The 142,690-nt window shown below is 38.1% G+C and overlaps 11 protein-coding genes across 16 annotated transcripts in view; 6 read left to right on the top strand and 5 right to left on the bottom strand.

Annotated features, from left to right (window-relative positions):
* LOC146313080 (neurocalcin-delta B) overlaps window positions 1-7,402 on the bottom strand; it is a 25,650-nt gene extending 18,248 nt beyond the window's left edge. The window contains exon 1 of one of the 2 annotated variants that reach the window (XM_084738607.1): window positions 7,176-7,402. The gene's annotated coding sequence lies outside the window, so the exon portion shown is untranslated. The remainder of the gene's footprint in view (window positions 1-7,175) is intronic. The other variant, XM_084738605.1, reaches the window with a different exon arrangement.
* Window positions 7,403-18,962: 11,560 nt separating this feature from the next.
* Window positions 18,963-26,879, top strand: LOC146313079 (uncharacterized). 3 transcript variants are annotated; one of them, XM_084739129.1, is made up of 7 exons: window positions 18,963-19,059; window positions 19,358-19,478; window positions 21,488-21,857; window positions 22,684-22,855; window positions 23,677-23,855; window positions 23,960-24,056; window positions 26,255-26,879. In XM_084739129.1, the coding sequence occupies exons 2-7, from the start codon at window positions 19,359-19,361 to the stop codon at window positions 26,409-26,411; spliced, it is 1,095 nt and encodes a 364-aa protein (XP_084595255.1). In that variant the 5' UTR covers window positions 18,963-19,059; window position 19,358; the 3' UTR covers window positions 26,412-26,879. The 3 variants fall into 3 exon arrangements, with proteins under 3 accessions (XP_084595255.1, XP_084595256.1, XP_084595257.1); XM_084739130.1 differs by lacking the exons at window positions 18,963-19,059; window positions 19,358-19,478 and adding an exon at window positions 20,537-20,586; XM_084739131.1 differs by lacking the exons at window positions 18,963-19,059; window positions 19,358-19,478 and adding an exon at window positions 20,546-20,582.
* A 1,599-nt stretch (window positions 26,880-28,478) lies between these two features.
* psmg2 (proteasome (prosome, macropain) assembly chaperone 2) lies at window positions 28,479-35,481 on the top strand. Its single transcript, XM_084739132.1, has 7 exons — window positions 28,479-28,708; window positions 31,405-31,576; window positions 32,586-32,644; window positions 32,986-33,104; window positions 33,196-33,375; window positions 34,013-34,133; window positions 35,305-35,481. Exons 1-7 carry the CDS (start codon window positions 28,652-28,654, stop codon window positions 35,383-35,385), a joined length of 789 nt encoding a protein of 262 aa, XP_084595258.1. The 5' UTR covers window positions 28,479-28,651; the 3' UTR covers window positions 35,386-35,481.
* Window positions 35,482-37,647: 2,166 nt separating this feature from the next.
* Window positions 37,648-57,160, bottom strand: ptpn2b (protein tyrosine phosphatase non-receptor type 2b). Of its 2 annotated transcripts, XR_014772032.1 has the most exons (11): window positions 56,916-57,160; window positions 56,306-56,396; window positions 56,093-56,193; window positions 51,761-51,859; window positions 49,575-49,712; window positions 48,520-48,729; window positions 47,289-47,450; window positions 45,253-45,461; window positions 44,935-45,030; window positions 42,751-42,912; window positions 37,648-38,599 (listed from the first exon to the last, which is right to left on the bottom strand). XR_014772032.1 is itself a non-coding variant. In XM_084738925.1 (10 exons), the coding sequence occupies exons 1-10, from the start codon at window positions 56,970-56,972 to the stop codon at window positions 38,578-38,580; spliced, it is 1,185 nt and encodes a 394-aa protein (XP_084595051.1). In that variant the 5' UTR covers window positions 56,973-57,160; the 3' UTR covers window positions 37,648-38,577. The 2 variants fall into 2 exon arrangements, 1 of the variants encoding a protein (XP_084595051.1); XM_084738925.1 differs by lacking the exon at window positions 42,751-42,912.
* A 2,959-nt stretch (window positions 57,161-60,119) lies between these two features.
* Window positions 60,120-85,711, top strand: LOC146313076 (E3 ubiquitin-protein ligase RNF19A-like). The gene is made up of 10 exons (XM_084738960.1): window positions 60,120-60,270; window positions 72,768-73,626; window positions 78,753-78,961; window positions 79,378-79,522; window positions 80,708-80,870; window positions 81,045-81,159; window positions 81,406-81,564; window positions 82,918-83,137; window positions 83,379-83,522; window positions 84,109-85,711. The coding sequence occupies exons 2-10, from the start codon at window positions 73,019-73,021 to the stop codon at window positions 84,902-84,904; spliced, it is 2,559 nt and encodes an 852-aa protein (XP_084595086.1). The 5' UTR covers window positions 60,120-60,270; window positions 72,768-73,018; the 3' UTR covers window positions 84,905-85,711.
* A 5,034-nt stretch (window positions 85,712-90,745) lies between these two features.
* On the bottom strand, window positions 90,746-104,478 carry spag1a (sperm associated antigen 1a). The gene is made up of 10 exons (XM_084738903.1): window positions 104,430-104,478; window positions 104,123-104,244; window positions 102,631-103,220; window positions 100,230-100,329; window positions 99,572-99,724; window positions 96,814-96,971; window positions 94,593-94,734; window positions 92,344-92,470; window positions 92,121-92,258; window positions 90,746-91,225 (listed from the first exon to the last, which is right to left on the bottom strand). The coding sequence occupies exons 3-10, from the start codon at window positions 102,977-102,979 to the stop codon at window positions 91,220-91,222; spliced, it is 1,173 nt and encodes a 390-aa protein (XP_084595029.1). The 5' UTR covers window positions 102,980-103,220; window positions 104,123-104,244; window positions 104,430-104,478; the 3' UTR covers window positions 90,746-91,219.
* Window positions 104,479-106,043: 1,565 nt separating this feature from the next.
* On the bottom strand, window positions 106,044-108,526 carry polr2k (RNA polymerase II, I and III subunit K). Its single transcript, XM_084738988.1, has 4 exons — window positions 108,412-108,526; window positions 108,127-108,195; window positions 106,529-106,621; window positions 106,044-106,151 (listed from the first exon to the last, which is right to left on the bottom strand). Exons 2-4 carry the CDS (start codon window positions 108,185-108,187, stop codon window positions 106,129-106,131), a joined length of 177 nt encoding a protein of 58 aa, XP_084595114.1. The 5' UTR covers window positions 108,188-108,195; window positions 108,412-108,526; the 3' UTR covers window positions 106,044-106,128.
* Window positions 108,527-108,744: 218 nt separating this feature from the next.
* stk3 (serine/threonine kinase 3 (STE20 homolog, yeast)) lies at window positions 108,745-114,226 on the top strand. Its single transcript, XM_084738842.1, has 11 exons — window positions 108,745-108,918; window positions 110,117-110,197; window positions 110,391-110,519; window positions 110,722-110,836; window positions 111,513-111,677; window positions 111,793-111,960; window positions 112,058-112,195; window positions 112,364-112,489; window positions 112,599-112,803; window positions 113,026-113,219; window positions 113,423-114,226. Exons 1-11 carry the CDS (start codon window positions 108,896-108,898, stop codon window positions 113,579-113,581), a joined length of 1,503 nt encoding a protein of 500 aa, XP_084594968.1. The 5' UTR covers window positions 108,745-108,895; the 3' UTR covers window positions 113,582-114,226.
* A 3,585-nt stretch (window positions 114,227-117,811) lies between these two features.
* rida (reactive intermediate imine deaminase A) lies at window positions 117,812-123,288 on the top strand. 2 transcript variants are annotated; one of them, XM_084739185.1, is made up of 6 exons: window positions 117,812-117,971; window positions 119,366-119,471; window positions 119,816-119,870; window positions 119,987-120,055; window positions 121,757-121,812; window positions 122,846-123,288. In XM_084739185.1, the coding sequence occupies exons 1-6, from the start codon at window positions 117,907-117,909 to the stop codon at window positions 122,900-122,902; spliced, it is 408 nt and encodes a 135-aa protein (XP_084595311.1). In that variant the 5' UTR covers window positions 117,812-117,906; the 3' UTR covers window positions 122,903-123,288. The 2 variants fall into 2 exon arrangements, with proteins under 2 accessions (XP_084595311.1, XP_084595312.1); XM_084739186.1 differs by lacking the exon at window positions 117,812-117,971 and adding an exon at window positions 118,151-118,302.
* A 706-nt stretch (window positions 123,289-123,994) lies between these two features.
* Window positions 123,995-134,466, bottom strand: LOC146313071 (uncharacterized). The gene is made up of 4 exons (XM_084739184.1): window positions 134,319-134,466; window positions 129,431-129,697; window positions 124,140-124,193; window positions 123,995-124,045 (listed from the first exon to the last, which is right to left on the bottom strand). Exons 1-4 carry the CDS (start codon window positions 134,407-134,409, stop codon window positions 124,032-124,034), a joined length of 426 nt encoding a protein of 141 aa, XP_084595310.1. The 5' UTR covers window positions 134,410-134,466; the 3' UTR covers window positions 123,995-124,031.
* A 1,628-nt stretch (window positions 134,467-136,094) lies between these two features.
* rpl30 (ribosomal protein L30) lies at window positions 136,095-139,692 on the top strand. Its single transcript, XM_084739376.1, has 5 exons — window positions 136,095-136,203; window positions 136,318-136,366; window positions 136,867-137,012; window positions 138,208-138,338; window positions 139,592-139,692. The coding sequence occupies exons 2-5, from the start codon at window positions 136,346-136,348 to the stop codon at window positions 139,642-139,644; spliced, it is 351 nt and encodes a 116-aa protein (XP_084595502.1). The 5' UTR covers window positions 136,095-136,203; window positions 136,318-136,345; the 3' UTR covers window positions 139,645-139,692.
* The last annotated feature ends 2,998 nt before the right edge of the window (window positions 139,693-142,690 follow it).

The raw sequence follows: 142,690 nt of genomic DNA, 5'->3' as shown, positions 1-142,690 counted from the left end.
AAAGGGTCAGTGTTACAGATCTTTGCTCTTACTTGTTGCTTAGTGTCTTTGTTGCTGCCATATAGTACGTTTCTTATTACTGTTCTTGTGGTTGTTGCTGTTCTTTTATGTACAGTACATCTCTCACATGTTTTTATGTTGCACCAGATTTGCCGTCCAGGTACAAAAATACTTATTAAACTGCACTGAACTGAGACTTGTGCCTAAATGAAATATATTAGTTCTAAAAGTTTCCCAATAGGTAGAAGGTAGGATCAGTAGGATTCGTCCAAGCTGCTTGTTTGTTGCACAAAAATGTTTTCATTGTTGAGTTTTGACTTGTTGGGCCAGTAAAGCATCCTGAGCGGAGCAAAATAACAACAAAATAAGAAAATACACGCAGAGGGCAGGGTCTCTGCAGATACAGCCACCACCATACACTTTTTTTTTAGGAAAATGCTGCACGTTATGCCTTTACATTGGATGAGTAGGGTGCCATTTACTTTGCACTTTTGAAATAGAGCTGAAACTATAAGTCAGTAAATTAAATATAAATAAATTTAATTATTGCTAAATTATTAATGTCATTTTTTAAAAGCAAAATATACAAAACACTAACTGGTTCCAGCCTGAAAAGCGTTCATATTTTCTTGTTTTCTTACACGTCTATGGCTGTACAATGAACAAAGCTGTTTTTTGTACTGTTGGTCACACAAGACACAAAAATGTCTATTTAGACTCTGGGAAACTGTGATGATATTTTATGGACTGAATGATCAAGAAAATGACCAGCGGTTTGCTTTAATTGTAAGTAAACAAGTCAAAGGATCTGACCGAGAGCGGTTGACTCCACGGTCGTCCATGCTGCATTCATCCTAGAACATCTTGTTGTCCACTTATGTAACAGGCAGAAATCTCCATTTATATCCTGCAGGTAAATCTTAACCCAAGGGTCCCAAAGATTATCCAAGAACAGCGAGAGCAGAGGAGAGGCCTGGGGGAGGGTGGCCAACAGAGAGCCAGAGTGAATGAAAGAGAGCTGGTGATCACAGATACAGAGTTTATGAATGATACATTCATAATGCAACATGATCCATCTGTGACCGGGCTGCAGAGCTGAGGGGGCAGCCATTCGCGGCCTAACAGGCACACGATTATTAGACCTGCAAGATCTGCAAGCTGATACTCACACAAAGGTGAAAATTAAGTAATCACGTTTCATCTCAGCTGTGATAAGATATTAAAAGCGACATCTCAGATCAGACGGTTCAGCCAAGGACAAATCGGAACGACCCAAGAGATTTGATTTAAGGCTCCACCACACAAAGACACATGATTTTTGAGGACTGCAACATCACAACCGCTCTCTTTCTTCTCTTCTGTTTAAGCGAGTAATTTATCACTAATTCTGTTCTGTGTCTGCAGCAGCATGACAAGCAATTTAGGACCAAAACATCTGCTAATATTTGTACTGGTTAAAACTGTGCAAAAGAACAAAATATGAAAAACAGCTTCATGTAAATTCTTCTCCTATCTCAGTTCATCATTAAAGCAGAAAACAGTAAAGTTTTTGTCATTATCTACATGGAGAAGTCCCTCTCAGTCACTCCATGCAATCTGCTTTAAACAGCACTGTAATGATAGATTGTGAATAGTTATATTTTTGGTTGTGTGGAGAGATTTTTCTGCACCACATCTGTCAGTGTCAAAGGGACAGAGCAGCTCATAGTCCAGCAAAAAGAGACGCAAACAAAGAAGCAGGCAGATCTACAATGTTTTGTTTTTTTACATATATATATATATTTTTTGTTTTCTTTTGTTTTATTGCACGCTAATGTTGAATGCAATCCACTGCTGCACATATGAGCCATCTTTTTTTTCCATTTTTCTTTCAATAACATTATAGCAGCATAGAAGAATGTAAAATTATATGTATTTGGCAGATGTTACACATATCAGTGTGGTTGGGGTGGGAGAATATTTTTTGTTTTACAATTCCCGAATTGATTTTTTTTTATTGCTGAATAGATTTCTATAACAACAACAATTTCCATTAGTCCATTAGGTCAATACTAATACATGAATATGATGTAACACCTGTTAAATTAGCCCAGATAAATTAAGAGTAACACATAATTTAAATCCCATGACTTTATTTTATTAGTTCCGATTACTCTTTAAAAAATAATCTGAAATACTTTATGGTAATTTGGTGGTAAGGTAAAGAGTATGATTCAAATTTCTCCCATGGTCTCCCTTTCCACTTGTTTCTAAGCATTTCTTCTTTGCTGGGACAAACTGACCTTTGCTGTTTTGGTTTGACGGTACATTTTCATGCACCAGAGCTCACGTGTAGCCTAACCTTTAACTTTTTATTCAAAAGATCAACATCAGTGTCATTAAAGTTCAGTAAAGTACAGTGCCAGATGACAGCAAATGTTTTACTAACACTAGTGAGATCCTACAGCATATCAAAGACTTTTAACCTCAAATTTAAATCTCATCTACCACCGCATGTGAGCAACTGAGAGCTTCACCTACAGTTTCTTGAAAATCAGCACATCAAAGTGAAGCCAAAACCGTTATTTCTCAAAGCAACTGAAACTAGCCCCTAGCGTTGTAGGCAGCTGAGCACAGGAAGATTGTGCAGTGCAAAACTGCTCTATAAAACTGGCAACAAATGGATAAAATGGAAAGAAAAGGGTCAAATGTGTTAGCTATCACCCTCATATGTCTGGCATGTGTGAACTAAGAACTGACGTGCTTGCTGGTTTCTCAAATTTTATGAGACCTAAAAGTGATGACCTGCAGCTCTCCTCGGCATCTCGACCCACCACATCCATCTATCGCCAATTGCCGTTAAACATCTCCTGACTCCTGCGATCACATGTCTAATCGGCAGCACATTTCAAATAAAACATCATATGCAGTGCTGCAGCACGGCATAGCTGAGGGAGCACCCGTGCTCACGTTACAAGTATCGTGACGAGCTCTGTTCAGTGTAGCGTGCTTTAATGGCTCCTTGAATGTCTGACTGCAACTCTATCTCCTGTGTTATTTAGTGTAAGGTCAGAGCTGGTCCACCGTTGGGCCAGCCTGTGCCTGGGTCTGGGCAAACTGGCATCTTCATTAGAGGGTCTTTTCAGAGCTCCTGGGCCTTCAGTAAGAGAAAATTATAGCAATTTTCAACTGCAATTCAGTTAAAAAGTTTAGTACAAAGGCTTAGAAAGTGAGATAAAGGTAAAAAGAAGATTGTGCAACACCTAAAAGTGAAAGTAATCCTACTAGAATTGCATCTAATTCCAAAAAATAAATGCCAAATTAAAATTCAACAACAATAAGGCAAACTTTATTAAGCACTTGTTCCAATTAGATTAAGAGGGCCCATGTCTTAATTGTCCATCATCATCCAGACCAACAGTCTCACAAAATATCCAGTTTAGAGCTGAAAGCGATTTGAAGACATCACCTTGAAATATGGGATACTGAGGTGACCATTCTCCTGACTTATCAAGACAATAATCAGGAGGCTAACTGATAATGACAATAATCATTAGTTACAACTCTGATGCAGAACTTCCTCCACAAGAGTGCAAACATAAGATAGTCATAGATCAAACTGAACACTCTTAAAATAGAAACTAAAAATAGACATCACTGCCTCTGACACTGCATTTGTGTTTATTGCAATAACACTTTTATCACTACCTCTTTCTGTCATTTCAATGGACATGAGTGGGATCTAAATATTGGTAAATGCTCCAATACATCTGGAACTGTGACTCAGTTACAGAAAAGCAACTGAACTACGAGCTTGAAGCACATTTTTAAAATGAGATTCCTTGATAATCTCTTGTTTACTTCTCTAAACGATGGTCAGAATCCCATCCATCTTGCATTTGAGAAACCTGAGGCAGCAACTTCATCATAATGCAGCACACATGAGCTCCCATTGTCAGCCGGAGAGCTTCGTGCGTCAAGGCGCTGCAGAAAACCACAATCATGACAGAGGAGCCATTATGAGGGAGCGAATGAGAACAAGATAAAAAAGTGTCACTGACAACAACTGCAAGAAGGCAGGCAGTGCTGCAAAACAGACTCAGGATTGGACAAACACACACACCACTCACACACTCGCAGCAAATTGTCACTGATTGCACGAGGAGGGAGGTGTTTACTTTGCACTGAATATCTAAATGTGCCTCACTCTGAAACAGCCTGTTGTAAAGACAAAGGCTGCAGAGATGGAAATGTCAATCTGTCCGATGACTAAACAACTCCCACCCCCCTCTGCCAGTGATATCTGCTGCACAGCATGTGTGAAAATGCAGCTTTCTAGTCTAAATATTATCTGTGTGACAGGCCCAAATCTTCCTTTCTTTATCTCAGCATCTGAAGCTCCCTTTTGCTCCGTCCTCCTCCACTTTAACGTCACTTTCTCCCGATCACTCTCCCCGTCGACTTCCTCTAAAAAGGTCTAATTCAATTCAAAAGAGCACCGACTGCAGCCCAGACGAGCATAACTACAGAGGATGTTGCCAGTGCGGTCACTCAGACCCAAAACAAACCCACAGGACACCCACGCTGACGAAAATAGAACATCTGTTCAAATTTAGCATACGTTTGTAAAAGTTCAGCATCTTGAAATGTTTGCAGGGATGCTTCTGACACCAAGGGGGCTATTATCTCGACTCCACCCTTGTGTCAGCACCTCCACAGGTCTTTAAACTTTGTTGCTATGTTGTGTTGGTTTCTTGAGGTGGGAGGAGAAGCTGGACAGCGGGTTTCACTTCAGTTTTGGTTGAAATTTCCTAAAAACATATCAAACGTTTTGAAGCCACAGAGCTTCAAAGACAGCAGACTAGATGTCATTTTGGAGTCTACATGTTTCAGTTTAAATGTCTGTTTCCTCTCATTTCCTGCATCTAAATCTTTAATTTGATACAATGACCTCTGCATGCATTTTATTCCTTCTGTGTCCACTTGTGTCATTTTAAAACCTCACCCGCAGTTCACAGGCACCAACAGAGGAAATTCAGCCGGGATGGATTCTTGTTTACATCCCACATCAAAACCAAACCAATGATGGCACTCAATCACCACAAGCCACCAGCCAAAGAGTCCTGTGCAAGGCCAGTGAGGACTCTTAATTCTAAAAGCCACTTTGAAATGACAGCAATCCTGTCTTCAGTTCATTTGAAATAAATTTGACCAAATGAAAATAATATGGTCTACTGATAAAGCAATATAATGCAGGGTTATTAATTACTTTGTAATTATTGTTGTTTAATTATTTAGTCTGTAAACTGTGAAACAGAGTGAAACAATACATCTACCCTTTTGAGAAGCAGGAACAAGGGCTGAAACTATTTGTCTGCAAACATAACTGTTGCTGTTGCAATTTCTGTTGATGAGCTGATTGATTGGTTGACCAATTACTTCAGCACTACTTGTCTTATACTGTATTTAAATTAAATGTCTTTGGATTTGGGACTGCAGTCAGCTTAGGGAAATTACAATTAACATTTTATAGATTCAAAACTATATATGTTTTTTGTTTAAAAAAGACATACCTAATAATAAAAAGAATAACAGAAAATATGAACTGAATTTTAGAGCAGCAACACTGTGGATTGTCAACTATTAAATTAATTGCCAACTATCACTTTTTAAAGAAAGAAATGTCTCAATTCTAAGATTTCAGCTGCACAAATGTGAACATTTGCAGATTTCTTTCGTCCTCTATGCTGTAAACTGAGTATATATGGATTGTAAACAAATCAAAACATTTGAGGACAGGCTTTGGGAAACACTGCTAAACATTTTTCACCATTTTCTGACATTTTCTGGACAAAACAACTAATCAAGAAAAAAGATCAAGTGATCAATGGATGAAGTAAATAATTGTTAGTTGCAGGCTTACTCTAGTTAAAGCATGTTTGAAATGTCAAACTTCTCATTTTTTTAGCGTTTTTTTGTGACATTTCTAAGGATGGGTATTGGTATACTGATAGATATTTAGATAGATTTTACTGCTTATCGTTATCGCTACTCTTATTGATACTATACTCACCATAATTTGGTACAACAATAAAGGTATGACATGAAAAGATGTGAAACGACTCAACTGTTATTTTATTCTTATTATTTTGCAGAAGTAACAAGTTAAATTTCTTCCTGCTTAATTGCATTTAGCTACATTTTCATTAAATTTAGTAATAATATTGTATGCTGTTTACATAAAACACATATATCCAAATAACAACATAGTTTGTCCAGGGATTTATTGTTACTTTGGTACTTACCAGTTTAGTATCAGTTCTCAATAGACATTATATTTTAAAAAAAAGGAAATGAAATGAATATAAATGTAAGTTGCAGCCCTAAAAAACAATTAAATCTACAAATCCTCCCATTTAAGAAGCTGGAACCTGCAAATGCTTGACACAGTTGGTTTGATAGATGATCAAAATCACTGACGAGTAATTTTCTGTGAACCATTGGCTACTGGCTTGCTTTCCCTCCAACCCCTTTACTTCTGGATTTTCAGTGCTGAAGTGAAAATAAATCTCACTACTACACTGTTACTCTACACTGACTACATAATGAGAGGTAGTATAATTCACACTCTACCAAAGGCATTCATTCACAGTAAAACAAACATTTCAGCTCACTTGTCAAGGTAAAGCACGAGCAGTCCAATATAATGCTACAGTCTCCTCTCTCCTCCTGCTTTAATCCACTGACTGACTGATGTGTATTTGCTGAAATGAGATACCCTGCAGCCTCTCTCAGCCTTGTTGTGTGGTGGCAAGACTCCTTTTTCACTTCCTCACTCATGCAACAATAAAATATGGAGTGTGTAAAGACAACAAAGGCATCTCCGGCTCATCTAAAGGGTTCACTCGGGACAGAAGAAGAAGACTCATCCGATTAGAAATCTAGGTAAAGCTTTATCCGTTGCTAGCATCTTGTAATGCTGCTGCAGTGCAAAGTTATGGAGGAAAATGTGTTAATACTGTTGTCATACAGACGAATAAGAGTGTTAGAAAGAGCTTCTAGCTGTAAGGTAACTGCTACATCCCGTAAACTCATCTCACCTGAGCTGCAAGCAACGAAAAAAGTACCAACAGGAAGGGGACGAACTGCGAAGGAGGGTCGGACACAACATTAGCTAAAAAAAAAAAAAAACTTACCTCGCTTTTAAGTTGCTGCTTCGGAGGGTGGGCCTGTTAAAAGTCTCTCTAATAGTCCATTACCTCGAGTGAGAGCGGGACAAAGTTTCAGAGACGACAACAGGAGAGCAACAGGTTGCGGGAGCCACACAGGAGCTGGAGTTTCCCGGCTGCTCTCTGTCCAAACTCTGCCAAGCTTTTTCCCGAGCCGCTGCACACAGTCTGCTTAGCCCCACAGCCTCTCATCGTGACGTCAAAACTGCGCGTCACGTGGTGCGGCCGCGGCCAATGGGAAGCGGGGTTGTCCTGGCAACAAGAACCCGGCACCTGGACGGCGATTAGTACAGCATGTAGAAACATACAAAGAAGTTAGAGTTTTTTGAGTAATAAATTCATGAAATATGGCTATCATATGACCATAAGTACTAGTAGTTCTGCGTGGAAGTATCACATTAAAATTTAGTAAAATATTTTATCAGGGAATATGAAGAAATTGTAATATTAAACAATGAAGTCAGTTTATTTTGGCACATAGCCTACTAGCCACATAACTGCACACAAAATACCTTGTCACATAGCTTTCTTTTGCTATTTGTGTTGTATTATGTCTTGTATTTATTTTATATCTCCTCATAACTTCAATTTTATTTGCTATGAACATCTAATTTCTGTATTTCCTTTGTTCAGGTTTTTACCAAGTTTCAGGCCTGTCAGGGCACAATATTTTATGAAATTATAATGAACCAAAAGACTTCTGTTTTCATTCCTTCAAGCATAATTGTAACATAGAATAATAATAATGAGAATAATTGTGTAATACAGTGCACTGTCATATCGTTAAAGCGAGTTATTTCCTGAGACGTTATCATAGTGTGAAAATCACATACTGTTGCAACCCCAATCCACGTGCACCAGCTTTTTCCTGCTTTCTTGCTTGCAGTTAACAGCCTCTACATCTTCCTCAGAAGATGGAGTTTATGTGACTATTAAACAATTTATCGGCTTCAAGATTGTTTGTTTGTTGCTTACTGCAAAAAACAAGGGGGAAAACATTAGCTGTCTGTGCAGCCATGCAGTGCACGTGTCCTTGGCTTACACTAAGTCCACGTATTAAATAATGCAGTTTAATGCAAATACAATTTCATGCAAATGTATTTTCTAAGCATAGTTTTGCATGCATTATGTGTGTCTTATCTGCCTTGCTGTTTTTCCCTAATGTGGGGTATTTGCAACCTAGTCCTTTGCAGGGATTCAAATGATGAAGACAAACTGTTGCAGACTTAATTTTAAGTTCTTTACTGTAGAAAATATCCATTGACCTCCTGTGTGTTACCTTACATTACCTCCAGTTGATGCATAATAAGCTTACTTATTTCTTAGTATTGCATGATGATGATGATGAGACAGATTATGGTGGTGATGATAACCACCATGCACTTGCTATAGCTCAGTACAGGTGTTCCCATGCAGGCACATTGGGAGCCATGCTTTGCCTAAGATGATTAGTGGAAGTCAAAGCCATGGGGCTTATTCAGACAGTGTTCCAGGGAGCATTTTCTTAATGGCCTTATAAAGTACACTGAGTGAGAACTCCTCCCTGCTGTTGAGTCAGCAAAATCCTTAACACGCTGAGTGACCCGCTGCATTCAAAAACGAAACATGAAAGACAAGTTATAAATGTTTAGGAAATATTAATGGCACTTGCATGCAGGCATCATAGCATCACAGGCTTAAATTTCACGTTGCACAGATTAATGGCTACCCATGTTAAAACAGGCATAAAAGATACACAAGAGTCATAGTGGGGAGAGCAGGGATGAAAGTAAAGGGAGAAAGGTTGCAAAACAGAACTTTTGTCTTGTAACAAAGAATTCAGCAACATACTCTCTATGTTCCAATACCTTTACTGCCATACTGATTAGTATGCCAGATAAAGATTTAGTATGTATCAATGCAGAGTATGTCAAATGCAGTTTGACAAAAATACCAGGATGCCCTACTGCTTCTGGTCACATTTTGCAGTATGCAAGCTAGAATGCTGTTCTGGCTATTTTCACCAACAACAACAAGAGGGTCAAAGTTCGGGGCGCACTGTTATGAGGAAGCAGTATGTCCTAACTGTGTATATACTGCATGCAACAGTATGTACATTATAAGGCAGCTGCAGTACAAACTAAAAGTAAAAGGAAAAAGTAAGCAATTTGAAACTTGGTTGCTGTGAAGTCCACACAAAGTTCAGCCCGATCTGACAGAGTTACAGTATAAAATTAGATTTTCACACAGAAAGTAAAAAATACAAAACAAAAGTGTTTATTAACATTTATTTGTAAAATATTGTAAATGTATACCATCTGTTGGACTTATCAGTAGTCTAGTTATCGGTTTTATTATTATTAAAGATACATTTCTTTGCTCATTATATTTGCAGGAAATGCCAAGGGATAGGGTGAGGCAGACCAACAGTGATCTCACCAGTCCAAATGTGTGTGCTAGAGCGTGACAAGCATGAGTCTGACACATTGGACTAATCTGATTCAATTTTCAGGCTTTAGAAAATCTAGCCTGTGACAGGAGACTCTTGCAAATCACAGGTCGATAAGATAGTTGATTGTAGAGTCTCATTCTTAATTACTTGATGACCTGCGAATGAGACTCAACAATCAGCTTTCTTTCTCTAGAATTGATTAAAACATAAATATCAAGTTTTCAAATACAGTGCACAGCAGCCCTTGCAATCAGTGATCATTCTCAGTTTAATACAAACGTCTTGCAAAACCTTCCATTTATACATTTATTAATATAAATTTTGTTTGGCCAGGAGTCTCAAACTGGCGACCTGGGGGCCATTTCTGGCCCACATTCACCCACACTCCGGCCCACAAGATGATGTCAAAATTCTAATATAAGCTGGTGCCCTTTTTTTTTTTTTTTTTAATTACCACTTAAAAATACCATTCAGTTGAATACAAATTAAATAAAAACACAATTCTATTTTTTAAAGTATTATATGTGCATTTCTGAAGGACTGAATGTGGTAATTCACTGATGTCCAGAAAACCATAACTTTATTCAACAATATTTCTCTATCTACAAACACTGGCAGAGCAGATTAGCATATAATTAAGTGACATTTGCTCACAGTTACCTAACAAAGCCATAGTTTTCATGGCATAATATGTGGCGTTTGACAAAAGCACTGAAAAAGCAACAATGCTTAGCTAGCCATTTTCATCAAGGGTATTAATAGTCTCACATAGACAGACTCTCTCAGCAGCACTCAGGGCTGTAGAAAGGTCTATTTGCTCCAACCTTCAAAAAGGTTGGCTCCACACGCCGGCATTTTGCTATAAAGGAAAAACACCTGCCTTGTTTGTATTTCTCGAAACCAATCACTATCATCTTGGGCAGAGCTAAGCCCAGGATGCAGCGACCAGTTTCCCTGCAAAACAGCACCATGGGTAACCATGTTTTGGTGGAACACTAGACATTGCATCGAACATGGGGAGGTGACCCCCGGCATTAAAATGTCTTAATCCCTGCAAAGAAAAGGTAATAGGTTGTTGGTATTTTCCAGAGGCTTTGAAAACATAGGTAATGGATGCTGTGACACCGACTGAAACCAACCAATGTCAGGGTTTTACCAGTAGTGTGCATCCAGTGAGTCAGACTAGTGACAGAAGAGTTACTAAGTTTGTGTCCAATGACAGCTAACTAATGTATATAAAAATGTATAGAAACTGTTTTTAATTGTAATTTTATTTTTTTAATTTTAGTAATGGAAACAACAATGTACATTTTCATAAATATTGTGCTTTTTTGCAGTACTTGACTGGTGAATTGGGTCCCCTATGAGATGAGAACACCATCAGTGGCCCCAAGTCAATTTGGGTTTGCGACATAGGCCTATACCTGCATTCTTTGTGCACTTATTAAAATACAAACACAAATAGAGAACTTGCAGGTTTTAAACAATAATGCAACAATACAAAAAAGAAAAGGAAATGAAGCATCAATAATTCAGTTTTTAACGATCAAACAAAGATCATGAGAGTCTGACGCCTGTGCCAATTCAATTTCAGGGTGAGTGGTGCAGTGGCATTGTCAGGGCAGCATTGTTTGACATTGTAATGCCGTGAGTCACTGTCGTAGGTTTGAGCCAGCAGACAACATTGTTATTCACTCTTAACAGAAGTGAGAGCAGCTCATCAGTGAGTTTGACCCTGAGGGAGAGTCCCTGAGTACTGTGGAGCTAGCACTGCTGCAACCTCTGACTAATAGGTTTGCATAACATTGATCTGACTGGCTGTCCACTGAAGAGCAATCCCCAACTCTGCACTCGCACACACACACACACACACACACACACACACACACACACACACACAAACAGTGAGGCTGGTCTGCCACAGCTCGAACGCCAAGAAGCTTTGAACTGGAGAGCCACCTTCTAAATCAGCCAGCCCCATGGCTCTACACGGGCTCCGTCATTAGGTAACAGCAGCTTTAAAGACGAGGCTAAGTAGCTGGTGCTGGAAGGAGAAGCCACTGAGCTGCACAGTAGAGGACCAACTGACTCTTCTCGCTGATTATCTGTTACCTAACCAGAAGGAGTTAACCTTGTACTGCTATGAGCCCACCGGGGAGTGAAGCCAGAGTTTTGAGGTGATCTAAGCTCCCTGGCAGTCATCCCTGGGCTGAGGATGGTGATCTTATTGAGAAAAAAAGCATCTGAAAGTTTCAAAATGAAAAGTTCTCCACAAATAAATTCACCTATAGTTATTGATCAAAATTAATTACATTTTTTAACTCAATTTGCCATATGTTTCAAATGATAAGTTTTAACAATCAGTTTGCTCCAACCTTAAACAACTGGTTTGCAGTTGCAAATTTTCAAGTTAAACTGAATGGATTCTTTACATTAAGTCGATAAAGACAACTATTTTAAATTTAGGGCAACTTGAAGTAATTGGTTTGCACCAGCCTTCAGAAAATGGTTTTATGGAGATAAAAACAAAAAAATGAATAGACACTTTACATTAAGTTAATAAAGACAAACTTTTTTTTTTTATTTAGGACAACTGGAAATAATTTGTTTGTTCCACCATCAGAAAATAGTCTGCATGGAGTAAATCAATGAGGAAATTTAAATTTAGGACACTTGAAATAATCACTTTGCTCCAACCTCCAGAACATGATTTGTATTAGGTTAAACATTTCAGGCTAAACTGTATAGATTCTTAACATTAAGTCAATAAAGACAACTTTTTTTTTGTTTTTAGTTTAGGACAACTTGAAATAATTGGTTTGCTCCACCTTCAGAAAAGGTTTGCAGGAGTTAAAAAATACAAGTTGAACTGAGCAAATTATTTGCATCAATTCAACATCAAATATTTTGTGTGATCAACTACTTCAATTTTTTTAAGTTGAGCCAACCTTTTTTCAGTGTATACGACTGCATTACAAGGCACTTGTTACTGTTTCTGTTCCTGTTTTTGTTTTGCTCTCTCATAAATTTCAACTGATTCTGTTAAATTACTGAACAATATGTGATATGATCCAGTGTCAGAGTGTCACAGTGTCGGGTGTGTCAGTAGCAGGGGTCAGTGCACATCAGAGAGAAGCAGGTGATCCTCCAGCAGTCAGAGAACAAGACCGGCTCTTCTGAGTCTACCTGTGCGTCATGAGCAGCGGACTAATGCTCATGCTGACTGGATTACCAAGCAGGTGAATTTATTCTCAACCAGGACATGCTGAGAGCTGCGTGTTGAGCTCCTCCAGAGCCATTAAAGAGACACAGGTGTGAAATGTGTTAATCTGCGTGTGTTTGGTCTGTGCGCAGGACAACAGCACCTGCAGGGGAGGTGGGAAAGCCTCTGAACATATCCAGGAACAGCCCAGGAGCAAAAAAAAAAAAAGAAAACCCTCAGGGGAGAAGCCTGAGTCACTGAAGACATGAGCTTGTCCTGCAGATATTCGTTAACAAGTTCAGCTGGCTGAGTCTCTGTGTGGTTCATGATGAAAGAGTTGGACACCAGGTGCCGGCACAAACATGAAGACAGTGGCAAATACACAGTGAAGGAAATGCAGGACAAGGACACACAAAACAACACAATCAGTCACATTGATCCAAACACTTGAACAGAGAGGCTGATGTCTAGAGAGTTAACTGCATGCAGACTTAACTATACACACACGCAATCTTACAAAAAGTTTAAAATGAGAAAATCATGTCTTCTTTGGATTTTCTTTGGAATTATTGTACTGAACATTTTACTCTACTACATTTGTCTGACCACTATAGTCACAGTTATTTTTCAAAATAACACACAAAATGTATGATCACTATATAAAACAGTATGCATTGTTACAGATTAAAGCTTCGCCTGCATTAAAATGTTGCTCAGACATGAATAACAATGAAATATTACAATGAAATATAACCCTCACAGGAGCCATTTTTCTGCATGAGGAATACTTACGCTTATTATTATTTTGAATACTTTAAACTCATTTATCTGATAACATGCCTACATTTGTACTGTTGCTATATTTTAAACTATATATTACACTGGTGCAAGTCTTCTTTCACTTAAACAAAATATCTCCCTACTTCTTCCACTACACCAGTGCTGGGAGAACTGTCAGGTATTGATTACAATTGATTACAGACACAGGGCTGTGCAGGATTGCAGCAAAATGGAGAAATAATCTCACAAAGTAAACCTTGACTGAAGAGAAAAGTGCTAAATACAAGCATCCAAACAAGTAATCAAAAATGGACCATTTTAAATTTCTAATTGTTGGTAAATATGTCATTGACTGTGAGCATTTTCCTTCATCATTTCTGATTCCCTACAGATCATTTTTATTATTTTGTCTCTGGATATGACAACAGAAAATAGTAATACTGTATATAAATAGAATCTAGAATAAATTGAATTTTTCCCTGTTCTTTCTTTCAGTGCAATTTACATCTGCAAAAAATGCTTAATAACTAGATATGAAACCACGGCACCAGCACCATTTATAACGCCTACAGCAAAGTCATCTTTATTTTGGAGTTTTATTTTTATCTGCTCAGTGGAGGCAGAGTGAAAGGCAAACTACACCTTGACTTCAAAGAGCTCTGTGCTCTGCGCTGATAAGCTGAGTCAGGATGAAGCCGCGGACTCACGTCAGCAATCTATTATAGAGAGCCAGAGTTTACTTAAGGACTTTTTCACTTAGTGTCTCCCTCTGTGCTGTACCGTGACAGCTGTGACACTACAGGTCAGGTATACAGTAAGTCCTCACCTGTCTGCTAACATGAGACCATGACATGCAACACCATCAAATCTGCTGTGATGTAAACGGTTTATCACGAGGGGTGATGTTGGAAAATGTGTGATGCTTTTCCCTCAGAATACAAAAAACCCTCACAATTGATTTCCTCATGTGACACGGATTATACTTCCATATAAATTTATTGATCAGAGAAGAGCACCGTCAACCATATCTGAAATGCTGAGATACAATTGCTGTGTCTAGCACATGAGTCAGCACGTTGCTAAAAGGTCTCCTGCTGTCGGATGTGGGGGCAGATGGAGCTGCAGCTGACCTGAGCTAAACGGAAGCCTAAATGTCTCCTGGCCAGTATAGATAGTGGGAGGAAGAAGGATGTAGCTTCAGATATATGGAGGAGAGACAGAGAGGAGGCATCAGAGTGGACAGGAGAAGGTGGATGAGTTAAAGTGTGCGGCTGAAGGTTTGGGGGAGTGCCCAGGTGACAGAGAGGTGAAGAGATAAGCCGTGTCTCCATCACAGGAACTTTCCCAAGGAACCTTTGGAGAAAGTCCAAACTGCGTTTCCCCTGCAAGGACGAGGATCTTAATTAAGTTTGGGGGACAATGTTTAGCCCCCAAAAAGTCCCTCAGGGGACTTTCCAAAAGTACAGTCCCCCAGTTGCATGAAACCACTCAGACTAATGTTTCCCTTAAGGAAAGAATAAGTTGCAGGGAATCACCATAAGGATTTTCATTAGGATGTTGTAATATTTAAGTATTCCTTTATGCTGGTAGTTTATGCTGGTAGTTTAATACTTTTTCTGGCACTTCTGCCGCTTCAGAAGCCGAAAAAAAACGTTCATACCCCACACCCCAACACTTTTTTTAAATCAATCATTAACAATGAGAGGGGAAGCAACTAATCAAAGCTGAATTGTTGTGAAATAAAAGTCAGTATGACAACATCGGCAAAATAAGAATCAGCATAAAGACTGATGGTCTAAACCATTGATATGTAGAGAGATGGACAACATGATAGCTCCTTAAAATTAACCCAAAATATTTCAATCGCCCCCTGTGAGCTGGCTGCAGTATAGGCCATAAATCCTGCTCCTCAGTTTTAATAAATAAGACATGAGTCAAATTAAAACATTAACGTTCATGTCAAATAGATTTTGCAAAAGATGGTTTCACACTGATTTATGTTTAAGTACTCATTCTTCAGATCAGTTTGGTTTCAAGCAGTTATTTGATGCTATAAAAAGCGGGTTTCACGTCATGAACGACAGCTGAGCTTTATTCACCACGATACTGTGGCTCCAATCCTAAACACTACTATGCAGACTCTCTCCAAATGACATCAATAGCACAAGATGACAAGGTCATATCCGGGATATTTTGGTTTCATTTTTGTATAGTGGGAGAAAGAAGAGCTGTGTTGTCCATTTTTATTTACAGTCAATGGTACAAACACTATAAGGCTTTATGCAAGGCTCGTAAGTGAACCCTTCAGCTTAGAGAAATAAGAAGATAAGTTTTGGTGGAGTTTTCACAGCAGTTTTCTTTCAGCCACCATTTTTAAAAATCTGTGACACATCAGCACGAAGAAAGCTACAGCAGATAGACAGATGAAGTTCAGGCCCTTCTCAGCATTTATGCAGAGAATAAAATCCAGTGTGAATTGATACCTGTCTGTCACTTTGCATGGTCTCATTGCTGTTTGTATAGTCATATGCAAAACTGATGTGAAAAAAGCTCCCACTTTTTCAAATGTCAGAGGACTAATTTGACTAATCTTTGCAGGTTTTTAGAAAATGTAGACAACAACTGTCTGAAGGAACATTTAGTATCTTGGGAAGTAGTTCCTGGGACTAAAAGTTACAGTTACTTTAAGTGGAAATGTGAAAATAGAGAGATATGGAGAGAGGTGGCAGGAGGTGAAGAGGAATGACAAACACAAGCGTGGAGGAGGAGAAGGCAGGAGGAGGAGGAGGAGGAGGAGGAGGAGGAGGAGGAGGAGGAGGAAATACTTTAAGTTAAGGTGGTGGTGAGGTTATGCAACAGTGAAAAGCAGGTAAGCTGCTGATCTGCAGCTGCCTCACACACATGGCCTTCCCTGATGCTCAGGCTTGTTGCAGGCACACACACACACATATACACACACACGCACATGTAGACAATCACAGCCAACTCCCTTTTAGCAACTTTCACCAAATCCTGGTGGAAGCTGCATTTTAAAAGTTCAATAGGTGACCTTGTGACTGTGCAGAGTCTCATCTGCTTTCATTTACAGATAATTGAATGAAAACGTCCCTCAGGCTGACAGTGAGTCAGAGCACTGACAAATACAAAAGAAGAAACGTTGTAATGAGAGGTTACAGGTACACAACTCTTTACGTCACTAAAAAAAAAGTTTCAGTAAAAAGGTTTTGGAGAATCAAAGGCTCTAAATTTACATGAACAACTAATTCAGCCCACCTCCAGCCAAACATAAAGAGACAACATTCAAATATATAATTGTCTATAAAAATCTAAAAAAAAATCTAACTGTGTAAATAAATACTGTTTTTCTACAATAACACCCTCAATACAGCATCACTCCACATCTGTCACATCACACTTCATACTGTATTTTGCTGCTGAATGCTTTGGCACCTTTGTTACTGGTATTTAACGTGTATTCATTGTTTCTTGTATTTTGTACCATATATTGCTATTTTGTTTGTACTTTTCTGTTCTTTTAAATTCTATTATCTTATTTGATTCCTATACAGCAAAAGGGCAGGCGGGTTATGTAGCCTGAGCAGTGACATGTTAATGCATTACTGCCACCTAGTGGTTGTCCTTATGTAGTTGGAAATACTCTGGCAACTCAAATAGGTGACGTTTAAGAGTTTTGATCAAATCTCATACAATTTGCATAGCATACGGGAGAAGTTAGCCGCTTCTCTTTCTGATATGTGGTTTACATTGTGAAGAGCCATATTTTAACCTAAACCATGATATTTTCCTAAACCAAGTAGGTGTCGAAACCTAACCAAAACCAAACTGTGACTGAAAACTGAAAATATCAAAAAAGAGAGAGAGAAGAAAATAAAAAGTCAATAAGTCAGTTTGTCACACAAACCCCACTCTCCTAGACGAAAGTATCTGTATCTGACCCATTCATCTACCACAGTCTGCTCCCTACATCATTGATCAATTGATTGACTGATTGCTTTTATTTCCGTGTAATGCAAACAAAATGCACACAAAGACACCAGAGGTTCAGGTGCAGTGTTCAAACATGTCATTGCATTTCCTTTCGGTTACAAAATTACTATTTTACATCTCTTTTCAAAAGAAAATATTCTGTGTCATCAAAGCTTGGCAAATAAACTCTACTATAAAGGTTCCCTAGTCCAACTCTGTTTTTTTTTTTCATCATCATCCAGCCCAAACAACATAAATGGATCATTTATCTTAGTAAAATCCCTTACGTCCTCATAGAAAGGCTTTTTTGCTTCTTACCATACATCACCTAACTTCCCAAAGCCTTTTTGGCAGAAATCTCTGAAGACTGCCTTCTGTCAATATCGTCTGGACACCAGCAGCATGTACTGGATGCTGCCATCATACACCTGCTCAGCAGAGTCTGATCCCACCTGCACAGTTTTGGGAAAGCAGCTCCTGCTCTCAGCCTCTAGAGTGATGAATTCAGAGCCTCATGCAAAGTCTCAAAGAGGCCCAAATGTGCATTTACATATACAGCTGTAAAAAAAATGTTTCTTAATATAATAACTTAATATTTTGCGGTTTCTGCAGAATGCACCCCCCAAATATACCCTCCAAATAAAAAGAGAAGTAGCAGAGGACTTTTATTTTAACAAACCACTTCCCTGAGAGTCTTGCTGCATTATACTCCATTAAAGTTTGAATTGTCACCTGACGCCTGAATTTTTTCATTTGCTCATAAAAACATTTCCACCGTAAACTCATGAAGAAAAGACACAAATTGGTGAATAAAAAGATCACCAGACTGCAGGAAATGACATGATACTCAAAATGTCCCCCTGCTTAATATGTGTCCCCCTCCCTTAATGTTGACACAAAACCTACAGCCTTGGTTGATGCCAGATACCACACTTTTTGCACATGCTTGATCATTTATTTTGCTGCTTAGCTGCCAGTTTGTATGCACTTCCAATTACATGCTCCCCTAATTCCAGTTATTATTTGCTGCTTCAGTAGCTTGCCTTTTCCTTTGAGGATAATTATTTTCCTCAAATCAAACCACTATCTTCCACCGAGCTGATGACACCGGCAAGCGGCAAATATAACAAGAGCAGAAGGGACTGGAAAAAGTAAAGAAACGAAAAATTATCAACTAGCTGCACTATGAACCTGTGTACTGTCCCTTTATGGTCGTGGGGAAGTGTGTGACCACTGGTTGTCATGCTCAGTCAAGCCTCCGCCTCCCTGGTTAATGTGCTTAATGAATTCCTCCACTCTCCTCTTCTCCATGCCACTGTATGGATGACCATCCGTGCAACTTTTCAGCTTTAAATATATATGTATATCGAAGGAGTAGGTAAATTAAAAACTAAAGTAAATAAGTCAGGAAACAGCAGGGTTGAGAAAAACTCCTTACTTTACAATTGAAGGTAAGAAAGAACTCAACTAAAATGAAGTGAAATTAAATGTGGATGCAATCAAGAATATTTCACTACTACATACATGAAATCTCCTGCATGATTTTCTCTTGTTTAATTGACCTACAAGTTTCTTGTTAATCATTTATTCAGACCTGTTTCACCTGTTAACTTTCACTGCATACATGCACATTTTTACTCTGATTACCTCTTGAATAATCTCTCATGCAGATTTATAATATGGGCCCTTATTTTTTGGTGTGACATTATAAAACTCTTGTATTGATTATATCATTAACTTGTCAACCAGAATGCAAAGTCTCTGCCGCTATGTCCAGTGTGTGAGAAGACTGTGGCTTCCGGCACAAGCACACCAGCCTCTTAAAGTGACACACATGCACAGATCTGTACAGCAACTGCAGCACAAAAAGGTACTGTGCAGTTTGGAAATTTACACCCTACAGCAGGGGTTTCAACCCCCCCCCCCCCCCCCCCCCTCCTGCAGATGTAGCCCCCTATGAGATGACAAACGTTTAGGCATTTAGCAGATGATGGCATCAAAGCAGAACTTACAGTGAGGGGATCTGCACTAGTTTTTGGACTTGTAATTGTTACACATTATTCCTTCAAGTAACAGATCTGAACTACTCTTCCACCACTGGGTATAAGGGTACTGTGTCTTTAAGTCACGCTAGTAGTTTGAGTCAAAACTACAATATTGGCCTTACAGTTTTGTAATCATTTAAAGGTTCAGTGTCTAAGATTTACAGGGATTTATTGGCAGAGTATGTCAGAAATGGAATATAACATTCATAAGTTTGTTGTTATTATTGTATAATCACCTGAAAGTCAGAATTGTTGGGTTTGAGTGCAGAATTAGCCATTTATCGCACTGGTCCTTTAAAGAGGCATTGCACTGATCAGGAAAATCAGTTTAGCTGTCACGAGGAGTACTGCTCAGCCTGTGAAATCATGTCCTCTGTGTCTTTGAATGGAGCGGTGAATCTAGCAGTGTCATTTTTCTAAGACTGTTTATTACACAGTGACTAAAATGAGGTCTGGATCAAAGTCCACTGCTCATGGCCCTTTCACTGTTAGTTTAGGCTTACAATAACTGTCTAACTCAGGTTAGACATTAAACAGCATGAACTACCTAACCCACAGGGAAGTGTCAAATATAAACGAAGAACATCACTATTATAACCTAAAAAATAGTAGCATATCAATAACGATAATGATTCTAAGTTCTTTTTATCCACCTTTCAAGAGCAGATGTCACAATATTCTCAAATTGATGATCAAGACAAAAAAGACTGAATACATACTTAATACTATTATTATTATTATTATTATTATTATTATTATTATTATTACTTTATTTTTTTAAGTCAAGTTGTAAGAAGGTGGGATTTAACTGTGGGGATAGGAGCAGTCATGGGGTATGTGTTGTTGAAGAAAAAGGAAGCTCTTATTTTGAAATTCTCCACAGTCCTTGAGTAGTCCTTCCTGGTTCAGGAGCAGAACAAGGAACACTTGTGAGTGAGTGCTGTCCAGTCGTTTTTTAAGTTTCTACTTCATTTCACACACTTTAAATGTTTTACTGGTTATTATTAACAACAGTTTATTCATTTATTCTGTGTAATTAATGGAAAGTAATCTGAGTCACTGACTTACTGCAGGCATCCATCTTGGAAACCAGAATAGTAACAGGTCCTGATTTTTGACACCAGTCACAGTGATCAGTGCTGCAATAATTTAGAGTTGTTTCCTGTGTCACAGCACCCATGCAGTCCCTCACCACTCCCTCCTGACTCACATACTACAGGAACACACACACAGATTTAAATATCAAACAACAGATTATTAATTACAACAGTGTAATAATTTATTCTGTGTAATTATGAGAAGTAATTTAAATAATTTGAGGGAACAATCTTGTCAGTTTGAACATTAAACATCTTGTCTTTTTACTGTATTCAGCTGACGAGAGGTTGAAAGGTTTTTGAAAATCCTTGTATTCTGTTTTTATTGATGTTTTATGCATCATAACTTTTTTGGAATTGGGGTTGTAGTTTTAGTTAACATAGGAGATGACATCAGATACTTTATTTTGCACTGTAGGCTTCCATTAAAATTATGTTTGGTAACTGTCAGAGACCAGCAGCGATAGAAAATGGTACAGTGATACACGTGAGCATAAATTTGATGGATTGTATATTAAAGTTGTATATGTATTGTAATAAATGTAGAGTTTGAATGCATTAACAGCAGTTGGAGGTTGAAGGTGGACGTATGAGAGAGGCCAACCCCCCCCCCCCCCCCCGGATCAATTTTTAACCCAGTTTTTGAGTCTTTGTATGCTCCAAACCCTGCCTTCCTCCAGGACATGAGACAAGTGTCTGTCCTCGTTTGAAATTTTGTGTTTTAACCCCTGCTGCAGATAATGGAGGACAACAAGCCGTGGGCGCTGATCTCTGACCAAGATATCCCTGAAGACTTCACTCACATACTGAAACAACAGTTCCACGTCATCTCCTTGACAGACTTCCTTAAAAACTCCAAGCTACATGCCTCTAAAATCCAGGTCATGTTCGTGTGGAACGCCGCTCCTGCGGCCGAGATGTCACTGCTCACCTCACTGCCCTCGCTGAAGCTGGTCGCCAACGGAGGAGTGGGCATCGACCACCTGGATGTGCCATACATCAACAGCCTCGGGGTGAAGGTGAGCAACACACCCAGGGTAGTGAGTGACGCCACTGCGGATATGGCACTGGGTCTGCTTCTGGCATCTGCACGGAAGATCGTTGAAGGTGAGTCAAGTCAATTTTATTCATCCCCCATTCATAAGAATTAGGACAAATAATGTCTTACCAAAAAAAAATATTACTTCTAACTGGGGCTGCATTATTAATTTCAATATTATTGAAATCCAAAAGTGCAAAATCCAAATAGCAAAACCAGACCCAAATCACAATTTTTTGAAAAGGGACAAATGTGTCAGCAAACAGCACTGTAATGAAGAGTAGTGCCTCAGAGATGTCCAGGCCTAAAACATGTTTGTTTGGTACAGACCCCAACAAACGTCACATTATCACAATTTGATTATTTTTTCCTCTGTACAAATGAAAACTGTAATGCAAAAATGATCATTCCCACTAATAAAGCCTATTGCAATTGCAATTTCAGTCAAATAATTCCAATATGACTTTATTTTTACCATATCATGCAGCCCTACTACTAACAATTCGATCCCTTTTTTGTGAAAGTGTATATGAAATATATGTAATTTAAAAAATATTTTGGTCTGATTTTGCCTCAACTATAACATGTCAACTCCGTAGCTCCTGTGGCTACCCACTACAAATATGCTGTGAAATAAAAAATCTGATATTTTCTTCTTATTCTGTAAGATGCAGTTGGAGGTGATTTAACTCTCAGTTCAGGATAGATACATAAATTTGTAAATGTATCTGTAAAGGTGTTTAGACCTTTAAATTTTACTTTCAGTGAGTTCATTTACTAATGATTCTTCCATTCATCTCAGAAAAAACTTGTTTTTCCCTTATTGGTTTCATGCACTCTTAAATTTAAAGAAGACAAAATAGTATATATGATGACAATGGCGATTTTCCATAGGTCACCGAATAGCTGTGGATCCAAACACCACCGCAATACCACATAGCCTGATGGGAGTTGAAGTCAGCGGGTCGACTATGGGAATTATTGGAATGGGACACATCGGCCAAAAAATTGCTCAAAGAGGAAAAGGATTTGACATGAAGATCCTGTATCACAACAGGAACAGGAGGTAAAAGTCTGATGACAAAACAGTTAATTTGGTTAATTTAGAGTTTTTTACACTGTCCAGCACTTCTAATACTTTACAAACCTTGTTATAAATTGTCATGCATGATTATAAACATGAAGCAGTTTTATAAAGTCTTATAAATGCACTAAAATTTCATGTGACTCTGCTTATAATGCATACACGACCTTCAGAGAAATTGTTTTAGTTGACAAAACAATAAGAGAAAAACTGCAATTAACTGCACAAAAACGATAATTTGTAAAGCCAAAGAACAAAGGTACAAAAAAATGACTGATTATTATCACATCAAAATCCAACAATGGATGAAGCAAGGGTCTTTTCTTTATGCACTTATTCACATATTTAAAGATTAAATTTGATGCAGAATTTAACCAAGTTTTACCTCTTCACAGTTGCTAAAAATGGTCAAAAGTCCCTAAAAATACCACATTAAGACAACAAGACCTTAAAGAACACCATAGAAAAATTCATGCTGTGATGTGGTGTCCAAGATTTTGGACATTTCTGCGAGAATTTAATTTTACAGTGATGGGATGGCGAGTACTTCTCTTCTGGGAAATATAGGAAAGCCATATATGCTCTGAAGGACCCAGGTGTCTAGTTAGCTAGCTAGCATGGCATGGTTCGTATCAACTGATTTTTCTGGTCTTCTAGTTTCATATGATACCAATTTTCCTGGTACTAGCTTTGAAACTGAGCCCACTACAGCCCCTGAAAGAAAGTGATGTGTGCAGAGATGACGCAATGAATCAACAAGTCTTTGTTAATGGTCGTCCTCATATTTCCTCCGTGCTGTTCAGGAGTGTTGAAGATGAGCAGGCGGTTGGGGCGAGATACTGTGCGAATGTGGACGACCTGCTGAAAGAGTCAGACTTTGTGGTGCTGGCAGTTAACCTCACCCCTGAAAGCACACACCTGATCAGCCACAGAGAGTTGTCCCTCATGAAACCAACAGCAACACTTGTCAACATCAGCAGAGGTGAGGAATGGACTGATGTTAGTAAAAAAAAAAAAAACTGCAAAAATTCCTTTCAAGTTATTCTGAAACATTGACTGTTAATTTAATTTGTTTTTGTGTCTCAGGTCTGGTTGTCGACCAGGACGCTTTAGTCAAAGCTCTGCAGTCTGGAACGATTCGTGCGGCAGCATTAGACGTGACTCACCCTGAACCTTTACCAAGGTCTCACCACACTCTTCAAATACACTCAAAAACATTTTTTCATTCATGTGAGACTCAATAAGACCCACATTCTTCTTCTTTTAATTGAACAGTTGTATTCTTGCTCAGGACATTTGCTTCTACTGCTGTACTAGTTTTCATTGATGGCCAGTGCACAGCAAAAGTTACATAAGCTTTTTCCACATATGGACTCCAAGTAATGTCCTGAGAATCATGGCCAGACATTGTCCAAAGATGCCCTTTCATACATGCAACATCCTTAGTAGATTCTCCACTTCAGACGTGTTCATGCGGTAGAAATACTGCATAGTTTAGGTGAGAGTGGTGCATGCTGAGCATGCAGGAGCAAGAAGAGGACTTATCTGAAATGATGACTGGTTTTGCACTGATATAAGATAAGGAAACAAAACTATCAGCAAGCTTGGGGAGTAATAGAGTACATGTAACAGGATTACATAATTAGGATACAAAAAATAAGTACTCAGATCACAGTTACATTTCACAACAATTAGGACTATTAGCCCCATTACAGTTACAAAATACATTTTAAAATCAAGAACGATATACTACCATGTGGAGAGTTCACACATTACAATCCTTCACAAGTCTCTTCATCACTCTGGTCTCAGTGAAACCAGCTAATCTGACAGCTGCCAATTCATAATCTCTTGAAAAAAGGCTTTCACTTGATGGGATTTTCACCATTATCTTGTTTCAACATCTAATTTAAAGAAACATTTACAAATAAAACCAACTGCTAATGTTAGCTACACAGACCAACCATTCACATTAGCTACACAGACCAACTGCTAACATTAGCTACACAGACCAACCGCTAACATTAGTTACACAGAACAACTGCTAACATTAGCTACACAGAACAACAGCTAACATTAGCTACACAGAACAACAGCTAACATTAGCTACACAGAACAACTGCTAACATTAGCTACATAGAACAACAGCTAACATTAGCTACACAGACCAACCATTAACATTAGCTACACAGAACAACTGCTAACATTAGCTACACAGAACAACAGCTAACGTTAGCTACACAGACCAACCACTCACATTAGTTACACAGAACAACTGCTAACATTAGCTACACTGAACAACAGCTAACATTAGCTACACAGAACAACTGCTAACATTAGCTACATTGAACAACAGCTAACATTAGCTACACAGACCAACCATTAACATTAGCTACACAGAACAACTGCTAACATTAGCTACACAGAACAACAGCTAACATTAGCTACACAGAACAACAGCTAACATTAGCTACACAGAACAACCACTCACATTAGCTACACAGACCAACCACTCACATTAGCTACACAGAACAACAGCTAACATTAGCTACACAGACCAACCATTAACATTAGCTACACAGAACAACTGCTAACATTAGCTACACAGAACAACAGCTAACATTAGCTACACAGAACAACAGCTAACATTAGTTACACAGAGCAACAGCTAACATTAGCTACACAGACCAACCACTCACATTAGCTACACAGACCAACCACTCACATTAGCTACACAGACCAACCACTCACATTAGCTACACAGAACAACCACTCACATTAGCTACACAGACCAACCACTCACATTAGCTACACAGACCAACTGCTAATATTAGCTACACTGAACAACTGCTTGAGGTAGCCTAATCCAAAAATAACAGAAAGTAATCAAGTCTACGATACTTTAATTTTGTGATACTTGGATTAGGTTTCTGACTACATTTTTTTTTACAGGTAATTAGTAACTGTAGTTACTCAGTGGCTTCACAGGCGAGCAGCCGGACACCGCATGGCACCATCCACACGACTCAGTCGCAGCTCACATGCAGCTCACCTGGACTTAGTCCTAGGGAGCTGGCAGGGTTAAAATAATTGTAGAGTAGCAGTGCATATGTGAAAAGGGTTATACTTTCACTTTAATTGAACAAACATTAACCTTTTCACATCAATAGATTACAGACCCAGCACATTTTGCACAGGTACACAAGGTATCAGAGGTGTGGACTCAAGTCACATGACTTGGACTTGAGTTACATTTTTTTAACTTGACATAATCAAAAAACTTAATTTGAACTTTCTGATTTTAACATAGGCTTATGAAAAACTGGTGAAAGGAAGATGATTATAGCATTTACCAACACTCTTCTTCTTGTCCATGTGCAGGGCTCATCCTCTCCTTCACCTTCCTAACGTGGTGATCACCCCCCACGTTGGCACCAACACTGCCAGAACAACAGCACTGATGTTCCAGATGATGGTAGACAGTGCTGTGGCTGCCATGAAAGGCCAAGCTGTTCCCAATGAAGTCAAGCCTAAATGATTTCACTGACGGTACCTCATCTGTCTGCAATGAGAGGATAAAGAACTTTTTTCTTTTAGTGAATTAGTTTTGGTTGTATGTTGCTGTATCTCATGCTCTGTTGTTACAACTGTGATTTATACATGTTACACTAAGACAGTAACTGTAGGGACTATGATTTATGTAGGGAAAAATAAACAAATTCTGACCTTTATTTCACTAAAATTCTTCATTTCACTAAACTTGAATTCCCTTTTCTTTTTTGTGCTTCTGAAAGGCATTAAGGTGACTGGTGTATTGATTAACAATGTTTAATATCACTTGTCTGTAAACAAATGTTGGTATGAAATTACATGATGGTTTTTTAAATTTGTTTTGATTGAACGACTGTTACATTCAGATGCAAAGTTTAAGAACATGCTGCACAAGCTAAAGAAGAGATAATTAACATATTTTTAAAATAAACACTATCTCCAGTTTTGCACCTTGCGCACTTGACCTTCTTTCCATGAATGTTTGACTTGACAATGCAAGAGTTCAACCTCGATTCAGAGGAAGCTGGGATGTTGGGTAAAATGTAAAGAAAACCAGAATGCAATGATTTACAAATAATTTTTGACTTGTATTCAGTTGAATACAGTACAAAGACAAGATATTTAATCTTCAATCTGATAACCGTTATTGTTTTTTGTAAATACAAACTCATTCTAAATTTGATGTCTTCAAAGAGATTGAGTGTATACTTATAAAAAACAGTGAAATATATCAGTTGGAACATTAAATATCTTGTGTTTGTCCTGTATTCAATTTAATATAGGTTTTTGCAAATCATTGCATTCTGTTTTTATTAAGGTTCAACCAACTTTTTTGAGATTGAGGTTATACATCAAAATCTCTGATTGGATGTTCTGTCCAACAATGTCACTATCTTGTCCAGTCATCACTATCATTAACATCTGATTTGAGGGAAGTAAGAGTTTAAATTCCTCTTATAAATTATTTAGTCTTTGTGAATAATTCTGTTCAACCTCCAAGTTTACCCAAGAAAGTGACGATGTAACAGATGTCAAAGATCATTAAATAAGTGCAGGATTAAACAAGCCCTCCTCCAGTGAGTCTGACAAAACAGCAGGGCTGAAACTTAATGTCAAATTTAAAAAGGCGTTTTCTTTGTACTTAATGCAAAATGAAAAGAAATGTTGCTGTCATTAAGAGTATTTTAGTGTCACATGCGTTTAAACATTTGAATGCACATCCTTTAACAGAAATATGTTAAAAGTTTAGCCATATTACAATACATATTGACACAAGATTTGCGTATTTCCACTGCACAGTGATTTGTTTAATTTAAATCACACCAAAAGTTGCACCAATGTTGAACATTTGGAAAGACAATGAATGTTGTCTTATTATTATAAATATGTCTTTAGACTTTAATCTAAAACTGTATATGTTACCTATATTTATCTGTATCTGTATCTTATATATATCTTTAAATTTAACAGATATATTGTTTTTTTTTTTTTTCAATTTTTTTAATCTCAGGAATTTCTCTTCCCACAGATTGCTAGAGTATTTGTTACAGTAATATAAGTGTTTAAAATTGCAAAAAGGTAGTTGCAGATGATTTTTCCTCTCCTTTATTGTTTTTTTTTTTTAAATATATCTTCATACATATATCTTCATTTAATATAGATAATATAAAAACATACAACATGCAAATTAAAGCACAAATAAAAAGAAGGAAAAATAATTTGAATAATTATAAGAACACAAAAAATATGCCTGGGGTCAGTATAATGTATAAAAAAGAACTTAAATGAAAAAACTAAATGAAGTTGTGATGACTTGCTTGTTGCAGATCTCTAATAGCCACGAAATCTTTGCGGCGCTACCGTTTGACCGTTAATATGCCTGATTATAAAAGAAACTCTTTAAAAGAAAAGTGCTGGTATAAAGCCCATATGCAGACATATAAATAAACACAGATAATGACGGTCGCTACAACTAAATATTTTTTCCAAAACAGAGCGTCCCTGACAGATTTAATTCAGGCGTTTTCAGTAGCTACTAAAACCGTTCAATCATCAACAGTCGACGCCGACTGAAAGCCCGGAAGGTCCACAACACCAGGCATGAAAATACAAGTGAAAACTTCCTGGGGAATATAGTTTTAGATATAATATCAGTTACATTATTAACATTTGAATTAGTTACACCGTCCCTGTTTAGCTCTGTGCGTTTGTCAGCTCAACAGCATCATGTTTATCTCTTCGCAAAACTCACCGCCCTGCTTCAAAGATTTCACCCTCGTCATGGTGAGTGACACATCTCAGCTTGTGGTTTTACTTCAACTGTCAGAGTTAATGTCATGGCTGTATAATGTGTGTTATCAGCAGTGAATCAGCGCTTCATTTTCATCTCTACGGTACAAATGTCCTGTAAAGTGTTGTACATCTACGTTTGTTGCAGACAGTTTAATAGATAGAGGTGGTGGGACATGTTTTGACATTTGAGTTTAAGATCCCCTCCAGACATGTTGTATGTAAATAGCTCTACTTTTAATAATAATTTGTATCTGTTATGTTTTTAGCAAAAAAAAGTTTCATTCATTAAAGGTACAGTTCACCCCAATATCAAAAGTACATGTTTTTCCTCTTACTTGTTGTCCTACTAGCTGATAGTTTTGTATATAGATAATATATTGGCCATGGAGTCTGTTTTCTCTCAGTTATAATGTGACTGGGACTTTTTTCTGGTTTTAAAGGCTGCATTGAAGTGTGAATAATAACTTGTCAGGCTTCTGTGGTTGTTCTATTATGTGTACTTACCAGCTTAGTCATTCACATTACTGTTTATTATTTAACAAAAAATTTCATGGTATTAATATTTTGTGAAAGCACCAACAGCCTAACCTGGCATGCCAGATGGTTTGTTACACAGAACCATCTGGGAAGCCATCCATAGAAACTGTTTGGAAAACGGCAGGCAAAAAACAAACAAACAAACAAACAAAAAAGGAAAACATTTGGCAGGTCAGCATCTGTCCCGTCTACCATGGGCTGCCATCAGATCAGATCAGATTGTTTCCATGGGCGCTTCTTGCTGTTGGCACATCTAAAACCACGCCTGTGGCTGCCAGTCGTCCCTTTGAGCATGCTGATTGTCTTGCACCATCTCTGGTGCGGACACAGACAGATAGCTGAAAAATAGAAATAGAAAATAGTTCCTACATGAAACCGCTCACAGTAAGGTGTGCGGTTTATTATATGATTTTCGAAAAGAGATATTGCTGTTGAATTTAAAATTTAAAATGAACTTTTTTCGGCACCACAAGCTGTGTTCCATTTGGTTCCGTTATATTGGAGAGAAGGCAGACATCTCTATGTCTGATATCTCCAAAATTCTGCAACTCAAGGTAAGAGGAAAAATATGTAGTTTTGATTGTGGGGTGAACTTCCCTTTAACATACATATAAATTGCTCTTATTAGAATAAAAAATTGTATCTGACATGTTCATTTCACAAAACAGTTAAATTTGTTAAAAAATACAGAATCTATAATATAAGTTGAACTGCTGGGCAGCAGCTGTTTTCAGCTTCATTCTCAGAGTTCAGAGAGTTCAAGTTTCCACATCACACTCTTTCAAGTTGAATACTGGCCTTGAAAATAAGATTTTCAAAGAGCACATAGAAACTTTCCACTTTCAGCAGAAGAATGTGAAAACATTTTTCTAGTGTAAAACTCATCATTCTGTACAGTGAAGATCAAACATTTAACTGTAGGAACAAAATCATATTTTTGAGTCGAGGGGAACTTGAAAGAATGGAAATCCCCACATCATTGTTGTACAGAGTGTACAGTTAATTTAATGGGAACACGGTCATGTCAGTTAACCCACAATCACAGATTTGCAGTGTTGAAGGAAGTACAAAAGTACCAATACCACACTGAATGATTAATAAAAGTGAAAATGAACCAAATGAAAGCAAAAGTACAAGTGTATCAAAAGTAAAAGTACTCAGTGCAGAAAACGGCATCTGTTACAAGAAATAGCCTGACAGACTGTTTTGTAAAGGGTGGATACAGATTATTAGTAATCTGATGAAAATCTTAGTGTGAGAATTTAGAATAAACATTTTCTGCTGCTTTATACTTGCACTCCACTATGTTTTGGAGGCCTACTCCAGTAGGCTACATTTATTTGATAACCTGAGTTAGTTACTGTGCAGATTCAAATCCATCCATCCATCCATTTTCTGTAACCGCTTATTCCCGAAGGGTCGCTGGGGGCTGGAGCCTATCCCAGCTGACACTGGGCGAGAGGCAGGGTTCACCCTGGACAAGTCGCCAATTCATCACAGGGCTGACACATAGAGACAGACAACCACTCACACTCACATTCAAACCTACGGGGAATTTAGAGTCACCAATTAACCTAGCATGCATGTCTTTGGACTGTGGGACGAAGCCGGAGAACCTGGAGAGAACCAATGCAGACACAGGGATAAATATAAATCGACAGTTATAATGTGTTATTATAGATTAAGCTGCCTAGCAGTATACAAAGTATCCTAATTAACAGATATCAGATAGCGCTGCTGATAATTATGAAAATGCTGAATGCTGGAGCTGATAATTGGCCTGGCTGATAATGTTTTATTATTAAATATTCTATCATAAGTTTGTTTTTTTTCAACCATAATATGTAAACAAAACCTTACTGTTAAAGTTGCTGCAGGTGGAGCTAATATTTAACTTGTCAGTATACAGCTCCAAATAATGATTATTTTCATTATAGATTAATCAGGTGATCATTTCTCTGTTTATCAATTAGTTTTTTGGTTCGTGTACCATCATTAAATAGCCACGAAACACATGCCCACCACCCAGAGCCCAGTGTGATGTCTTTAAATTACTGCCAGCTGTCCAACAAATTGTTCAGGCATTAGAATAATTCAGTTTACTGTTTAAAAATAACTTTGTCTTTATTGTTGTATTTTCTGTCCCTCAGCCAGCAGTGGCTGTTGGTAATGTGGGTCAGCTGGCTGTGGACCTCATTGTGTCCACTCTCAACATGAGCAGAGTGGGCTACATACACACAGACTGTCTCATCCCCATGGCTGGAAACAACCCGTACACCTCCAGCAAAGAAGACGCTGAGGAGCTGCACACACCTGCAGAAGGTACCACCTGATCATGATTTGGGTCTGGATTATTTGGCTGCTGTAGAGGAGTAAATGTGTAGATTTCACCTGTGAAGCATGTTTGAGGTACTTTGCATACTGTTACGTTCTAACTGCTAACTTGACAAAGACTAACTCTATTTTTCTGTGAAAAGTGGTTTGCCGACCTGACTGTGAAGTGAAAGACACTGATGTCTATTTTGTACAAAAAGTTATAAGAGTTAGATTTGTCTCCTGTCTTATTGTGTTGTCCATCTGGGCTCTACATTTTCTCCAAGTCATCCATTGTTAAAGACTAAAATGAAGCTAGACTACGGCTGCAACTAATGATTATTTTCATTATCAAATAATCTGTAGATTATTTTCATGATTAATCAATTATCCTTTACCAGTGTTCCCCGACCCTGGTCCTCAAGGCCCACTGCCCTGCATGTTTTAGATGTTTCTCTGCTCCAACGCACCTGATTCAAATGATCAGGTTGTTGTCAGGCTTCTGCAGAGGCTTGATGATGAGCTGATCATTTGAATCAGGTGTGTTGGAGCAGGGAGACATCTAAAACATGCAGGACAGTGGGCCTTGAGGACCAGGGTTGGGGAACACTGCTTTAATCTGTTCAATTCCAAAAAGATGAGTAAATGCTCATAAATATCACCCAAAGCCCAAAGTGATGTCTTCTAGTCGCTTCTTTTGTTCAACCAAAAGTCCCAAACCCAAAAACTCTTCATTTATTGTCATAAATGACAAAGAAAAGCAGCAGATCGTCACATTTAAGAAGCTGGAAGCAGCAAATGTTTGCTTTAAAAATGAGTGAAATGATTAATCAAATATCAGAATAGTTGTTGAATAATATTGTTACAACTGATTAATTTTTGCAGCTCTAATTTGAACCAAAACAGAGTCTCAGTGGGAGTTAAAAGTCTGTGAATAAACTGTGACACAAATGTGTGTCTGTGTAATAAATGAAAAATCTAATCCTCATTCGATCTGTCACCCCTTTCTCATCAACAGTTTACACAGCAGCAGAACTGAAGCTGGCAGTTCTTCAAATCAGGGCACCAATTATTCAGGTAAAACCGCAGTCTGTTGATACCTTTTAGAATTTTTTTGTTTGTTTGTTTTTGTCCAGAGTGTTTTGACATGAAGAATATGGCTTGTTTTAATAATCAAGAACCATCTCTGAGATTTTTTTTTATTACTTTGAAGTCCTCCTTCTTTAATTATGTAATCTAGTTTTTTAGCTGAGGAATGTTTAACACCTAGCTTGGCTCTATCTGCCTGCCTCTGCAGCTCACTAATTAATATCTAACTCATTCGTTAAATCTTTAGAAGAATAAGGAGAAAAAATGACCAGTTTTGTCTGACCTTGAATTAATTATATTTGTAGCTTTAACTTGTGTTTTAATTGCAGAATAAATCCAAAAAGTTCCGTCAGCTGCTCATGTCTTGGATCAAGTCCAACGGCTTCTCCAGGACTGTTGTTCTCTCCAGCAGCCACGCCTACCAGAGGGACGACCAACAGCTGCAAGGGTATGTAACCACGTACCTCGCACCATCGCTGCTTTTCTCCAGCCTTCGCTGTTTAGAATCATCTATACTGACAAACACGTGTCCATGTCAGCACTCCTTTAAGGTACCTGGTCACTCCGTCCCTGCTGAAGACGAGCACGGACGCATTGAAAGAGCTCGGCTGGAGGGAGATGGAGAGAGTCGCGGCCTTCCCGGGACTGACAGACGCCAACGCAGAGCCGCGCCTCTGCATCCCCGGAGGAGGCATCTCCAAAGGACTCTACACAGACAGGTACATAATAAAACATGCCAATTAAGATGATTAATGGTCTGCAGATATCACTAGAATCAAGTTTGTCACTTAAATAATACACATTTTGCATACCTGATATTGGCCTTGAACAGCTATATTGTTCTATGTTGCTATCAAAAATCTGGAATCTTTTTAGTTTTATTATATACATTATTTTATGTATATATTTAATAATTCTTCTTAATTTAAGTTGTTCTATTTGTGCTTTTATTTTTATAGATTCATAGTCATTTAATGATATCAGTGAAAGTTTATAAAAGTTTATATAAACAAATAAATAATATTGGCCAATATATCCATCACAATTTATTTACTCCTGATATTTGTTTTCTTTTACAACCTTATGATTTTTCAACCTTTCTCTTTTATTTTGCTGCCCTTGTGAAAAGAGGAAAAAAAAGAAAAGTGGTCTTTATTATTATTATTATTATTATTATTATTATTATTATTATTATGGCCCTAATACATGTGTATCTGCAGAGGTGTACTAAAAACCTACAGAATTACCTGCTATCTTTAGCATGATAATTAAAAAAAACACTTTTCTTGCTGTGGTTTTTTTCAAGAATAATAAACTAATAATAGGTGTTTTCATGTGTCTGGATGTTGTGTTCAGTTGTGCAGAGGATCTCCCGCTGGCGGTGCTGCTGCTCTTCTGTTCAGAGGGTGACAACATCCCAGACGCCTTCGCGCTTGTGAACCACCTCAACGACTGGCTCCACCTCCTGGACAATCCTGTAAGTGACGAACTTGAGCTGCACTGGGGGGCTTCATTACAGAAGGAAATGAAGCAGCGCTTCATTAACTTAAGTTCCAAAGATAGGAAACGTTCTCTCCTCCTGTCACAGACACGATTCTTAAATTCGTGGCTGTACCCTGTCCTATCTCAGACCTCATATCTGATCTTAAGACACCCTACTAGAACTGTAAACTCTTCTCTTTGACACTTGTCCTGTCATGCCCGAGTCTGTTTACTGTGTACACTTCACTGTCTGTATCCTTGACAACGGCTGTCTCACTTAACTTGTCACTGGCTCGCTAGCTTGCTGAAATGAACAAGGAAAAGCATTGAATTACATCTTAGATTTTAGCTTAACTGTGTCAGTGGACAAGAGGAAACCCCCCCTTTCGATTTTTTTTTTTTTTGTGAAGGAGAGGAAACCCCACCACTTAAATCCATTTGACATGATTGATCAAATTTAAAGTTAAATGTCTTGGCAGTCAGTATATAACTTAGCCATTAATACATGGTCCAGGAAATGTAAAGCATCATTATCATTAACTGCCATACAGACCTAAGATCAGTGGTGCTGTCAGTTATTTTGAATTTAAGACTTTTCAGGTCTATGCTGTTCTGACTAAAATTATGAAATTCTTAAGTTAGGACAGTTCTGTAAGAGCTGAATTTCTATGCTAAGACACAACAGTATTTTTTCCTAAATGCAGTTAGATAACACGCATTTATAATACATAAAATCCTAGTTATCATCCTAAAGACATGACTAAACAGAATGTCAGACAGACTCTTTAATACTTCAGTATGGAAATAAAATTAACTTGCAGAGACTTGAAACTTGATTGAAAAAAAATCTGTAATAATGAACAACATGCTAAGTTTGATTTACTATAAATCTAATTACTGTACACTACAGTACAACGTGTGACTTCAAATTGCACATTTCTTTTTTAAGTAATCTCTTTATTATTTCTTGATGATAAAACGGTAACACAGTGACATTATTCCCCCCAAACAGAGGGCAATACATTCAATCATGTCCCACCTCCCCATCCCACCCTTCCTTGCGTGATAGTACATCATTTCCACAAATGTAAAAACAACAGAAACAGGATATAATTTCCACAAACTGCACATTTCTTAAGCATTGCTTTGTCTGATTCACATTTCAGAGCCAAAAGCCCAACCAGTGGAAGATCCCAACCTCCTGGAGTCTTCTGTTCGGCAGCGGCATCCCTCCAGCACTCTTCTGATTCACTCATATTTAGTTCACTCATGATTAGCTTCTGGGGAACACGGCTACAAAAACCCACAAATGTTTCCTTCATCTCTGTTGTCCAGATGTGACATTTTTAAGACTATATTCTGCTTAAACAAGGTATTATAGTGATTTTACCTGCTCTGGACATAAAACGTGGTTGTAAGCTTCTTGTTTTTGACATTTATCACAGTTTCCTTTATTTTGATAATTATCTTCAGATGTACAAACATTATGCGCAGGAATTGACCCGAACGTGCACTTCTTTTTTTCTAATAAAAGATCGTGATAAGAATCCAGTGTGAATTTATCTAAAGCAATTAAAACTTTTATTGTGTTGCTCTCACTGGATCCTGCCTCTGCCTGTTTGACTGAAAGTAGTTGGCCAGGAGCCACGTTGTCTTCCTGGCAGTCCCGCCTCTCTTGAAATTTGATTCCTCTCTACAACACGTTACAACAACTTACATAGTGGTAACAACAACACAGCACTCTGAGTCATACTTTGACCTTGTGAAGCTGTTTTGCCAAGTTTGTGGTTTCCTTTTCTGTCAGCATGGTTGTTTTGCGTGGTTTCGGTGTAGCCTGGTTGTGGGAGAGGAATGTCCTGAAAGCTTTTTTTTTTTTAAAACAGAAAACTTGAGAGAACCATGAAATCCAAACCTAAACTCCACCATGTGAAATACTTTTATTTCCATTTGTATGATTTATTTATTCAACTGATCTACTATATATAATTTTAATGTTTTTGTGAGTTCCAAAAAAGGAACTACATCTACCTTGTACTGTCTAAAATGAAGGTTTGGTTCTGAAAAAGACAACCATCATTTGAAAAATACTGCCGGCTCTAAAAGTAAATTCAAAATATTACTGTCATAAATTAAGCCATTAACAAAAATTTGCTTAACATAGGTTCTGAGTATATTTTCTATGTGATACAGTTATTAGATTAGAAATAAAAGATGCAGACCATATCCACTGGCCAATAAAGTCTCCTACTGTATGTAGTCACAAATCAGTAGAGGGAAGATTTTTCATTATGAGAATAAAGTTGAAATATGACTTTGACTTTATTCTCATAATGCAAAAATGCAAAATATTTTCCCTCTTTTTTTTGGCCTCAAAGCTCTCATAGTATTAGGGCCTGGCATAAGGTGAGAAAAATGAGATTTTTTTAAAAAATATTTTTCATTTCTAGAATAAAGGTGAAAATGTCAAGAGTCAAACCTTTAGTATTAGTGCAAGACATAAGAAATAAAAAGTCAATGTTACATTTTGAGAATAAAGTCAAAATGTTGAGAATAATGAAATGTGAATAAATTTGAAATACTATTTTCACTTTATTCTTGACATTTTGACTTAATCCTCACAATGCAAAATGAAAAAAAAAACGGTCCTCTTTTTTCAGGCCTAATACTCCGTCATAGTATTAAGGCCAGGCATTTATTTCTAATTGTTGAATTTCAAGAATAAAGTTGACAGTAAATGTCAAGATAAAGTTAGACTAGTGCCAGGCATAAGACACAATAAATACATTTCTTGTTTACTGAAAAAATGTTGAGAATAAAGTTGAAATACCATTTCGACTTCATTCTAGATACGCAAAATATTAATACCAATATCTAATTTTTCCCGTCATGCCTGTTCCCAATACTCTTCCTTACTTTTCTGTGATAAACTATAAACAATAACTGTGTGATGATAATCTGTTGTAATGATAAATATAAAATTAAAGTAAAGCTTTATAGGCCTTAGAATTATGCCGTTTGCGTTGCTAGGCAACATCAAGTCCACTAGCCTAGCTTAGCAAACAGCAAAACTACTCAAGGTCTCCAAGCTAATAAATTAACATATATCTTGTTTGTTAAATCCGTACAAAGAAAAAAGACAAGGTGTAGAAATGATAAGTTTCTTTTTTGTGGATTGTTATGTGCCGGACCATTTATTGCCGAAGAACAGTAATTTACTGTTACTGACACTGGTTGCCTGGCAACTGCTAAGAGTACAGGTTTGTATGGATTAAATAAATGAGATAGAAGGATTTCGTTTAGACAGAGACAGGATAGTTGTTTACAGTCTGTGTGATAAGCTAAACCGACCAGCAGTGGGCTGTAATCTCATATTTAATGGACAGATAAGATCAACTTTCTCAAAATGTCAAACTTTTAAGTTACATCCTTTGTCTGTAATAAAGGTGCAGCTTCTTACAAATCAGCTGGCAGGTTTGTGAAGTAGGCAGAGAAGAGCAAAGACAAACAGGTTGTTATGTAAACTAGATAATACCAGTTTTATTTGTGGATAACACTCTAAGAGAAAGAGAAACTTAAGACAAGTTCATTTCAAAAAGGAGAACAAGTCGTCAAATCAGCTTTTCTACTGTATTCAAATCTGTAACATTGTCGTTTTTTCTTTACAAGCAAAAATATGTCATTTTTACACACATCTTTTTAAAAAGAACACTATGTACATCATCAATGAAACATTACATGCCACTGAATTTCTCATATGGGAGGAGGCAGTGCTTCTCATTAAACCAATCCCCCATCATCGTGAAAAACTTCAAGTAATCTCTTATAAAAAATAGAACATTTTTATTTTCCACTCTGAAAAAATGTTTTCTAAAAATACACATATGAACAGCATTACAAATTGGCAATGCATAGCCTCTATTATCAGTCTTAATTTCATTGATGCAAAGAAGCATAATAGATTGATAAAGCTGCAAAAAAAATATATTATTAAAGCAAAAACGACTGATGCTTTGACTCCAGAAGCAGCACAGGCTGTGGTTGAGGTGTGACCTGGGGACAAAGCGCTGGTGTGTTTCTCTTTTCAAATGTGCTCTCTTCAAAGAATGTCAAAGTGTCTGCTGTAAACAGTTTAGAGAGGATGAGGGGAGACATGGGACAGTTGTGACATAGAGGACTGAGGCGTATGTGGGAGTGACATTTTGCTAACGGGAAGAGGAAGGGGGAGGGGTGCGGTGACTGAATAACGCCACTGAGCTGTGATAAAACCCAAAAAAAAAAAGCAATGAAGAAGAGAGGAGAGCTGGCTTTTGAGGTGGAGGTGAGGAAGAGTGGTTTGGAGTCGAGGAAGAAAGACACGAAGGTTGGGAGAGAGCTGGAGTTCCCTGCAGATGTTGGCGTTGACGCCAGAGCTGTCGGTGTGTGGCCGCAGGCAGAGGTGGTTAGCAGTCACTAGTTTTCGCCCTGTCACGAGACAAAAAGTATTTAAAGAGGTTGAAATCAACAAACTGTTTCCGACCGGAGTGTCAGTGAAGCTCGAGAGCGATCAAAGGAACTCATGCCACAAAGTCAAGTTAGTGTCTGCAGCTTGGTCAAGATAAAACTCACAGAAATCTACAGGAAGGTTAGCTCACCTGCCAGCAGCAGCTGTGGCATGTTACAGTGATCACTTTAATCATACCAGGGCCATTCTACAGAATTAGTTCAATTTATCCATTTGAGTATTTTAAAGAGGAAAAAGTCAAAATTCTCAGATTTCAGCTTGTTAAGTAGACATATTTTCTGTTTTTTTTACTTCTCTCTGACAGTAAATGGAATATCATTGGGTTGTGGACATTTGAAGACGTCATCTTCAGCTTTGGGAAACACTGATTGACAGTTTTCAACATTTTCTGACATTTTATAGATCAAACAACTATATAATCGATTAATCAAGAAAATAATTGTCCGATTAATCAACTATGAAAATAACTGTTAGCTGCAGCCTTGTCTTGAATTTGATTTTTCTTTGTAAAGGGCATAAAATTGACAAAACATCCCATGTATCAGCAGTGACAATTTTAGAAGCGTTAGATTTCAGCTGATATTCAAACAATGTCACATTACAGACTTTTGAATAACATGGAGTTTTACTTAAATACTTATAATTTGCATAACCGGGATACAATTTTGTTTCGGCTCCTTCTCTCAAATAAAAATAGTATTCCCTCTGCCACAAAAAAAAAACAGTCATGTCAGAAGCGAAATCATCATCATGTTTCGATTCTGACTGTTTCGATAGTGACAGTTTTAGACAATTTCAAGCCTGTCTCAAAGATGCTCAGCCAGAACATGGTTATTGAGCAGAGTTCTAAACAGTTGTACACATAAAAACACTCATTTAAAAAGGTTAAATAGGTGTTTGGTAGTGATGTTCTATAAGGTTACACCCTGATTTTCAGACTTTTGAACACATTTACTTCAGAATGATGGGACCAAAAGACAAAATAAATGTACTTTTTGAGCTTCACTTTCAAAATTCAGAAAAATCTCTTCATAAAAACAACAACTGAACAATTTGCAAAAGTCATTTTAGTGTTTTAGTTGAAACTTTGGGGCTAGGGTTTGGGACAACCATCTCCTGGTATTAAGTATCCAATAAATTATTATTTTGTATATATTAAACTTGCCACTATCTCAGATATTATTTTGAGTTTCAACAGATGACAGAAGGATCTTAGCAAACATCTAACATTTGCACATTAAAATGCTTTTTAAATTTGTCTTTTAGTTGCTGGATAGCAGTTGGCACCAATTTGGTAGAATGGCCCACCACCTTCAGAGTGATTATCAATGCAAAGCAGCCATTGTGTTTAATAAGCAACACATCTCTTCAGATATTTTTAACTATTAATGGAGCATTTTCAAGAAAATTTACAATTAGTTATTGCAGAACATTACAGCACTTTATTAGATTTCACTCTCTGTGATCTAAACTGAGGATTTGTTTAGACTGCAGGCAAAATCACGATTTGAAGTCAGATCTTTAAGACAGACTGTCTGCATTGTTACGTTGCGTGTTGCGATTCTCCAAATCCACAATTTGTTTTGACACAGTTCAATTCTGACTTTACCATTGAAATGCCATTGTTAGACTACCAAGCGTTGATTTGTACAGGTCAACAGATCATTAGTTCTCTGCCCTGAAAACCTTTACATTTTGAAGATTTTCTATATGGTATCAACTGTGAAATTTTTACTGAACTGAATGTGAATTGCAAACAAAGCGGCTCTGATGCACTTCCATCACTCTGTTGTTGTTTGTCGCATTGTGAGTGATGCAAAATACACTTTGAGATCTGATTTCAGCGGCCAGAGCATCCAAATTGAGATGCATCTGTAGAGATCTGATTGGAATCACATTTCAAACCCCCTCCAAATGTCACTTGGATCAGATAGCGTTTCATGGCTTTTTCCTGCAGTCTGGATGCAATCTGGACATCTCAAATAATGATTTTGGGCTGGCAGTCTGAAGAAGGGCTGAAGCTATTAGATGATTAATCAATTACTTGGTGAAGAGATGATTAATTGGCACTAATGTTGATAAATGATAAATCAATTTCGGTCAGTTATCAAGCAAAAAATGCCAAATATTCTCTGGTTCATTTTCTTTTTCTTTTTTTTGTTCTGCTCTATCATTGTAAATTGAAGAACTTTGGCTTTTGGCCTGTTGGTCGGTCAAAAAAAGACTTTGGAAGATGTAATCTTGTGTTCTGGTAACTTGACATGAGCGCTGACCTGCGCCGCAGTGTTCAAAATCAGGCAGGGAAAAAGTTAAGGAATCCAGCATTCTTGATGCCTCCCAGCTGTTTTGGTTTAGATGTAGTTCTGTATACGCAATATGATCACCTGTACCTTTTGCTGCTAAAACATGCTCACATCAGCATGAATATCAAATTTAACTTATAAAAACAAAAGAATGAATATCTGGAGTTAAATGACAGAAGAACATTAATGATTACCCATTTTGATAATCAAATAGTTGTTCAAGTCCTTTTCAAAGCACAAATACCCAGCATTCCTTTGTTACAGACTCTTACAGCTAAATTCCACCTTGGCGTCGTATTACAGCTGCACCACGTCAGCCGGCGCTGATCGCTGCCATTCTACACAATGTTTGTGATTCCACAGCCATAGAGAATCTGGTTGATTTTCAAAGCAAAAGGCCCACGCAGACATAAAAACAGCCAAAAATTAAACTACTTATCCATGGTCGAAGCACAAAAAGCAAGGAAAAAGGACCAAAAAAAAAAAAAAAAAAAAAAAAAAAATCTGAGCAAGTCAGCATAATCAGGTGGGCAAAATACTCCATTGCTGATCAAAACCCCGGCGCAAATGTGCTGTGCCCAGTGGAATAAACGGGTGAAAGGACCAGTATGTGGGATTTAATGGCAACTAGTAGTGCACTTAGAGACTGCAAACACTTTGCATCACTCTACGTATACGTATACGAGAACCTACAGTAAAACAAAGTGGTGCAACATGGAGGAATCCATGGAAGAATCCATGGAAGAGAACCTGCATCCTCTAAGCATCTCATTCTAAGGTAACGAAAACACAAAAATTCACCAAACAAGTATTTCCATTTCTACAATATTCTGATATTCCAAGAATTTGGTGTTGTTCTTTGTCTTATGTAATAGTAAACGTATTATTTCGGGGTTCTGAACTATTAACAAGGCATAAGACACCTTTAGCATTTACTAGTTAAACTACAGTTAACTACAGCAAAAGACAACAAAATGTTTTGATTGTTCAACGGTCCTTAAGCCTATTTAATCAAGATAAACCTGATCAGAAATCTCCAACATCAAAAATTTCTATTCAAACTTTAACAAGGCCAAAGCACAACTGTTGCAATTTAAAGCCCACAAACCAATTAGGAACACTGCCATGCTAAGGTCCTGAAGTAACGTGAAGACCTCATGAAACAACTGCAGCAAAACCACATGAACATGCAACAACCTTAAAGAGCTTCAAGATGAGATCAGATTAAACTCAGGTGTGATGCATTCACAGCCTCATCCAGGACCAGAATTTACTCTTTATTGGTGAATTACTTCAGTACTTATTTTGTATGATTGTTGAGGGACCATTAATGATTCTATATTCTCTGTCCTAGCCATCTTATTTGCCAAAAAAGCATTTTTATGTATGATGGTTTAGTGAAGTGAAAACTTAAGTTATTGTTGATTAGATCACTTTCTTGCTCGATAACATTTGAAAAGAAGCTACCAAAGAAGCTAACCAATTTAAATATATGATGTATGGTAAAAAAAAAAAAAATTGCACTTTGAAATGTCAAGTTGATTTGGAATATTGCAGAGCTTCAATAACTGAAACCACAAATGTACACACATACACACGCCACACACACACACACACCATGCTCGAGTGCAGCCAAAATTAACACAACTCCAAACCACAGGAGCCAAGCAAATCATGAAAACAAGAACAAACCCTCAAGAGAAACAAAAACACACCACACAGGAAAACACACACACACACACACGCACACACACACACACACACACACACACACACACACACACACACACACACACACACACACACACCTCCATGTACAAGAGTAGACGTTCTTTTTAAAAGCTGTGGGTAAACTTCGTCCTCTAAATGTGCTCTTCGTGGTTGTTGTCGCTGTCGCAGAGGGGGGTAAAGATACACTGCCCCCCACTGGACAGGCCAGCTCTTGTCATGTGCAGCACATGCAGCCCAAACTGTCCGAGAAGAACCACAACATCAGAGTGAGACAGAAAACCGTCAGAAACATGGTGCAGTTTGGGCTGAATTACTGGAACAACACTGACATGTCACACACCAAAGGAAGGCTTCTCAGAAATGACATAGTGAGCAGTTTTTGGAAGTGCGCAGTCATCAGAAATAAGTGCTTCATTAGGTCAATTCTCTCGCCTTCATGAGAACATGAAGTAGATGTCAGTTAGCTACACTGGTGCTTTCACACTAAATGACTGAGAATGTTGAAAGAAAATTAGAAATTAATAGATAAAAAAATGAAGCCTGAGTTCAGTATGAAGTCTAACTATTAGGAGGTTGAGTCATGCACTGGGAAAGCCTGCCTGGATTCCCTGTGGAGTTAAAAGAAATGACGTTGAAATGTGACTCATATCTTTTCTTCTTTGTCATCAATTTTATGCCACAAGAGCGGTCGAGTAAAAATGATGCCTTTCCTAAAAGTGTAAAAGTGAAACTAGGAAACTGGGAGACGTGAAATGATGTCACACTGCAGATTTTCTACATCCCCTATTATGGAGCAACATTACAACAGGATTGCACAAACACCAGCTCTTTTTATTTAGAAAAAAGATATGATGAATTAGATCCGGTCCTTACAGTACTAGTGGTGCAACAGAACATAGTTTGTCAGTAATCTGTACGGATCACACCCCATAGTTCGGCACACATACGAACTGCAAGTAATCGCAAAATGTAACCATCATGGTCAGTAATATTTTTACTGCCTCTGTTACTTTTTTCAAACTATAATTCCCCAAATCAGACTTCCAGTGAAAAGACAGGACAGATGTGTGCTGTGTTTTACTCTGAAACGTAATGACTGGGTTTAGAGCGATTGATTTAAAAGCCGTTGGTTTTGTCTCTATTGCGTGTAATCCTGTAGTCTGTCACTTCAGGCATTTTCAGTGGTATAACTGGGATACTGGGCATACTTGTTATCACAGAAATAGATCATACGACTCTGCTCACTTAGCAGAGCTGTTCCAGTCTCTTTGTCCATCTGTGGCACAGTCTTCAGTGACTACGTTCATGTGCATACATTATTCCGGGTTTTGCTCTTATTCTGACAAAGCTAAAAGTCGTTTGTATGGCAAATGAATATTCCACTAATATTCCCATTTACATGCAGCCATGTATACTCAGACTATGGATGCTTCTTTGCGTCACAATAGGATTTTTTCAGTCTTCCACTGGTGGCTGCCTTATTGTTTTATTCATTTAACCACCTTCTTGAAAAAGTTAGCATTACGAAATTTGAACATACTCAAAGTCCTGTTGATATCCAAATCTTTCATTATATTTAAGAGAAGGTGTGTTTCTCCCTCTAATCAGAAATGTAGGTTTTTCTTTTGTGCATACATCTATACCTCAGCCTTACACACTGTTGGTGAGTGGTGTTGATTTGTTTACAATGCAAACAGCTGACTGCAAAAAGGAAAGAGGCTGCGTGTTGCAATGTTTTTATTAGAAAATGCTCCATTCAGAACAAGGCCGACTTCAGAATATCCAAATGAAATATGCTGTTTTACATGAGCTGTATCAAATTTTGAATATTCTCATATTTTGAATAATAGAGGGAAATCAGTGTGCATATAAACGTAGTCAGTGTTGAACAGCTATTGCTCATGGCAAGTAACCAATCAGACAGTGCTGACCAGGACACTGAACAAGACTGCAGAGTGGGGACTAAAATAGACTGTATAAAGATTTTGTTTATATTTTATTTCTTTTAGATATTTCTATTATACAGTTCATGCTGACTAGAAACAGAGAGAGGCAGACATACATAACCCACCCCCCATTTTTCTGATCCCAAAGAAATGATTCGATCTGTGACCATAACCATTAACTAAACCATGATCTGGTTTGAAATACGTGTTTTGTGATCTGTTGCGCCCCTATCTGATATATATATATATATATGTATGTATATCAAACTTAAGCCTATTTAATCAAGATGTATATCAAACATGTGATGTAATCACCTTTTTCTCTTCTTCTCTGAGTCGTTTGTCCTGGGTTTGCTTTGGGATGTCTTGGCTGTGCCTGATTTGGAGATACTGTCTTCTCTGCGTCGTTTGCTATGTAAAAAGGAGGGAAATGGGTAAACAGCTGTTTGTCAAAAATTAACTGTCCATTTCAAATGATAAGCTCACTAATGTTATTCATTTTACCTTTCTCATTCACAAATGTATACTTTTTATTTTATTAGCTAATCACCCACAAACAACTCAAATTATTTATCAGTTGATTATGACTAAGAGACAACGATTGGTTTTCTTTATCACACTGAGTGTACTGACTGTGTTGTGCTGCCGTCCAGCTCCGGTTCTTTGCAGGGAGACTGTGCTGGTACTTTGCCGTCCTGTCTGTAGTCTCCTCCTTCCTCCAGCTGACCTCCCCGTTGGGTGCCGTTGCATCGCTCTCCCGGACACCTGGTTGGAGGCTGAGTTGAGGGGGGAGACTCCGATGTCGGCTCCTGATCTTCCCTGGACAACTCCCGCCACTGGTTCTGCAGGGAGAGGAACAGTACACAAAGGAATTTGAATAGATATTAAAGACTTTAAAATGTATTGGCGAAGCAGGCCACCATAGTATTTGTACTACTGATCAAAAGAGCGATGTTCTTCAAAATATGTCTGTGTGCATCAAAAACAGTAAAAAGTATTAGCTTAATTACACAAGATCAAGAGCGTTCCATACTAAAAACACACAAACTACTATGCCACAAATCACTGTTGTCAAGTATTCATAACATAAGCCTAACCAGACTACTATAGATTGTCAAGTGAAGTGAAGTGAATGAAGTGACATTTGTTGGGTCTGTACCAAACAAACCTGTTTTCTAACATACTGAGCACAAGATTTGTGGGCCAGAGTATCTCTGCAGCGCTGCAGTACTTCATCACAATGCTGTTTGTCACTCACAAGAAAATGTCAAGTTTCAAGAAGGATTCAAAATAAATGTAGATTTGTTTGTTGCTGTCTACCATTTAGAACTCTTTACAGAAAAAATAAAAAAGTTTCAATAGTTTATAACCTTGTCTACTTCTTACACTAATACACCGCTCAGTCACACTCATTTACTTCCATTCAGTAGGGTGTAGAAACATTTTATTAGGATATTTTTTCTGTAAAACAAAATACTTTTAGACTCAAATCCCAGGGAGTGTTTGGTTCTTTCCTTGTGGTTATCATACAGCCACCTTATCACTAAGATGTGCATGTGACTTGACCCCTGATAAGAGGGATCTGGTGATAATAAGTTGGGAGATCGACAATAACCTTGTTTCATCTACCTCCTGCCACTGAATTAATAACTGAATCAAATGGATTTTACTTGTGTTCAGTCAAACGTGTCACAATTTTCTGATGCAAATCAACCTCTAGGAAATAATATCCATGGAAACTCTATCTATATAGAGTGGTCCAAGCAACATCGCCTGCTGCAGACCCCTATTGTTTTTGTTCTGATTATTCCTTCTTTCTTTGTTTTTCCAATTTTTCTCTGCTAAAAACGTTTGTGCATCAAAAACTATATGACAAAAGTTCACCAAAATTGGCAGTTGGGTTGCACTACTCAGGAAACAAAAATGACACTTATTGACCTCAAGGTGGCACTGTAACAATCAAGTTTACACTTTGGCAATTATCTTGAAAATGGCTTAGCCTGGACTCAGCAAAGTTTCAGGATGAGAGACAAATTGATGAGGATGACAAGCAGACTTTTAATAGGAATATTGTCAAAAAGGACAGGGTTTGGAAGGAAAAAGGGAACCTTTGGGAGTTACATTTAAGTAAACTGACCTCCAACTACATAGAAACAAGGCTGATTCAAGAAAATTGTTAGTTGTGAATAAATAACTCAGACACCCAATTTACTCATCTGCAGGGAGACATCTCAAGTGCAGTATTGCTTGTATTATACGTGGGCGGTTGTTCACTCACATCACTTCTAGTTAGGAAGTCATGTTAATCGTTATCAACTGTGGCAAGCCAGCTGAGTTTAGATGTAAAAGGGACTAGAGTTATTCCTTATCATGACAATGGGATCTCTTCCTTGCTTTTGATTTTGAATGCAAAACTCACTAAAACATCTGTGAATGCTTTTATTTCATATTATTGGCAAATGACCAAAGTATATGAGGGATAATCAACTTGTCAGTGTGTGTTAAACAGTTTGAAGTCGCTTTGTGTTGGGTGGTTCTTTGCTTCCACATCGTACCTGTAAATGGTTTAACACACCTACTAATTGATTATCATATATAATGGATCATTAAGAGCGAGTGTGTGTTAGAATGGGTGACGAAACTAGTTAAGATGTGTGTGGCGCAGGTACCTGTACAGAGGAATCTCCCATGATACATTTGGCTCCTTCGAGGACAGCCATGTAGGAGAAGCGCAGCTGGTCAGGGGTCTGGATCAGGCCCATGCGGTACTTCCTCATGTCCAACAGGATGCTTTTGATGTCCACTGATGAGGGATCTTTCCTCTTGTCCATCTGGTCAGGACAGTAATGTAAATTGGTTCAGCTAATTGGGATGAACCTCTTGTTTCCTGATATCTGTTGATGCATTTGTTGCTCATGTTTTGAAGGGACTTTAAGCCTGACACATTTGTACATTGGTGTACAACAGCAGTCTGTGATGGTGAGTATAGTGCAGCAGTTTTGGGATGAAATGCTGTAACTGACCTTTTGAGTTATGTATTTTCCTTTGATCTGGTTTATCTACCTCCACATCATCATGTTTTTCATGCATTTCCCAGCATGCAAAGAGAACAATGTTGCATTTCAGCTGTGGGTTGAACGTAACCACATAAAAGCTAATTTATGTTTTAGTTGTTGGAGGTTTTTCTTCAGCACTTTCTTTCTTTTTAACTCAGAAACAGGAATCAGTCTGCAAATAGTTTTTTAAACTTTCATTTAAAACATTTTAAACTTGTACTTCAAGTATTTTAAACTTGGATTCAAAATATATTTATCAGTCAGAGGACCAGGAAACACTCTGATATATTTATTTACAGCAAAAGTGCTGATGAGACAAATAAAGTACTCACTACTGAGCAACTGAGGCAAGATGGCAAATGCAAAATGTAGTTTTGACATAAGTAGTAAAATGGTAGATAATATACTGACTGACTCTTTCTTTGTTGTGAATATGCACTTGAGTCAAATGCACTTATTTCCATGATTTTAGATACAAACAGGTCAACACAGGATAAAATGGGTCAGAGTTGGCTGTAACTCACACACCTGTCTAAATATATAAATTCATACGTGTGAAATATACTCAGAATTTGGAAACACAAATCTGTGCTCTAAAAAAACAGTACTAAAAAGTAACTTTTAATAAAAGCTAAGATTTAGTGAATTAAACCATATTCTAACTTAAAATTTAATTTTAACCAGTATTCTAGAGTCTAAATATTTTGACCATTTGGTGATAAACATATATATTTTTCCCTTGAATAGACAACCTAAATGCCAAATTCTCTGGATTTTGCCTGTTGTGAAAAATTAGTAAAAACACTTTATCAGAGCTCATATGGAACAAAAAGGCTGGACTTACCAAGACCACACATGTATCGACTAATGAAAATGTCCCTGAGCGTCCGATTCCAGCACTGCAGTGCACCACAGCCGGCCCATGATCCACTCCCAACGCTCCTGACTCCCGCACTTTGAAGAGGAAGTTTAGGAAGGATGCTGGGGACTCTGGCACACCAAAATCAGGCCATGTGGTGTAATGAAAATGGTAGATCTCTCTCTTTTCTCCTGTCTGTGAAAGGAGACAGGCCTTATTAGCAGGAAAAAAAAACATCAACAATATTAGTACTAGTATTAGTATTAAGCCTGTCAGTGCTGGGTGTGTTTCAGTTGTGTTTGACATCTGAACTCAGGAAACATGTCAAACTGTTTCAGTTTCAATTCATTTAACAAACCAGGTTCTGAAAACTTACTCAGTGAAGCAGCAAAACAAGAAAGGGTCTCTGCAGGTTTCAAAAAGACTTTTTAAGATCTTATGAATGCAATTCAAGACTGATTTCATGACCATACTGGCAAAGAAAATACAGAGGATCCCAGAATTACGACATTCAATTAAACATGAATACACAGAATAGTATGTCCACAAGACAAATAGCAGTAAGTCATTGGTTCCATGCTGGGGGCAGGGGGATTGTAGTTGTTACAGCATGATACAAATTCTTCCCAAACACACATTTAAAACCAAGACTATATGACTAATGTTAACTTCATAATCCAATCAATCTTTTAGGACCTGTCAAAATCATATTCAAGACATTTTAGGGCCTATAATTCAGACAATTGTATTTTAGACAGTTTTACGAGCCATGGGGACCCTGCAAGAGGTGTGTGCTTATTTCTAATGCTTCCTGTGATCACACTGGCAGTTAATTTTTTTGGTTGTTGATATTTTTTGTGTGTGTGCTAATTTGTATGTCCATTTTTCAATATGAAAAACTTAAACAAAAAAAATCTTTGGATGTTTGGAAATCTATAACTGGTAAAAATAAAAAACAAACAAACAAAAAACATTAAATCTGTCTGAATGTCTACATCAGGCCATGACATCATCTTCATCTAAGTAATAATTTGGCATACACTCAAATTCTGCAGCTCCAGCACTCTGGTGGTGTAGTAAGACTTGGTGTCTTCTGACAACAGTGTGACCAAGAAACGTGTGTCTCTAAAGGCCATTTCCCTCTCCTCAGCTGTGGGCCAGTACTGGGCACACTTTTCCTGTAAAAGATGGAAAAAGGAGACAAAGCTGTTCAGAGATACCAAATAAATCAAACACCTGACAAAGAAATCCACTTGATGAAACGCAGATGTTAGTTAAACGGCCAGGTTGGCTTTGAGGTAAAGCAGCTGACGACTAAAAGAAGGACAGTTTAATCGTCGGCATAAACTTAAGTAATGCTTCCATATTTTTTTTTATGTCTTTATCTTCTTTCTCCCCACACATACCTGCACATCTACCAGTTCACACACAAATATACAACGTTACATGTCATTAATGCACTCTCTAACATGCACTCAAATGTACCCAAATACAAAACATTAATATATTGCTCTCCCATCAACATATACAACTACACATCTATACCAAACCCAACCTCTGCTTTGTGACAGTGACATACTGTGTCACAGCTTTGGTGTGGATTAAAAACATATATTAGTCAAGATTCTATTCTTGTGTGTATTCAATTTTTTTCATGCATTTTAGACTGGTATTTTCCATTTATTAAAACTGACAAATTTAAGGCACAGTTAATGTATACTAACATATTAATCTGTTGATTTTTTTATCTTGTTTATATTGTTCTTAATGTTTTATGTTCTCATCTTGCTTATTTACTCATTTATTATTTGCTTCTTCTATATGCTTCTTGCTAATGTGCCATCTAGAGATTCATTTTCCCCCCCCAAAATTACACATTTTCTATCTCTGCCAAAAGAAGCACACTATCCTGAGAAATGCTCTTGTTTTTAAGTTACAATTTTAGCTACCATCAAAACACATTCAACATTAATCAACATTGTAATATAAACTTGTCATGCAGCTTGACCTTCGCTACAGCAGGGATGATGAAATGTCGAGTTTATCGCCTGTGATCTGTCATTGTTTGTCAGAACAGACTCATAGAAGTATTATTTTACAATTCTTCATATTACAAATTAATGAAATTTGTTGAGGCAAGTCATTTGGTGTTTTCAAAGTCATTCCAATAAGCTGAGACAGATTTCACATTCTGTTTGTGTTCAGAGGCTGCTGCAGCGACTCCAGCATTAGACTCTCGGCCTAATAAAGTCAGTGATCGCTCAAAGTTAAAAAAGCAAAGCTCTAAAAAAAAAAAAAAAAAAAAAAGCTCGCTCACTCACTTTGTATGAGATTTCAGATGGATTCTTCAGGAGATTCTGGCTGTCTTTCTGAAGTGATAGGCACATTTCGCTAAAGCCAACTGCTGAAGGTAAATCCATCATATGCTGCCATCTCTGTCAGTATTTTGTCCAGAAGTATTTTGGATAAAGTATGAATCCAGTGTTCTTGCACAGTTTGGGCTTTTACTTGGAATTTTCTAGTGCATTTGATCTTGTTCAGAGCACACATTTTGAAAAAACTTAACTTGTGTGTACAATCAACATCTAGCCATACAGTATTTTATTTGTAAACTGACAATGACCAGAACTGTTGAGGATAAGCCTATTATGTAACATTCCCTGAGCAGGATTGGAGCCCTGGCCTACATAAAAGATCCTTGTGAGGTTAATAATATCAGCGGACTGACTACGTGCTCTTTATCTTCTATTTCCAAGAAAACAGTCAGTGAGTGAATCTCATGACTGAGCTCTATTCCAGCTGCTTTACTGAGAAAGAGAGAGATCACAGCTGCCCTGCGTGACAGAAAGTGTTCCTCTGTGTGTGTTTAATCAGCACATCACAGGATCACTGGATTTAAGGGAGTTGAAAGGTTGGGCAACATCCCAGTTCCTCACATACATCTGTGAACATGCTGTCAAAACACTGAATTCTTGTTATCCTGCTGACAGGAGGCTGAAACCTCACAGTGGGCCGTTCACACAAAAACCAAGACTAATTCAACAAGTTGCATTAATTATTTCACACTGTCTGCAGGCTGGTTATTTTGACCACATGTGTGTGTTGCTATCTTTCTGTGGTCTGTTCAGTATTTCTGTAGTCTGTGTGTGGGTGTTAAGGCACCAGACAAATAATAAATGTCAAACCAGACAACGTGTTGTATTTTAATTTATTCATGTGTACTTACTGAGCCTTTCTCGATTACCCTGTTGAGCATTATGACTGCCTTGGTCTTCTGCTCCCAAATCATGAGCCAAAAGTGGCCACAGGTGTTCCTAAGGGGACCCTGTGGACAGCAAACACACACACATATAATCACACTTTGATCAGTTTAATGGCAGGAGTCCAGTGGGACAGTGGGAAGTCATTTATTATTGAAACGTATCTTCCAAGCATGAACAAAAACATCAGATGCACTAAATACATTAGCTAAGCAACTGGCTAAGGAGCACTGTCTTTATTAATGGGGTAATAACTACAGTATGCAAAAGAGATTTGCAGAATAATAACAAGAGTTTAATTAAAAGGTCAAGACTGCTAAAGGTTATGATGTGGTTGAATGGGGGTGCAATAGCTTTAAATGTCAAATGTATCTCAGATAATATAGAATAGATAGAACAAAGGCAAACTCTCAATAAATCTTTGCTTAATCTTTCATCACGTGCAAATAAAGTAATGTGTCAGCAACAAGAATAAAAGAAATACTATATTAATATAATGTTGATGTCAGACGAGTCACAATCAGTACTGATTGCTCTTGAATATTAATATCTGAAGTTGAAAGCTGTTACACACAGTTGTAAAATCAGTAATGTCATATGCCTTTTGAAAAGGTGGATAGATTTTGCATTGCATATTTCACATGCATAAAACCTATTTTGAATATGCTCTTGACAGACAACATGGCTTATTAAAAATGACAGACAACTATAAATCACATAATAGAGATCAGGAAGGGACACTGAAAACTGATAATTATGTCATTTTATTTTGATCCAGTGTACATTATATATGAATGTGTGCTATGACCGCCATTTTTAAAGATTTTATTTTAATCCAACTATATTTTTTTCTCTTATTTATTTCTTTTTCTTACTCTCTTTTAATTTATTTGATGCGGTTTTACATTATTAGTGTTACACAGTACTTTGTTGGTACATATGTGTGTATGTACTGGTGTAGATATTTGCATGTAATGTACTTAATGTGTGTTCAAAAAGATAATAATAAAGTATAATAAATTTGAACCAGTTTCTTCTCATATTTGTCATTGTGCAACAAGAAACTTGATTATTTCAGATTGCCTTTGATCAGTGTTGCGGTACATTATAATGCATTAAATAAAAACACAGATTAATGGTACAGTCTAGCTTTGCCTCATATATAAAAAAAACAAAAAAAAAAACAAAAGCAAAAAACGATGCACACAAACTTGGAAAACATTTATAATTGCCACCTAACTTGGTGACACACTCAGTGCATGTTATTATATTTCCAAAAGGTTGATAGTGGGGATGTAATAATACCAAAAACTTTCATGAGACAGTATTTAAATTTACAATATTTTGACAAAATGTCCTTTGTTAAATAATAATCCGATGTGTTACAGCATTTTTTGTTCATGTAAAATGTGTTTTTCCTTTTCTTTCTTTTCCATATTCTTCTTGAATAAAATAGACGTTAGTCAGCCATGACCAAAGCATGTGTAAAAATTTGGCATGAATGTCCTTGGCAATTGATGTTTAGTTGGCATACTTTTGTTAAGTATCATCCCAAAAATGTCTGCTATTGACTTCACTGGAAAAGCTACAATCCACTATTACCATAAGAAACTGGATAATTTAGTCTTGTGTTGATTTCAGCAACTTTCTGTGGCTTTAGACTATGGAGGAAGTATTCAGTAAGTGTAGACCAATGTCAATCGGTTAACAAGAATCTGTTTTATCACTTTTCTGTAGTCAAGCTGGCCAGGAAAAAAAATCACATGAAGAAGTTATGTGGGTATTTGTCCTTTCATTTCCTAAAGACATGAGAATATTCAAAGGTGTGTGTAGGGTGGAGACACCCACGTGTTGGCCTTCAGTTTAGGAACCAACATTAATCAGCGTGGCTTTACATATTCCTTTCAATCATAGGTATTGGCCCTTAATCATCAATTTCACACAGCAACACCCATGACAAGCCAATGAATTTGTGCCACCTTCCATGAATGAGCCACTGTCTAGATCAGAATTTCACTGCTTCTAAATTAGCATTTAAACAATTATCTTATCTCCATGTTTAAGAAGAAAATAAGAAAACATCGGTAGTGTTCTCTACATGTCAACTGGTTTGTATGTAAGTGCAATTACATAAGCAATAGTGGTATGTCTGATCTCAGTGGTTAAGAATGAAAAATGCAAATATTCTACAGAACTCACTGACAGAGTAAAACAAGGAAGTGATTTCAATCCAGCTGCCAAAGTGACTGTTGGTGCTCCACATGCAACAGAAGATTTTTTAAATAGCAGTTATCTTTAAAATATTGGTGGCTAAGGGCAAAACATTTATGATCCCACAAGCCAGCTTCAATACTAAGCAGCTGACTAGGATCTGCCTGCAACTAGTGGTCATGAGGTATCCAGCTAAATGGAAAAAGTATCAAACAGTGGTCATCTTGAGACAGATGTTGCCCTGAAGTTTATCTTTTTGCCATCACAGGAACATTTGACATATTTCAGTATTATAAAATAAACAGAACAACAGCTTTACTCCTTGCTATGTATGTTAAAACTAATCTCTATGGCTTGTTGAATACAAATGCCATTTGTTCTGTCATGGCTATACACAAACAATATTGTCTGTAGGCTAGGGTGCTGTATGGACAAAGTTTACAATAATGTTGATGAATCTTAAGTTTATAAATATGAAACTATCATTAATTAAGTTCGACATCAAAGCTGAAGGTTTTGGGCCAGAAAAAAATAAGTTGGCTGTACAGAATGTCTTTTTTTATATTCAAAGGTTTTCATATGAAGCTTTGAATCTCAAATTTAATTTATATCATCACCCTAAAAGAATGAAATATGTACATTTTAAAAAAATCTTCAAACAAAATCCTCAATTTGAATTGCTGGAGTTACTCTTTTTAAATTTACTTTTACTTTCTAAAATGAATGTAACACCTTAGTTTCATCAACGTAAATGTAGGTTATGGTGCTTTCAGGTTGCTGTTAGACTGCCACCTTAATAGTTTGTGCACTGCAAAGCTGAGTTTCTTGACCGAAAAATTATTTTTGTGAATTGAGTCAACACAAATCACTGAAATCTAATTGTACAAATAGTATAATACTAATAATATTAATCTTTATCTGGCACTAAGCAGAAATACTGAGTTTAAAGAGAATGAATAGACATGTAACTTAATAAATAAATACAGCTTGGGTCATCTGAATGTTGATGTAGAATTCAGATGTCATTATGATGTTAAGAATGAAGCTTTGAACTATTCCATGCATCCCTACTCAAGGTCAGACACACTCCTGCAGTTAAAATTATGTAGTGATGCAAACACTTTACTTATGAATAAATGACTTGATAATTCAAAATAGCACTTCTTACAATCATTCATGCTCAGTGATGTAAACATATGCACACACCACTATAATATGCAGTATGGAAACCGAAAGTGGCCTGCTCCACCAATCAGCTTTGACAGCAGACACACATATTTGCTTTACTAGCAGCCACACATTTTCTGATAACACTAACTGACTGCCCTCTATTAGGGGAACTGAGCTGCTGTTTATAATAAAGCAAGAGTATGCGTCATAAAGATCAATCCACAGTGGCTGATAATACATTATTTACACTGCTTCAATTGTCGTAAACTTGTTTTATGGTTAGGTTAATAGTAAACTGTTTTCAAGCTTAAATGATTAATCGATGAATTGAGTAGTTAGCTGACAGAAAATTTATTTGCATGCATTTTGGTTACAGATTACTCATTTATGTAATTTTCTTATATATAAAAAAAGACATACATACATTTAAGGTTGCACCAGTTTCATGATATGCCATAGATACCATGGTAAGAAAATTAGCTATTATCATAACATGTGTATTTGCTTGTCTACAGCATTGAATTCTACCATTTCTGTACTTCCAGAAAAAGTATGGTTTCAAGTTTCATTTCTGTAAGGCCATATTATTCTGTGAAATTATAAAACCTTCTGTTTTAATTTCTTTAAGTCATTGTAACTGACAATAATAATAACTATGTAATACTGTATGCCGTGAAAGGTGACGTTGATTATCATGTCTTAAAAAACACCATTGCAATCCTACATACATGATTCAAAATCGTTTGGTTTGGACAAACCAAGCAGTCCTAAGACTTCATGGTAGTATTAAGGTTCTAATCAGCCTTTGGTTATAAACCATTTAATTGTATTTAAGAGACCAAGCAAGTATAATCAATTAATCCAAAAGATAAAATAGGCATGATTGTTATTACTGGAATAAAAAGCCTTGAACTTGCCTGAGTCAGTATGTAACTTCTCTGGGCTTCCTCCATGACAACCAGACTTGCATTGATGTAGTCATTTTCCGTGTTCTCCAGCTTCACCCGACTGTGATCAACTGCAGGCAGTAGGACAGAAATTTATTTGGGGGACTGGTTGTAAACTGACAGACATAGTTAAAGGCTCAGAAAACTACACATTGTCAACAGTTTCCACATATGTTCACCTACATGGACTGACATCTCTGTATCTGTTTCTGTTGCGATTCTCTGGATACTTCGCCACTTTGTAGGAGCACTCGTGGGACTGATTCCTGATTTCCTGAAAACAATAAAATGGTTGTTTAGAAATCACAAGACGCACGAGTATGTACTATCTGAGCAGTTGATGTGAGGAAACAAGTGACATCCAATTTGAAATGTTTATGTGCAACAACCACACGGTACAAACACAGCTACTTGCGACCATAAACATCCAACAGCTTAATCACAATAAGATCCTGCTGTGAAATAAATTCGTAGAGCTGCGTATAAAAGTGAGTAGCTGTATAATGTAGTTAATCACAGTGGACTTCAATCACATGTATAAGCTTGTGACATTTATGACTAAGCTAACGGTAACATTTACGTTAACATATTAAAGTGTAGTGGTGTATAGACAAAATGAAAAAGCTTAAAACAGCCAAAAACTACAAATATGAAAGGAAACAGCGATTAATAACAGTCGGAAAAGCGGATATTTGATGAGTTAGCCGAACTGTTAGCTTGCTAAGTTAAATGCGCGCTTGAAGTAACGTTACTATTTACGTTAGCTTCATGCTAGCTATGCTAACAGACTTACTAGGTACAGTTTTTGCCACCGGCCCTCTGAATCTATTTCTTCAAACTCCTGGTCCATTTTCACCGTGGCAACGCCAGTCTATCTTAATCAAGGTAAGTGTAATTACTCGTGCGGCTATCTACCTCATTACTTTATTCAGGCTAGAGAAGCTTTTTGGTCAAAGAACTGTTACTTCCCTACGCTAACAAGCTCTGGCGAGATGTTTGTCCGTTGTCTCTCCGGTGCAGTTGACGTCTGAGCAAGAGATGTGTGCGCATGCGCGGAAAGAGGCCCTCCCGTAGCTGTCAAACGAAACGCAGCAAAGATATTCAGTGAACAAGCGAGATGTCAAACAACTTTCCGTGAACAGAGTTATTATAGCAATGTGCTTTACTTTAGTTTAGCTCTTCTCAGTTTAGCTTGTTTCTTTTTTGCTTGTTGTGTTGACCAGTTTGACCAGTTTGACAAAAACTAAATCTAAAATGTTTTTAACGCCTGGTTTTAGTTTTTAGTTTGGTTTTAGTTAACTATAAAACCCTTGATCTGTAAGAAAAAACAATCTGTCATTTATCAGCCATAAAATGGAAAACTGGGCGATAATTCAAATGCAAAGTAACGACATTTTAATAAGTATGTAAATTCTGGAAAATTTGGACTACATTTAAAATCAAGAACTGCATCAGTATGGCACCACATTAAGATGCCTTAAGAATAAGAAGACAATTAAAACTAATTTGATAAATTCCTTATGGACTCATGATACATTATTTTGAATTTGCAGTACTTTCTTCACTTTCTTTCTGTTGATTTTTGGTGCAGTTACTTTTATTTTTTTAATTTTTAAAAATTAGTAATGATAAGAAGACAATTAAAACAAGTTATGATAATGAATGATATGACATGATCATTTTTGATAATTTTCTTATGGACTGATAATATTTTATTTGGTATGGGCAGTGTTCATACTGGTAATGTAGATATGTTTTCTAAAATAAAAAGACTGCCGTCAAACAACTGCATCACTGAAGTACCCATTTTGAGAATAAATGTATATAATTATCCAATCATTTCAGTTCTACAGAAAATATCAAAATGATAGGCCAGGATGACATTTTGAACAGTTACTCATATGACAAATTAAAAAAAAAAAAATGTGTGAGGCATTAGTTGCCAAAGAGACTATCATGGCACCCATGACAAAGCATAACCAGGTTGTGAGATTATTTAATCAGAAAATATTATTTCATATTTAATTTAATTTAAAAATATTTTTATTAATACTACTAAAATAATCATTTAAACTTTCATTAAATATTTACAGCATTATTAGCATTATACAGTACATTTGTGATTAATTTAATAATAGCTATTACCACAACATTTTTGATTTGATTAAGAAAGAACTTCCCTTTTAATCAACAAAAACATCATCTATAATTTCAGAGTGACAGGCACTTTGTTAAACAGCACCATAAGACAAAGAAATACGATGCTGAACAAAGAACACTTGAGTAATCTGATTCTGATGGGACTGATTACAGGTCAACAGAGAGGTCAAAAGCAGTTTCTAATGTTACAGAGCTGCTGCACGTTTCCCTTTTTGCCTGACAAAGGTCTGCCTTAATGTCACATCTGATGGTTCAACTGACTGATCTTTTATCTTTCTTCCATTTACTTCAGTTTTTGAGTCAGGCTGCTAAGAAACGATGAAAAACGATAAACGATAAAAAGCCTCATGAGACTGTCTGCTTGGTTAATGGTGGACAGGTTTGAACGTGTCTGAGACATGAAGACACCTGCAGTGATGTATATAACAACCTTGTTTGGACAGGCATGATTAAAACCCACTTTAAATTGAGTTAAGATCACAAACTAAAGATATTAACCATAAAAAGGTAACACAAAATATGTGTATATTAAGTTTGAAACAATAACAGTTATAAAAGCAGTTCATTTATGTGACAATATGTTACACAATAGTTTCATAGGCCTAAATAGAAAGGTTATAAGGGGTTATAAGTTTATTAGGTTGGCTGATATGGTATGCTGATGGTTTATACAATATAGAAAAACAGAGTTGAACCCAATGCTCTCTTACAAACTACTGACATATATCAAGAAACCTAAAAACACATAAACATCATAATTTAAAGGATTACGCTTTACTTTGTGTTCTGTCTTTTCTCAAAGCAAATGTAAAGAAAAGACCTGCGAGGAGTCTGCAGGGAGCAACCTCAGACTACAGGGAGCAGAAAGCAGTGTTGTAATTAAATTGTGAACAAGCCTCCATTTATAGACAAAAAACTGCTCCCCATGAGGTAAAAAAACCAAACAACAAAAAAAAGTGTGTTTCAGACTCCATTATTGGTTACAGTCAGAATAAAGTTAAAGTTTGTTGGGGTTAGGAATATAATGTTCGTAGATAAAAAGGGATGTGATAAAAAAAAAGAGATTAATACAGCTTGTAGGGTGGAATGCAGTGTCAGAAACTTGTAGTGGGTGTGTATGTGTACATAATGTCTCTATGTTGGCAGGGACATGATATATGAGGGGTGTATACAAAACTTCTTTCTGGTGGCCACAGGGTGGCAGTATTTCTACTGCAGAATAAACACTGGCCGGCACTGACGACGTGTCAAGTCAACAGCAGTTACCAAATAAAAATGTTCCGGTTGAGCAATATGCAGTATAAATAAGAGTGCACAGCAGACGAGTCATGAAATCGTAGGAAAATTTGATATCAGAAATTTAATATGTGCTTTTGATCGACATAATCCCGACATGTCGTTTGCACACCGTCACACCACACACCCCCAGTTCAGACAGTGTGCATGTGCACATGAACGTGACTTAAAACTAAGGACCTACCATGAAGATTTGGGGCTAAAAACATGGTGTAAGCAACATGTTTTAAGTCACCTTGGCATGTTGGGGCTTCGGGAGACTTGGGCTACACCAGAAGGGCAGTATGGAGACATTTATGTATTTAGTCTGTCAAAACATAGGGTTCGTGACATGGGGAAAAATCATTGAGATGTTATTTTATTATTGTTTTAAGATGCCAGTATTATTCTGGGAAAGTTTTTCAAAACAGTGATTTACACTCTTCTTTCGTTACATTGATGGAAATTTGATTCCATATAAACCTCACGGATGCCTATTATTTTGAAAAGTGAATATTTGAAACCGGAAGTGTGAATGTTTCCGTAGCCATTTTGTTCTTTAACTTTACAACAACAGTCAGACTCATTCGGGGAATGTACCCTGGCTGTCCTGCGAAGTTTTCCTCAAGATGTTAACTACGGCTGACTGAGAAATGGAGACAGCGGGTTACACTTCTGTTGTGAAGTAAAAGGTGTATAGGGGACGTTTAACGGTGAGTGTGTCTACAAAAATGATCTTTACAGTCAGAACTGGTCAACGTTTAGTTGATATCAGATCTGAACTTCCTCCTAGTCGGGGCTGACGAGCAGCTAGCAGTTTTTAGCTTTGTTAGCTTGTAAATTCTCCCCGTAAAACTGTGGGTCTGCAGAAAGCCCTTATTGGCACCAGATAAAGTTTAATTACTGCTAATGTTACTTGATTAAATAAATCATATTGTCGATTTAACTGTGGAGCGAGTGAGAAAACACGGTAGCTCAGCTAGTCAGAAACTCTTAGAGCGATTAAAGTTGGGCACTAGCTTCCTGCTAGCCAAATCTGATTTCGTTAGCTAGCTAGCAGGCTAACGCTGGTTAGCCGGGTGGAAAGTGTAAACAGAATTTGGATCTTCATGTGCTTAGAGTCAGATGACACAATTTAAGCTTTTTCAGTTTCTTGCGAGCTATTGTAATGTTGTCACTAGTTGTAAAACAACCCATTTCTGTTAACCCTGCGTGTGTTGGTGGGTTTTTGTTCGCGAAATAACGTTAACCTCAATATCTACAATTCGTTACTTAGTTTGGACTAAAGATTTAGGGCTCTATAAGACGTGTTCACGCATTTTTTTTAGCTGAAAATTGCAGGACCTACTCACTACAGATCATCGGAAGAGTTACAAACAGCTGGTTAAATTCTTGTCTAATCTACATTGACGTTGCTTCCATAACTTGTAAGTGTTTTTGGATTGATAAGATTAACGTCACAGCAGAGGCTGGTTTGTTTCGCTTTCTGTGACTGTGCAGTATTAGAATGTATTTTTTTTTTTATAGCACTGATATTTTGTTATCTTTGGCTCATATTTTACAGTAAGATATTTATCCAGTCCATATCTGAGTATGATTGTGACTTGTGGTGGCGTTAAATAACAATAAGTGCCCTTCCTAAATGTAATTATACAGTACTCCTATTTAACTTGGTATTTAATTTTATCTTATTTATACTTACATTACCCTATATGTCAGAGGTAAATATTGTACACTACTGTGCTTCGCAGTTGGCCGGCTTAAACCTTACGGATAGGGTTGCTTACACTGTGGTATACAAATCTGAAAAAACAAACACAAAATTTTATATTTAAAAAAAGCCTTATCTTTTCATTCCTTTAAGGGTCATTGTAACTGATAAAATTACCACTATTAATGATAATATTTCTATTGTACTTATGTATATCATGAAGCTGATTTTCTGACATGTTATTTTACCTTGCCAGTATCATAACTGCTGATAGACACTGATATTTTTAAGCACTGGACCCATGTGTGTTTTCCAGTTAAAAAGAAACAGGAGGATTTTTCTTTTTTAGATTATTAGATTTTTGACATTATGGCGCTGGAAAAAATGTTTGTTTGTTTTTTCCCAAGGGGACCTCCAAAATAAAAACAGTGTGATAGTTCCTTGCTGCTTAGTAGCATTGCTACTTTTACTTGAGTAAAAGGTTTGAATACTTGTACCTCCCTTAGTAACTTGTTACTAAATATAGGCATGGTTCCCTGAATGGAAATACTCCCACAGTCAACAATGTTTTATTGAATAGATAATAGGTCAGTTACTGGGCGCAGTCCTTCCTTATTTATTGTGTGACTTTTACAACATGCATGCTAAATGAATCCAAGCCATCCTCACTGGAGCTTATTATCAGTGATAAACCATAGTGCTTTGTATCCTCTAATGGTCTGTGACTGTTTAACTGAAGTTTGACTCCCAGACCTGCTGAATGTTAAATGAAAGAAACTTTTTATGGTCCTAAGTTTGGAAACATTTTGGGACCCATGTGTTTGTGGAACCGATGTTACCTTTAACTCATGTCTTGGACTCAGTGACCCATCGGTGGTATTTCACACCACAGATCCAAGTGACATGTTTTCAATTTTAGTACCAGACAAGCAATTTATTGTCCTTATATGTAAATATTGACATGATAAGTTATTTTTAAACATTTCTTTGACATAATTTGAGACGAGGATTACTTATTCAAACCTGTATTTTTCATTTTACATAGTGCAGTTGTTTCCTGTGGGTAAACCTGGGATGAACGAAGCAATTCTTTTTTTTTTTTTGGCGCCTACTGACACACACCATCACTGCCCTGCCCCTTTTTTGTAAGCACTCAAAAGTAGGGCAGAAAGCCTCCAATCTGAACTAGGTTGACTGACCTAAATTTGCTGGCCAGATGTACTAATGATAACATTCTGATCATACTGAAAAACATTTCACATTAACCTATTAACAGTGTTTTAGATCATGGAATGTGAGGAATTCATGTTCTGTGCTTGTGCGAATGCATTTGAGCACATGAAGCAGAAATGCTAACCTGTGAGGATGGTTTTCCTTTTACCCTTCAACACATTCTTTTCACTTGCTTGCCTGGTTTTACCGCCATAGAGAAACTCAATTTCTTGCTCTTTATCAGTCTTTTGACTCTTTTTCTGATGCAGCAGCCTCTCAAAAACCCAACCCAACAAAAAGGATGTATTTCTGAATACTGATGGATGTCGATTACGTCATGGCAGTGGTAGAAGCTTTGAAGCATTTGGGTCAACCCCACTGTGTGGATAGAAGCAAACATTTGCTTTTTTGCAGTAAGGCCACATATGTACAAGCACTGACGTTTGTCTTCAATTTTCCCTTTGGCTTGATGAATGAGCTAGCAAATATTTGTGTACTAGGCACAAAGCAAACATGCAAGCATAATGTGTTTTGTTACGTGGGACCCTTAAGAGGAATTATTAATGCAGACTTTAAATTCCTGTTTATCCAGGGGTAAATCCAAAGAATGTAAGACCATGTGGATACAGATAAGAAAAAATAAAGTTGGAGAGTATGTCTATTGATAATAAATGTCTTAAAACATGCTCCATGAGGTAATTTAACTTTTATAGACCCAGGTTTTGAACAGTTGGGCAAGTACATAGCAAGTACAGTTGTGTTCAATGCCCAACTGTACTTGCTATGTTTTGTAAAGGACAAGTAGCTTAAGTTTTCCCACTCATAAAATTTAAAGGAGTCAGATCAGCACATCCTTGGCTTTGATAAAACAGTGAGTCCGGCACCGCTTGTGAATTGTGAATAGCTGTTGGTGCCTCTTTCCTCCTTCATTATAGCACCAGAGCCATCTCCCCCATCACACTGCCCATCTGCTTCCTCCCCCTGCTGTTTGGGGGTGAGTGAGACTGTCATGGTATGTAGTGATGGGAAGAAACATGATTTAGACTCACTCACTACTACCAATTCTGTGCCAATGTGAAATTGACTTTAAATCCAATATTTGGCTTCAGCCACAGATGGTGGTGAGTGATGACTAGAAAGACATAACAGTCTGCAGTCTGAGTAATTGCCTTCACCATAATGAGGCACTATGTACAGTTTGCCTCGGGTATTGCATTTCCTTTTTAATTCCTGCAGTAGTTCAGATTGGTAAATTTGAAGCAGGCAGATGTTAGTCAGCATGCCTTCTTCAGCAGGTTAGCTGTTAGCCTGCATGGCTTAGAAGGAAGCTGAGATCTGTACTAATGGAGATGCAGGGGCTCATAGAAGCTGTGCTTGCACTACATATGGTTTGTCTCAACTCACTTTTGGTACCAGGCACTTTTCTCAATTTAGTTTTCCACTGCAGATAGTACCTCCTCAACGTAGGCAGGAACTGAATATCTTTGGGGTGTGGACAAAACAAGCCATTTGAGGTTTCCTCACCTTGGAAAAGGCAGATTGACATTTTTGTCTTTTCTTACATTTTATAGTCATAACAACTAATCAATTAATCAAGAAAATAATGACAGATGAATTGATAAGGAAAATGATAATTACTTACAGGCCTAAATGACACACATATTCAAATGAAGCCGTTGCCTCATTGTAGTGTCCCAGATACCATGGAAAAGTACCTTGAACTGTTGGCTGTAAATCAGACTATTTAGTAAACAGTGCTGAAAGCAGCCTTGGAGACATTCACTCCCATGCCTCCTGTCCCCACTCTCTGTTGAACGTCACACATTATTATTATACTTTGCCCGGCAGATAATAGGCTAAATAGAGATTCATTAAGCTACAGGATTATTTCAATGTCTAGCTGACAGAAAGTTGGCATGCACCAGATAAATGCTGGGCAGTCTAACAATAACTTTTTTCCCAGTGTGAGTTTGCAACAGTGGGATGTCTTGTTCGGTATACAGCAGTGACAGTTTCCAAAAAAGCTGAAATATTTCCTCTTTTGGTAGATAAACTAGTAGCTTTTGTATGGTTTGTCATCCAGTGTCAGGCCTGATTTTCCATCTGAAGCCGTAATAACTGAATGCATTGTCATAATCAGGAAGTCTGTCCTCCGGCTGGAATGTCAACGGAAATTAGTGTACGTGACGAACACTTTGAGCCACTCGTTTCCACTGTTGGAAGCTGATCATTGTATGTGGGATTTCTTTGAAGGTGGGCAAAGGTTACTCCAAAAAAAATCATAGAAAGCTTACATTCTCTATTATGAAATTGCACTCCAGCTGTGAAAAACCTCACAGATTTCTTCTCAAAGCGGTTGATCGTTGACTCTCATCAGAGTTGGGTCTCGAGCCCCTCCTACCAGATGAGAAGCACGTGCTTCATGTGTGCAGTAAACAGTTTACCGAGACAATTGTGAGCAATCACAGACCAACAGACAACAGCTGTGTATTACACACAGCTGTTGTCTGTTGGTCTGTGCATGGACAGAGAGTCTAATTATCATTACAAGTAACTGTGAAGATAAATCCACTTTTTAATCCAAAAAGTTTAAAAAGCAAACGCTGAGCTCTCTTCTGGCCCGTCTGTGGGTCTGTAATTACTCTGTTGTCGCTGCTGCAGAGGGACTGAGATGCAGAGGTGAAAATTAATCCACTTTTTTGTCTCAAAAATGGGGAAAAAAATGCTGAGCTCTCATCTGGTTGGTTTGCAACTCCACTATTTCTTTGTGCGTCACTGCTGCAGAGGTCTGAGAAGCGCGAGTGAAAATAAATCCACTTTTTAATCTGAAAAGTTTGAAACATACACTCTGAGCTCCCCTCCTGCCAATAAAGTTGTCAACATCAGATCGATTCTGGTGTTTCTTCCTCCAGAGGCTCCAATCTGCCACCAGTCCTCACATCCAGAGCTCCCAGGCTCTGAGCAGCTGTTTGTTGGCTCTGTGTCTCGGCTCCGCCTGGTCTTCTCAGCCATCAGCAAAGCCACACATTAGATGTGAATGAAGGTGAAGGTGAAGTCAAAGGTAACGTGAAACGTGATTGGCTTCAGTCTACTGTCACAGGCCAGATTCTCTAAATTGTGCAAACACAGCCAAGAGGCAGTGCAGAAGTCTAGTTCTGTCTCACACCACTTGATTTACAATATTCTGAAAGATTATTAGGAAATTATTTCTCATTGATACCAAAACAATACAGACAATGCCAACAATTGCCTACCTTAGCTTTAATACACTACTAGTTACCCAAACCCACCCAGAATCAAATACACACCATTTCAAATCAGCATTGTTACCCAAGGATTAAAGTTGGGTATTGCATGGATGGTGTCCACCTCCAGTGATCAAACAGTCAACAGGAATGCGATCAACTGGAGATGGCTCAACTACAGCTTTGTCAAAAATAGGAGAAGTAGATTAGAAAAGAGCCAACGTCCAAAAACAACATACAGGAAGTGTATGTCTTAATCACAATTCATTCAGTAACACAATTTAAAAATGTTTGTCCGTGTTATATAAGATACTTCACGTTGGCCATTTTGTTGTTATTCTCAAAAAATCCAGTGTTGGTACGTCTATAATCTGATAATAAACGCATTTTTACCAATTTAACGTTGCTTCCCCTTTTTACTTGCTACACAGTGAACCGGGGTTACAACAGTAACATTGAGTTTCAGCCTGGTCGACTTTAAATAAGCCGCTGCTCTTCTCTTTACTTTGGAAATAGAAGAAGCGTTGTGGAGCAGTGTTAATGTGAACATTCAGGAAAGGATGTCTCTTTGGCAGAGGGCCATGTTCTCTTTATAGCTTATTAATAGTTGCAAAACGTATTTATGAAACAGGGTCTGATGTGCCAATGTGCAGTCATAGACCTGTAATATAAAATGCTCCATTGCAATTTGGTTATGCACCTAATTGTCTCTTTGCAAAATTACAGGCAATGGAAACCTGGATTTATTTTGTTTATTGCAGTGCAAGAGCCAACATGTTATTGCTCCGTGGTCTGAAGGGCCATACTTGTTAAAACCATTACCACTGCAGCCCCGGGTGACACATTTTGTTACTATTTTTTTCCACGTCTATCTTGATGTATAAATTATAGTGTCACTCTCAAAAAATGTCAGTAACCTTGCATTGACCTTTCCCTCTGGTATAAAACCACAGATTTAAATCATATTACAATGGCAATCATGGTGTAGCGTCAGCTGATGCAAACTCTGTGGCTTCTTAAAGAGTTTACGAAAGGTTGAAAGCATTTATTCAGCCGCAGTAGGCTTCCTGCCCCGGGGTTGTCTCTGGAACTGGGACACCATCCTGATGTGTGAGCCGTGGTTGCATGTGATTGCCCTCTGGGCCATAGAACTTGAATACATGCGTGTGCGTGCACACACACAGACACACAAACACACACACACACTGACCACAGTCACATGGAAAGTCCCACTCACTCTCAGTACAGTGCCGAGGCAGGCTTTTCCAGTTTAATTACGCCTTGGGAGTGTAATTTCACATTGACTTGTGGGTTGCTTGAAATTGCTCCACTGTCTTGTTAAAATTTCCTCTTGCTCACGTGACTTGGCTAGTTGACCCAATACATCATAAGGCTTTGTTATGATGTGGAACTATAGTGTTAAGGCATAGCTTTATCTTTATTAGAAAAGCACTTTCCACCTTTGCTGCTCCAAGATATAGTTCAATGTTATGATACTTAAGAAAATGCTTTGGAAATCTCCTCCTAAAAAGTTTTCAGTAGTCTCTATTACAATTAATTGGTTATTTGATTATTGAAGTTGAGTTGTATTGTATTGTATTTATCTGTAGTTGAGTGTATAACCTACAGTCAAAAAAGATGCACTCCTAAACAAGCCAGTACTATTATTATTACACGTCAGACAGGAAACCTCTGTTATATAAGCCAAATATCGCTCTCTCTCTCGCTAGATCAGAATCCTTTGACAAAAACAACAATTTTATCTTGTAAAACACGGAAGCTGATGGTCTGCCAAAGCCTCATCTGTTAGTTTGTGTTATTGTGTGAATTTGGTGAATCCAAACTAACCCTTTAAAACACTGAAGTCCCACAATAACAAACAAACTAACAAATCAAGGCAACAGTAGACCAGCAACTCTCTTGTTTTGCAAGGTAAAATGACTTTGTCAAAGGAGACTAGTGGCTTTGGAGAGGGTGATATTTGGCTCATGTAACAATGGTATGGCTTTGGTAAAGGTTGTCTGATAGCAAGTTAAAAGGGTTAAAATGTTTTAAATATAGTGTAAAAAAACAACAATATTTTAGGTCAGACTTTTTTTAGATGAATAAAATTGGCTACATTTTGCAGCTGACACGGTTCACAACAGTACATTGCAAAGCATCTAACACTGGGACTCCTGCTGCTTCTCTAAACTGGGGTTGGTCCCTGTCTACTGCAGGTAATACACAGACTATTGATAAATATCTCATACTAACCCACTTCAGTCCAGTCTGTCTTTGTGTTGGTGCTACCATTGCCCTCACACACCTCAAGTAGCACAAACAAAACTGTCTGATGTGTCATCTCATGTCACCTCACATCATCTCGTGTCGCTTTATCCACTGGTGTTGTATAGTGCTTAAACTTGAGATGTCATGTGCAGGCTTTGGGTTTTAATTACGGCTCTTAAACTTTCAGCACCACCAATTAAAACACATTAGCCTTTACAACTTGGCTGCCGTGCTAATGACTTCATGAGATGCAATTATGGTTTAGACTTTTTTAATCTCCTTTATCTTTAGCTTGAAGTTGAAATAGGTTAACTTTACATTAAATGTACCTATACGTTATAATTAGCTAAATATGGTTTCTTTGTAAAATCTAGTCTTCCACACCCATTTTTGTTTGTTATTTTGTTTTTTTTCTCAGCAAAGTCTATTTCAAGTGACCTCAAATTTCAAGTGTTCTGCCTGCTAGAAAATTGATAGTACCTTGCAGATACCACCTTCTGTGAACTAAATTGATTTGCTTAAAACTGTACCAGTGCTTCAACTTATTTCCCTATCTGTGCAGTCTTTTAGTAGTGCATCCTTCTGATTTTCCTCCCATCTAAGAAGTTCACTTGTCAGCTGGTCCCACCTGCTGCCATCCAAACTGCAGTTATATTTTTCATGTGTTATGTATCAGTCTGAGAATCAAAAGTGGCTCTACTAACCTACTTGAAGTGTTGTTTTCAAGTCCTAACAGCCCTCTTATCATCTTGATAAGAGAGATAAGAGACCTAAATGTTTACACTGCCCATACTTTACTCATTGTTTTATAATCCATTCATTTCCACTCCAGACCTCTGTAGTACAGGTAGCGCCTCAATGTTAGCATAGCCTCTGTCTACATGCTATTGATGAATGATCATTTGGTAAACCTATGTTCATGACCTGTTCTCTGCTGAATTTTGGCCAGTTCGGCGTTCTGTGTATTTTTATTGTCAACCTTCAGGCCTTTCCTTAGAGCTCATTATTGGTCTAGACGGGTTGATTGTTTTCTGATAACCAGTTTCCTTTGTCTGGTGTCGACTCTGGTTTAGTCAGTGAGGTTACTGCTGGTTTACCTCGGAAATTAAGCCTCATGCATCTTCCGTGTCGAATCTGGGTTGCATAATATTCACACTCTGAGCAGGGAGCTCTTATGTAGCAGAGGTGACCTGAAAGGTGGGATAGTGGTCAGTGCGACCTTCTCTGCAGACATGTTTCGACCTTGTATTTCAAATGTGTGTGAGATGGATTGCAGTTTACTCCTGGCAGCATCAAGCAGCCTCTCAAATGCACATGGAGCGGCCACTTGTGATAGATTTTGCTCACTACTGGACATTTTTCTGTCGGAAACTGACTGAAAAAACACATTTGCACCTGTCCATAGTCAGTTAGAGAAGTGGACAGAAGTTTTGTACTTTTGGTAACTCAGCTTTGAAATCTACTGTGTTGAGGAGCTTGAAGTTGGAGGTTGGATGTTGGGACAATCACAGACCACCTTCAAAATGTGACCTTAGTGTCTTTTGGGTGCTTTCAGACCTATTTTTAGAGTCATTAACTTGTGATTAGATCCGACTAGATGCATTTCAGTGCGGACTGTTGATAGCGAATTCATTCAACTTATAATAGTATTTGAGATTGAATATAAAGGCGAGAGAGGAGTCAGGATCTAAACCTGTGCATTCTTGGCACCAGACTGAATCTGGCCTCTGGCTGTGCACCTAAATGGCAGTCTTTTAAAGCTCTCCTCTGACACTGAACTAGCTGTAGTAAAAGTTAACTGCTGCCTGCAGGTCATCATGAGGGGAGAAAAACCGCAGCCAGTCAGACCGAGGTTTCTAGGTTATGAGAGTGAGTGTTTGCACTTTGCAGGATTGCTGTCCCATTTGAGATTTGCAGTGGGCTTGTTAATTAGTCACCTTTTGGCTCCCAGTGGAATTTTCCTGAAATTAGTCCCTAATGACAAAACACACACACACACACACACACACACACACACACACACACACACACACACACACACACACACACGCACACAAAAAGACTGCACAGAGGTAGGGGCAATTGTTCTTTGTCCTCCATTTTGCCTATTTGGTATTATGCTTCAGGACTTTGAAAAATGAATCTGCAACTTTTGAGGGCCTGTCAGGACCAGTGAAGTCTTGCGAAAATACGTAAAATTATGCAAATTGGGGTGCTGAATCACTGCACTTTGTTTTCAGCTATGTCGTTGCACACAAAGCAATGCAGGAGAATCTGAATTGCAGTATAGATGTTATAAACCGAGTCTTGTCTCAGAACAAGCAACAAAGCCTGAGAGCACAAGGCAGGGCTGCGCGACCTGTGTCTGTTGGCTGCTCCGGCGCTCTCAGCTGACTGTCAGTGAAGCCAGCTTAACTTAATGTTTCATGTTTCATGTTTGAAGTGCAGACTCTGACTTGGGGTCAAGCCCCATTCAAATTCTGAGAAGTTAAAGGTAGAATATACAAGCTTTGTCAGTTTCTGTCTGTAAATGCACCAGAAAAATAGTTGATTACTGAGTCTCAACCACAGGTACTCAAATTGCGTCACTTTGGGTTGGTAAAGCATCCCGAATACAGCAGAATAATGCAAAAATAAGAAAATAAAGGCAGAGAGCAAGGTTTCTGCTGGTATAGACACCACTACATACTTCTAGTGGGTCAGAAGTGATGATCAAGAAGGGTTATTTTTAGTCTATACATTGGGCCTCATGCATTTTTGTATTCTTATTTTACCTTTCTCTTACTTTTTTCATATGGTGGCTTTGTACAGGGGTTCCATGTCAGCTTCAACAAATGCTCTAAACTTAAGTACTATCACTGAAGTAAAGAAGAAATGGTTTGATATGAAAATAGCTTCAAAACAAAACATCATGCCACAGCAAAGTGATCGATGACTGCAATGGGAGGAGGAGCTCAGAGGGAAATCTCCATCACAGGGATGAACAACAGAATACATTCCATAATACGTTATGTTGCTGTCAGGCATTGCAATGGAAGATGTTCTTCTGCATGTGAAGACACAGCCACTATGCCTGACAGTAATAATACATCATTAAATTAATGATGATAGGTTTTATGTGCAAAGTTACAATTACAGTATAATTTGAATGTTGACATAACTCTGAAATTTGATTTATTTTTTAAGCACAAAATGTCTTGAAACTAATGATACAGTCATTAGTGAAAAACTTTTGTTTGGGTATTTGTATAGACAAACTGCACATGATACCCACAGTTTAAGAACCAGTCTGTTCATACTAGTTCTTGCATGAGGCATTGTTTTCAAGGAAACGAAACTAAAACTCTAAACTAAAGATTCTCACAAACAGGCAACAGAAAGTGTTTGTTGGAGTACTGGCAACATCTTGAAATGAACTAATAAGACAACACTGTAAATTGTGTCTCATGGTAAAAACAACATAATACTCCAAGGAGATGCAAATATTTTTAATAACTTTGTGTAACCCTCAGGCACCGCACCTCTTGCTGATGTCAGTTGTTTCTCTGCAGTGCTGCTTTTTGTTTTTTCCAGATGAGAGAGAGAGAGAGTTGGACAAATTTGAGAACATAAATGCATGAATAAAGACATGCATTTAAGCTGAAAACACACCACATGATTTTTAAAGCCGTATTATAACCTGATGTGGCTCATGGTTATTGATTTTAAAGATTTGATGTGGACTTCGGACTGATCTGCAAGGCAAGTAGGCCAGGTCACCTTGAGCAAAATGTATACTTTTATCTTGTAGATTGTGGGGTTGGGTATAGAGCTTTGATACTTTTATTTATACTGTACAGATATTCCAACAGTTTTCCAGTTATGCGGCTGAATAAAGTGCACAGAATAAAAAAAATAACAGTTTCCCAAGTGTTTTGAAGAGTTTCCTCCCTTGAAGTATGTAATTGCACTGTTATGTGTAATGTCATTTTCCTTTTGTCAAAATGGATTTTCTAGAAATGGTATTGTAATGTTCAGGAACTGGTATCAAAGCCAGGGTATCGGTACCAAACATTTTTTAATGATATTTAATGAAAATTTGCATCTCATCACTTGAAGATCTGTAATATGTCTTTTGTGTCAGTGTCAGCAGGACAGATTGATGAGAATTAATTGTAACTACTTATTATTGTTTGGTTCAGTGTGTCATCACCTTCAGACCGCTTTCCTTAAGGTCCACTACAGTTGCACTTCTCTTTCTCAGATGATAAGTAGTTGTGAGCTGTTCACATTGTGAAAAATGAGAGCATGTGGAAGCATTTGAGGCAAGGTGTGGCTGCTCATTGACACAGCTGCGGCTGCATCACAGATATATGATGGGAAAAACACAGGATTTTGTCTTGTTTTGCCTACAAATGACTAATGCACACCCCAGGGAAAGCCTGCAGTCGTTTTTTGTAAGCAGTTTCACATGCACAAACACACATCATACACTGAGGACACGCCTGCAAAAATGCCTGAAGGCTGCCAGAAAACTCCAAATTATCAAAAGGATGGTCTCTACTTAATGCAGAGACCAGTGAAAAGCCTCAGTGATCTTGTTTTAAATTTTGACAAATTTGTATAATGTTGTGTATATGTATATTGTAGTAATGCTTATTTTGTATCCTGAGAAACACACCCCCTACACTGCACCTTCAAATGCTCCTGTTTTTGCTGCAGAACATTAAAAGTTAATGAATTCAGCTTTGATTCTGTACCTGATTTTCTGTTTTTTTTCTGTCTCTTGCAGGTTGGTGTCTGATCATCAGTCTCATCACTGTGATTTAAACTGGGGACAGACCACAACTTAGACTTCCAGACCTCCTACACCAGCACTCAGCCACTATGTCATAGCTAACAGTGACCAAGCCCCCTCCCCTAACCATCCTGTCCCTTATACCCCACTCCCTCTCTCCATCTTCCCCCTTCTCCTTGTCCCTCATCTCTTCTCCTGATGTTCTGATTTCTGGTTGTAGTACCAGCAGCAGCCCCTCTGGCGTGATGAGCAGCCTGCACCAGCAGCATCATGGCAGCACAGGCTCAGAGCGAGACCTTCACTCTGCTGCCTCCTCTGTTAGCCTCCCGTCGGTTAGAAAGACCCCCAAGAAGCGCCGTCTGTCCCTCCATTCATTGTTTGGTCGACGACGCAGGCCTGACCGCGACCCCAAGCGCAAGTCCAGAGCATTACAGGGCGCTGCAGGAGTGGATGGGGTTGTCAGTACTGAAAGCGTCCAACCAGAGACTTTCCATGATAAAACCTCTGCCCAGTCAGCACTGGGCGCAGCATCGACCTCATCAGTGTCGGGTTCTTCATCAGAGCTGATGGAGTGCCCTCTGTGCCTACTGCGCCATGCCCGCGAGCGCTTCCCTGACATCATGACCTGCCACCACCGCTCCTGCGCAGACTGCTTGCGACAGTATCTTCGCATCGAGATCTCAGAGTCTCGAGTCAACATCTGCTGCCCCGAGTGCTCTGAGCGCTTCAATCCCCATGACATCCGGATGATCCTGGGGGACCGGGCCCTCATGGAGAAGTACGAGGAGTTCATGCTGAGGAGGTGGCTAGTGGCTGAGCCTGACTGCCGCTGGTGCCCCGCCCCCGACTGCGGGTAAGAACGAGGATTATAGAGGCTACACAGTGGATAAACATATTAGGACAACAACCTATTAAGTAATGTCTACCTAATATTTATGTAAACAGAGCAAACCCAGATTTATACGATCCAGTTTAGCCAGTTAGCCATAAAAGTTTTAAACATTTGGGATTGTTTCCACACAGACTACAACTTGTATTTCATATTTTAAAATCTTCATTTTGGTTTTCTGAGATGTGCCTGATGAGTCATACTTCTGATACAACAAATAGTCCCAAAATAACATAGTAAGCAGCATTGAGGAAACTTCAAGGCTATAATCTGGCCTTTTGAAGTTCATCCGAGCCTCCACATTGATGCTGGAGTTATAAATAACTTGTGGCAGTAATAGACCTGTTTATTCTGTCAGCCTAATGAGTCAGCCAAAAAGAGACACAAGCAGCAAGTGACGGTGATATCTGTTGTTATGAAACTGTACCTGTCATTATTCTAAACGCATAATGATCCGTAGAGGAACATAAATATATACATGCCTTAATATAGAAACATAGTAGTAGAAAGGGGCTCAACCCCTGTGTAAATATTATTAAAAGTAAATCTAAATAAAAATGCTAAATTTTTCATGCATAATTGTTCAAGGTAGATAAGGTTTATATGTGTTGCCCTTCATCACACAAAGAAATATAAAGTAAAGAAACTCAAGATACTTACATGACAGTTTGACACATTTTGTTGTTCTGATTGGTTGTTGGTCTGTCCAGTTATGTCCAGATTAATTTTGGTGTTTATCCTGTGGAAATCAAAATTTAACTGAGGGATCCCAGACTAATTGACAGTTGTGAAGTAGTCTGGTGATGCCAGGCTAGTGATTTGCCTGTTCATGATGTTGATCATAGTATCATCATTTTATTTCCTGTAAAGCACTTTGTTAAAATAATGAGACTGCGAACCAGAAATATGTAAGAATGCCACACTGAATAAAAAGAAAAGACACTAAAACAATGCTGAATATAAAAAAGTATAAGTAAGACAGGTTAAAAACAACATTTAAATAACTAAAGAGAATAAAAAGAAACTTCCAGGCATTGAATTTGAGCACTCAGTGATATAATTTATTAGATAAAGATGAAAAAGATGTTATTGAAACTTCTCTGAGGTGGAAATTGTTTTTCTGGTTTCCCTCTTTCACGAGGAGGTGACAGTGTTGGGGAGGGTCAGGTCAGGGTCATGTTTGGAGCTGGTAGGGATTCAACAGTTTGCTCACAGGGGCCTTAACGGTGGCTACCGCTATGCTGTCCGTCCTTGCTAGATCAAGCAGCTTTACCTGTTGTTTAGCACACCTTAAGGCTGTGATCACCGCAATGCACATAGAATAATCAGAACTGCTCATCTGCATTTGTAGCAGCCTGTTATTTAATGTGTTTTTTTTGCTGATGCAGATTCTGGCAGGAGTGTTATAAAAAAAGAAGTGGTTCATTAAGTTTTGGAGCAGCTACTAACCCACATTCCCTGTGCTCAGTCATCATTGTTAGCTTAGTTTTGAGTGATTGCTGAGTCCAGTAATGGTTTCACCCTTCACTCTCTCTCTTGGCTTTGTTGCATCAAAACAACGCTGACCCTGTCTCTTAGAATAATGGCTCTTTCATGAGCTTTTTTTCAGCTCTTCTTGCTCTCATCATCTAATCAGTCAAGCTCTGGCTGACCGACACTCTCTCCACAGGCTAATGCTGTCGCTCTTGATTGTTGTGTAATTGCGCTCACTAAGTTTTTGGGTTGTGTTGGTCAGCTCAGCAGTTAGGTTCACCAGGGTTAAGAATCCTATGTCCAAACATTTGGCGTAAAGAGATAAATTATTCATTTTTATTCAATTTTTGTATTCTGTGCAAATGAAGTTTTAAAAGGTGACCTTGTTATCAGCATGAACATATTTTTACTTAGTCTAAACTGAACAGGAGTGCAGTTACACATTGGAATGTATAGTAATAATACCAAAAGGTCCATTTGGAAGGCCTCCCATCCACTTTTATGACTTAAACACCATTTGTCCTCAGTTTGCCTCACTGATGTGTTAGTGGAGTCTGTCTGGAAACTGTCTAGACTGAAAGCTCAGTAGATATATGGTGCCCACACACACTACCACTGATGTGTAACGTGTGTAAATTAATAATGAAACCTTTACAAGAGCCTGTTAAAGTGACGCCATGACATCAGTTACTAGTACATTTGTTTTTATTCCCTTCATCTGACACGGTAGCACAGAAAACCACTATCAGATGTTTAAATTGTTCCACAGTAGCTGTGATCGAAGCCTTTAATAAGAAGGGCAAAGATTCAGCACGTTATTGCCATGAAATTAGTGTGCTTGTGACAAAACAACAAACACTGACAGCATATATCAGCCAAGACACATAGCAAGAAAAAAGTACAAGAAAAAAAAGTCCAGCCTTGCTCTGATTTTCAACTTTTTATTAACTTTGTCCCAGGTGGAGACCCTGAGGGTTGTCAGTGCCCAAGGTGATATCTACAGATGTCTGGTTTCGTCAGACCAACAGTCTAAAACCTGAATACATTCAGGTGACTTAAATGATGATGGTAACTGCAGTTGCCGTCAAATGTAGTTTTAGACACTTGTGACAAAGATATGAAAATGCAGGCAGGGTATTTTACAATTTAACAATAAACTTTATCGTCCCAAAAATGACATTCACTGTCATGTTGGACTTTCACTGGTATTTTTAATAATTATAGGAAACTATGAATTAAACAAAAGACATAAACCAAAAAAATCTACATATTAAACTTTAAATCAGAAAAAAGCTAAATCAAAATTCAAAATTGGCACGTATTGGACAACATGCATGCAGATACCAGTATAGGTAGATACAGCTGTGATAGACCAATATCAGGCCGATAATATTGGCTGACTGATATTGGTCCGACTCTAGTACAAGAACCAAATTTTGATTCACCAGAGCGACTTGTGTCTTTATCCTTTGCCAGAAATAAAGGAATGCTAGTTTCACTTTTGGTAACTTCTCCTTACACAACTACCGCTTTCTTCTCAGCTGTTGTAACTGGTGCATCTCTGGTATCAGCTGATATTAGCATATCTATTGGATTAAATGCTTTAATCATTTTGACTAAGGTCTTCACCAAATAAAGAGCAGTGCTTATCAGCTGAGCACAAGTTACTAAAGATTTAATCATTTTCAGGGAATTTTTGTTGTACTAAGTAGCTCTCGCTTCAGGCCTTTTAGAGAATTGTATTATCAATAAAGATATTATGGTATATGTTCTCAGCTGAGGGTGTCACGAAAGCTGCAGACTCTGATTTGGATCAGTTACACTGGACCTTGATGCTTTTGCACATCCAGTATAAAGCTGTTACACACTGTCCAGTTCATAGTGTGTTTGTTTTCTCTTATCGTCCGTTTCTAATGTTCCCATGATAACCCTACTGTAGAATGCTGAAAGGCTGGAACAGTCTCAGGGTTCAGCTGAGGCTCTCATACATAAACTTACTTTATTAAAAGGCCAGGTGCACTGCTCTCCTTTCTAAGGTCTTCCTCTTAACAAAATGATAATTAATTTCTCATCTTATCCACACAAGAGGGACACAAGTAGGTCTGTGAGTCAGCAAGCAAGTGGAAACAGATGCTACAGTTCATTTTAATATTTTTACAGATAAGAAAGCCATTTGTTTAATGCAGTAATTGTGTTGGATATTAATGGCTGCCACGACAGTGAATTTTTATATTTCCAGTTTGTCCGGTTGTATTAGATTTGCATGTTTATAACAAAACAGTTGTTGGACTGTTGGGTGAACGTTTTTTCATTTAAAGAACCCACTAAAAGCATGCAATGTTGTATTAGGTGTCATAACATCAGAAATAGAGGAGAAGGGGGAAAAATATTTATTACAAATATCCAATAATATGCATAGCTGCAACTAAACATTAATTGAAGATATTCAAGACATGGAAAGACTGCCTCACAGGTTGAGAAACAGAAGAGGAATTCAGAAGAAACTGGAGTAAATGGAGTGGAGTAAAAAAATTAAATTAAAAAAAAAATCTGTTTAGAGCATTTTTCTGTCAGAAATAAAAATGTATAAATTTTAAAGGATGAATGAAATAAGTGGATTGGATAACTTGTAATGAGCAAACCTGCAAAGTAATTAAATAAAGGTAAAATTACTTAAAAATTACTTATTAAATTCTGTATTGCAAGAATTCTCTATTTGACGGTAACCATTTAAAACTCTAATCTGTTTAATGTAAACTGCAGATGCACATGTTACACTCGGTCCTGCCATGTACTTTTCAATAATGGCTCTCAAACTGACCATTGTAATGATTGATGAGGGATACTATGGTGACATGCAGTCATGCAGAGCTGATTGATCCAGTACTGATTTATTGTAACAGAGCTCATGATGGGACAAAGTTAATTTCCTGTTTACGTAACAAACACACACACACACACACACACACACACACACACACACACACACACACACACACACACACACACACAGTGATGATGATGTAAATATCAGCAGTGTATGCTGGGTAAGCGGACTGGATTTTTGTATTAAAACACACTAGAAATTGCTCCTTGATTTTACCCACCCTAGTTTTGTACTCCTTTCCCTACACTTGTCATGTTAGCCCTGCTGACCCCTAGTGTTGGGCGAAACTACTACATCCATGCTCTCCTACCAGCCACAGTTTTGTGTTTTTCCTTAGTTTTTACTTTCATTTCATGTTTAATGTTTGTTTTCAGATCAGCTTATTTTCAGTTAGTTTCCAGTGGGTTTGCTTGTTTCAGTTTAGTTTAATTAGTTTCGATATTTGTTTTAGATTCTTTAGTTTTCGTCTGGAGCAAGATTAAGTAACTTTAGAATAAGAATAACAATACAAACGCAAAAATTTGTGAAGACAGTGGACTCACAGTCATGTAGACATCCCACTTTCAAAGAACATATGAACCAATGCCTTGTCATGATTGTTGTTTTTTTTTTATTTTTATTATTAGTTATTAGTTATTATTTAGTTTTAGTTAACTATAATTGTATGTTACAGTTACCAGCAAATCTTAACCACAATTTTGGCTGACTTTCTTTTTTTTTTTTTTCTCAGTTATGCCGTCATTGCGTTTGGCTGTGCCAGCTGCCCAAAGATCACCTGTGGGCGTGAGGGCTGCGGGACCGAGTTTTGCTACCATTGCAAACAGCTTTGGCATCCCAACCAGACATGTGACACCGCACGGCAACAAAGGGCCCAAACCTTCCGACTCAGGAGTTTCAGGTCCTCCTCCCTGAGCTACAGCCAAGAGAGTGGAGCTGCAGGTAAACACACCTGCACCTTCAGCATACCATCACTTTTTTTTAGCCTCATACTTGTGCACAGATAAATTCACAGTATAAAATGCGCACTAGACCTGTAACAGTTAGTTGATTAATTGCTTGGTTGTCAAATTTATTTCCAGATATTTTGACAATTGAATAACTGTTTTGAATATTTTCTGGGGGCTTTATTCCTCTATGACAGTAAACTGAAAATCTTTGAATTGATCCTGATTTCTCAATTTTTTTTTGACATTTTATGGACCAAACAGTTAATCAGTTAATCAACAAAATGATTGACAGTCCAGTCAATAATAAATATAATCATTGGTTGCAGCCCTGATGCACACTGTAAATATTTATCAACAACACTTTATTCAAAATGCTTCTTTTACTTCCCCTTAAACAACGTCCTGTAGGAGACGACATCAAGCCGTGTCCTCGCTGTGCTGCCTACATCATCAAGATGAATGATGGGAGCTGTAATCACATGACCTGTGCTGTCTGTGGCTGTGAGTTCTGCTGGCTCTGCATGAAGGAAATCTCTGACCTGCACTATTTAAGGTGAGACAAACACAGAGTAGATAAAAAAATGCTCTTTTGCACCCAGTAGTTTCTACATTTGCATTTCCCTCCTGTTTTTTAGTGTTTTGCCTTCATTTTGAGAGCCAACAGTGTAGAGGGACAGGAAACGTGTGGAGACATCAGAGTTTGACATAGAAGAAAGATCCTCGGCCAGAATCAAACCATAACCCCAAACAGTGTGAATTTCAGTTTTGTTTTGAGTTCATTTCTAACTTTGGAAATAGTAGCTCGACAAGAAATCATCTTGGCCAGATTCCAAGATGTTTACAGATCTTTCAGTTTCAGTTTTTAATTTAATTTGGTTTTTATTGTTGTTTTTATTAAACATTTGTAGTTTTTACTACCCATCTCAGTATTTGCTTCACTGAGCATTATGATGATAAGAACAAACAAAATCATTGTATGTGTTAGTATTCACTCTTGAAATATGGCTCATGTTTCGTGGTTTATCATCTCTCCTCTTTGCACTCATAGTCTGCAAATAGTCAGAGCTTAAATTGAATGATTTTATTCAAATGAAGTTATTTTTAGAAGCAAAAAATAATTGTTAAATCGTTGCATATTTCGCAGGATGGTAACAGTCCTCAATATTTACTAATAAAACACCTTAAAAAGCAGTAAACAGTATTAAATTCTGTTTGGGAACATCTTAAATATATATGTATCAAATATCTTTGACAAAATTCAGTTCAAATGCTCTTGTTGTCCTGTTACAGTCTTTTAGGTTTTTGCTCTTCATGTCCACATACTTTGTGCCCCTTTCGCCACTGTAGCATGTCTCAATGGCACAGAGTGTTTTCTAGTTAACATTTTAACCGTCTAGTTTACATTCTACTTATTCTTAACCCTTCCCATTTAGCCATTAATCTCCAGTATTTCACACCGAGTCCCATTTATGTCATTGGTTGATGTGTAGTTTTATTGCAAAATTGGCCTCAGACTAAATTAACATGGTGGTATTCTCTCTCTCTCTCTCTCTCTCTCTCTCTCTCTCTCTCTCTCTCTCTCTCTCTCTCTCTCTCTCTCTCTCTCTCTCTCTCTCTCTCTCTCTCTCTCTCCCTCCCTCCCTCCCTCCCTCCCTCCCTCCCTCCCTCCCTCTCCCCCTCCCTCCCTCCCTCTCTCCAATTGCCCTGTTTACCCATCTCCTGCCTCCAATCCTCTCAGTCCGTCAGGCTGCACCTTCTGGGGGAAGAAGCCCTGGAGCAGAAAGAAGAAAATCCTCTGGCAACTTGGCACGTTGGTGGGCGCGCCTGTCGGCATCGCCCTCATAGCAGGCATTGCCATCCCTGCAATGATCATTGGAATCCCAGTCTATGTGGGTAGAAAGGTGAGAGCTGACGCCAGACGGCTAAAGAATGGTATGGACCAATAGTGGTCTAAACCAAAATGTTTATTCAGATAGATGGAAAACACAAAGGGAGACATTGAAGAGACGACAGCTAGCAGTGTAGTTCCAGGAGTTTTATTTTTAAAGGTAATTAACGGTGATCTTCCTCCTCAGATCCATAATCGCTATGAGGGCAAGGACATCTCTAAACACAAGAGGAACTTGGTAATAGCTGGTGGTGTGACGCTGTCTGTGATTGTGTCTCCTGTGGTCGCAGCTGTCACTGTTGGTAAGAAAGAAGGGTGGTTTGTTTTCGTTTTTCACTCTCTTCTTCGCCATCTGTTTCCAGACATCATTCAAATTATTTAAAAGAGTGTCTGTGGTGGGTCACTAGTATAAAACACAGTATAAAAGCATCATCTGGAATCTCGTCATCTTGGAAATTGCTTTCAGCTGTGTCAAAGAGGGGTATGCAGTTTTTGGAAACGAACATATAAAACTATCACTAAGTGTGTGTTTACATTGTGTCTTGTAGGCATCGGTGTCCCCATCATGTTGGCTTATGTCTACGGAGTTGTCCCGATCTCACTGTGCCGGAGCGGTGGCTGTGGTGTGTCTGCTGGAAATGGCAAAGGGGTGCGAATCGAGTTTGATGACGAAAATGACAACATAGGTAGCGGGGCCGCAGCCACAGGTGAGAATCTCTAACTGACGAACACGGGAAAGCAAGTATGCAGAATGTAGGTCCACAACAAGAGGCACAACTTAAGCTTTAGCTTTATTATTGTCCTCAAATGGAAATTTGTGTTTCATCTCACTATAAGACAGACTTAAAAAGACAATACATGAATCATATAATAAAAAATAAGGCCAAACTACCATGTAAACTCACATCAGGCAGACAGTTTACATCAGGTGACATCCAACCATCTTCCAACAAATCTTAACAAACCATGAAACGTATCAGACTAAAAGACAACTGGAAACACATGAATAGTAGTAAACCTGCTGAATTTCTGTCTCCTTTGAAATTTTTTGAATTTTAGTTGCATTCATCTCACAAGGATTTGCTTTCTACCATTTTAACTTTCTTATTAACTTCAGTCTTTGTCAGTGCCAGTCAAATGTTTTTGGGAAAACTAAGTTCTTTTTGTTTTCTCAAATTTTGCCATTTCCATCAAGCTTTTGTAATACAGTGCTTCAGAATGCACAGAAAAGTTTGTTGATGGAAACAAAGCTAGTGCTGTAGACTGACTTATGCATCATGTTATTGGCGCAATCAGCACAGCACCTGAGTATCTGGGAAATACCAGCAGCTTTTTCAAGAAACCACAATGCAAAAGTTGTGGTTTGTACTGACACATTTGTGTTCATGCATCTCTTGTTTGGCTTGCAGAAGTACACCTACATTTGTCAGTGCCTTTGTGTGAACGTATATATTATGCAAAGTCCATGACGTGCCAAAACAGTTGATGCGAGACACGTGTGTGATAGTGTGAATGACTGGCACAGTGTCAGTGGTTTTTCCCGTCAGCGTGCATCTGTCACTGTCAAACCTGACGGCTGTGTGAGGTCGAGCTTGTCATGCTCTCCCATGAGGCATTCAGGGAGATGGATTGTATTTCTCACAGCTTCTGTCAACACTGCCAATGATAATTATGAATGCAACTGACAGCAGGGGCTTTGACCTTTCCACAAACATAAGGTGTGAGACTTGATGACACATTTTCACAACTAAGATGTTATCAATCTGTTGTTTCAGGATGAATTTAAAAGTCAGTAAAGTCATTGATTGGACTTTAAACTTCAGGGCCCTGACTCCAATTTCTCTTTTGTTCGCTGTTGTTATCTACTGTTCCTTCCCCAGTTCTTCATGGCCGAATTTATATTTCCCTCCTCTTTTTTAACTTCTTTCTTTTCTTTCCATTTCTCCAAGCCAAATGATTCTTTCCGTAACAGAAATGATGTGCCAAACTTTTTTTTGTCTATCAGAACTTTCTGTAAATGAAAAAAAAATTACACTTCTTGTTCCCACTTTTCTCCTTAGACACGACCTCAGTGGCAGAGACACGGCTCAACAATCCCAGCCTTGGAGATGGAGCGAGTGTCGGTGGTCTGACAGGCCTGAGCCTCAGCGTCAGTGGGAGCCACATGGAGCGCTGCGGCATGAGCTCCACTCAGCGGGACAACATGAGCGACAACGCCAGCACCACTGCCCTCGCTGGGACCAGTATTACCGGCAGCCTCTCCGGCAGCTGCTACAACAGGTAACAGACTTGACAGATGATCTCTGCATTGCTTTAAATGTTTTATTGAAAAATTGTAGCCAAAGAAAGGTACTGGATGAAACATAAATCAGCACAAACTGTACTATTTGACCTTAATGGATATATTTTGTTGTATTGTGCAGTAAAATCTTTTTGCAATTGTTTTTTTTACACTAGATAAAGCAAACATGTAGTGATTCATCAAATATTTTATATTTTGTGTGTGTCTGGTTATTTCCAGGATGGAGGTGCAGGTTGATGTGCAGAAAGAGCGCTGCAGTCTGAGTGGAGAGTCAGCCACCGTCAGTCTCGGGACAATCAGTGACAACGCGAGCACAAAAGCCATGGCAGGATCCATCCTCAATGCCTATATGCCTCTGGAAAGGTCAGCAGTCAGAACATACTCATCCTACGTGTTGCAGCAGCACATGTCTGAGCTGTTTATTTTTTTTAAAGAAAACCTGTCCTAGTTTGTTTTAGTACCTTTTGCCAGATGCCCTGTGGTCAACTTGTTTGAAGGAAGGTCATTGTGTATTTTTATCAGCATTTACTGCATGCTTTCTGCCTTTGAAGAAAACGATGCTGGAAGCCTTTAAAAACAACTTTGGGGGTAGTTCAGGTTACTTGAGTTATTTTTGGAATTGTTTGTTCTGTAGTCAAACGTAGGAGTAGTAGATTTTACAATTTCCTTTACAGCACTTGAAGCACAAATCGCAAAATTTTGGCTCTGTTTTGGCTTTTTTTTCACTTCTTTCTCCATGTTTTCAGCTGTATTACTGCTCTGTTTCAACCACAAATACATTTTCGGGATTTTTTTGTTTTTAGTCATTCAATACCAAAACTGAATTCCTGCTCACAGTGAATGTGACTGACTTTGTTACTGTCTTGTGTGAGGTTTTACAGCAGTAACGTTTTCTGTAGTTAACACGTGCATTGAAAATGGAATAATTTTGAGTGGTTTTATTTTGCAGAGACAACAGTCTGGAGGTTCAGGCAGATGTGGAGTCCAAACAAGAGAAGGTGAGGCACGGCAGTGCCAGCAGCAGTCTGGATGAAGCCAGTTGTAGCAGCAGCACCGCCGGCCTTAAAGGTGCTAGTGGCGGCACATGCTCATGCACCTCCGCCTGCTGCTGTGCGCAGCACGACAACCACTGCTGCCCCTCGTCGCCCTGGTCAAAGGAGCCCTCTACCTCAGGGGGCAAGAAGAGCAAAGGAAAGCTTTGGAAAAGAGCAAGCAGCAGCTGCAGCAGCAAAGGAGAAACTAAAATTAATGAGACACGTGGAGACATGGATGCTCAGCTCCTGGAGCAGCGCAGCACCAACTCCTCCGAGTTTGATTCGCCGTCTCTGAGCGGCAGCCTGCCCTCAGTGGCCGACTCGCACTGTAGCCACTTCTCGTCTGAGCTCAGCTGCTCAGACCCTGAAACCTCACGGCCAGCTCATCCACCCTGCGCCGCCCCACTGGATCACCACCCCGCCGCCACCTTCAACGACGTCACCATCACGCCCATGCCCGAGGTGGAGCACGACCGCCTGGAGCATTATCCACCTCAGAGTAGCCACACAGCCTTCAGCCACCGCCTGCTATCGTCATCTCCACCTGCTTCGCCAAAAGAGGGGAGCAGTGGGACGTTTCTGTACATCAGCGAGGAGGGCGGAAGCGACATGGAACCAGAGAAACACGAGAAAGCAAAAGAGAGCACCAAAAACACTGCCGCACAGCCTGTAAGCCCAGCAAGAAAGCGCTGTATACAGACAGACATCTAAAGGAAGTCTCCTCTTCTTCTTTGGCTGCTAGCTCAGTTAGCCTTATCACCTAATTTCACTCTTGGTAAGCTGGTGGTCAAGTTTAAGTCTAATTAAATTTTACTCTGCTGTGGAGGCAGGAATATTACGTGAATGTCAGTCAGTTACAGAGGGGGTTGAGGTCTGAGATGGAAAGTGATTTAGTGAATAAAGTGAACAGGAGCACAGTAAAGTCAGAGCAGATGAGTGGGTTCTGTTCTTCAGAGACAGAATGAACAGATGTGTGAAGCAGAAGTTTCAGCCAGGTCAGCAGGTAGAGTTGAATGTATGTGGACAGGTGTCAAGTATGTTATCAAGGTGGTGAGATACTGCAGAAAGCCCATCCAGTTACTATGATGATCTGACCCCTGAATGATTTTCTTAAGCTCAAGATCTTTTTCCTGATGATTCAGAAAAAATGCAGAATTGATCAAAGCTGGATAGGAAGAAATTGAAAATGTTTTCAATAGTAAGTTGAGCTGCTATTTCAAAGCCTGATCTTATTCGCCCTTGTGACATCTGGAAAAATCTGTTTTTCTTTGGGGGTTTGCATGAATCAGGGATGGATAATGTGTCATCACTGTGGTCCACCGCTGTGCCACCACCAAGTTCATTCTGTGACTTCTTAAAAAGGCATGAGAAACACCACAGCTAAAGGATTGTTGAACCTACAGTAAGAGGGACCAGTCCGTACAGTAGCAAATTCTATTTTTCCATAATCAACTATAAGAAAAAATATTATTATTGTTGTTGTTGCTTTTTGTTTAAAAATGTGACTCCTTTTTTGTGCTTTTGTCTTTTGCTTATTTTTATTTTCCATTTTGGGAAAGTTGGTTTTAATGTTGAAGCCCTGTGTTGGGTCCAAACTTTTTAGTACAATTGGGTGTGAGATAACTCAAACTGTAGCCTGACAGTCTTTTTAAAATATTGTAGATTTAAAGGGATAGTTCAGATTATGTGAAGAGGGGTTGTGTAAGATCTACCTACAGCAGATGACGGTCAGCACGGCTGCAGTTCAGAGAGGCAGAGGGGAGTACCAGTACAGAGGAAAAGCAACGTGCTGCTGTGGACAAGATCAGCAACAAAATAGATTTTAGACACCTTAAAAAAGGTCCACCTTAAAAACCAATATAGGTTGAAGTGTACACTCTATTTAGAATATTTTCTTTGTTGTCGGACAGCCTTTTCTGTCTGGAGACTGCTGTTATATAAGAAAATTATCGCTCTCTTTCCAGTCCAGCAACACCTGTATTCTGTGACTTAAAATGAGTGTTTATGCCATTGAAGTTCAATTGAACAAGAGAGAGTGATATTTGGCTTATATGACGGTGGTTTCCTGTCAGTAAAGACCGCATGCAAGGTGAAAATATTTTAAATATAGCGTACACTTTTTTATTAGGTGGCTATAATATATTATAGCCACAGCAGTACGTTGTTTAGCTCCCTGCTTCTTCTCTGAACTGTGGCCACACTGATCACCTTCTACTGTAGATAAAACACTGACTACGGATAAGAACCTCATACACCCCCACTTTAAATAATCCAAACTCTCCCTTTAAGACAGTTGCCATCCTGCATTGATTTATCTTGACGTGCCCCTGTCTGCACTGGTGAAAAAAAAAAATTGTTTGTGGTTGCACCTGTGCAAATGTAACCCAAGTTTTCACTGCAGTTTTTAGTCTATCACAGATTTATGAGAGGTATATTAAAGAAAGGGAATTGTAAGTTAAACATAACATAAAAAAAAAAAAATAAAGTGTAGCATTTATTAAAATTTATAGGGCTTGTTTTAGTAATCAGTCACTAAAACTGGAAAGTCAACCAAACAATATATTTGCAATAAGAAGCTCAGATATACCTAAAGGTGCAATGAGAAACTCGTGTATTTGAACACGTACTTTTGTTGGTGATTTATTATTCAGTAATGAATTTATGATGATTAAGGGTTTGATTCTCCCTCAGTTATATCCAAATCAAAATATAATTTTTGATTCAGAGCTTTGGGTGTATTTTAACTTCAATGTCTTTTAAGTTGTTCTCTTAAATCCTCGCAAGTGATTAATGCAAATAATTTTATATTTTTTGGACCCACAGTGCCTTTTGGGAGGAAAATCCTTTGTACAGTGTTTTTATTTTCATTTCCTCATTCTGTATGTCTTCAAATGATAAACATAAAAATCATGAGAGAATTTATTATATTTGCCTCATAAAATGCTTGAAACCTGATGCTAAATGCTCACCCTCTTGAGTGCTAATGCTAGCTGTCCCACTAACTTGTTTAGCCTACCAAAGACTGCTCTCAGGCCACTGCAGATTTAACTACTACACTTGAGTTCATGATACCTGAATGATTTCCTTGTAGAAAACTACGTTAATCTACTTTGAGGTTGAATAATGGCATCTTCAGATCTGAAAAGCCATCGCAACACAACATTGGATCACATTATTGGAACCTGATTTTGGGGCAGTACTTAAAATCTCAAGACAAAAATGGCTTTTTTGGGGAGTTTAAGTCATTATTAGGAATAATATTTTGAAAAGGTTTCCCTCAAATATCCAAAATCTGCTCACCTATGTTGTCGTTCGGCTCCTGTTGGGAATAAAACCCTGTTTATCCAAAGTGATCATCAGCATTTTATAGCATCAGACGTTTTGTTCAGCAGCTGTTGTGAATTTTCAGCCTTACCACAGATTACTCTGCTGAGATGTTGTCAACCGGCCGCGCTCAGCGTGAGCCGTCTGGGAGTAAATAGTTGGTCATCAGAGAAGCTGTGGTGTTGACTAAAAGAGTCTCAGTGCACCTCAAAAGCCTCCAGCTGCAGGATAATTTTCCCACCCCGTTTATGTTCCTTCTGTTAAAATGCCTGTTAAATTCCTGTGAGTTTTATATTATTATTTGAAGACGAGTGCCAGGTCTATTTTCTAACTTGGACAAAATAAGCTTATGCTATTTGAAAAAGTATATATTCCCTAATTATTTGCTTTATAATGTGCATGTAAGTGCATATCCTTAAAGAATAAAACTCTCAATCAATCCTCTTGTCTGTATATTTTGTATATTTTGGCATGAAAATAATGGGTTCCTTGTAAACCTTTTGTCAAGCTTAACACGTGTGGTTTAACTTTATTATGTACATGTTATAAGTGACTACTTTTTTTTTACCAATTTAGTTGCAGTATTTTTGTTAATTCCCTCTAGATGCTCATTAAGTTTACCCTTTTAATTAACGTTCTGAAGTCTCAGAGACAAAGGCTCATCAAAGCATCCACATAGCAGTTTATTATTTACATGTGCATTCAAACTATTTACATACAGTACATGCTCTTTACATTCCATGAAGCAACACCTCAAACCTCCTATTGAGTGTTTTTATTTAGTTGAGATTTTTATGCAACAATACAAGCAAAGAAAAAACTGGGTAATATGTAAAATAAGATGGGATAAGGAGAATTAATACATAAATACCTCAAACTGAATGACGTAAAAGTTGTGGCACATTGTGCTGTACAAAGATTTACATTTCTTTGTCTGGGATATTTAAAAGAAGGGTATTTAAAGGCCCTGTACACACACACACACACACACTCACAGCAGTTTTTAGTCATTTTGGTTAATTAGACTTCTCCTGTACGTTTTTCACAGCAACCATATTGACATGAATTAACACAGGTGTTACCAATGAAACTAATTAAAAGTTCTGTTCCACTCAGGTTAAACAGAGTCAGGGTGCTGCTGTCGTGCATGTTGGCTGACTGGAAAGGCTCTGCTGCACTAAATGGAATGGGACCTTAAGTGTCATGAAATTCAGTCTTCTAACTGCAGTGACAAAAGTAATTTGTCCCAGGTGAGTAAAGTACAGCAGCTGACAATCAATCTGTCTTCACAGAGCCACACAGACCTAAGGGGAGCTACAAATAGGCAAATAAAGGGGAAACACCTGTGCGTGTGCAGCATGCATCACTATAATTTTTTTTTAAACCACTCTGAGGAGGACGATGAGGCTGGTGTATAAAAAAAGCTAGTTGACCTTATTAGACCTCAGTTGCAAATATTCATCTCGACTCTTAATGTCTTGCCAAATGGCAAATTGAGGAGTTTGTTCAACCTTTTATGTTGTCTTTGACTGTGAGAGTAGGTAAAACTTAAAGCAACAAAAGTGATAGTGCCACCGTAATCACAAAATATAATGTCAAAAATAAAATTATCTAAACAAAAGTCTCCTGATTCTTTTTAAATGTCTAACACACTACTCACTGTCAGAGATGGGCAGTATTTATATTGAATGTATTTTATTAATGTATTTAAAATGTGATTTGTATTTTGTTGGGCAAAAAAAAAAAAAAAAAATCCCCTCCAGTGAAAATCATGTTTTAAACCTTGTTCATGTGTTCATGTGGTGTTTATCATGTGTTATGAGACAAATCAGTAGTGAACACCACGCCTGATCCAGGTGCAGCTACTTAGGGGTAGGGGTGGGTGTCGGGGGTGTGGAGATGTCATGAGTTTTTAAATACTAAATCAAAGCAAGGTGTAGAGCTATATGTAAGCAATTTTAACAAGATATTGCACTCATTTTGCAAATAAATAAATAAATAGAGCATTTTTTTTATTGTTTAAAACATCACTGGAGGTGGACCTTAAGGTCAGACTCATATTGAGGCTACTTAAAAAAAAATGTGATAATATCGGTTTGTATAAAATGTTTTCTTGTATTTTCAAGTTGTAGAAATTACTTGTATTTACATTTTCCATACCTGTGTTTTATTTGTATATTTAATGAGCAAGTATCTGTCTTTTGTAATTTTGCCCATCTATGCTCACTGTAACTTTACCTGGGAAAATGTAAACAGGGGCTCCACCATTCATAATATAATTCATAAACCATTTAGTTTGATTTCAAGGAGGATCCACTGTGGTGGCTGACACAAAGAATAACCTCATAGAAATGTCCAGGCTTCTCATTGATGGTCTTGTTTACTCATGTAGGTCATGATGAGGCATGAATAATAAACTGAGACTGTTAAACCAGTTAAAAAATCATTGTAACAGGTTTAACTTGATTCAGCCTGAATTTTTAGATGCACTTAATAGTCAGGGGCTGCTGTCTTCAGGTGAAGTTTCCCAACCAGCTGCATGCCAATTAATGTTTAACAGACCAGATTGCAAGCAGTCAAATCATGTGTCACCCTGCAGATTACTTCGCTTTTGTTCGGACTGCACGTTTAATACAAAGTATATTTGATCTTTGTTGAATGGGTGCTGTGACGGATTCAGAGCAAATAAAACGGGTGAAAACGGACATCCTTGTCTTGTTCCTTGTTGCAGCTGGACGGGCTCACACGTACGGAAAAAGTCACCAAGGATGCATTAAAAAAATTAAAAGTATTCTGATATGAGACTTTTCAAATGTAAATACTGTACACCTATTCACACACAAAGACACACAGTCATCTTGGTTACATTCAAGACTGAACCTGAGACCTGCAATAAGTCTTACAGTACGTGATTCAGTAACGTGTAACGCTAACTTCAGGAGCTGGAAGTTCACTAAAACAATGAGCTCAGGATTTATAGGAATTTTAACTAAATCATTATTTTATCATCTTAACTTACAGTGAAATTGCGAGTTGTTGGCTTGTGTTTTTTTAGTAGCAGCTGTAAAGATAATACATGTAAACAATGACAAATGTCTTGAAATAGCTGAAATGGACCTTCTTAAATTCCTTATCTCTACATATAATACAGTTCAGTTGAATCAGATTCTGTCTGTGATTTTTTGTCATGAGCTCAGTGAACCATTTTGTAACCAAACACGACCTCTTTAACACAAAATAAAACATTTAATCTTGGCGTATTTCATCCAGACTGTGGTAGAAATCTCAATAAGGCACACATTAATACACTCTTTGTTTCCCCGTGTTACTCCGCCATTATAACAGCGCTCTGCAGCCTGTTACGCGTCTGTATGTACAGTACATTACATCTTATGTGAATGATTTTTAGTGCAAGCAGAGTACATGAGTACCTTGACATTAGCCAAAGCTGCCCGTTATGTAAGGTAGTGTACTCAGGAGTTATGGTGCGGTTTTGCACACGCTGCAGATGGTGCAGAGCTGAAAGAGAGCTGGTCGTCCCAGAAGCCCGTCCCAGGAGTTAATACCAGTCATTTTCCATTTTTACAAGTCTTACTTACTACAGCTGATGGCTTTAAAAGTCATTTTCCTCCATTAACTGGGACAGTACAGTTCGTGTCCACACCTGTTCCACTCTTCTGCCTCCATACTGCTGCACAAACATCAAACCTGGAGGAAAATTAGCAAAAGTCAGTTGGTGGGATTTTTTTTTTCCAGTATATCTTTTCTTTTTAAGGTTTTGGTACGTAAATAAGTTTGTACTTTCAATGATTTAGCATTTTCTCCTGACATTTCACTTCCATGCCAAATCCCTGACATACAGTACATGCTTCTTCTATATTGTGGTTTTGTGAAAACAAAATCCCGCACACTGCTCTTGCTCAGCATCATAACTTATTAATTAATGACACTGAAGTTTCAGTCCCTCTGGAACTTAATCAACACTAAAATTGTGCAGGATTTTCCTCTCACAAGACTAAAGTGACACTTTCCAGCGCACCTGTAACTGAGATAGCTGGATTTACGACATTGTGCTTTTAAATGCTTCTCACTGTCATTGATAATTTTGAAGGAATATAATGTCTTCTATTTAAATTCAAAAGATGACTTTTATTTAAACTAGTAATATCTCATGGACATAAAATGCAAATGAGGATCTAAAAAAATCTAAATTGAAGCCATTCAAAGTCTGTTATTTTTAATTCATTTTAAGATTAGTAAATAAGAAAGATGGTTTAGTTGAATAACATCTCTGCTGAACTAAATGATGACAATAACATGCAATCTTTGTGTCTGATAGTGTTGACAAAAAATGACATAAATCTGGTCTGAAAAACTCATATTCAGAGAGGCTGAGACATGTTTGAGAGTGCTGTTTCCAAATATGTTTGATTATGAGCTTCCTGGGCTAAAATTACGTTTGTGGATAGGGATGCAAACAAAAAATTACCAAAAACTGCAAGGCACCCTCTAGCAAATTCAAATTTAATGCCAATTTTTCCATAGGAATCACAGAACTGGTTCTTGAAGAGGTTTGTGTGTGTGCATATAGAGCATCTTTTACCCTTGGTGTGTGTGCAGTGCTGTCCATCAGACTCTGTCTCAGCAGGCCCGTCACCACCTCCAGCTCCTGCTCGGCCTCACGGACGTTCGGGTCCAGCTGGAGGACTTCCTGCAGGTCACTGCTGGCCGACAGGTAATCCTAACACAAATATTATCATAGCATTGATGCAAAAGCTCTTCTAATGTAACTGCTTCAATGGAGTGAATGTGCGTGTTTATGTCACCTGTAAACCTTTATAAGCCAGCGCTCGTCTGTAGAAAGCTTTCTTGTTGTTCGGCTCCAGCTGCAGAGCAGAGTCACAGTCCTGCTTGGCCTCTTCAAAGCAATTCAGTTTCAGGAAGCAAATGGCTCTAAAGAAGTGGAGAAAAGAGGACGAGGACTCAGAGAAACAGCATGTCCAGTTCTGCCATTCAGGATCCTGCTACAGGTGATGGTAAACTGGTATCAGAAGTTGTGGCCTGGTGTTGCTCAATCTGAAAAAGCTGCTTTACTTCTACTTTACTGCAAATGGAAATGTTTTCATTATGTATAAAGCTCCAGACTCATATACATAAATACACAGCCTCTTACAAAAACTGGCAGATACTTAAATAATGCAGTCAAAACATCACAATGAAGTAACTTTACTGCAGTCCAAAAAAGGACTTTTTTTGCTGAAGCTGCAGCTTATAATTCATACTCTTTCTACACCAGATCATATTTAACAAGACAACAAAACAAACAAACAAAAGACCATAAAACTAACAACAATAACAAAACAATGCAAAAAAAAAAAACAACTGATGACAACAAAAAACAAGTTAAATCCTTCCTACGCCACTGTTACTATCTGATCATCCATTTTCCTACTTGCTCAGCATGTTATTTTATTTGTTCACCGTGTTACTTTTTTTATTTTTATTTTTATTTTATGGTACTCTGATATTTACGCTCCAATTTGCAAGCATATCAGCTTTTCTGCAAAAGAAATTCAGAAGTTTTCTAATCTAATGATAACATGTATGTTTGATATTGTAGATTAATAAAAATATAAATATTTGCGCCTTTCTGCTCAACACAGCTGGTAAATCTGAAACAACATCCAGACCACAACTAAAAAAAAAAGTAATAAAACAAAAGTTAAACTGATTTCATATATAACTCATGTCTGGTAGTCAGACAATCATAAGATCTGTTGTAAAACTTTCACAGCAGTATTAAATCTGATGATACAGACTGGAGCTGACATGATGATGATGATGATGATCGTGTGGTGCCCTCTACTGTTCCTCTTATTATACTGTCCATAAAGAAGACCATCAGTTTATCTGAAGCTCTGAGACGATCTCTATATCTGTAACATCAAATGAGTGTTTTTATAACCAGATAAATAAGATGTAAGCATGTAGCATCACAATAAAATATCAACTCTGGAGCCACTGCTTGATTTCAAGACAGCAGGAAGACTGTTGTATCAGCTTATTAATTAGAAACCTTCAAAATGTAGAAACCAAGATGTCCACAGAAAATTAAATTAAATTAGACTCTTGAACCTGTGTTGTACCGACAGCACAGTGTCTACCTGTGCCTCTAAAGCAGGCGCTGATTCTTTCAGAGTTTAATCCAGGAGTGATTCAACATGATGAAATTCTCACCGTCACAAAGATAAAACAATCCGACAATGTGTGCAAGAAGGACTGCAAGAAAGGTTCTGGTGATGCAATGTACTCAAATACTGTAATCAAGTACAAATTCCAGATACTTGAATTTTATTTGAGTATTTCCACTTAATGCAACTTTATACTTCTACTTCACTACAACACAGAGGCAGATATTGTACTTTTTTCTTCACTACATTTGTCTGACAGCTTTAGTTACCAATTACTTTTTAGATTACAAATGTACCATTACCTTGAATAAACTTTTCTCTGCTTTCGACCTTAGGTGGAAATATTCGGAGTAACATAAATATACAAGTAAACAATATATATAACATGTGTTTTGGATTTTTAGATCATTTTAATCACATTTTAATGTCGAAATGTTACATATTGTAGCCTTCAGTGTTCATGGGTTTGGAAAATCCTCCTACTTTCTTAAGCTTCTTTCTTGTCACAACACCAAAAACAAGTCTGTTTTTGACTACACCACAGCCAACCACCACAAACATACGATGATCGCAAAGAATAGTGATTAAATTACTCAACAGTATATAAAGTAGTTAAAATGAGATTAACCTAAAAAATCTACGGCAGTTAGATACAACATACACATTAAGGTACTGCGCCCTCTGTAGATAACCGGCTCATTCCAAGGTAACAAAAACACAACCGTTCTTCTCTTCAGGTGATTATACACTAATGAAAACATACTTATGAATGTTATATTCCTTTTCTCCTATATTCTGCCCATAAATCCACATACATTGTACACACTGGACCTTTAAGTAAAGGATGTGAATACCTCTTCAACCTGTGGCTGGTTCACACCTACCTGTTTGTGTACAGCGCACATTCGTCAGTTTTTAAGCTGAGACATTCACTGTACTTCTGCAGAGCCTCCTGGAACTGTCCTTTCTTGACCAGATCATTTCCTTCCCGTTTCAGTAAAGTACATTGAGCCTCTTTTCTTCTGGCTGTTGGCAGAAATCAGAATCAGAATCTGAGGTTTAATGCCAAGTAGGTTTTCACATATAAAGAGGCCGTGGTATGTTGGTGTATAATAATAAACATAGCAAATTATAAATAATGATGAAAGTCTAGAAGCATGAATACAATAGTCAATAACTGGTGATTTCAGTGTCAGTGGCGGTTATGGACACATTCGACATGCCAGGACAGACTGCACTGAATATTGTTTGTCTTTGAAGAAGCTTTTCCCATCAGTTCGGTGGACTTTTTCAGGAGTGATCAATACATCCATCAGGCTGAGTCTGAATGGACCAGACTCCTGCTTACTGAGCCGTCTGCTGTGCTGAGAGAGACGCTATATCTAATGACTTAGGGAAACATGGACACATACACAGACACACGGAGAGATAAAAAATGTCAGAGCGTGGCTTCAAATCCACACTCGCCGTGCATATGTACGCTCCGTTCCTCTGGAGGGAAGTCAATACACAATACACTCAATCTGTAGGCTACCTGTCAGAAATGGCAGCGCTACAGTTGTAGAGAAAATCACAAACTCATCTAAACCAAAAGTCTGAAGCCTCTCTGAAGGTGGCAGACTGACAGTTTATGATTTTTAATTCATCAGAACCGAGGGAGGTGATGATGCTTAAATTTCCCAGACCACATATTAATGGGAATATATCAGTGGGTTTATCGATAATTGGCGAGAAAACTTCCTTAAAACTCCCAAGAAAGGTGGTGCTTCTTCTCCTCCAGGACACAATTAATTCCCCTGAGTCGTCAAAGCTAAAATTGAACACCTGTCTTTTCTTGTCTATCCACAAGCCAGGCAGTGAAGAGTGAAGTGAGCATTTTAAACACAGTTACAGACATAACAGGATGAGTACAGACTGATAAATCAAGGTTACAGCTCTAGTTAGGATTTCTTAAGCTAAGATATGAGGCCTGAGATCGGACAGGACACAATCATGAATTTAGGAATTGCTTCTGTAATAGGAAAAAACGATTTTCCTAACTTAGAAACTTAAATTAAGATTAGACGAGCATTTAGGATTTTTTTTTTCTGTATTAAGACCCCTGATTTCAACTACGACAGTTTGAGAGAGTGATGCTGGACTGAAAAAGTCTGCAGCTGAGGAAACGCAACCATTTATTACTCACAACACAACCATATAGAGCAAATAGCAATGAGCTGCTGCAATCTGAATTCGGTAAATCAAAGCAAAATCTTACTAAGAGTCTATTGTCAGAAGGGCAGAAGTTGTTATTTCATAGTATTTTATCCTTTAAGGCATAAAATTTGCTGAGACAAAACACGATTTAACTAACGTATATGAAGTGTTAAACAGTGAAGTTGAACCACTTCCCATCTGTTTCCCCAGCAACAGCCGTGTGCTATTCTGAGATGAGTTCAGTTCTGACTGTCAGTGTGCTAACAGTCATGAAGTGTTCATATATGTGTGAGTGTGTAAATGTGTGTGTCTGTGCAGGTCAGGTGCTCTATTCATGTAAGATTCAAATCCTCTGTATGGAAATTGTGTGTAATGCATTCAAATGAAGAAATCTATTTGCTAGTTCATTTAGCCTATTCACTCCACTACATGTATTTAAATATATTAGAATAAATATATGATCCATGTGGAGCCTTCTGGTCTGTGCGAGGAGGAAACCTGACCTGGATTGTTCCATTACAGCAGCACTACACTCTGTGTGGATCGCCTTCCCTCTGCATTATTGATGATCCACCCAGACACACACACACACACACACACACACACACACACACACTGACATCAGGAATGCTTCCACCACTGCTCAGCATTTACACACTGACTTTCACCAACTGACTTCTGCTGCTGCTCTCCGTACTTATTTTACTACTCGCAGTTCATTTAGGCGATACTGGAAAGAATAATGAACAACATTAAGAAGTTTGCATCGTTTGCATGTTTGAGCAAGAAAATATGTCTCCTAATGTGTGAGTTTAGGGGGGAAACTAGGAGGTTATAAACCCTTAACACTTTTTTTTTTTTTTTTAAAAAGCACCATATAACACCCTAAGAGGAAGTGATGTCACTGACCTTCTTCCTGTGCAGCCCTGGCGGCTCGGGCTTGAGCCACTTCTATGCTGACTGGTTTCTCTCTGTGTTGCTGCTGGACAGACAGAGGGACCACAGGGATCTCTGGAAGTTTCTCTCTCCACCCAGGTCCGTCCTGCTCGATGAGCAGCTTGGTGATCCTGGCAGGAGACACGCAGAGGACAACGTACAGTATGAGCATGAGCGCGCTTTGGCAATTCGCTGGATTAACCGTGCTCCTTCTACTGCAGGGTTCATTAAACTTTAGATAAACTCACAGTTGGACAGTTTACATTGTGAAAAGTTCAAGTGAAAAAATGCACATATATTCACAGTTTTGTTTTGTTTTTTCAAATGCTAACATGCAAAAACTGGAGTCACATTGTCAAAACTCCTCATACAGTCAATGAAACAGAAATCTATGTGGACCAGACTGTGAGTCATTTTTCATTGATTTCACACAAAATGCTTTCATTGATCACAGAATTTGTTCTTTCATTCATATTCTACCATCTACAAAACACTTTATATTAGCAGCACATATTTAAAATGCTGACGCACTGTTTTCAAAACTGTTAGAAAACATTGTGTGCATTTCTGCAACAACCACATTGAATCATTTAAACTTCATCATCTATGTAACACTCCTGGTTCTTAGTGTTTGTAGTTCAGTGTGTCATGAGTGACAATGTACGCTTTCTGAGTGAGGATTGTTTAAGTTGAACAAACTCATTTTGAGATATGTAATAAGTGTTTTGGTGGTCTGAGTGAGTTTCGATGGTGAGATTAACTGTTTGGCCAAGATGCATGTTAGTAATGCAGACTGTATGACCGATGAATTGCCAGTGAAAAAAACTTGTAAGCTTATAACATTTTGGGCAGTCTAGATAATACATCATATTTTCCACGCAGAGGGAGGCAAAAAGGAAAACTGACAGGTGTTTTCAGTCTGACAGGTTACACCTTGTTTGTGATTACAGTGCAACACAGCTAACAGGAGATTTAACTGGACATCAACAGACATTTTGACTTGTCATAAAAGGAAAAGCAGAGGTGTTACTAATATCACTGGTTTTCTATTCAAGCTTCCCACTAAACCATGACAGTGTGACAGTGTCCTCTATGAAAAAGGTTAGTGAGTAGGTGAAAACATCTGTGGGGGTTGGAGCAGGAGTGAATGGGCCCTTTAAAAAATTAATACGTGTAGCTGTTTCTTGATGAAACCTTATTGTGTGTTGGTGGTGAAACAGCGTCAGGAACACCACAGAAAATAAATTAGCTCACAAATAAATATATTTTGGAAAAACATTTTGCTGTCTCTTTGTGACATCTTGATTAGTAGTGGCATTCTGACGAGTTTTAATGACAAATGTATGTTTAGTTCCTCTATACAAACTGCAACAACAGAGTAAAAGATTACAAACTGTATATAGTTAGTATATAGTATGAACTTGACACACTGTCCTTGTCTCGACTCAACAGGTGTTGTTGTAAAGGGAAAGTTCAGATTATTTGAAGTGGGGTTGTATGAGGTATTTAATGTTACTCAGTGTATTATTTACAGCAGATGGTGGTCAGCATGCTCCCAGTCTGGAGAAGCAGAGAAGGAGTATTAACATGGAATCAAGGCAATGCACTGATGTGGACAGGGTCAGCGACAAAATGTATTTTAGCCACTTAAAAAACATCCCACCTACAAAAAAAATCTGTATTTTATGGTGTGACTTCAGTAAATCCGAATTAACCTTTTGAAACACCAAAGTCGCATAATAATAGAAACAAATTAACAGTAGACCACCAACATGTTCTGGGAGGTGAAATCACTGATTTTGCCAATGGAATCTGGTTGGTTTACAAAGAACGATATCTGGCTTATATACAGTCATCTCCACAGTAAAGCAGTGAAAATATTCTACATACAGTGTAAACTTAAACTGATAAAACTATTTGTAAAGATATTTTCAGGCCTTTTATGCCTTTACTTAGATAGCACACCCTAAGGTAGGACAGGAAGTTTTTTAAGTGGCTAAAATACCTTTTGTTTCTGACCTTTTCCACAGCAGTTCATTACTTAGCTTCAGTCTACAGTAGTTAACACACTGACTATAAATAAGTACCTCACACAACCCCATTTCAATAATCCGAACTATCCCTTTAACCCTGGAAAGGCACACCTGGCCATAAAAACTCCAGGGCTGTGTTTTTCCAGCCCCACAAGCAGTTTCTTTCATCCAGTCTGTTGTATGGACCAGTTGGTCTTTGTTTCTTTGACTGAATGAAAATGTGCAAACGCCATGGTCTTGATGGCACAAGATTAATAAACTAAGTCTATAAAATGATGGACACCTGAGTGTTGTCATAAAAAGAGTGATTAGAAAAGATACATCAGGAAGCAACTGTTTCTTATGTGCAGTTTAAGTGTACATGGAAGAAATGTAGTAATTAACTTGTCATTACGTTGGATAATCCAAAGAATGGCTAAGGGAATAACATACTGAGTAAGATTAAGAATTTAAACCATTATAAACTACTTAAAATACAATAATGCTACTGGTATACCTGAGTAATCCCAAAGTAAATTGCAATGTAATCAGTAAACAGTAAAGAAGTATTTAAAGGAACACTAATATCTATAATTGAAGTCATTGGATATCATTGGATGGTTTTTTTGGATTATTGTATTGTCAGGAGCTTGTCTTGTCTCTGTGTGTGTGTGTTTTTATGGACCCCGGGAAGATGTGGATCCTAATTTTCAGCTGACCTGTGGACGCTGTCGTGAGCAGCCTGCACCCCGGTGTCTATCTGCAGGACCGTCTTATAATCCACATAGGCCTTTCTGTAGCGCTCCAGTGACTCATAGGCCATAGCTCTGCGTAGCAGGGGCTTCAGGGAGTAGGGCTGCAGCTCCAAAGCCCTAAGAGGATCAGAGAGACACACAGACAGAGGATCAAACTGTCTACACCTGCTATGCACAGGTTTAATCTGTAGCTCTCCATTCATAAACATGTGAGTGAGTGTTTTACTATCAAACAGAGGGATTCCTGCAGCCTCCTGACACCACAAACAGTAACATAGTGTATTTATTACCCCGACATGTTGTTCGCTTGTGCGAACACACAGATCCACAGTGAAGATTTAGGCTAAAAACATGGTGTAAATGGTATATTTCAAGTCAACTTGGTATGTCGGGGCTTTAGGAGACTTGGTTCACAGCAGACTAGCAGTATGGAGGCATTTTGTGTTTTCTTTCAGTTGATTTCTTCTGTTTAAAAACTGATTATAATGATTGAATTTTCATTTTTGGGTGAACCTTTCCTTTAAATCTGACGTAAACTACATTGAAATGGATATTAACAAGCACAAAGTACATTTGCAAATGATCACACACATGCACAGAGCTGCTGACACTTGTCACGTACTTGGTACAGTCCTGTATGCAATCTGCGCTGTTTCCATCCTTTAGGTAACAGGCTGCTCTGTTGGAGTGGAGGATACACAGGTCCTCTGGACTATCAATGCCTGCAGGGGCGAACAACAATGACAACACATTTATCTAAAAGACCAGACACTGAAAGGACACCACAATCATCTTTTATCTCAATAAAACCCACAGGTATAAAGACAAGCTAGTGCTTCATATTCAGAGAAGCTCTTCTAAACTTCTGCTGCATTTTGCAGCTGCAGTTTTAAGAGGCCCATACGAAGGAGAAAATAGGACAACAGAGACAGCTCAATTTAAAGTGCAGATTGCCCAGAGATGCTGAGGGGGTGAGTGGGAGACAGATGAATGGCTGTGCTATTGGTCCCTCTGATGGAGTCATTATCTACTCTGTCCTGTCTCCTCTGAGTCTCTGCTGCAGTTTCACAACCACCAGCAGAGCATCAGTCAGTGGCCAGAAACTGATGCCAACAGCGCTGAAACTCTTCCATATGTTAAAAGAACAGGCAAATTGTTTTCAGTGCTTTCCTTTAAGTGTTTGCTTTGCCGTGACATTAAGTCTCGTCTAATCGTTTTAAGCCGGTCTCCAGTGCTGCTGCAGAAAAAAAAGCTATCCCTCCTGCCAGCTGTGAGAGTAAAAGTTGGCTGAGTGCTCTTAAAGGTGCAGCGTGACATTCTATTTCACCTAAAAGCCTCATGCACACGACCACATGACTCCTCTCTACGGTCAGCTGGGCCGTCTCCTGCCAAGACTCCACTGCATTCACAAATCACCAGTGACGTTGCATGTCTCAGACGCAGTTTTGCCACATGTTTAATCTAAAAACTTGCGATTACCAAGTGACCTGTACTCATACTGTTGGATGTAGGACTGTGGAAGCTTGAGGAAATTATGCAGCATGATAGGAATCATCATGCATTCAAAACTGACATGGGATCTTGTGGATTGATGACACACTGAGACAACTTGTATATGATACCCTTATGATGGCTGGTACACAGACGCTCGGAGAGGCTTTCTGTCTGTCTCTGTGCCATCTGTTGTTGCTGTATCAGTAATTTATTGGCCATCAAAATTTGGTTTTTAAGGCTAATTTTCACCAAAAAGCACAGCACAGTGAGGTATTTTTTAGATATATGAGTACATAAAGTACACAGCTCTGAATGCAGTAAGATTATAATCGTAGGTTTGACTTGATTACTCCTGACTAAAACTGAAACAATTAATCAATCAACAACAGTTTGAATAATCAAACAATTTAGGTCATTTTTCTAATCAAAAATGCAAGAAATCCACTGATTCTGATTAAATAAGTACATATAATGAGCATGAATCACATTTGAAAACATGTGTAATTACATTATAGTTACATTTATTGCTTAATTACATATTAATTAAAATATGATATATGTTAAATATTTTAATAACTAATATATTTTGTATGTTGTTTGCTGTTGCTCCTCTCAGGTTGCCAGTTTTGTTAATGGTAACTTGTTTGGTCTGTTTGTTTTTAATGATGATTTATGGATAATGGAGTTTTTAAATACATTACATGCATTTTTTGCAATTTGTCATTTCAAAGTGATTAAACCCAACCCTGTCATCCACTTTTATTGTAAATTGATTTTTTTTTTTCTTTTAGATTTTTGAATTGCTAGCTGGACATTTTTAATACGCCAGTCTGTGTTTTATGGAATCATGATGAGGCATTTTAAAATAATTTCCAACATTTTGTGGACTAATCCATCAATAAAGAAAATACTTGTTAGTTGCAGCCCTGCTTCATTACTGAATAATGCTAAACAATAAGTTAATCAATCAATTAGTCAAACAACAGAAAAGTAATCCACAAAATATTTGATAATGGAGCCATTGCTTGTCATTTTTCTGAGGAAAATGCTAAATATTCACAGATTCTCGCTTCTCAAGACTCAATTTTTTGCCAGTTTACTTCATCTGCTATGATTATAAAGTGAATATTGTAAAGGTTTTGACTGGTAGTCAGACTAAGCAAGCATTTTGAATAAATTAATCTGTGTTTTAAGGAATCACAAAGGGCAGTTTTTAAACTAATTTCTACAATTTTATGAACCAAACTAATAAACGATTAACTGTACTTTATTGTGATATGCACTAAGCTCTCGTGGGACATGCATTTGGTCTGTCACTTCAGGTTATTTAAAATGATTTGGTGGTACTGTATATTATTTATGTCAAGTTTAAGAATACAGTATTTCTTTAACCATACACATAACTGAGGGTAAAATATGTTTTGTAACCTATATTTATCTAAACAACAGAGGTGTTTCTCTTTTGATGAAACGTTGATCATCAGGTGAATTCTCTAAGAAAATACAAAAACTGTTCATATCTCCCCCACCTGCTTCTGCACATCCATCAATGGCCTTTGTGTACTTCTCCAGGGCGTCCCCAAACTGTCCGTGCTTGAAGAGGTGGTTCCCTTCGTTCTTGAGCCGGGCCAGGTGAGGAGGCAGGGACCCAGCAGGGGCGTCCAGATAACTTGTGTCCACTGCAGGGCTGCTCTGCTTCTCCTGTCCACCCGCAGGGCTGTTTTCCCTGCCATTGGCCACCCCCCTCTCTGGTCCTCTGTCAGCTGGGGGCTTTTCCACCCTGCCTCCGCCCCGACTTCTCGTCCCGCTCCCTGCTGTGGCCTGTCTTCCTCCTCCTCCTCCTCCGCTGCCTGGGGGTTTCTCCTGCGCGTTCCCCATAGCTGCACTCCCTCTGCAGTGTGTTCAAACTCTTCCTCCCTCCCTGCCTCTCCCTCTCGCAGAGCTGCGGCTACATCTGTGTGCTTGACAGGGGATTTCTGTTGGACACGCCTCCTGGATGAGATGTCGTCTGTGACGTCACTGAGGGGGGAAGTGCCTCAGCGATGCAGTGCTGCAGTAGGACAGCTCTGAGGGGACAGCCTCAGATTAGACTTCAGAGCAAAGAGCTCTGATCGCCAAACTGAAGGAAAAAAATACGGGAATACAGACGAAATTAATGAGCAAATGGCCAGTACAAAGCACTTTAATGCAGACTAAGAGAAAGTCAAATAAGCTAATTTGTTAGTTAGTCAAATAACAGGAAATCAACTAATCACAGTTTTAATAATATATTGTTCTGTGCTCCTTTATTGTTATTTAGAAGATTAAATTTCTAAATATTTGCTCTTTACACGCACACAAACATTAAAAAGTTGCTTCTTTTTCAATTTTCATTTCATTATAAACTGAACATTTTGGGGTTTTTTTCCACTGAAGAAATTTTGTCAAGGTAGGAAAAGTACAGATGTAAATAATAAAAAATATGGCAACAAACAGCAATGAACGGGGTCCAAGAAATTTTGCAGGTATTTTGATGCTTGTAAGAAACAAGAAATGGTAAGTCACACAACAGCCTCCTGTAGAGGTGTCACATTGTTGGCAAGCGGGACTTGGTCACATGTGGTTTTGAATGCTTAACCTTTGGAGTCCCAGAGAAGGCTGCACCACTGGGGAGATGTGGTCTCTATACACCTACTTGTAAGATGAGGCAATCACAACACTCGTGCAAAACTGGGGCACTTTTATCTGTTTAAACTTAAAACACTTACAAATGTCAAAAACATGGTGAAAAAAAATCACACACAAGCATAATGTTTTCATCCATATTTAATAATATATAGAAATAAAGATTTTTTTTCTAATTGGTCCAAAATAATCAACTGTGCCACTAAGTAGACATGTTTTGTCAATTTAAAATGTAATTTGTCTCAGGTTTGTTGCACTTTGGTTTAGTTTTATGTGAAACTACTGAACTACATCTCTCGTCTTGCACAATATACGTCATTAACACCGATATCGCTGTCCCTTCTAATGCTATCTTACCTGAAGTGTTTCATCCAGCGACTCCTGGTCCTTTAATCTGCCCTGAAGCAGAAGAACGAGTAAGACCTGCTGCTGTGTTTACATCCTGGTGTGAAAGCACACAAGCAACGTAGCTTCAGCAGCTAGCTAATGTTTTTTTTTGTTTTTTTTTTTAAATCAACGATAAAAAGACATACAAACGAGGAGATCATTAATAAAAGCCTAGAACCAGAGGGTGTGATTAAATTAACAGATTCACATCTAATAAGATATTAGAGTAATTAACGGGGTAATATCTACGTATGATTTTAAAAGAAACTTCCCTTACTTTGTGAGGAAATAACTGTATGCTTCAGCGGCTAACGTTAGCCCGTAGCGGGAGACGTCAGTGACGTCACTTATGCGACTTCTGGGTATGTAGTCTTTCTAATTGTGTGTCGTCACGGCCAGATATTTTAACTGTTTTACGACGAATGTTGATTTTCTTGGCTTTAGACATTAAGAGCCAACCAAATATGAAAGTGGGGGCAGCAGTTTGTTAGCTTAGTTTAGCATGAAGCCTTGAAACAGCTAAAGTCAGCCTGGATGTGAAGAGTTGACAGTTCAGTCTGATATCAGGCATCCAAAAGTAACACAAATCCACCTACCAGCACCTCAGGAAAAAGCTCAGGTGATATAAACTTTATTAAAGCTGGCTGAATGCCATTAAGCCAGTGAGCCAACATGAACAAGATACTGAAACTAGCTCACCTAAATGTAATGCAGTCATGTTTTTCATATTGTTATACACCTGTGCTTTTCTTGTCATGACATGCTGCTGTGAAATGACTGATATGATAAAAAGGTCTGTTATCACGTAGTTTCTCCTTTACAGAGCCCCATGGAATATGGAAGAGAAATAAAAGATTTATCTGTATAGTGTTAAGAGTAAAAATTACAATTCACCGTTGGGAGGTTCTACTGGTTGCCTAGCAACTGCTCCCATCCAGGAAATAATCAGGTACATAACCACAGTAAAAATGGTGAACTGATGTTTGTACAGTTCAGTTTTATGCATATTAAACAGACAAGAAGTGATCATTATTGAGATTTGGGAGTGGGAGGAGTTTGAAACAGTTTGAAACACAAAATGATATCACTTTCTCTAAACTTTGTGTTTTCCCCTCCCTTTTCACTAGAAAATCCAGGCCTTTTATTATAATTTAAACAAAGAAAAAGAGACAAGGGTTTGTTTTATGGGCTCACAAACCTAAAAGAAACTACTAGAATTAAACATTAACATTTTAAATAAACAGAAAGAGTAAAAAAATAAATAAACAGAGGAAAGTGTGCAATAATTAAGAAAGTAGCTTAAGAAAACCACAAAATTTTCCAATTCATGTACATGTATTTATCTAAACCAGCTATTCTAAGTTTTTAATAACAAAGGATTCCCACAACAGATACACATTAGACCCCTAGATTGAAAGGATTTGTCCTACAGAATCCCCTCTGAGTAATTTTATATTTCGAGGTTTGAAGATTATAAAGTCTTCATGACTATTTGAAGACTTTAGGTTCTATCTCAATCAATAATCAAACTCAGATCACTATAAATTACAATCAATCAAAATGGTCAAAACTATTTCTTTCTGTGTTGTTCCAACTTCCACAAATTGTATAAAATTTCATATATTATCTTCCCCCTTTTGCTGGGGACCTCCTACAATCCACTCAGGGACTTCTCATGGTCCCCGGACCCATTTGAAAAGCACTGATCTAGATGTTAACATTCAAAGATAAAAACAAATAACAAAGAGAAAACAAAACAAAAAAACCAAAGACAGTCAAGTTCAGTGAAAAATCATGCTTTTAATAAACCAAACTTTAATGTGTAGCATTCTTGGGCAAAAAAAGAGTATTGCTGGGTGAGTTTTAAGTATAGTTTAGAAACTGGTGGTAACGCCTGGAGGTCTATTTATTTACATGGTCATACACTACAAAAATAATACAGAACAATAATAATCAAACTGTTGCTGTCCTCTTCTTCATCGGGCATCAAAAACAACCACTGAAATCAAAGAGTCAAGGAAATGTACAGGTAATATAGCATTCAGTTTTTATATATGATTAATCATAAAAAGCCTTTTGCCATCACATAGTATTTTAATGTTCATTAATTTGAAGTTAATATGAACTAATAATTGTTAGTTAATGTAAGAAAATATTGGAGTTCTATGGATAAATACCTTTTATAAAATAATCTGAGAAATAAATGTAATGCTTCCACTCTACATACAAATAAAAATAAACCAATTATTATTATGAATACACCCAAAAAGATGTTTAAAAAAAAAAAGACATATCAAATTTCCAGCAGTTACCCATTACACAGTAATCCTTCTCTCTCTCTCTGTCTCACACACTCACACAAACATTAAAGGATACATCTCTTTGTTCTTTTCTTGTACATGATCCTGTAACCGCACTCTCTGCATCGGATTGGATCACGCGCTTTAATTTCATTTTCAGTGTGACATTCTGCAAACAAAGACAGAAAGAATATTACAGAAACTACCCTTAAACAAAGACCGATGATACAGTTTACAACACAGCTATTTGATGGGGGTTATTTTATATGTACATTCTATGTAAGATTCTAACAACAAAATCAAATGAATAATACACTTTTTTTTTTTTTTTTTTAAATGGAGCTTTGACTTATATGTTACATTTGTTTATCTTGAAGCCACTGATTTGTAGTTGCAGTAGAGAACTGCTGTTCATCCTCTAGTCATTTGCAATGACAGATCCAAAAATGTTTAAATTTTGTGTGTGCTAACTTTGTCTCAAGCATATGAAAAAGAAGGCAAGATGGACTAGATAATTTTAATGTTTAGGTTACAGAGTATCAGTTCTGTCTGGAAATTGTGAAATATATATGGTTTTTGCTATATTCTCACTCTGTACTATCATTTAAAAACATTATATGCTGCATCCTGGATATATATTTATATAAATTTTGTATTGTCTGGTAATCCCATACCATTTGTGCATAGCTGTTTGCATGACACAATAATAAAAACCTAATTCATTCATTGTATAAAACAAGGGCTACACAATTAATTGAAACATTACTTAAATCTCAGTATGCCCAAGTGCAATAATTAAGGTCCTGAAATTGGACTAAATGTGGTTTAAAAGTGAGTTGTTGTTTTTTTTTTTTAACATATGCCAAATTTGTCTTAAATAATTCATGTTGAAATATTTACACACACAAGCACAATGATTAAATAAAATAAATGTCTAAAGATTTATAGCCAGTTTGAACCTAAATAATGGCAAAATCATTACTACTGTCTTGGACTCTGACTTTACAAGTAAGTATAAGTAAACTATGTCCCCTATATGTTTGTTCCAAATTTTCATCTTCAGTCACTAACACTTACTGCCCCAGATGTAAAAAAACATGTTTGTTTTGAACAGACACCCACAAATGTCACATCATCGTGATTTTAATTTTTTTTTTCAGTGTAAATAAAAATTGCGATGCGAAATTAAATTACATTTTTTACCATATTGTGCAGCCTTAATTCATACAGAATCAGTTCTGTCACTGATTTCTTAATGTTGTTGTAGACATGCTGGACTGAAAACCTAATGATGAAATTTACAGTATTTGGTTTTATCTTTGTATTATCATCTAGAAACAAATGCGCTGCGTTGAAACATATCTACATGAAATTTGTGGCGTCTTGTAATTATATACGGTCTGAACAGTATGCATGTCACAATAATAAAAACTTTAATTTCATTCTATAAAGTCATGTAAATGGTAATAGAAAGACAATAAAACAGACGTAGTTATTATAGTACCACACAGCAAAACCTTTTAGTGTGGTTATAGTACTAGCAGCAATAGAAGATATAAAAAAGCAGTAGCAAGAATTGCATTGAAACAGTAGGTAAGTCTGTTAGCATCCTTAGACTAGCACCTGTGGTACCCGACTGTCACTGTACTATAATAAGCAAAAGTTACAATGTACCTCCACATATGTAGATCATAGGCTGCTGTTTGGGTGGTTGTAGATCTTTCTGTGAATCCATTTTTGTTTCTATAAAAGACAGGAGAGGTATTGTTAACTCAATCACATCTGTATCGTTACAGCATGCTAACACAGAAACAGCATGGTGGTACCGACAGGATTAGAACTATCACAACCGGTAGTCTTAATGAACAACAAAAATATTTGGAAAATCTCAAAATGCAGTAATAATATTGTAAATGTGGAATACACAAAAGGAAAGGGTAGAAAAATAAGGAATCCCACCGTTTTAATTGCTAACTGTTGGCTGTTTACCTCTCTTTTCATATCACGCACACACTTCCGCCTGCGCGCATGCGCACAACCATCCTTCACCTCAAAGCAAAGTGGTTTGTGATTGGTCAGAAGATACTCCGTCACATTTGGCATATTTTTCCTTTTTGTAAGGCAACTCAAATCAAAGTGAATATATGACAGATGACATTGTACGCAGTGGTGTTTATGGTTTGTTTAATGCAGGTTTTTCAACGTTTCTAGGTTTGTAAGAACAGAAGTTTATGTTTTTGTTTTGTACTCCGGCCCGACAGGAGGCGCTGTGGAAATGCTGTAACCTAAAAGTGTCCATCATCTGACGAACACTCAGCTGGCCCTCCACTAGTTTTTGACAACAACGACTCTGTCGACAATGTTCATATCTTGACTATCGGTCCTAAAACTACAATAACTTATCATTTGTCATCTTTATTTTTATTCTTTGAAGTTATAGACCATGGAGCCATCTGCGCCCAAAAGGTTTGTGAACATCTGCCTGTTTCAAAACGTGCTTGAAAGCTATTAACTAGCTAGCTAAAATGCTAACGTAGGCGGTAGCCGCAGCTGTCGCTCAGCTAACGGTTGCTAACTTGGGTAGCTTTGCCGGTTTTCTTTTCAACTTTCTACTTAGTTTAGACGAGTTAACGATTTAAGAGGTCACTCTTGACCAAGATCACAAATCATGTGTTAAAGCCTCTGGTGGCTTTCTAGTCTGTCTCATCGTTAGGTAACTTACAATGTTAAATTCGTTTGAGCCTTTTTGAAAATATTTTGATCTGCAGCATAATGTCGACCCGCTATTGAATGTGTGTGACTTGAAATCTCACACCTCCCTGTAAAACAAACCAATATCCTTGGAAACCATTTCATTAATTTGTGCCGTGGTGATACAGGTGTACACTGGTTGTCTTGACAACTAAACATCATATGAGCTGGTATATCTGAGGAGCATCTTTACGTTGAGATGGAGAAAGAGTTGGGCGATGTGACATCATATAACAAGATATATCTTAAAACTTGTTATTTTCTTAATTTTACACCTCCTACCCAAATGACTGCAGCTAAAGATTATTTTAATTATCTATTAAGCTGTTAGTGATTTTTCTCATTAATAGATGCTCATGCTCAGTCTACAAAATGTTGAAAAGTAGAGCTGCAGTGATTAGTCAATTAATCAATCAATTGTCAACTATTAATCACCAACTGTTTTCATAACTGATTATTACTTTTGAGTCATATTTGAGAAATCATGTCCAAATTCCCTGATTTTAGCTTTTCAGTTTTTAACTGAATGTTTTTGTCTTAGAGACTTTATTCATGGAATTGTTGAATCTTAATTTAAATATGTTACATGAACATACAATATCATCTGATAATGATGGCAGGCCCTTTAAGTACTTAAAATCCCCCTGTTCTAAACTATTTAATGAAATCCTTTGCTGTAGTGTTTGTACCAAGTAAATACGTGCACAAATATTTGGGTTTTATATATTTTTTAATAGCTTGTTCAGCTTTTTGTTATTTCATGTATGTGTATTACTTAAAGCAAGGTACTGGAAACCTTTGAAATTTTGATTTTAGATGTACCTATGCAACAGTGTTTTTTGATTGGTTTCACTACTTGTTTTCAGTTATTCTGTTGAACTGGGGTTACAATTTATTTGTTCCATTTCTACAGCAAGCTGAAAAAGCTGAGTGAGGACAGTTTGACCAAACAACCAGAGGAAGTGTTTGATGTTTTAGAGAAACTTGGAGAAGGGTAAGATGTCATGACTAACCTCCATTTCCACCTGTGTGCTATTGACTGATAATAGTTTTAGTCCATCAGACACAGCAGTCTGTACTCCTTTTGTTGTGTGGCATATTCATTCATTAATACTGTCTGTCTGGACATATTGTGACTTAACTTTTTTTTTTTTTGTGTGTGTGTGTGTGTGTGTGTGTGTGTGTAGTTCCTATGGCAGCGTGTTCAAAGCCATCCATAAGGAGTCAGGTCAGGTTGTGGCCATCAAACAGGTTCCTGTGGAGTCTGATCTGCAGGAGATCATTAAGGAGATCTCCATCATGCAGCAGTGTGACAGGTAATTCACTGCCTTAAACACATTTGCATCCATAGTTCACTTTGCTCTAAGTTGGTGTTTGATTTAACAGCAGTGGTGCCGTTGGCTGCTGCAGCTCTCTGATGTCTTGACCTACATGAGTTTTCTCACTTCTGCTGTTTTTGTTTGAAACGAAACTCTGTCTTCTTCTTTGATGACCACTCTGTGTGGAATTTCCTCTTAGCCCTTACGTAGTGAAGTACTATGGAAGCTACTTCAAGAACACAGACTTGTGGATTGTCATGGAGTACTGTGGAGCCGGCTCTGTGTCTGACATCATCAGACTGCGCAACAAGACGGTGGGTGTTTACAGAGAATTACAGCTGTGGTGTGTGTGTGTGTGTGTGTGTGTGTGTGGCCGGCCGGGCGTACTAAAATGTTAGTGTTTCACAACTGATCAAAGCTGATCTTTCTTTTTGTAACACTGTTTTCATTGTGGTTTTAAAAGTTTAAATTTGTAAGGCTCAACTCTCCACACGAGAGGCCATATGATGTAAACATTTGTAATTACACATTTGTAATTCTAAAAATATATGTCTTATAATACAAATTTACAGTTTACAGGACAGTGTGTTGTCTTACCATTGGAGACAAGTAAAACGTTGATTAATAAAAAAGGTATAAAGTGATATTCAATAAAATAAAAATGAAAGTAAAAAATAAATGAAAGTAAAAAGAGGGGCGGGGGCTATAACCCAGTGAACCAGTTGGTTTATGTGTAGAGGTCTGTCTGTATTCTGTTTCTATAATTGAGTGACTAGAGAGTAAGTGGAAAATTAGTAGTGAAGCTGGTGGTATTCACATTTGTTAATATTTATATTTCTGAACTAGTTCTCCCCACTTTAGGATCTATAACACCAAAAACACCATCATACTTGCATTACATAGGTACTTTCTGTTTTTTTTAAATTTTTTTTTAAATTTACTCTTGGATCTTATTTCAAGCTTGTGTTTTCTCTTTCCTTCTCACATCAGCTTACAGAGGATGAGATTGCCACCATCCTGAAGTCGACACTGAAGGGTCTTGAATACCTTCACTTCATGAGGAAGATCCATCGGGACATCAAGGCAGGAAACATCCTCCTCAACACAGAGGGACACGCCAAGCTGGCAGACTTTGGAGTTGCTGGGCAACTAACGGTAACATTATAGCAGTTTTTGAAGCAAAGTGACTGTTCTCATCACACCTCTGCTTTGTGAATCCATATTATCCGTTAAAGTTCATGACGATGATAGCATTGTTTAATGTCTGAAGGACACCATGGCAAAGAGAAACACTGTGATCGGTACTCCATTCTGGATGGCTCCAGAGGTGATCCAGGAGATCGGCTACAACTGTGTGGCAGACATCTGGTCCCTGGGCATCACATCCATAGAGATGGCCGAGGGCAAACCTCCCTACGCTGACATCCATCCCATGAGAGTGAGTGCTGACATGACATTTTGTGTTTGTTTTGTTGTTTTTTTTGTCTTCCCTTGTTATCCCACCTGACTTTTAAAACTACTTTGTGTTCCTTCAGGCGATCTTCATGATCCCCACCAACCCTCCTCCAACATTCAGAAAGCCGGAGCTTTGGTCAGACGAGTTCACGGACTTTGTGAAGAAGTGTTTGGTCAAGAATCCGGAGCAGAGAGCAACTGCCACCCAGCTGCTACAGGTTGGAGGATGGAAGGAGACACGCACACAGATAAAAACTTTTAAGAGCAGAACATGAATGCCTGGGGTGAACAAAACAACAGGCATTTGTTTTGCTCCTGTGTCAGGGAGCACTGAGGCCCTCAACTTCACCACAAAACACTGTTTTTTTGTTCTTGTGAATATGCAGCATCCATTCATCAGCCAAGCCAAGCCGGTCACAATCCTGAGAGACCTGATAACTGAGGCCATGGAGATGAAAGCCAAGAGGCAGCAGGAGCAACAGAGAGAGCTGGAGGAGGAAGACGACAACTCTGTACGTAACGCTGAGGTGGCAACAATGACATTTGTGTTAAAGCAACCACTGGATTTAATGGCTATATGACCAAATGTTTGTCTTGGCATTTGCCTTTTGTGTCATCCAGGAGGAAGAGACGGAGGTGGACTCTCACACGATGGTGAAGTCGGGCTCAGAAGGTGCAGGAACCATGCGTGCCACCAGCACCATGAGTGATGGGGCACAGACCATGATTGAACACGGCAGCACCATGCTGGAGTCAGACCTGGGCACTATGGTCATCAACAGTGATGATGATGAAGAGGAGGAGGAAGACCAAGGATCCATGAGGAGTGAGCACACACATGATTTTAATTCAGTTATGGAGAGAAAAGGGAAAAAAAAGACAGGGTACTATTCTCGTTGGGTATACAGTCTCCAAAAGAATTCAGCTTAAGTAATATTGGGGTTTTTGTTTTGCTTCTCTCACTATTAATTAAATTAGTGCCCAGCTCATTTGGGGTGTGACCGTTCAGAGCGGGCTGATTGCTTATTGCTCCATTCCTTCTACGCAGGGCACGCCACCCCCCAGCAGCCGATACGTCCGTCCTTCATGGACTATTTTGACAAGCAGGACTCCAATAAGGCAGCGCAGCAGCAGGAGAACTACAACCACAACCAGCCACAGGAGCAGCCCGGCTACCACATCCAGTCCAAGAACGTCTTCCCTGACAACTGGAAGGTGCCTCAGGATGGAGACTTTGACTTTGTGAGTAATATCTTGTACCACAAGCACATGACGGCGCTGCTGTAGTTAATGTGGTTTAACCTAAAGGAATATATGCCAGTGCTTCTCTGGTAAAAATAACAATAAGGAAGCAGCTGTTATAATATTATCCACAACAAGACATATGACCCATCTCTTTTTCCTGTGTTGTTTGTCTGTCTTTCTATTCATGTTCGGTCTCCCAGCTGAAGAACCTGGACTTTGAGGAGCTGCAGATGCGTCTGAGTGCCTTGGACCCCATGATGGAGCGGGAGATTGAGGAGCTGAGGCAACGCTACACCGCCAAACGGCAGCCCATCCTGGATGCCATGGATGCCAAGAAGAGACGGCAACAGAATTTCTGAGTTCTCCTCCCTGTCGCTCGGTTTCCCAAAGTCACCGTCACCACAAACTGACTTAGAGGAACTAAGATGACCTCATTGTCTTTGTTGGAAACTCACTGCTGTTCTGACTAACTGCTGACTGGCCTCTAAATGAAGTCTTCTACTGGGTGACACCCACTCTGGCTCCTTGAATCTACACTCATCTGCCTTGTTTCTACACTGTCTAGATGCTGTTCCGCTGTTTTAGATCTTATATTTGTTTCTATGGTTCCTGTAATTTCCGTGAATGAAGCTCAGGACTGCGGCCAAAGTGAGAACTACTGGCTTGGTGATTATACATCTGAAAAGAAAGGAATTTCCCCTCTTCCAAGCGCAGACAACCCTCGTGGGAATCATTACCAACACATGATGGAGCCTCTCCTCTGGCAGCAGCAGCAGTTTAATCACCAGGTCAACGACAAGTGGTCTTGTTTTCCTCAGACTTTTCTCTTTCATTGTAAATATAGAATAGAGCCTAGTTTGGAAATACCTGCAACTCAAAGCTGTGGAGGCTTGTCCATGACCAAAGACAATCAAGATGATATTGATTAAGTTGAGAATGCCTTAAAATATTTGAAACCTGGTTTTCAAAGTAAGCAATGTAATAATAAAACATGTTGTCAGATGGTTCAGTCCATTTCCTCACATGGAGATGAATTTGGACTGTGGAAAGCTGCAAAGCATGGATCGAAATGGAAGAAATCTATGTTTGTGCATGTTTTCAATCTCTGGTGGATCGAAAATTCTAAAGTTATTTCATTTGTCTTAATCATTTATTTAATTTTGTTAGTTTCAAGCATGAAGCTTCTTTAAACATCCAACACACTGTCTATACTGACAGTCTCCATTCATCCTAGTGCCTCATAATGACCCACGCTCTTCATGAATTTCAGAATCGGAGCTCTTACTTGACGAAATGATTCACCGTACTCAATTTAAAATGAGATTTGGCAGTAAAATTCATTCCAGTGTTTTAAAAACAATCTATAATTTCTATACAAACAAAAGCATTCCTAATACTGTATGACTTTTATTTTTATGTCCAAAAACTCAGTAGATTTATTTTGACATTGTTTGCTGTAATTGTTCCATATTATGATTTATGACTGTCTAACACATGTAAACTAGATGTGGAACTATCTTATGTGTGCAAAACAGTCGGAATGTGTAAAAAAAAAAATCTTCAAATATCCTTTCCCATTCAGCTTACATCAAAAATGTTGCTGTCACTCTACAAAGCCCTTTTCCTCCAAATTAGTTCTGGTTCTTGAACCAGTTCCATTCAAGATTCTTGGAACCATAGTACTATCTTGTGAACCAGCCTACATTTCCACCAGTTTTGAGCATAACCATTGTAATAAACAGGGGGCCGTGCACGGTGCACAGCAACCTGAAGAATATGACATGCCTACTTTGGTTCCCACGGAAAGCTGGGAGCCAACTTTGCATTCCAGACCAATTTTTTTTTTTTTTGTGGAAATGCTCCAAAACAGTTCAGAATTAGGTGTTTGAACTGCATGTTGCCTGAGACCAGCCCACAGTGAAACTCTGACACAGACAGCACAACAAGAAATGACAGCAAAACCTGGTTATTTTTTCTGTTCATTCAGCTTTTAGGCACTGTGGAAAAAAAGCTTAGGAGCTGTGTCCAAGTGTTTTAACGCCAGGAAAACCCTGCTGTTTATTTCAGCATCATGTTGGCTAAAATGTTAATGACATTCAAATATAAACAGACACATACTCAAACATAATGGGCAGCATCATATATGCACACACGTTGAAATTCTTTGCTGATCTTGATAAGTGTATGGTGTAATAATCGTGACAGGCTGAGTCTGCTTCAGTCACACATCTACTATGTGAAATTCAGACTAATTTTAAAAATAGCATTAAGATGTTTTCAGCAAATTTCCCTGAAGCTTACTTTTCAGCCACTATGTGTGAGAATGTTCTGTTTTTTTGTTTTTTTTTTTGACATTTTTCTGACATACACTAGGTGTGATGTTATTAATGAAGGAAAGAAGATATACTGTCACTTCAGCTGTGTGCTTTGTTTCAGGACACATGCTCATTTTTAACAGCTAAAAACTGGATTTAGACAAAACTGTTCAATGCAGTGATTGATGGTCTTGTAGTTTATCAATATTTAAGGAACTTTGTATAAAAAATCATATAAAAAAATCCATGTCACCTCTCAAATATTGATGTCACAAGTACTGGCCCTAAGAAATCCAGTCAGTTGTGCTTTAATTTACAAATTTTAATATTTAACTGCAAAGTTCTACAATCAAGCTAACAACATATTTGGTCTGTTAATGAAGGAAACAAACTGCTCCGTTGTGGTTGTAGTTTAGTTTTTCTGTTGACATTGATTTTACACATGTGCTAATAATGACCCTGTGAATGAATTATGACTGTAAATACGTGTACAATATGTCTGCAGGTTGCTGTTACATATGAATGTTAATATGCAGTGTTGATGCTGTAGTTCAGCCCACACAATACTGCGTATTAATCAATAGACCTGTTACACAGTCTTATATTTGCTCTAACGGACAACGTGACCAAAACGAATCAACATTATAAACTCCTGAATCCAAATTTCGATCAGTACTGTCTCAGATTTTAATGATCATGTCTGTTTGTATGTTTGTTTGTCCTTTTTTTTTCTTCCTGCATGCTGGTGAAGTTGTTCAGTCACAGATATCATTAACATTCTTGCCATTTTCATGAATTAAGTCAGCTGTCCATCGGCAACTTGCATACAAGCATTCACACTTTATTTATTAAATGTGTTTTCTTTTTTGTGACACTGGTTTAAATATGGTGGCTGGTTCGGCTGTTAATATTTTTGCCCTCTGTCATATATATGTGTGGCTTGATTTCCGCGTGTTTTAGACTATGCATGTTTATAATTATGTTTGCTATTTAGTGGAATGCTATTGTATTAACTGCACAGCTAAGCGTACTGTTAATATGGAAGCTGGGTTTGCAGCTTTAACAAAAACTATTTGCTCTGTACAATTAAACAGCCCCGTTTTGAAATATGACATTGCGGAAAATCTGCCATAATATGTATAGTTATCTGACATCTAAAATCACCTTTTGATATATAGCTAAATGATTTTATTTCCATTTATTTCACTGTTATTTCCAATATATAATGACTTGAGGGTGTAGAGTGGAATGTAAGCATTTATGTTTGAACCACTTAATTTATTATCTTTTTTTGTTTGTAATACTTTATAAAGTTTTGAAAAGGTGCAAGAAATAATAAAAGTTACTTATAGTTAACCAGAACTGTGGTGGAATGCTTTTATCTTATCTTGGACATTGTAAATGGAGACTTGAACCTCTGAGCTGAACTCAGTGGAGACCATCATGAATGACAATACACCTGTTGTACCGTAACTCTCCTACTATAGGTGCCACTATTTTTGTTTGCATGCTACTTCCCAGTGGGAAATAGCATGCAAACAAAAACAGTAAATCAGTACCTTTTCTTAAGTACTGTGCTATGTGTTTTGGGGGAAAGGGATTTTAAAATATATATATATTTAGCATTTAAAAAAAAAATGTAAACAAATTTGTTCCTAACATTTAAATAAACATTTAAGGGAAATGCACCATCTGTCTCATATGCACATTTGGCAGATCTTATAATGCACATTCTGTAGGTTTTTCAAGAGTGTGTTGTTGTTTCCCATTTATTATCATTTTCTTTAGGTTTAAACTTGAAATTGCCGGGGTCGACTGGAGCTGTTTGATTTGAATTTGAGAGAAGAAAATAAGTTTTTCACAAATCTAACTTTTTCTTCTTGAAGTGCACCAGATTGATGCATTTAAATGTTAAATGCATGAGAGGAAGAAACCTTAGGAGGTTAAACATTCCCTCAATAAAGTGTCATGAAATAAGGATTCTAGAACAACATTTTGCACATGACCACAAACAAGCTAGAAAATGGCCCAATTTAATACTTTTTACTTAAACTATACTTTGCAGCTGATGCTACTTTTACTTGGGCGGGATCTTACATGCAGGACTTTAACTGTAATTAAGTTGATGAACTTTTACGTTGCTGTGTAGGTAGATTTTCTCAAGTTAGGGATCTGGATACTTCTTTCACCACCGCTATTTCCAGGGAACGTCCTCCAAAAGATTTAGCGTGCGCTTATTGACAGATATTACGGTAGGCGTAACGGCAGCAGCTGTTCACTTTTGAACAAGTTGTTGCACAACCACATCCTTCATCCACACTACAGCCGCTGCGAAACACTGCAAAACTTTGGAGAAATAACAGGAAAACATGTCTGCACTGAACAGAAGGATCGTCAACACCACATCAGCCCCGGCTGCCATCGGTCCATACAGGTGAGGACACTTTTATAAACAAAAATTTGCAACATTTTCTATTTTATAGCGACACGTGGAGTGCAGCAGCGGTGACACGAAATGTTTGAATGAATGAGAGACACAAGGACAGTCCAATATTTGATGAGGGGCGGGTCTTAGTGTACAATGAACTCACCTGCTCGACTTGACCCCATTAAAAAAGAGCCAAAGTTTAACTTATAGCTGCAGAGCGAGAGGAGAAACAGCAGAGCAGAAATCTGCGACAGACAGACAGCACACTTACAATGGCAACTATTCGTCGACAGTTCCCTTACACACCAAAAGCTCCTGTCAGACAGGGAATATACAGGTAAGATTAATTTAATATCCTGTCAAGTACTATATCTGCACTGTGGATAGGGCTTAATAAATTTAAAAGGGGGCTCTGTTCTCTAATTACTTTCTAATCAGAATTAACAGAAGTCATTCACAGAAATCACGAAATAACATGACAAAAATACCAAATTCATGTCGTGTAGTAGGTATTCATTCAGTCGGTGCAGTCTCTCAAGTTGAGGGGAGTTCCTGTTCTGACCAATTGGATCTCAGTGGGCGGAGCTACATCAGACTTTATGAATGGCCCCATGTTTTGTCTTATTTCAAGGCTATTCAAGGAAAAACTCGCCTCAAGGTCCTTCAGCTGTTGTTTTGCTTGGATTTTTTTTTTTTTTTTGTGTCTTGTAGCAAAATCTTCTCATCTTGTATTTGTTCTAACATTTGACCCGATCATCAACCACAAAACAGACAGAAGGACTGTGGGATTTTAATTTAATACATTAATATCTGCGTTCTGAGCGTTCAGTCATAAGTGAGGAATAATAACATGTTGTACATTTATGATATGTATATGAAGCAGATTAAGAGAGAGTGGGTACATGCACCAAAATCTACATAATCCTATGCAATCAATATTATTTCTTTAAAAAACATAATCTTTTTTTTTTCAACTTATTCTATTCAGTTGCTTTCTATTGCTGATCATGAGGCGTTTCTCTCACATGAAATTAAATGTGCTGTAAGTGACATTCACAACCACTAGAGGCTGTAGTAGGCCACCAGCATCTCCTCTCTTTGTTTACTCAATGAAGTTGGAAAAAAATATCTGAACACACACAAACTGTTAAACAGAGCTTTCAGAAACAAAACAACTGTGTTGCACTCGGACACAGAGCTTCACAAAACTTAGATCAAAATGTAAACTCAGGCAGTGCTGATGAGAAACATTCTTGTGCATTATTTAACTGTAATGTGAGAAATATTAGTAATAGTAGTAGCCACCCTGGATAGACAGAGAAGCATGGATAAAAACATACTTTCTGCCATCTAGTGAGGCTGTAAGTTTGTGTTTATGTGTGTGTCTGTCTCCTCCTCAGCCAGTCGGTGGTCGTGGACAGAACGATGTACATCTCTGGTCAGCTGGGGCTGGACGTGGCCTCTGGTCAGCTGGTTGAAGGAGGAGTGCAGGCCCAGGCCAAACAGGTGAGACTCACATATGATGAAATATTTTATTTCTTTATTTATTTTTATTGTTTTTACAAGTGCCTCGCCTTTATATTTATTATTGTTGGTTAAAAAAGAAAGAGAAGAGAAGAAAAAAGATTAAAATAAAAACGAAACTGCTCCCTGTGAAATAAATAAATAAAAACAGACTAATTAACAAATTAAACAGACTAAGCAGCAAAGACACAATCAATACACTAACAGTGATGATATGAAATAAAAGTGTGTTTCTTGCACATTTTCTGTGTGTGTGTCTGAGCGATACATAAAAAGAAAATATAAAAAGTGAGATTACATATTGATCTCTTTCTCTCTTCTCTCAGGCTCTCATCAACATGGGGGAGATCCTCAAAGCTGCTGGATGTGACTACTCCAACGGTGAGACCTCAGCGCTCGCATACTGTTCAGAAACTCAGCTGCTGCTCAAATGTTTTATATGATTTTAATGCTAAAACATCACAAACTGTCTGATGGAGAAAACTCTCTGATTTCAGTGGTGAAGACGACTGTGCTGCTCGCTGATATTAATGACTTTAACAGCGTCAATGAGGTCTACAAGACATGTAAGACTTTATTTATTTCCATGTTCACTAATTAAATGTCAAGCCACAAAGTAGATTGTTTTTAATTTAATTAATAAAATGTACCATTTGTTTTCTCTCGTTTATATTCTTATAAATATACAAAAGCAGCCACATGGAGGCAGCGTTTAACAAGATTGTCAGAGCTACATCAGAAGCCAGTCCAATAACCTTTACAAACAGTTTATTCTCTTTTTCTAAGAATAATTGTTGTTTACCTGAGTCACTTTTTGTCCTGTGACTTCTTTGGTGGTTCAGTGGCTGTTTTTTCTCCTGATTATACTTTCTTCTTTGTATAGAGTTTAAATTTTGAAGTGGGGTTGTGATTAAGAAGACGGCTCTTTAAGCAGAAGATGTGGATTCAATTGTGCTTATCAGGAAGTTTGTAGTCTGCTGAAGTGACCTCGAGCAAAGCACTGAATGTCTGCCAGCTGGAGACGTGTTTCAAAACATAAATGTCTCTTTCATATTAACTTTATTTATGGTCGTGTTTATAAGATAATGATGGAGGCTGGTTTGTGCCACCAGAATAGTACAGACCTTTGCTATATTTAAAAATAAAATGACACGTTAAATGACACAAACCTCATTTTGCTAAAATGACTTTTAAAGATATGTGTTGTAAAAATCCAAACATGTATAGACAAAAAATACAACACTGCAGGTGAACAGTGTGAAATGCATAACTAAATATATCAGAATTGAACTTCCCCAGGTGATAACACACATTACAACATTTATTTTTGAAATTTCATTTTTAAAAATGCAAATGAAACCATATCTAATTCTAATTCTTCCAAAACAGAAATCTGACCGAAAATAAACTCTTAAAATTTTTCACAGCCGTGCTGTATGTGTAAATAATGTTCCCTCTAAAAATTAAATGAAATCATCACATAATTCACTAATTAAACACTGTAAAACTCTGTAATTATTCCAGTGACACGCTCCATGTGTCACTACGAGGGGATGCGGTGCAGCCTCGTATTTCACTGACTCCTCTGAGAGGATGACTGCTGACAGGTGGAGCAGTCACCTGACAGACAGACAGCCTCACTCAGCCCGTCCTCTGCTGGATGAATACAGGCCGCTCCGTCTGCCGGGCATTTCCTCCTGGATCACAACACTCAGGTGTAATGGAAGCTGCGGTGCCCAGTGAGTTGTAAATGGACACTGCTGTGCAGGCGCACAGATGTAACCCGACCCTCCCAGCAAGCTCTGCTAGCGAGGGCCATTGACTCGGGTAGAGGGCTGTACCTCCCTCCTGACTCTGCTCAACCCTAAACCACAGGCAGGGAACTTTCCCTGACCCTGATCAGAGGAAGGAGAGGACGCGTGTCCACTGTGATCCAAAATCCTTTAGACTCTGTCCGATCCTTGTATTTAGATTTGAAGATTTGCCTCCATTATAAAAAGTCTTGTGTAAAATACCAGAAAATGTTTGTCTGAGTTCTGCTGACAGTTTGCAGCCCTGCCTGGCACCAACGAGTTGTGCTTCACATTTTATTTTAACCACTAATAAAGCATTTAAGTTACACTTTATAAACTCTTTTTAAAAATTCTGCATCATTAGAAGGTGGTACTCAGAAATTATCAATCATCCGTTAATAGGAAGTCATTTAATAGATTAACCAGGTGACTTTCCAGTATGATTTTGTTTTAATGACTGTGCTTTCCCTCTAGTTTTCTGCAGTAACTTTCCTGCCAGAGCTGCGTACCAGGTCGCTGCTCTCCCCAGAGTGAGTACAAACAAACCCTTCACACCGATACAGAGCTTCAGTACTCTGTGGACATCAATACACAAGAGGTGGTGCAGATTCATCACGGTAGCAATCATCGGATGGATCACCATGACATTATGTGCAGATATTCATGGACCTCAGAGGATGAATATTAATGAGTTTGGTAATCCTGCGACTTTTTCCCCCCAGGGCCACCAGTTTCCTGTGAATTTTAATGAAAAAGCTAACAAAACTGGATTATTTTCATTGTCGATTAATTTGTCGATGAATTCTCTCGATTAATCGATTAGTTGTTTGGTCTATAAATATCAGAAAATGATCGATCAGTGTTTCCCAAAGCCTAAGGTGACGTCAGGTTTTCAGTTTACTGCATAGAGGAGTAAAGAACCAGAGAATAATTACATTTAGGAAGCTGAATCAGACATTTTTTCAGTTTTTCTTAAAAAATTACTCAAACCGATTTAATTGAGAATCAAAGTAGTTGGTGATTATTTTAATAGTTGGCAACTAATCGATGAATCATTGCAGCTCTAACAGACATTCATGTCGCCCTCAGGATGAATTGTATTAACTCTGGCGATCCTTTAATTTTTCATCCAATGCCATCATCAGTTCAAAATCATTATTATCCAGTACTTTGGTTTCTAACCAAATACCTGCAAAACTAATGACATTTCAGTCATCAGCTTTAGTATGTCTAATGTTATTTACAGATACATGCAGCCTCCTAGAGCAACCAGCTGTTTTTTTTTTTTTGTTTGTTTGTTGGTACATCTATTTGATGAGACAGCTGCATAGAAGAAGGGTGAATGGACCAAAAAGTTGCAAATGACCTCCTACCCACAGGCTAACTTGCAATATTACATTGTTTTGGTTCTTTGCCTGATGAAGGTCAAGCACCAAAACATTGCAAATAAATCCAATATTGAAAGTTAGACTGTGTGCAGGAGTTCATTTGCAAGTATTCTTGTTTACCCACATAGCTTTCTTTCCCATGTCCTCATTTTCTCTGCTTCCTTTTTCTCTTCAGGGTGGACTGGTGGAAATTGAGGCGGTTGCCGTTCTCGGTCCTCTCTCAGACTCCTGACTAGCCAGCCACGTCGCAAACAAGTTGTAGACTAACCATCAAGTTGTATATTGGAAGCCTTACTGTATATCCAGATGACACATGAAAGACCAAACCAGGATCTTGTTCTTTTTCCATACACAGTAGTTGAGTCTCTCTTCTGGCCACTGATCTATCACTTTGGATTAAACCCCTTAATAACAAAGCAGCACTTAGTTCACACCTAACATAAACAAAACATAATGATAAATTGGGATTGTATTTGTACAACCAGTCTAACATTCCCTGGTCACAGTGGTGCTCTCTCTGGTTTGGTATCTCCTCTTCTGGTTTGTTCCAGATAAACATCATAAAACATGTTAAAAGTGCAGCTCTCACTAATAAAAAAAATCTAGTAAAACTTCTGATCACTGGATTGTTATTTATACTAAAACATCACAGCCAACATATGTGTTCATCCTGCATATCAAAGAAAGTACATGTGCTGGATTTTTAAGGCGGTCTTTTTAATTTTTTTGACAGTTCATAGCTTATAACAGATTTCAGGTCGTCTTCCCAGAGAGAAATCATGACACGTCAGAAACAAACACGTACTCTTATCTCATTCATGCTCGCCAGAAACTTATATTAATGTTTAAAATCAGCGGGAAAGTCCTAAAGGTATCAGCACTTCACATTCATTACAAACATGGTCGTAAAATCAAAGCCTGCTACCCAAAAAGAATATAATTTTATAAATTAAACATATTTTGGCTTTGGTCTCCTTAGAATTATAGACTCTTGAGATTCAAGTTGGACATATATGATGTTTCAGAATATCGATAGAGATAATGAATAGAAACTTCAAGTAATCCTGTGAGAATAAATACACCCACTAAATGCTGCAGGACTCTGTCTATATACAGTCTGCAAGCAGAAGTTGCAGCCACACACCATCATGTGGGGAAGAAGAAGAAGGAAGAAGAAGAAGGCACAGTGATGACTGAGGAACCCTGACTGAAGGAGGAGGAGGTTATCACAGGGTCTGCATCTTGGCAACAAGGCGATGTCTTTCACACACACCTGCACACACACTTTCACTCATGCATGAACGAACAAGGTATAAGACACGTCCAACAAACTAAATCTGCGCAGCCACTCATGCTGGCCCTCACTCACTGGGAGCTGGAAACAAAAAGAGGGGGAAACATGTTAGGGATGGCACAGACATTTCTATATGGATTATTTGACTTAGTGTTGGCATCGCAGCATCACTCACCTGGTGTCTCCTCTGTTTTGGGCTCTGAATCAGCTGGTGTGGCCTCTGCTTTTTCTGTTAAGATGGAAATGAGAGAAGGATTTGTACATGTGAAAAACAAACATAAAAGTTAATGTGGTGCACCCTGGAGGTGATTAAACTTGTACAAAATGATATGTAAAACACTAAACAGCATCTCTTTCCAGTCTGTCGAGTCGAGTCTGTGTTACTCTGATAACCCACAAAACACACTTTCACCAGGTATCATTTCTTTGGTAAGTAAAGATAAGTAAATAAGTCTCAACATATTACTGTAGGTCAATATCACAAATGTACAGCACACCATCCTCTATCCAGAGACCCCTGATGAAAGCGGTGTTGCAGCATGAATGAATTGCCACCTGTCAAATTTGTACTCCAACAAGTAGGGGGCAGCATATCACCAGAGTAACTGCTAACTTTTAGCTAGTTACAGGTCAGTTAGCTCTGGATGGACCAGGAGTTCAGAGCAAAGGGGGAGTGTTGGTGTTTACACTGCTAGCACAGGAGCTGTGGACAACCAAGAGGAGGTTTGCAGGCCTGGGTTAGAGGGACCCAGCAGTGAATGCAGGCCGAGGGGATGGCACCAGAATGAGCACCGAAACCAGACTATGGAACCAGACTCAACAGCTGAACACGACCAGACCTGGGCCAAACAGAGCCTCAGAGATCGACAGAAGCCAGTTTGATGACAGGGAATACAGTACAAGGTGATTTACAGCAGCTCTGACTCTGAGGTGTCTGGAGCCAAACCTGGCAAGAAAACCACCTTGTGTTGTTGGACTGCAGGCAGACTGGATGCTACAGTGACTCACCACCATATCTTGAGGTACAAAGTGGTATTAGGAGACAAGACAGGGGACAAGGCTAGCTGGTTAGCATGCTAACTTCAGTAGATATCCCTAGAACATAATAAATAATCTTTGACATAAATCCTCAGGCATGAAATCACATCAGTACACACGAGAAACACACATTTACGTCCAGTCATTGGATGTTTGTCATGACATGATTTCCACCAAACTGATCTCCACTCTGACCACTGACAGGTCCACAAGTGGATGAGCTGCCATGTCCGCTCTGCTGAAGTGACACTCAATCCTCTCTCTCCATTGGCTGTGAAACGGAGGCATCGTTCGTGGCCAGTGGAAGCACTATATGTGTTGGCATGCTCTGGTTTCTCTGTGGACTCAGATTGCACCTTAATGAGACCACAGTGACAACAGTGTGTTGGCAACACACACACACACACACACACGCTGGCCACCCAAACAGGGCTGTGGTCAAGCTCAAGCTGAGTGTGAGTCATGTTGGACACCAAAGAGGGTCAAGATCAAGTAAAGACAGAGGTCAGTGTGTGCTGACTATTTTTTGACTAAATTAATACATATCTGTATTTAAATTTTTGAAATCAATTTCAGATTAAAGATTAATTTTTAACCCAGTTAAATCATGGTCAAACTTTAAATGATGTTACACCAAACTTAAAATAAAGAAAAATAAAATTTGAGCCTCTCTTTGATTAATTTAATTCTGTGGCACCAGAACTTTAAACTCCTATTTAAACTGTGATCCCGTATTAACTTTAAACTTACACTTACGGAGGTTTAACTTAAAATGGCTGCCTTTTTTAGATGGATTGAGAAAAATGATCAAATTCAAAGTTAAGGGACAAACTCAAGCCACTGAATTGTAAGGTGCCTCTTTCTTCCTCTCTTTCACTCCAGTTGATTTGTTAAAGCTGTCTAGTGTCTACTGAATTTGATTTTAAAAAAAGTGTTATTGTATTAGATAAGCACCCCCCACCTTTAATCAGTATCAAACTGTGACTTCTTATATTCTCTCATATTGTATGTACTGCTTACTTTAGAGTCAATTCTGCTGCAGTAGATTATAGACAGTCAGTCTCTGACACAACAACACGGCACTCTGAGTTGGATGTAACTTCATAGTGGGGGTTATTTGCAAAAAACATCCCTAAAAATAAACTTTAGATGAATTTTGAACCTGGCAGTATTAATATGACTTTAGATTTATGGAGGTAAAGAAGGAATGACATCTACACAGGATGACTGGTAAATAAAAACTTCTCATTAAGTGTGAGAATTAAATGACTGAGGCAACAGAATCTCACAGCTTCCAGGTATATAGTTGAATGTGGTTAAATCACAACCACAGAAACATCTTCAGAGGCAATATGCAGGATTCTAAGTATGCAAACTACTGTATTTCTCTCACTGCATAAGTATACAGTCAATTGACTTTGCTGCCTCGTCCATATTTCTTTCCACATTACAGTGGTAGATGCTTTGCATTATTAGACACAGAGGAAAATGAAGAGCTGGACTTGTGAGCCCGATGACTGCTGGTCATTTGCATCATGAAGCAATAAGTGAAATGATAGCAGTAAATGTACAGCTGCACTGTGTCACGCAGCTGCTCTCCGTCATGCAGCTCTCTGTGGAGCACGACCATGTATAGATAATCATTTAAAGACCGGCAGAGACGTGATCACTGTGCAGACCTGCCGTCACTCTCTGAAGCGCTCTCTTGGACTTACAGCGGCGGTCGTTTCATTCACCAATTTGTAATTTACTGCAGCACATTCCTCTGTTACAGTGTTTTCTCCAGAGGCAACAAATGTCATGTGGTTAAAGGAACAGTTCACCCCAAAATCAAAAATACTAAATTTTCCTCTACCTGTAGCGCTATTTATCCATCTAGATTCTAGATTGTGTGAGCTGCTGAGGCTCGGAGACATCGGCTGTAGAGATGCCTGCCTTCTCTATGGAACTAGATGGCACTTAGCTTGTAAAAATACATTTGAGAAACTCTGGCAAACAACTCTACAGCCAATATCTGGAACACTAAGAACCAAGTGCTATTTAGTTCCATTATATTTGATAGGAAAAGTTGTATACCCTAGTGTACTAGTGATGTAATTTAAGAATACATAAGTTATTATAAGTTCACTTGTACTATTTGGGCAGAGTATATACAAAATGTACTTTTAAAAAGTGTACTTCAAAATACATATAATCAAGTTCAGTGTTATAAATAAATATACTAATTCTGTAATACTTGTGTAATACCTGCGGGAACACTGTAGTATTTTGGTGTACTTAGAAGAAGTATGCTTTCTTTTAAGTACATTATAAATTTTACATTAGTGTACCTTTAAAATGTATACTAAATTGCAAGTACTCATAGTGGCAAGTTAGATCACATTTGGAAAGTATTATTTTTAAGTTCGTAGCTATATTTGCAATATTTAAGTGCATTTTTATGTCACTTCCTTGTGTATTTAAATGTTAACAAAAAGTTATCTTCAGTATAAATTTATTTAAAGCTGTATTTAAGTGTGAAAAAGTATAATATATATATATATATATATATATATATATATATATATATATATATATATATATATATATCACACACACACAGCCATATTTTTTAAGTGTGCTAAGTATACATGAAGTTGTTCTATTTTAGCACATACAAGTATACTAAATACACTTCAAATTGTGCTTTTCTACAGTTTAATTACAACTAAAATATACACTTAAGTATGCTTAAATTGAACATACTTAGCACTTTTTTATTTACCAGAGAAGGCAGACACCTTTTAGGCAGATGCCTCCAAAACTTTGCAAATCAAACCAAAATGATCTAGGTAGATATATGGCACTATAAGTAAGAGGAAAAATTTCGAACCGTCCCTTTAACAATCATTTCAACCTCAATAGACAAAAGTTCCAGATCAACAGACCACACCCCATTTATTCATGTTCAAACAACTTCCTCAAGACCGCAGCTCAATAAAAAGACTTTTGTATGAGTCCAATTGAAATTATGGTTCATTGAATAATTATTACCAGATTAGGTAAACCCAACCCTCAGGGTACTTAAAGCATTGACGCAGATTCTTCAGTACCAACTAAATAATTAGATATGTGACTTATAAACACATTCCTGGGGCACCCCCCGTGAGTGAGTTCATTACAGGCCAAAGTCATGTCTGTATGTTGTTGGATACCAGCTGGTTACCGTATTGCAGAGGGACTGCGGAGGGTCTGGGGAAAGAGACGCATTAAGTGCCTGGGTGCTGTAGCCACCCGTGTTTACAGGGTCACTATGCAGGAGGTGGACCAATGCTCAGGTTACTGAGGGTTAATTGGAACAATTATACTTTCCTCCCCCCTCTAATAATTTCCCCTTCCCTCAGTGTGGCACATATTGTGACTGTTGTTCTCTATAGATTGTTTTGTGTCAACTTTTAATGACCTATTTTACATGGCGGCCCTGTGGATGCTTTGAAGGTTGCCTCTAAAACTTTTCCCATTTCCCATCATAGCAAACAGGAAGCTAAAGAGGCACACACACAAGCGGATAAATACGCACACAGGTATGCAGCTCCATCCTTATTGCTATAAAAATAATTTAACTTACAAAAAACAACAATTTCAAGTTGACTGAATTTGAAAAGACACGTTAAGGTAATTTTGTAATGATTCCAAACAAATAAACCTTTCTAGTCAAATAAATTTGATATTAATTCAGTTGCACATTTAATTGTAAACAATACAAACATGATCAAACTTAAAATGTATTAGTGACACACAGCAGGTTTTCATTATATAGATTTTCTTCAGACTATTAAAAAGAAGGGCATCAGGAGAGTTTTATCTCTCAAAAAAGCATGCTGGGAAGTCTGCTCATATGCTGATCAGTTTCTTTAGAAACTTCATTTAATGAGTTGATTGAACTCTATACAGTACATTCATTCAATTATTTCAAGTTAACTTTGCAAGATTTCAGGTTAAAAGAACTCACGGCTATAAGTTTTCTAAAAATAAATACTAGAAATTTTAAGTTTAATTAATTCAACGAACGAAACTTGTGTATTTATGTTAAGCTGTTGAAAAAATATTATTTGATTCCACTAAATTCCTGTACAGTTTTTTTCTACAGTGTATCAGCTTCATAACTTTAAAGTGTTTCGTCAGTATATGATAGATGGTACAAGACTAGTCACGACACAGTCATTGTGTCAGGAGATTAGGATGAAGGTGTAATTTGCATGGAAAATAAAATTCACCATGAAAATGAATACATGTTTAGAGCCTTGTAAGGACTCGGCTGCTTTAAACGGGTCATTTTGCAGAGACAGAGTGGGGTTGGTCAGATTATATTATAAACTGAATCCAAAGGTGAGTATGCTTGTCTGCTACTACGAGTCCTAAAATAAACGGGCCTTAATTTAAGCCTACCTTGCTCAGGAGGTGCAGCTTCAGGCTCTGAGGAGCTCGCTGCTGTCTCTGCGCCGCTGTCTGCTGCTGGAGCCTCTTCTGCAGGTGGATTGTCTGCTGGAGCAGACTGAGGCTCCCCCCCTGCAGGCGGAGCTGTGGCGGTGTTGTCTGCAGACGTTGCAGTTGCAGCAGGTTCTTCCGCGGGCTTAGCATCGCCGCCCTGAGGAGCTGTCTGGTCCGGAATAGTTTCGCTGTCCTCAGCTACTTTCCCATTCTCATTGGCTGCACCTTTAGGAAGACAAGTATTAACACAGCATGAGATACGATAAGATAATCGTTTATAAGTCCAGCATTGGGGAAATTTACATTGTTATAGTAGCAAAGGTGGATAGCATGAAAACAGAAGCAACAATAAAAACAGCAAGATGTATAAATAAGTAAATAAGATATAAACAAGGTATAAACACGATATGTACAAGATATAAACAAGACATAATGAATTTATAAGAATGATATAAACAAGAAACAGACTGCATAAAGTTAGAATGTAGATATTGTACAGTTTGGTGACCATTTTTACCCTGATAAATAAATGAATAAACAGCATTTTAAAATTTATTTATTTATTGATAGAAACAGCTGGGAGGCCAGATCATTCAACTTTGACCAGCCAACTTTGGCCCACAGGCCTCACTTTGGTCCAGCCATGTTCTTGGCAATTTGTTTGATGAGTTTACCAAAGACTCTTTTTCGTTTACATATGTGGCTGCACATCCTGCTATTGACAATAAAGTTGAATTGAAACCTATTAAGCCAATTATGTACCATATTGTTGCTGTTAATATTATTAAATCAAAAAGGCCATTTTTTCATGTAATAAAGAAGAGAAGAATGAGACACAAGAGAAGCATTAAATTCTTATCTTGCAGTAACAGCCTTCATAACATGTTGGGACACCAGGGTCAATGTAGTATTTGTTGTGCCTCTAATGATATAATTCCATCTGATCTGGCTAAAAACTTTCTTCACATCTATCTATTAGGTTATGTTAAAGTCTCACATCGACAACATCCGTGGTTCGAGTCTGACCGGTTCCTTCTCTCTCCCTCTTTCCCTGTCATCTCTTTCCAAACATGGTTCGATTGTTTTAGTTTACTTTGTGTTTGTGTTGCCTACGTGACAGCTACAGAGTTGACTTAACCCAGAGCCAGAGGATTAACAATTAACAAATATCATTATGGGTGCCATGCAACACTGAAAACTTGTTGTATGATTCAGCAGCAGTGGAAAAAGTACTCACATCTTCCACTTTAGTAAAACCAGCGATACCACTAAGTTGTCATTATACAGAATAGCACATTTCAGAATAATGCACATTTTATCATATCATTGAATTATAATTACTGGCGCAATAATCTGTCCAGTCCAGTTAGTAAAGATGGGGCTAATTTGACACTCAGTCTCTAATTGCTGGACCATAAAAAAAGCTACCACTTTCACCCAAACAAGAAAAGTGTGCGTCAACTTCTCTACGAAAAATTCAGACTCCATCAGCTGTTCCTTCTTGAAATAAGTATGATAATATAAAAATACAATAAATAATAAAACATAAGCTGCTGCTACTTGCTACGGATCATTAAGTAGGAAGTAAGAAATACTGACACATAACTGGAAGCACAAAGGGTTAATGATTGCGTGGATCGTTGTTAATAATTATTGACACATCCTCATACTGCACGGTACTCAGTTGTGTGAACAGGTTTTCATGTGTCATGTGATATTGTGTATCATGTATGTGGGCGATTTGCATTGCAGTATTTGCATGGATCAAAAAAGTCCTTCTATGTTTGTATAAATAGGATGTTTTCCCATCATTTTATGATTGATAATAATCATTATTTAAATGTTTATTGGTAAACATTAAGTCTGCTTCTTTCTGATGTAGTTATTGTTTTTCTTTTGATGATTGGTATGACTGTTTATATGTAGGCCTACTTATAACCAATAATTTATGTTAAAAAATACAAAGAAAAATAGATACAACTGAACCGAGGCTTCATTAATGTCATTTTTCTCCTTTTCTGGGAGTGACAAGTATCAACAGGTGACGGAAATGAGTCATATGCAAAAATGAGATAACATCCTGACGAATTTCCATCTGACCTCTAAGACGATCAGAAAAGGAACACCTTGTTGTTCAGTGTCATTCAGCTGAAACACATGGAGAGCTACAGAGGGGACGAGTCCATGACCGCTTCTTAAAAACGTGAAGCTGCCAACTTCACTGCCAGCGACTTACTTTATAACTTTATGTGACGCTTTTAATACCGTCATTTGTATCACTCACCTCATAGCCATGAGGGTGAAAACTTAAATGAACAGTTGAACTGAATAGTTTCTGTTGAATGACCCAGGAAGATATAATGAGACCCGAGGCCTCGTCATAGCAGGAAACTCTTTTTACTTTTCACTTGACATAAGCTTAAACACACTATAGAAGAGTCAGCATCAATATCTCAGCTCACTATGTCATTATGAAGTCTGTGCATTACAGCATACTCACCTATGTGAGTGTGCTTGCATGTATGTCCATGTTTTCATTGCACGTATGGGCCTGTAATATTCAAATTCAAATTCAAACTCAAAAAGCCAAAGCACACAATAAATAAAAAAAAAAATCAAACACATATCTCTTTAACCCCATAAATGGCTTCTGAATCCTTGGGGGGGAACTGTTTTTCTATTAGAAAGAAAGTACGTAGTTCTGATACATTCAACTGCAGAAAGAAAGTCTTTGGTCTTCAGATTATCTTTATTAACTGGGTCATAATTTTTGGAAAGAGACACTGATTTTGAATTTTTTAAATGTTTTTTTAGTGCCCCTAGCACCACAAGCTGGATGCCATTTAGTCACATTATACTTTATATTATAACACATTTAGATGGATAAACAGAACTACAGTTCAGAGGAAAATATATAAATTTTTTTGATCTTGGGGTGAACTTTCCCTTTAAGGAATGCAGAGAGAGAATAAGAGCAAGGGACACTTGCTCAGAGGAGGTCCCGTTTAGTCAATCTTTTACCAGTTTTCACCAACTTATTCTTTGAGTTCTGTCAAGTAATACTTAAGCTGCAGACCTGCAAACAAAGTCACATTCATTGTAATTGTACCTAACACAGATTTGGTGAAAATAAACACTTAGCGGCCTCTGAAGGTAAATTACACTTGTCCTGCACATATTTACAAGTTCCTGCTCCTCCTTAATGCTGCTAAATGCAAACACAGGATCCAGTGTTGGAGTTTTACCCTGAAACGTGTGCTAGTTTGCACCTCAGCCGGGCCATCTCTCTGACCCACTACAACAAAGGAGTGTCCAAGGCGGCTTCTCCATTTCCTATTGAAACCGTAGACTGTCACCAAACCTGCTTTCATGCCGCTGTCTCCCTCGGGGAGGACAGAGCCAGGAACCGCTGTTAAATAATCACAATAAACTTTCCTGTCCCGTCACCGTGAAGCACTAAAGACAGTAGATACTGTACCCACAGTGACACACTGAGGATCATTTGCATGTAGACTGGGTGCTCCTTATCAGAGCAGCATCCACTACTGTAGAATTAAAGGATGATGCAACTCTATTTGGAGATGACAGCAAAGTGCTACACCACTTCCACCAACAAACATGGCTATTTATAGTGTCTACTAAAAATAAAACAACCATTACAAATTAGTTACAAAATAATACGTTTGATTTCAGTAATCATTTATAGATGTAATATGAGTACTATCATTATAAAAAACTGACATGTCAGATATATCATATCCATCAACATAAATACTCTTTAAAAAACACACATCTTTTATAATCTCTTTTCCTGTATATGTTATCTACTCTACTGTAATAATCTATCTAACTTCACTTTTTACTTAACTTATGTCAATTCTATTGTTATTCTATTTGGCACTGTTGTTTTGCATTTACTTTTTATACACTTTATATTTTATATTTCACCTTATGTTTTACATTTCACATTTAAGTTTTTTTCTATGTTACTGTAATTTTGGAGTAATCTCTGGAACAAGGATGTCTTCCATCTCTTATTGTGTTATTAATATTATATGTTTTATATACTTTTGTATTATATGTTTTATATACTGATTGTTTTCTTGGATTCTGTTTTTCATTTGATGTTGTGAGGCAGTTTGTAACTACGTTTTGAAAGGTGCTATACAAATAAAAATGTATTATCAAAGTAAAGACGGAGACAGCGAGGCCTGGTCAGTGCCTTTCTGCTTCAAAGTTTAGAGAGAAATTTCTCACTGTGATGAAGGAGCTGAAGAAACAGACCTAAACTTTCTAACTCAATGTCAAAACTGCATAAATATAAGAAGAAATTCTTTCCCAGATTTGGGGAAAAAAAATTACCCCAAATTCCAAAATTTAACAGAATGAGAGACACTGCACTTCCTCCTGGGGGAAAAGAAAGACTGTGCAGTGTTGGCTGCCAGATATCTAGAAATTTATAAATATACATTGTGCTTTATTCAACATATCACCATCATCTGTTTGTTAGTTTGCTTGTTTGCTTTTCTATACTGTCATTAGACTGATGGGTATCCCCAATACTAACATTTCTTTATTCGTTCTCCCATCCTATTGTTTGAATAAGTATATAAATGTTAAAAAAGTTAAAAAGGAGACCCTTGCTTCCAAAGTATTGTTCACAGTAAATCTTGACAGCATGATTTTCAGTCACTAATAAATGTAATAGTCTGTGTTTTGGCCACTTAAATAATGGATGCTACCGAGCTGCACATACTGTACTGTGTGTAATCTGTATTTTCTATCTAATGAACATAAAGTTACATAACATTACGTATTGTAAGTGTAAAGTTTTGTGCATCATCACCTGTTGTGCTGGCTCCGTTGCTCTCCTCGGGCTTAGCACTGGGTCGAGTCGTATCTACCGCTGAAGTTTGGGAACTGGTGGAGCATCCCATCCTGTCCTGTGCACATAGAGGACTGGATGGTGAACTTCAGAGTTAGGAAGTGAAGAGAGGCTGACTGATGACGTCGTGCATAGATATCTGTCTGTAAATGGTGAGGACTCAAAACTGCGGTCAGAGGATCCCCTGCAGGAGAAACAAAACGACTCGTCAAATTCCTTTAGTCCTGTGCGTAATTGCGCATCGTGGCTCGTCCCCCTCAAAACGCGTTCAGCTGTTCGTGTTGTGGTGAAGAAGTCTCCAAACAGCCGGGCACGCAGGTGAAATGTGGGCTTTTGTTGTGTACTGTAACTTAGGCTGTTTCCAGGAGGCTGGCGCAGGGACAAAAATACATTATTCAGTCTGTGTGCAGCGGCCACCTCTTGGGGCGGGGATAGTGAACCAGCAGCATCCAAAGGAACAACATCTAGGCCTACTGTCAATGTATCTATGAACAAACATCTTAATCAGGAGTTTAATGTACTGAAGTGTTTCATTTGTTTTTTATTTTTGATGGAAAATGTGAAAGCAGCATTTTGATGTTGTAGTTGCTTTAGATTGAACTACCTTTAAAAAACCCATGAGTTTTCTAATCCAGGGGCTCACAAATGTTTTCATGTCAAGGACCAACAATAGATGCAGTCTGAGAGCTTCTTGTCTTAAGGAATCCCCTATACAGTTTTAGTTTTGAAGATGATAAGGTAATAAATCTTTAAATTAATTCAGGAAAATTCCTGTAACTTATTATTACAGACAATGTAATGATACAGTCATTTAGTCAAGTTAAATAAGCTGCATATTTGGTGTAATTTATAGCTGTTTGTGTGTGTCTGTACATGTGTGGGTTTGTGTTTTTTTTTTCTTGTTTGTTTGTTTTTTGTAGCATTTTTTTTTTTTTAGCAATTTTAGCATTTACAAAATACTCAAAAGTTATTAATCCTATAAGGCTGTATGCATCATATGGTGAGACCTCTACAACATCAGTATGATCTGGGCTATACTTTACTAAAAAAGCTGATGTATCCATTCTGAGACATGTCTTCTGTCCTCTAGTGGATTATCAGACCACTGCATGAAGCAGCCAGTCTGTGAGTGCAAAAGACAACATTTTGCTAATTGTCTCCAGGCCACTTACTGTTAAAGCACTACATTTAATATATTCAAGTGTATCTAAATCGATTATTTTATCTTTATTTTAATAATTTGTTATTTGGTCATTACTGTGCATATTCTATTTTACATCCTACATGTATTCCTACATCACACAGCATTTCAGAGAATGATAGAAAAAGCAAATATTTAATCATGGGAGGAACCTACACAGCACTGTCGTGTAATTATAATAATCACATGAGGTGGAGCAAACAGAGGTACAGAAGAACACAAGATGCGCAAGATAAATTAAAACTCGTGACTGTTCTCCACTTGTTACTCTGCAAATACACAGTAATTTTAAGAGTGCTGGCTGCACCATAGTGTCCACTGTTCTCACACTGTACTCTGTCATCACAAAGGTAGCGAGTTTTATGCTGCTCTTAAAACAATCTTTATTGATGAACGAGGAGTATACACTGAGCAGTATAAAAAACAAACATAACACAACTGTCAGAGGTAAATTATAATTCACTACATGATAAGAATATGTATTCTATTATAAGTCTATGGATGTGAGCGATGAGAGAAAGTCTCGAGCACTCAGCGCTCCAACAGTCTGCGCAGTAGACGTTTGCGCAGGCCCACCGACAGATAGCACCGCGGTGCACCATGGGACTTCCTTTCTCTCCGAGGCCATATTGGAGTTAACTCACAGTAAGAAGAGCTCCGCGTTTTCTCATTAAAAATAACCGGAATTTGTTCATTTTACCATTTCGTTTTTATCCAGACGTTAACGACAGTCTTCTCCTCCTTCTCTCTCGCCTTCAGGTTGGCCGGTCCGGACTAAACCGTCAAAATGGTGGCCGCAAAGAAAACGGTGAGTGTCGGAGACTCGGGCCGGACGGCACGCTGCTGCTGCTGGATCAGTCCGCCGCTTCACGTGGAGACGTGTTTCTGTCAGGGCCTGCTAACGTTAGCTAGCACTGTTGCTCAGCGTACAAACTTGTACCTAACATTTAAAGTTTGGCGTTGAATTATTGCGGCTGTAGATATTTAAATCTTTCGACTGTCGTCCATCCATCTGTTTGTCGTCGGTTAACGAGTGTAATTGGAGCACTGTATAATACGGGCGGTGTAGCTAATGCTAACTTGCTAAATCTAACGGCAACAACATGTTAGAAAAGTGGCAGCTATTTGTACCAGTGTACGTTAACTATATATTGTATGTATATTATCCCTATATTAAAAAATATCAGTCATACTGTTAACCCGGGTTGACAAATAAACTTGGATGGGTAGATGGAGAAGTTGTGCATGTTAGCTATGTAGCTTCTGTACTGTTACTAACTTGAGGTATGTACATCTGTGTGTGTTCAGAAAAAGTCCATGGAGTCCATCAACTCCCGTCTCCAACTGGTGATGAAGAGTGGAAAATATGTCCTGGGCTACAAACAGTCCCAGAAGATGATCCGTCAGGGAAAGGCCAAGCTGGTTATCCTGGCCAACAACTGCCCAGCTCTCAGGTATATGAAGATAATCAATATGCGTGCATGTTCTGTGAAAGGACGGATATTTCAAATGTTAGTTGTGGTTGTAAGCAAGTATTTACACTTGGGGTTATGTGAACTGTGCATAGCTAACAACAATCTTGTGTACCAATGAGCATGTACCAAGAGTACTGTACTCTGTACAAACACTGGCACTAGGGCTGTATGGCAGCATAAATCAGGTATTGTACTTCATTCAAAATCTGCAACTCCAATTTAGTTGTAAATGCATTGTTCACATTTATAATCTGTGCAGCTTAACACAGCTGGTACATCTTCCATCATGACTTAAATGTTTGAAAGATACAAACAGAAAAATGAATAACATGTATGTGAAAGAGACAGCACATTAATGAACATCAGTGTATAGTGCATGATGTAAATTTGCCGTAGTTAGCAAAATGCAAATTTACATTTGTAGTCCTGTGACAGGTAAGAGAAAAAACAAAAGGAAAACCCAAAACAAATGACTAGTACACTAAATACAATAAACATTAAACATCACGTCAAGTCTGGACAGCAAACAAAAGACATCCCACAGGATCTACACCAGTGGTGCCCAACCCTGGTCCTCAGGGACCCCTGTCCTGCATGTTTTAGATGTTTCCCTGCTCCAACACACCTGATTCAAATGATCAGGCTGTTGTCAGGCTTCTGATCATTTGAATCAGGTGGGCACCACTGATCTACACTGTAGAAACAGTCTATACACATACCCAGTAGCCCATCTGGCCTGAAATAATAAATACAATAATCCAAGTTTCTTTACAGTCACTTCCTTGACACTCTTGGTTGGCAACTTCTAAACATCTTTCTGGGCTTTTTTTTTAATGGACCAGTGTGTAAGATTCACTGGGAACCATTGACAGAACATGGCAGATGTGGAATATAATTTTCATCAGTGTATAATCGCCTGAAAATAAGAATCATTGTTCTCATTACTTGCAGAATGAGTCTTTTCATATCTACAGAGAGCAGTTCAAACCAAACACTGGCTCTAGACACAGCCTTTAGCATTTTTCCATGAGTCTCTTGGCCACCATAGGTTCTCTAACATGCATGCACAGAGATACCACAAAATCCTAAACACTGGTCCTTTAATTTTTCAAATTGACTCTATTTGTATCTGCTGCTTTAACTCAAATTTTTCTGTTGTCTCTGCCTTGTCCAGGAAATCTGAGATTGAGTACTATGCCATGCTGGCCAAGACTGGTGTCCACCACTACAGTGGAAACAACATTGAGCTCGGCACAGCCTGCGGCAAATACTACAGGGTGTGCACACTGGCAATTATTGACCCTGGTGAGTACCTACCTTTGCATTGGACACCCATCTACTGTATGGTGCGAGTTTTTTCTCTGCCGGTAAACATTCAGCTTGGTCTTTGGATAATTCATGATGGAGTGGACCCACACTAAAATATTTAATGGACTAATGGGATGTTTCTGGCACATGCTCGTGCCAGGCTCTGTCTGGTAGCAAAACTGATGCAGGGATATTAGCCTCAGGGGACTGGTTCCAGTGAGCCAGGTTGACAGAACCACCAACAAAGTTTTCAGACTCAACAACACATTTCATTGGTTTACAATAGAATATGCATTTCCATCCAATAAACCCATTCATTTGGATGTATATTAGTACTATTAATCTAGTACTAACAGGCATTTAACACATACAATTTAGATGCATGAAAAAACATGAAAAAAATTGTTTTGTTAATGTAATATTTTAGCTGGGGATGCACTAATGTATCAGCTGATACTCACTTTGTTGACTGCAGCGATTTCATCAGCAAATAAGCCGACATTCCCTGATGGCAGTGGCCGATAGTTATGTCACATCAATTTTGCTTTCACTAAATGTTGTTTTGGACTTGGGACAACAGCAGCTAGAATACCCTTCAGCTGTTTCAGTGAAAAGCCACAGACTGCACACTCTGGTATGACATAAGAGTGCAGCAGGTGCTGGATTTTTTTTTATATATTTAATAAAGATTTGTGTCCCTGGCACAAAGGGCAGAATGAATAACAAACTACCACAAAAACAGACATTGTTATTTTAACAATATTGTCCCAATGTCACAATGTGTTTATCCCTAGTTGTAGCTTTTAATGTGGTCCTGTTTCATGCTTTTTTTTCTTCTGTTCAACAAGCTGTAACTAGTAGCCAGATCTGTTATACCTTAATTTTAATTAAAATATTTGGGATGACTCCCCAATTGAGGTTTATCAGAACTCTAGGATAATGTATATTTCCTGCCACTGGGTTTCCTCTGTGCGAATTTAAGCGCCTGTTGGACCTGCTCAAAGTGGTCTAGTTCAGGACTAGTGGTTCGCTAGATGAAAGCCGTTTGGGGCCCGTAGTTGAGCTGCCAGTACCGACTGGCATGTTCTTGAAGGCTCTGTCGGTGACATTTACCCTCGTAGTGTCAACTATGTGTATGTATTTGCAATATGTATTAAAAACTGAATGCATGTTGTTTAATTGGATGTTTGTACTGTAAATGTGGCAATTTTTATTTTTCAACTCAACTGTGACTTTTTTTTCTTCCTCAGGCGATTCTGACATCATCAGGAGCATGCCAGACCAGCAGCAGCCAGCACAGTAGAGCTGTTCCCCCACCCCGTTGTTATAAATAAAATCGGTGTCAACAATACATGCTGTTGTCCTCTTTTCTAATTAATACATTAATACAACCTGCCTCTCCGAACACGGTGTTATTCCTGCAGGTTTCCACCAGAGGGCACCAGTGTCCTCCTTGGTGTTCCCAGATGAGGTTTCCCCCATTAACATTTTCATGGTGTGTGTGAGAGGGATTTCCTGCTGTCTCTGTGGAGCTGTTTACAATATGAGGCTGTCGGCCCGGAAATAATTCTGGAAAAGCACAGTTGATCTTTCTTCAGAGACTTGTGTAACAAAGCATGACAACATCTGTTTCTGTGTAAATGGCAAACTTGAACTGAGAAGATAAAATTACGTAATTGCTGATCTTTGAGAATTTATTTCTCACTTACATAAACCTTGGGGATGACCGTCTGCTGTATTAGCCGTAGCCTGTTGACTGTAATCGAGTAAGGACGCTCTCCTTTCAGGGGTATTAAAGGCTTTACACAGTGATGGAAGACTCTGTCACACATTCTGTTCATGTCCTCCGACTGGTGTGAGGGTGGGTGATCTGCCCAACACCAAGCAGCCAGGAATAGTGGCTTGCTGCTAAATTTTTAAGAATAAGGATAACTAAAAAGTTTAGTTGATATTTGGAGCCTTCAAGCAGACTGATGACCCAAGTTGTGTACTTCTTTCAAATGCTTGTGTACTTGCTCTGCAGTTCAGTTAAACTGTATAATGTCATATTTCTAATCTCATAATAGTGCAGATAAAAGGAACTGCTATTGGGAAAACAGCAGAAAGCTCATATTGACAGTTTCTGTTGGATTTATATAAAGTAAAATTCCCCAGAAATCAATATTGGCCTTCTAAGCAACAGCTGCCACTTTTGCAATAGATCAGAGATAAGACTACCAAGCAAACATTCTTGGCTACCAGGCTTTCTGCAGGTTCTTAAAAAGTATAAGGTCCAAACATCTTAAATCTTAAACACAATTTTGACAGGTCTTAAAAACTGAATTATGAAGTTAGCATTATTTTCATTAAGCTGCATTAACTTCAGTCTTGCGTTTGTGAAAATTTGTATTGCTCATGCTGTAAGAACTACAAAACAACACCAACATTGACCCAGTGACCACTAATGTAAACTGTGCTTGTACTTTTTTGCCAGTATAGATATAAAATATGTCTTAAATTGAATTCATAATAGTCTTAAAAAGTATTAAATGCAACTTGTTGAAACTTGCAGAAATCCTGACCCTACTTTAGGAAGTCTTCCATCCCTGTAGCTTGGATGTTTCAAATATCTAATGTTAGAGTCCCTGCTGCACATACGACTCATCAGTATGGGTCTAACATTTGTTGGCTATGATAGGCATTTTGAAGCTCCTACATATATATATATATATAAATATAACACCAGCCTGCCGAAGGGCATTTTGGTAGCATAGGTGGATAAAGTCGATTAAGCCTTTCATCCGTAACTGCTGATGGACATCAAAGTGAGCCTGGCTGAGCCAGGTCTTTTTGTGGCCCCAAGCAGCAGCCATCAGTACAGTGATACTGAAAAGAAAAAAGTACCCAACCAGTATACATGTTTTTAAATATTGGGACATTTTGTTTTATTTCCACAAAATAATCAAATAGTAGTTAATCACTTCTGGGGCTTTTGACCATATTAAGCTCAATTTCTAAGACAATATGGACCATAACAATGTAAAGTTAGAACACTTACAGTTACACAACAACTGAGCAAAAGCCATCTGCTCATTAGGACCATGTTTATCTAAAATACAGAGAGCCTCTGTTACAATCTGGGGTGGCTGGTGTGAAGTATAAAGGTCCAGTGTGTACAATTTAGTGGGATCTATTGGCAGAATATATCAGAAATGCAATATAATGTTTACATTAGTATATAATCACCTGCAAATAGGGATGGTTTGCCAGAACAGACAAGCCAGACACAGGCTCTGGATATTGCCTTTTGTGGTAGATGCCCCTAAATCCTACACACTGGTTCTTTAAAGATGTGGGTGTTTATCATGCAGGGAGGGTCTACTGAAAAACATTTTCCATCTGTAGTTCATGTTACATTAAAGGTTACTTTATGGCAAATGTAGGATTCAGTGATTCTGTAGCTTTACCCAGACCAAGGATTTTTAGGATAATTTCAACCATCCTCTTTAATTTGACTCTTGCATGTAGGCCCACTAAATTGCTTGAGTGACTTTGCAACCAGACGAAGAAATTTGTGTCAAAATGTCAACCTTGTCTTTTAGTATTTTCTCTCTATAGAAATGAGTGAAACCAGAACACAGAGAAGTCAGGCTCAAACTGTTGAAACTTCCTCTTTCAAGTGACAGTGATAAACCCCCACAAATACACTTAATTTTGCCTTACTTTACAATATAAAATGGTATGAACATTGCCTCATAAACATCTGATTAAGACCTTATTTCTAAAGTTTTTAATTAATCTGGAGATACATCAAATGTTGTCAATTCAATAATATAAATGTTTGCAGTAAATGCAATGATCAGAAGGAAAGCAGTGAATACCTGGAACCTGAATACCAACAGCAGGCAGATGCCATCTGCAGCTACTGAAAGGTAACAATCATGAACTGGCAGAATACAATATCCTGTAATTTAATCCCATAGATGTCAAGATCAAACGTTGCTGTTTTTGAAACTCTGGCCTTATAGGCAGGCCGCCGCATCCACCCAGAGACAGAGATATAAGCCGCCCATCATCCATCGAGTGGTTTGGCCCAGTTTTTTCACTCACTGCTTGCCTAAGCCGTTTTCTTGATTCCCAATTAAATCAAATGTAATCATCCCAGATGATCTGTGTCACGTGCAGCAGATGCCCCGCACAGAACGAGGATAATATATAAAGAGGCTGCTGAGTAAGATTGAAAGATTCTGTACCATAAATAGAATTTAAAGCCTGTTAGGGGCCATACAGCATTCGCCAGCACTCCATATATTTGGGCTACTGCTCTGTTTTTTTTCTATACTCTTTTTGTCTCAAATGAAACAGTTTGC

The sequence above is a fragment of the Lutjanus erythropterus genome, chromosome 16 (assembly GCF_056507025.1).
Source record: "Lutjanus erythropterus isolate fLutEry1 chromosome 16, fLutEry1.hap2, whole genome shotgun sequence".
Classification (NCBI taxonomy): domain Eukaryota; kingdom Metazoa; phylum Chordata; class Actinopteri; order Lutjaniformes; family Lutjanidae; genus Lutjanus; species Lutjanus erythropterus.
Note: the sequence above shows the minus strand (reverse complement) of the source record. Positions and strands in the feature narration are given on the sequence as shown.

What these genes read in the sequence shown, in the direction of transcription:
- spag1a (XM_084738903.1), bottom strand. Translation starts at nt 102,979, where the DNA reads ATGGGGAACGCGCAGGAGAAACCCCCAGGCAGCGGAGGAGGAGGAGGA. An exon ending in TGATGGATGTGCAGAAGCAG is followed by an intron (nt 100,330 to 102,630) that starts GTGGGGGAGATA and finishes TCGCCCCTGCAG; the next exon opens with GCATTGATAGTCCAGAGGAC. An exon ending in CAGGGCTGCACAGGAAGAAG is followed by an intron (nt 94,735 to 96,813) that starts GTCAGTGACATC and finishes TTCTGCCAACAG; the next exon opens with CCAGAAGAAAAGAGGCTCAA.
- LOC146313079 (XM_084739129.1), top strand. Translation starts at nt 19,359, where the DNA reads ATGCAAAGTCTCTGCCGCTATGTCCAGTGTGTGAGAAGACTGTGGCTT. An exon ending in AGCAACTGCAGCACAAAAAG is followed by an intron (nt 19,479 to 21,487) that starts GTACTGTGCAGT and finishes CCCCTGCTGCAG; the next exon opens with ATAATGGAGGACAACAAGCC. An exon ending in ACTTGTCAACATCAGCAGAG is followed by an intron (nt 23,856 to 23,959) that starts GTGAGGAATGGA and finishes TTTGTGTCTCAG; the next exon opens with GTCTGGTTGTCGACCAGGAC.
- ptpn2b (XM_084738925.1), bottom strand. Translation starts at nt 56,972, where the DNA reads ATGGACCAGGAGTTTGAAGAAATAGATTCAGAGGGCCGGTGGCAAAAA. An exon ending in TCGATACATGTGTGGTCTTG is followed by an intron (nt 47,451 to 48,519) that starts GTAAGTCCAGCC and finishes TGTCCTGACCAG; the next exon opens with ATGGACAAGAGGAAAGATCC. An exon ending in TGGGAGATTCCTCTGTACAG is followed by an intron (nt 45,462 to 47,288) that starts GTACCTGCGCCA and finishes CTCTCCCTGCAG; the next exon opens with AACCAGTGGCGGGAGTTGTC.
- polr2k (XM_084738988.1), bottom strand. Translation starts at nt 108,187, where the DNA reads ATGGATTCACAGAAAGATCTACAACCACCCAAACAGCAGCCTATGATC. An exon ending in TATGATCTACATATGTGGAG is followed by an intron (nt 106,622 to 108,126) that starts GTACATTGTAAC and finishes CTTTGTTTGCAG; the next exon opens with AATGTCACACTGAAAATGAA. An exon ending in CAAGAAAAGAACAAAGAGAT is followed by an intron (nt 106,152 to 106,528) that starts GTATCCTTTAAT and finishes CTTTGATTTCAG; the next exon opens with TGGTTGTTTTTGATGCCCGA.
- rpl30 (XM_084739376.1), top strand. Translation starts at nt 136,346, where the DNA reads ATGGTGGCCGCAAAGAAAACG. An exon ending in TGGTGGCCGCAAAGAAAACG is followed by an intron (nt 136,367 to 136,866) that starts GTGAGTGTCGGA and finishes GTGTGTGTTCAG; the next exon opens with AAAAAGTCCATGGAGTCCAT. An exon ending in AACAACTGCCCAGCTCTCAG is followed by an intron (nt 137,013 to 138,207) that starts GTATATGAAGAT and finishes TGCCTTGTCCAG; the next exon opens with GAAATCTGAGATTGAGTACT.
- psmg2 (XM_084739132.1), top strand. Translation starts at nt 28,652, where the DNA reads ATGTTTATCTCTTCGCAAAACTCACCGCCCTGCTTCAAAGATTTCACC. An exon ending in TCAGGGCACCAATTATTCAG is followed by an intron (nt 32,645 to 32,985) that starts GTAAAACCGCAG and finishes TTTTAATTGCAG; the next exon opens with AATAAATCCAAAAAGTTCCG. An exon ending in AAAGGACTCTACACAGACAG is followed by an intron (nt 33,376 to 34,012) that starts GTACATAATAAA and finishes TGTTGTGTTCAG; the next exon opens with TTGTGCAGAGGATCTCCCGC.
- LOC146313071 (XM_084739184.1), bottom strand. Translation starts at nt 134,409, where the DNA reads ATGGGATGCTCCACCAGTTCCCAAACTTCAGCGGTAGATACGACTCGA. An exon ending in CAACGGAGCCAGCACAACAG is followed by an intron (nt 129,698 to 134,318) that starts GTGATGATGCAC and finishes GTCTTCCTAAAG; the next exon opens with GTGCAGCCAATGAGAATGGG. An exon ending in AGCTGCACCTCCTGAGCAAG is followed by an intron (nt 124,194 to 129,430) that starts GTAGGCTTAAAT and finishes CCATCTTAACAG; the next exon opens with AAAAAGCAGAGGCCACACCA.
- stk3 (XM_084738842.1), top strand. Translation starts at nt 108,896, where the DNA reads ATGGAGCCATCTGCGCCCAAAAG. An exon ending in TTAGAGAAACTTGGAGAAGG is followed by an intron (nt 110,198 to 110,390) that starts GTAAGATGTCAT and finishes GTGTGTGTGTAG; the next exon opens with TTCCTATGGCAGCGTGTTCA. An exon ending in CTGCCACCCAGCTGCTACAG is followed by an intron (nt 112,196 to 112,363) that starts GTTGGAGGATGG and finishes GTGAATATGCAG; the next exon opens with CATCCATTCATCAGCCAAGC.
- LOC146313076 (XM_084738960.1), top strand. Translation starts at nt 73,019, where the DNA reads ATGAGCAGCCTGCACCAGCAGCATCATGGCAGCACAGGCTCAGAGCGA. An exon ending in TGCCCCGCCCCCGACTGCGG is followed by an intron (nt 73,627 to 78,752) that starts GTAAGAACGAGG and finishes TTTTTTTCTCAG; the next exon opens with TTATGCCGTCATTGCGTTTG. An exon ending in CAGTCTATGTGGGTAGAAAG is followed by an intron (nt 80,871 to 81,044) that starts GTGAGAGCTGAC and finishes CTTCCTCCTCAG; the next exon opens with ATCCATAATCGCTATGAGGG.
- rida (XM_084739185.1), top strand. Translation starts at nt 117,907, where the DNA reads ATGTCTGCACTGAACAGAAGGATCGTCAACACCACATCAGCCCCGGCT. An exon ending in TGCAGGCCCAGGCCAAACAG is followed by an intron (nt 119,472 to 119,815) that starts GTGAGACTCACA and finishes CTCTTCTCTCAG; the next exon opens with GCTCTCATCAACATGGGGGA. An exon ending in CAATGAGGTCTACAAGACAT is followed by an intron (nt 120,056 to 121,756) that starts GTAAGACTTTAT and finishes CTTTCCCTCTAG; the next exon opens with TTTTCTGCAGTAACTTTCCT.